The sequence below is a fragment of the Schistocerca nitens genome, chromosome 9 (genome assembly GCF_023898315.1).
Source record: "Schistocerca nitens isolate TAMUIC-IGC-003100 chromosome 9, iqSchNite1.1, whole genome shotgun sequence".
Taxonomy (NCBI): Eukaryota; Metazoa; Arthropoda; class Insecta; order Orthoptera; family Acrididae; genus Schistocerca; species Schistocerca nitens.
Window position 1 is genome coordinate 274,591,320 of NC_064622.1, and position 139,305 is coordinate 274,730,624.

At 40.6% G+C, this 139,305-nt stretch overlaps 1 protein-coding gene across 3 annotated transcripts; it reads left to right on the forward strand.

Annotated features, from left to right (window-relative positions):
* Positions 1-19,752: 19,752 nt before the first annotated feature.
* On the forward strand, positions 19,753-114,173 carry LOC126204412 (sarcalumenin-like). 3 transcript variants are annotated; one of them, XM_049938789.1, is made up of 11 exons: positions 19,753-20,173; positions 25,729-25,840; positions 61,379-61,472; positions 64,424-64,478; positions 74,909-75,049; positions 87,721-87,883; positions 88,016-88,112; positions 99,177-99,363; positions 105,689-105,822; positions 111,135-111,332; positions 111,493-114,173. In XM_049938789.1, the coding sequence occupies exons 1-11, from the start codon at positions 20,059-20,061 to the stop codon at positions 111,544-111,546; spliced, it is 1,350 nt and encodes a 449-aa protein (XP_049794746.1). In that variant the 5' UTR covers positions 19,753-20,058; the 3' UTR covers positions 111,547-114,173. The 3 variants fall into 3 exon arrangements, with proteins under 3 accessions (XP_049794746.1, XP_049794747.1, XP_049794748.1); XM_049938790.1 differs by lacking the exons at positions 19,753-20,173; positions 25,729-25,840 and adding an exon at positions 26,007-26,177; XM_049938791.1 differs by lacking the exons at positions 19,753-20,173; positions 25,729-25,840 and adding an exon at positions 26,142-26,163 and having other exon boundaries at positions 111,493-114,172.
* The last annotated feature ends 25,132 nt before the right edge of the window (positions 114,174-139,305 follow it).

The following is a 139,305-nucleotide window of genomic DNA, read 5'->3' on the forward strand; positions in this document are numbered from 1 at the left end:
ACTGTGATTACCACCCTCATGATACCAGGCAGAATCATTACTTACATGTCAATACAGTAAGTACAAACATTTGTAAGAGAGGAGTGTATCATACTGGCATAATGCTGCACAATCACATGCCAACCTATTTGAAACAGATGCAAAAATTTATAAAAGTTTAAAGTGAAACTGAAAGAGTACTTGCTTGACCACTGCTTCTATTCTGTTTCAGAGTTTTTAGAGTACCAGAAAAGTGTAGTGTAACTGCTCAAATATTCTTAATAAGTCTATCTTTTTTTTTATTATATTAAATTTGTCATCAATATTCAACATGTATTGAATAATTTTTAATTATTTATCCTTTCAAAATAACAATGTGTATGATGTTGTATATACTGTACCAACCTGACTTGTCCTCCATCGTTTGTGCAAAATATGTACCTAAACACAATTTACAGGACCAATAAAGAAATACAAATACTAATTAGGCTGTGGTTAAGCAATTTCTCCACAATGTAATGAACTAACAATATAATTTACTCCACGAATGCTAGTCCAGTGAGCTAGGCATGATAGTTCATGTGAAGTTTGACAAGGAGAGCTCATTTGGTGAGAGACTGGCCCATGGAGAGTAGTGTCCTGGTTTGAGTGCCTATTCAGTACATAGTTTTGATTTGCCAGAAAGTTTCAAAACGGTTATGACTTCTCACAAGATCTAACAGTATAGCTATGTGGGGAAACTCAAACAAACAAGAGACAAAACGAGTGTTCACATTACAAAAAAAAGCAATTAGGACCATTTTAAGAAGAAAGACCTCTGAAACATGCAGAAACTGTTTCAAGAATTTAGGTATCTTAACTTTTTCATCGTTGTATATATACAAAACAATAATGTACATCACAAAAGTTAGTGAGGACTGGATTACAAATGCTAGTGTACACACCCACAATGCAAGAAAGAAGAATGAAGTACGGAGCATACCCCACCGACTGGCAATGCTAGAAAAAGGACCCCAGTACTCTGGTATAACACTACTAAGAAGTCTGCCCAAAACCCTGCAAGATCGTGTACTTCACAATGACTTTGCAAAGAAACTTAAAGACTATCTCATTGAAAAAGAGTTTTACAGTGTTGCAGAATACTTATGCCATTAAATTTGTATATATTGTTACTCATTATCAGTGATGTAAAAATGTAAGCTAAAGGTGTAGGAAAATAAGTGATAAAGAATTTTAATACTTTGACATGTCCTATATTACACGTACATTTACTGTACACATTGTAATCTTACAGGATCAAATAAAATTCAATTCAATTCAATTCAATTCTGGGTGCACTACAACCAATGTTTTACCCCTAATGAGACAATGTTTTGGTGCAGTTTTTCAGCAGTGCACTTACCCACAACCAGCACTTAAAAGCGTGGACTACATGTGTCATGTTGCCGTACACGAACATAATACTAACACTTAGCAGGGAATGAAGTGCGACAATCACATAGGATCAATCATGAGTAAAGCAGGTATCAGGCTTCAATTTGTTGGTTGAGTACTAGGGAAATGCAATCAGTTTACAAAGGAGATTGCTTACACAACCACTCTCTGGAGATAGAGCCAATGATGCTGGTAGTGCGAACAGCACATGAAATACACACCGATTGCTTGTATAGTGCAAAGAAAAGTGTCCGATGAATGGAAATGCAACCCTTTTTTTGTTGACGTCTGAAGTCGTTTATACTGAGCAGTAGCGTTTCATTGCTCTCTAACGTAAGGAGAGTGAGTCTGGACAGAATAATGTCGGTATGTGTCAATGTATATTGACGTCCGTCATGGCCTTTTGCAAAATTATGTACAGCAGAGCGACCCCCCCCCCCCCCCCAAACCTCTCGCGCAGTATTTGGGAGGGGGGTTTGTCATAGGCTGTCAACGGCACAATTCTATGCCCTCTACCCGAGCGAATTAAATAAAAAATACAAAGGGAAATATAAACAAAATTTGGGATTGTTTTCTATTTAAAATTAAAAATCAAAGGCGGACAATTAAACGGAAATACATACATATTTAAGAACACATTGCAGGATGGTCAAAATTCTTCTCAGCAGGTCTAGGAACAGACCACGGTTATACAACATCACCCTCGTTTCGACTCTGTCGTCCGTGCGGTAGAAAGAATAAACAAATGACGTTAAGACAGAATGACAAGAATGATCTCTAGAAGCAATGTGAGTGTTTGGCGCCAGTAAAACACCTGGCTGCGCATATTCTACTATTCTGAAAGCAGCTGTTAAGGCGTGTGATGGTTTGCCTACTCCGATATCACTTGCTTATTCTCAGTTCACGTGCCTTCTTTATTGTTTTTAGTTTTGTTTCTTGTTTTACATTTGCCAGGAATTTACTTATTTTGTATATAGTTTGTGCTATGAAAGAGTTGAATACAGTGAGCAGGTTCAAAATCGGACTGAAGATAACAACAACACTGTTTAAATAGAATGATATTCCGTTAATTAAAAAAACACATTTCATATTACGTAAATAATAATACAGATGGAATTCGAAAACTCTTAAACAGGGGCTTACAGGAATTTCTCGATTTACATCCTTTATGATCCTAATGAACTTTTTTGTGTTCTGAAAACTCGCTTAACTATTGTATTACCCCAGAATATGAGCCGGACGAGGGGTTCTAGGCGCTACAGTCTGGAACTGCACGACTGCTACGGTCGCAGGTTCGAATCCTGCCTCGGGCATGGATGTGTGTAATGTCCTTAGGTTAGTTAGGTTTAAGTAGTTCTAAGTTATAGGGGACTGATGACCTCAGAAGTTAAGTCCCATAGTGCTCAGAGCCATTTTGAACCAGAATATGACCTTGTAGGTACTCTTAATTGTTTTTTCGCATGACCTCTGAATTTCCAATAACTTGGAAGCTAATGTTCTATATAGCAAGCTATTAAAAGTAGTTTCATCCTTCACAAATCGAACCATCGTTAAGTGAAAAACAGTTGCTTACATGGTACGCTTTCTTCTGTTAAAATTTTCTTCTTTGTATTAGCGCAGTCTAACATTAACACTTGCGACACTCCGTCTTTTTGTTGCCCACTGCGATTGCAGCGCGCCAAGTGGCCAGAAAGTTACGCTATTGTGTTCGGCGAGATCTTGCGAAAGCGAAAGCGAATGGGAATTGTTTACATTGGTCTGTAGAATGGATTTTACAAACGTGAGCGTCTATAGCGCAATAAATTGCTGCAGCAACAAGAAGCGGACACCACATTTGCCTTCTTTTTACCATAGGAGGTGTGGACTGCTGCATTACAGAACAGTTTATTTACTATTTTCTTGTAACATTTGATATTTAAGGAAAAAAGAATTGCTAGTAAACAGCAGAAGATCTCATCTTTCGCCAACTAAAAAACGTAAAGTTATCTTCACTACAATTCCAGTCAAATCAGAGAATGTGGAACATAGCAAACGCTTATAGAATGCAGTCCTTACATTATCTAACGCAGCAGATATGGTACCACAACTGTAGCTGAAGGAAGAACCACATAGACGTAATAAAACGGATCCTCAACAGAGAAGAAACCTGTTTCACTATGTTGCTACATCTGAGTCACGTAAGACAATACCTAATATTAGACACATTCGCTTTTTAAAGCCAAAATAGTTACATTTGCAAAAATATTTGTGTGTTAGAAAGTCAAGTTAAATGTAAGACTGTGTGAAACATTAGGCTTCCTATGAAGTTGTTACAAGTGCTTCTTATAATAACAACAGACAACAAAAAATGAAATATATTCTTCTGATGCCTGAAATGTGTTTTTTTCTCTTGTTTTCATCGGAATAAGTTGCAATCATACACACATTTGCAAGTGTTTCATCATCTATAAGTTGTAGCTTATGCCACTGAATCAGGGAGATTCGGCTGTTTTTACATGTATTTCAGGATCATTCATGTGTCTTTATAATTTGCTAATGCTTGGAGTGCAAAAATGTAATAACTATTTCGTTAATTAACTATAAAATAATTAAATGCATGCTTTGATTCTTCTCGTCGCTTGGGGCGCTAGTCTTGCACCATCTGTCAGAAGGAAACAATTTTCACAGCTATATATACAGGGTGTTACAAAAAGGTACGGCCAAACTTTCAGGAAACATTCCTCACACACAAAGAAAGAAAATATGTTACGTGGACATGTGTCGAGAAACGCTTACTTTCCAAATTAGAGCTCATTTTATTACTTCTATTCAAATCACATTAATCATGGAATGGAAACACACAGCAACAGAACGTACCAGCGTGACTTTGTCGTGTTAATCGTAACGAAAACAACTTTCGTCTCCCACAAGCAAATAAGTTTGAATTTTTAACGTGTGATGAATATGAAATATGTGAAAAGAGCCAAAGAAAGGAAGTACTTTCATCAAATGCAGCGACCACAAATCATTGTGTGAAAAAGAAAGAGGAAATAAACAACTCAGTTAGGCCTACATTTTGTAGCTCCAAAACAATTACAAAAATCGAAATATATTCAGACAGCCAAGGGCGAAACATAGCTACTGACTTCCGTAATAAAAGCAATGTGAACTTAACTTCCATGGTGAAACCAGGTGCGAAATTCAGCACAGTAACTGCAATAAGCCACGAAAAAATTCCCACATTAAGCAACAAAGATTTTGCCGTTTTCCTGGCGGGAACAAACGACGTCGCAAGAAACGAAAAACAAGATCTGTTGCTTTCACTAAAAAGGCGACTGTATGAACTAAGATGTACTAACGTCATTGTATTTTCAGTACCACATCGTCATGACCTAGAGGAATGGTCCTGCGTTAACAAAGAAGTGGAAAGTGCAAATAGTGAGATGAAACAGATATGCAAACGATTCGAAAATGTGACTTTCATTGATATAAGCAAACTAGGAAGGAGATTCCATACTAGACATGGTTTCCACTTAAATAAATTAGGAAAAAATTTCGTAATTGCAAAAATAATAGAAATAGTAAATGCCAACACGAAACTAAGTTGTGACACTTCAAACGTAATTCCCCTCAAGGACAAGACCCACAGACTACTTGGTGAACATGAAAATGAAGCATCACCACTACAAGACAAGTGTGATGTTCTGACATTGCAAGAAAACACACCAAGAGCTAGTAGTTCACAAGGACGCATATCAAAAACAACAGAACCAACACCTGAAGTATCAGAAACAGATACACCATCATCATCACCAACAGCAGCAACAACAACAACAACAACAGAAACGACAACATCAATGACACCGGGAGCTACACCAGCAGCAGCAGCAAGCAACTTACCATATCCCAGTGAACGACCTACAAGGCGCAGAAAACCTGCCCTTCTGGAGGATTTTTGGTACCTCGCCAGGGCAAGGAACGGAGTATGACACCACAAAATACCTTATTTAAGTCAGTAAAGCAGAGAAATCTACAACAAGGTATTTACAACTTTAAAATAATCCACCAGAATGTACAGGGCTTGAGCAAGAAATATGAACAATTAGACGTGTTTGTAAATGAAACTATGCCTGATGTGCTTGGTATTAGTGAACACTGGCTATCTGATGCCAAATTAGAACTTTTTAAACCTCTAAACATGGTACTAGCTAATAAGTTTTGCAGATCTACTATCAGAGGTGGGGGTGTATCAATGTATGTTAAGAGCACATTTGATTTTAATTCTGTAAATGTAAGTAAATATTCATTAGAAGGGACAATTGAATTATGTGCAGCATGTATAAAGATACCAAATGACAAAATTTATGTTATATGTTTATATAGACCACCAGGTGGAAACTTCGAAGTTTTCTTAACAATGTTTTGTGACATGATAGAGAATGTTTTTATATCACACCTGAACAAGTTAGTAATTATAGGAGATTTCAACATAAATGTATTAGCAGATAAGTTACACACTAGACTATTCAAGAATACTCTGCTTGAATATAATGTAAGATACCTGATAAACACTGCAACCAGGGAGACTGAGACATGCCAGTCTGCAATAGATAACATAATTACTGGTATTCATCTTTACGATCTTACATCTTCTGTTATTATAAGTGCTTTGTCAGACCACCATGCAGTAGAACTCAGTGTGCACATAAAAAAGGTTCCTACACACAGTTGCTATAGATATATTAGGGTGAATACAGACCAAAATATAACTCAGCTGAATAATATGCTAAGGAATGTGGATTGGAACAGTGTTCTAACGACACTTCATAGTTATGGCAAATTCTCAAGTGAACTATTCTACATTCTTAACCAAGCGTGCCCATTAATAAAAAAGAGAATTCAATCACATGCTGTAACCCGAAACTGGATATCAAGTTCAGTCACTGAGGCTAGAGAAAAACTAAGATTGTATGAGTATGCCATGTTAAATGACTTGAGCAATAAAAAATTAAAAGAAGAATTCAAAAAGTATCAGAAATACTATGTAGACCTCCTAATTTCAGAAAAACAGAAACATTTTGAAAGTGTCATTCAGAACTCAAATAATATCTCCAAAACATCATGGTCATTAGTAAATAGAGAAATAGGTAAATCTGGGAACCATACAACTGAAAATCACTTGCTGATAAACGGCACAATAGAAACTGATCAGAATAAGATAGCAGATCAATTTAACAATTACTTTGCTTCTGTTGGCTCCAGCATAAACAATCAGCTTATAAATCATAAATACAAATTCAGAGGAACACCAGTGTCAGGATGTATATTTTTGATGCCAACAAGTAAAGAAGAAATAATTAAAATAGTGAGTAGCTTAAAGAATTCCCATGCAGCAGGGTATGATGGTCTTAGTCTGGACACTCTTAAGAAATGTATACATAAAATTGCATCACCTTTATCAACAGTTATCAATTCTCATATGGAAGATGGTCTATTTCCAGATGAGTTGAAAATTGCCCGAGTTGTGCCTATTTTCAAAAAAGGAAACAGGAATTTAGTAGAAAACTTTCGACCCATTTCTGTTCTTCCAATAATATCCAAAATCTTTGAGAAAGTAATATACATAAGAATCTGGAACTTCCTGGTATGCAAAAAAGTGATTTCCAAGGGGCAGTATGGGTTTGTCAAGGGGTCATCCACCATTACAGCAGCATCAAACTTAATCGAAGGTGTCACTCAAGCAATAGATAATAAAGAACATGTATGTGGCATCTTTCTAGACTTACAAAAAGCATTTGACTGTGTTGATACGACCATATTGCTGGACAAACTGTGGAACTATGGCATTCGAGGCACAGCCCATAATCTGATGAGGTCCTACTTGACAAATAGGAAGCAGTTTGTGTCTATTAGCACTACAGAGGGAACATACAAATCAAACACCACTGACATAAATTTTGGTATCCCACAGGGGTCAATATTAGGACCACTTCTTTTTATTATCTATGTAAATGATATTCAGTCCATAACAAACCATGCAACAGCTATCTTATATGCAGATGATACCACGTTAATATGCAGCAATCCAAGCTATTCACAGCTCGAAGTGGAATCCAATACTGCAGCAGGCTTAATTCTGCAGTATTTTAATGAAAACAAACTAAAATTAAACACAAATAAATCTGTCTATATTGAATTTGATCTTGGGAGGCAAAAAACTCATGAAAACCAAATCTTAATGGGTGACGAATACATTAAAAAACAATACTCGACCAAATTTCTTGGCCTGACACTAGATGCAGAGTTAAACTGGTCTGATCATGTGAATGATATTTGTAAAAAGCTATGTACTATCATATATGTCCTAAGAAAACTGACACCTTTTTGCAACATCACCACTCTGAGGCAAATATATTTTGCACTATTTGAATCCCATCTAAGTTATGGGATAGAGGTATGGGGATCCAGCAGTAAAGGTAATATGAAAAGTGTACTTACCTTACAAAAGAAGGCACTTAGAATTATGGGAAAGAAATGTGCCAGGGAGTCCTGCAGAAATTTGTTTAAAGAATTTAAAATATTAACTGTTCATAACCTGTATGTGCTGAAGATAATCATTATGGCAGTAAACAGTAACAAAACACTTAATAAAGAAATACACGATCACAACACTAGAGGTAGAGAGAGACCCCACATCATCTCTCATAGAACAACACTTTATGAGAAAAGCCCTCACTATGCAGGCATAAAACTACTGAATTGCTTCCATCCTAATATCTCCAAATTGCCCATTACAAAACTAAAAATGAAATTAAAATTATGGCTCCTAAACAATCCTGTATATTCAATAGATGAGTTCCTAGATTTAGTACACTCGTATGATGGAAGACCATCTATCTAAAAATATATGTAATCTCAGGTCTTAGATTGTGTCACAAACTGTAAATATTTGAATGTCAGATATGAATACTGTTACAAACTGTAGACTCCTTAATCTAAGTATGGCAATAACAACTTTTTTTCTGTATAGTCCATATATGTAACTCTGTTCTCTCAACTAAATTTAGCAAAAGTTGTGTAGATAAAAGTGCCAGCCAATAATATGTAACCCTAGTAAGTAAGGCTCTGACTTATCCAGAAGACTGGAACAAAAAAAAAACTTTTTTTGTAATCAGTTGATGTTGGATCAAAAAAATAAATAAATAAAAAAAATAAAAATAAATAAATACTTTGTTACAGGAAATGTTCAAAATGTCCTCCGTTAGCGAGGATACATGCATCCACCCTCTGTCGCATGGAATCCCTGATGCGCTGATGCAGCCCTGGAGAATGGCGTATTGTATCACAGCCGTCCACAATACGAGCACGAAGAGTCTCTACATTTGGTAACGGGGTTTGCGTAGACAAGAGCTTTCAAATGCCCCCATAAATGAAAGCCAAGAGGGTTGAGGTCAGGAGAGCGTGGAGGCCATGGAATTGGTCCGCCTCTACCAATCCATCTGTCACCGAATCTGTTGTTGAGAAGCGTACGAACACTTTGACTGAAATGTGCAGGAGCTCCATCGTTCATGAACCACATGTTGTGTCATACTTGTGAAGACACATGTTCTAGCAGCACAGGTAGAGTATCCCGTATGAAATCATGACAACATGCTCCACTGAGAGTAGGTGGAAGAACATGGGGCCCAATCAAGACATCACCAACAACACCTGCCCAAACGTTCACAGAAAATCTGTGTTTATGACGTGATTGCACAATTGCGTGCGGATTCTCGTCAGTCCATACTTGTTGATTGTGAAAATTTACAATTTGATCACGTTGGAATGAAGCCTCATCTGTAAAGAGAACATTTGCACTGAAATGAGGATTGACACATTGTTGGATGAACCATTCGTAGAAGTGTACCAGTGGAGGCCAATCAGCTGCTGATAGTGCCTGCACACGCTGTACATGGTACGGAAACAACTGGTTCTCCCGTAGCACTCTCCATACAGTGACGTGGTCGACGTAACCTTGTACAGCAGCAACTTCTCTGACGCTGACATTAGGGTTTAGGGTTATCGTCAACTGCACGAAGAATTGCCTCGTCCATTGCAGGTGTCCTCGTCGTTCTAGGTCTTCCCCAGTCGCGAGTCATAGGCTGGAATGTTCCGTGCTCCCTAAGACGCCGATCAATTGCTTCGAACGTCTTCCTGTCGGGACACCTTCGTTCTGGAAATCTGTCTCGATACAAACGTACCGCGCCACGGCTATTGCCCCGTGCTAATCCATACATCAAATGGGCATCTGCCAACTCCGCATTTGTAAACATTGCACTGACTGCAAAAGCACGTTCGTGATGAACACTAACCTGTTGATGCTACGTACTGATGTGCTTGATGCTAGTACTGTAGAGCAATGAGTCGCATGTCAAGACAAGCACCGAGGTCAACATTACCTTCCTTCAATTGGGCCAACTGACGGTAAATCGAGGAAGTTCAGTACATACTGACGATACTAAAATGAGCTCTAACATGGAAATTAAGCGTTTCCGGACACATGTCCACATAACATCTTTTCTTTATTTGTGTGCGAGGAATGTTTCCTGAAAGTTTGGCCGTACCTTTTTGTAACACCCTGTATGTACAGTGGAAACTATACTATACATTAACAGTATTCCTGTGGCAAAAGAAAATAACTGGCGCTATTAAAGGAATAGTGAATGTACGACTGCATCATATAGGCCACCCTTCTAAGTGATTTACGACATTGATTGATTACTATCATATGCTAAAAAAATGTCTTATCTCAAAAGTTTGGTGAGTATCACGAAGACATAATATACACCGACATGACCCTACATATGGCGGCAGTCTAGATTTCGTTATAGATTGAATAAATCTTAGTAGTTTTAATTTCACTTCGATGAAGATGTTAATGAGCTACCTTTACCAGATGCGTAGAAAAATATGAGAGTTTCATGTCAAACACCAAACGCTTACAGAGAAGTGTTTGTGAGTTTTGAAGATTTTTTATTTGGTTTAGACCAACAATTATACAACATTAAAATAATTTATTGGCATAGATTAATAGTTACATTTAACCCTCAATGTCCCAGGTGTGGTCTCTCTAGCCTGTAGCGTTTATTGTTACTCTGTTGCTAATGCATAATGGTGGTGTAGGAGATTACAGCGTTGGGTAGTTGCTCTTTCCCGAAGTTCCCGTGGTTTCCTTTGTTAGTAGCAGCTTGAAAATCACGTGGAACTATATTATTACTGCTTTTTTCGTGCTAGCAGTCTCTGAGACCGCAACTTGGACTTCGCGTTATGGATTCAGTAGCAGTTCTACGTCTATTGTTCATGTTTAACGGACCCTGAGTTTGGGGATATTGCTTTAAAATGATTTGAGGGCAGTTTAGGAAGTTATGTTGGATCAGATAGTGACAACGAAATTGAAAGTGAACATAATACGATATAGGGACAGTGCGAAAGTGAAGACGAATTTACTTTGCCACCTGTGGATTCCTTGAATGAAACAAGTGATCAAAGTGAAGAAGACAAAAGCCTGCAGACTGAATATTTAGCTAGAGGTTCTGCTGCAAATACGTTAGATCGAAACAAATATCCCTGCCTGTCGAAGCCTCTTCCAGTGAAGGCCAATGGCGTTATTTTTCCACATGTTGGATGTAAGTGGGATGAATGCTTTTGTCCTTCCAGATCCTACAAAGATAATACTCAAACTCGTTGGTGGCACCATAGATAAAAATCTAGTTAACAAATACCATATACCGCATGAATGAACTTTGTGCATTCTTTGCCATGTTTTAGGTGTAGCAGAATCAAGAATAGGAGTCGTTGTAGAACGGTTGGAAAAACGCAGAACATGCTCCACCTGTGACCCAAAAAAGAAGGGAAAGACGACTTACATTAACCATTGTTGCAAGAAGCCAATCTGGCGCTCTACAAATATTTCCAGCAGTCGCAAAGAAAGCTTCTGAGAAGGAAACTAAACACTTAAAAAGTACTAGTGTAATTTTAATTTTTTGAATGTTTTCTGGGTGTTTTTAGGTTTTTATTATTAGATGTATAATAAACAATAAAAATGTAGCAAAAATTAATATTTAGAGTGCAAGGTATTTGAGCTTTTATAGCATTAATATTATCAGGTAATATTATGTTCATTTTGCATGGTTTTCTGTTTAAATGAATTTTTTTCGTAAAAATAAACTTTAAAATTTATTTGAATATATATTTTTGTGTGGTATGAACGTAACCATTTACGTAAAATCTGAACTGTTCCACTGAAATCGCGGGAAGCAATTTATATGGCTATTTAAATCTTGACCTCTCAAACCCCACCTGAGACTGTGTGTGACCAAAAACTGACCTGGGAAGCTGAAGATTAAAATGTGTGTACAAATACATTTAAAGTTATCGCCAACATACCAATAGCATGTGGCATGGTCTGATCCATTTATTTTGCGAGAAAAGCTTCAGTTCAAAATGGTTCAAATGGCTCTGAGCACTATGCGACTTAACTTCTGGGGTCATCAGTCGCCTAGATCTTAGAACTAATTAAACCTAACTAACCTAAGAACATCACACACATCCATGCCCGAGGCAGGATTCGAACCTGCGACCGTAGCAGTCGCTCGGCTCCAGACTGTAGCGCCTAGAACCGCATGGCCACTCCGGCTGGCAAAAGCTTCAGTACCGTAATATATTTCTCAGTAGTTAAATACTCGGTGATGATCAATTTGATCATGTACATTACAACATATGTTGAAAAAAAAAAAGCACTCCGTCTGCAGGCCACAAGTGGCCCATCGGGACCATCCTACCGCCGTGTCATCCTCAGTGAGGATGCGGATAGGAGGGGCGTGTGGTCAGCACACCGCTCTCCCGGTCGTTATGATAGTTTTCTTTGACTGGAGCCGCCACTATTCGGTCGAGTAGCTCCTCAATTGGCATCACGAGGCTGAGTGCACCCCGAAAAATGGCAACAGCGCATGGCGGCTGGATGGTCACCCATCCGAGCGCCGGCCACGCCCGACAGTGCTTAACTTCGGTGATCTCACGGGACCTGGTGTATCCACTGCAGCAAGGCCGTTGCTCACAACATATGTTGACCAATATTTAAATTTTAGCGCACTTCTGCAGCAGAGTCACACACATGCATTATAAGAATAGCAGTCACACACTTTCTTTCTGTAAGACGAAAGTTCTTAAGCACAACTGAAATGTAACTAGCACATTATTGTTCCCTTTATAAGCAGTCAGCAGTTTTATCATACTCACTAATTTGTTTAGTGCACATGGATATTTGATGGATCAAAATGAGGAAGTATACACAACTTTTATAGACACTAGTATGCAATCTTATACTAACAGGTGGCACAGTTAAAAGTAACGAGCCTCCCCTTTGAAAGCGAAAGAAAAATTTCGACTACTGGAATGGATTAAACAGTTACAACAATGGACAGTTTTATGCAATAATAGGTTGTTTGCATTCTTCTGTCAGCATTTCAGTTTATTTCATGAGTGAAGTTAGAAGATTCTCTTTGCGGTCTGCAAAAATGACTTCCTTGATAGAAGAAATAATTGAAACTGTTGGGGCATATGTGAAAACAGGTTCGATTAAGGAAACTCGAGGAACTTTCGGGGTATAAGCATCCGGACAGAGGGCTACCAGCAAAGAGAGCAATACAGAGTCTATAAAAACTCGGGCACCTATGAATCTGTGCAAAATGTAAAAGGCAAAATTCCTTCGGTCCGCATACCCGACCTTATTGCAGACATTCACTGAAGGATTATTCAGAGCCCAAAGAAACCTATGTGTAAACTGGACCAAGAGGTGCATGTGAGCAGAAGAGTTGGCAGCGGATATTGAAAAGTCTTAATTTGAATCCATATTGTGTGGCGGTTGGGCAGTAATTACGGGAGGATGACATTCAGAAACGTGTAGATTACTGCACATGGCTTTTGAATTATAGCAACGATGGATTTCGACCCTTCCATTACATCATGAGGGATGAAGCATGATTTTATCTTTCCAGTGATGTGAATTCACAGAATACGAGATACTGAGTAACAGAGAACTATAACATAGTGTGTCAGTAACCACCTCATGATGAAGAAATCGGCTTTTGGTGCGGTATAACAGAAACGCGCACCACTGAACCGAAATTTGTTTTTTACTCTACCTTCAACATGGTTGCATGTATGGAACTTTTTGATACATTTAGTGCTCGGCTCATTGAGTATGAAAGACAAATTGCTTCTTCCAGCAAGATGGGGCAACATGCCACACGTGCTAGATACCTCTGGAACAAGTCCATGCTGTCTTCACTGAGGAGAGAACTGTCAGCAAACGTCCACCATGATCGCAGGGTCTAACGACATGCGATTTTTTTATGTGGGGACATTTGAAGAACAAAGTCTATGAAACAAATCCATATCCAATACAGGAACTGAAAGACAACACCACCAGTGAAGTTGCCACCATAGATATATGAATTTTAAGCCAGGTGTACTTGAATATGCTTAGACGTGCACAGCTGTGTATTGGTGTTACAGGCGGGTCACTTTCAACATTTTTATAAATGTTTTTTTCATTGTAAATAAATGGTAAGTCCTTTTCAGCCTTTCGTTTATGTAATTTCACTGTATTTCCTTCATACTTACTCGGGCTACTTTCACCAGGGCCGCATCTCCGGCGGTAATTCGTTTGAATACCGCCCTTCGATTGTGCTATTACGGCACTAATCGAAGTGATAGGTGTTTCAGGTGCCCGCCAGCTCATCAACGTGCAGCAGTCCAGCCAGCATCGGTCCTAGCCAGCAGCCAGCAGCAGTCCCCGCCGGCAGCCAGCAGCGGTTCCTGCCAGCGTCCATCAGCGGTTCCTGCCAGCAGCCAGCAGCGGTTTCTGCCAGCAGCCTGCAGCCAGCGTCCAGCAGCGGTCCCAGCCAGTGTCCAGCAGCCAGCAGTGGTTCCTGCCAGCAGCCAGCAGCCAGCAGCCTGCAGCCAGCGTCCAGCGGCCAGCAGCGGTTCCTGCCAGCAGCCAGCGTCCAGCAGCGGTTCCTGCCAGCAGCAGTCCCTCCCAGCAGCCAGCGTCCAGCTGCGGTCCCAGCCAGCATCCAGCAGCAGCAGCAGCAATAGCGTCGCCTCCCCCGCCAGCAACAGCAGAGTGGGGCTTCGGCCCCAGTCTCCTTAATAGTTTCTCGGTCCCTTCTACTCTGTGTTTCTCGTCGCCTTCTTTGTCCTGTCCTGTGCTTTTCCCCTTCTCGTAATGTCGACCCCCACCACCGCCACTACTGCCACCACCACTGCCATCATTTACACGTCCCCCTCCGCCGCCGCCACCACTATCACGTGGTGTGCCGCATCACTCCCCCCTCAGTCCATCCCCCCACTCCTCACTCTCCCATCTCCCTCACTATTTGTCGCCCCATCCCCGGTTCCTCCCTCCCGCGCCTCCTCTGATCCCTTCCCTCCACTCCCTCCCTTTGCTCCTTCCGTTTCTGCAGCCCCCGCTAGGGTGGTCGCCCAGAGGGCTACGGCCCACACTCAACTCTCCCCCTCACCTTCATCATCATCGTCTTCACCGTCGCCCTCGCCATCGCCCTCACCATCTCCGGCACCGACTCCAGCCCCGGGACCCGCCACTCCCTGCCACATTCCAGTCACTCCCATCCCCCAAACCTCCTCCACTGCCGTCAAGCGCCCCAGTGGCACCCCTGCCCCCTCCTCCTCCTCCTCCTCCACCACCCCCTCCTCCTACTGCTACCTCCTCTCCCATCCTGATCCCTCCCTTCTTGAGGCCCGGAACCTCACCCTCTTCCTTCGCCAGCATTTTCCTGTTGCCCCCATCTCCCTCCTCACTCCTCACCGTGATTCGGTGCTCATCTCCTCCCCCAGCCCTACCCTCCACACAGATCTCCTTTCCTGCATCCCTGTCACCCACTTTGGCCCTCATGCCTCCCTCACTCCTGCCCCTTCCCCACCTCCCTCCCACCAACCCCAACCTCCGCATCGCCTGCCGACCCTCACCGCCATGATCACTCGGCTTAGTCCGACGATCACGGAGGAGGAGTTGTTGGCGGAGCTTCAGGCACACCCCCATCTGGAGGTGCGTGCGGTTCGCCACATCCACAACTCTGCTGGCCCCACCCGCCTTATGCGGGTCTTTTCTGAGCACGCCCCCTCCATAGACCGTCTCCTGAAGGACGGTGCCCTCGTTTTTAACCAATGTTATAAAGTTGACCCCTCCTGTTCCCCTCCTCAATCCCTCCGCTGTCAAAGGTGCTTGCGTATAATGCACACCCGACATCTGAGTGCCGCGAGGCCCCCACCTGCCCGCACTGTAGGCAAGCCCAATTTTTACGGCAGTGCCCCAATCTCCATTCCCCCCCCCCTCCTGTAATACCTGTAACCTCCCTCATCCTACATACTCCCAGAAATGTAAGGCCCGACCCCCTCCTACCACTCCTGAACTCACCGTTCCTGTCCACCCTCTGGACGCCCCCACCCCTCCCGGCAATTCCCTTCGCCCACCCCCTACTGCTGAGGACATCATCAGATTCCTCACCATCGTCCTTCAGAATGTTCATCCTTTTCAGCGCCCGCACACCATCCAACAGATATCCCTCGCCGCCCGTTCTGTTTTCCAACTACAAATGTACGCCACATACTCCAACAACCAGGCCCATTTCACCTTCTCCTGCCTTGACACCCTTGTTTAAATCCCTGTCATGGCGCGACAGCACCGTATCCTATTCAACAACATCCGCTTCCTTCCCGCCAACAAGAACCTCTTCCTGAACACCCTTGCCACCCACCGCGTGGATGCCTTCCTCCTCAATGAAACCTTCCTCCATCCCCACCAAACCGTCCACACTTCGCCCCACCTCCTCCACCGCTCCGATAATCCCCTCCCAATTGCGCGTGGCGGAGTTGCCATTGGTCACCAACGCCAGGTCCCCGTTCGGCTCCAACCTCTCTTTCCCGACCCCAACGAACACCTGATCCTTAGTCTCTTCTTCCCCGGCCTTACCTGCGCCACCATCTATGTCTGCCCTAACGCCCCTATTCCCTTCGACTTCCTCTCCCACATTGACCATACCTTCTCCTCCTACATGATCGCCGCCGACCTCAACATCCATAGTTGTTCCGCCGCCCAGTTACAGCGGTGGCATCGGTTCCTCTCCTCCCTTCAAGGCGACCTCATCCCCATCCCCCAGCACACCCGTCCCGAATCCAACTCCACTCCCGATGTTATCCTTTCCTCCACCAACCTCGTTGGCCGCATAACGGTGGATGTCCTGGAGCCTATTGGTAGTGACAATCTCCCTGTCCTCCTCACCGTTTCAGACGGTTGTCGCCCCCGCCCTGACCCTCGTAATGACCCTCCCCCTAAGTACGTCCATGACTATTCCCGTGCCAACTGGAATGCCTACCGGGATACCCTTTCCATCCAGGTCGATAGCCACCCCTTCACCTACCACCAGCCTGACAATGTAACCCATGCCGCCTCCTTTCTCCAGCAGACCTTGTCTGAGGCCGTGGAGGCCCATGTCCCTACTGTCGCCGTCCATCCCCACCGTCCTATCTTACCCCCACAGGCCGTCCTCCTCCGTGAATCCCGCCATCTCTACCGTGCCTTCCTCCGCACGTGTGACCCGGACACACTACGATGCCACCAGCAACTCCAACAACACATTCGTAATTAGCTCGCGGCGAAGAAACACCGGGACTGGTGACAGACATGCACCCGTTTAAATGCTACCCTACCTATCAACTCGTCCAAGTTCTGGTCAGCCTTCCGTCGCCTTACCGGAACTAAACCCTCCCCCTACTATCCTCTTCTCCATGATGATCACCCCTTCCCTGACTCCCTTAGTAAGGCCAATCACTTTGCCTCCTACCTCTCCGATGTATTTTCCATCCCCGATGATCCCCAGTTCGATTACTCCCTCTTCCCGGATGTCCGCGATCGAACTGACACCTCTATCCCTCCCCTCGCACCTGGTTTCCAGTACTTGGACAACATTGCACACACGGAACTCAATGCCCCCATCACTACACAGGATCTCATTGCTACACTCCGCACAAAACGCAACACCGCTCCTGGTCACGATCGTGTCACCTACCGTCACCTTCGTGAAGCTCCTGTCTCTTACCTCTCCACCCTGGCCAGGCTCTACAATGTAGTCCTGTCCACCGGTTACTACCCCGACCTGTGGAAAACCTCCCATATCCTGATGTTCCTTAAACCTGGCAAACCGCCATCCACCATCTCCTCCTACCGTACCATCAGCCTTACCTCGGTCTTCAGCAAGGTCCTGGAATCCATCCTCACCCGCCACATCCACCAGCATCTCCGCCAGCACCGCCTCCTTCCCGTTACCCAGTGTGGCTTTCGGCCGTCCTTCTCTTCCGACGATCTTCTCCTTCACCTCACTCATCTCCTTTCCGACCAGCTTAATTCCTGTCGCTCCGCAATCTTCCTCTCCCTGGACCTCGAACGAGCTTATGACCACGTATGGCATTCCGGTCTCCTCTTCACGCTCCAAACCTTCGCCCTTCCCATTACCTACGTCCGTCTGATCGGCTCCTTTCTCTCTCACCGTCCTTCCTACGTCACCATCCATAACACCAACTCCTACACATTCTTCCCCTCCGCCGGTGTGCCCCAAGGCTCCGTCCTCTCCCCCCTTCTGTACCTTTTGTATACGGCGGACATGTCGCCCCCGTCAACCCCCGTCCACCTTCTCCAGTTTGCCGATGACACCGCCTTCCTTGCCCTTGCCCCCACCCTGCAGCGCTCCCAACACCTTCTCAAATCCCATCTTGACCGGTTCACCGCTTGGTGCAACCAGTGGTTGCTCAAGGTCAATCCCTCTGAAACCCAGGCAATCATTGTAAGCAAAACCACCCCTTCCTTCCGCCTCCTTGATTTCTATCTCACCATCTATGGCCGTCCTATCACCCTCACTCCCACCCTTAAGTACTTTGGCGTCACCCTCGACCGTCGCCTCTCCTGGACTCCCCATCTCAGGACAATCCAAGCCAAGGCACACTCCCAGCTCCATCTCCTCAAGCTCCTTTCCGGCCGTACGTGGGGTCTGGACCCCTCCACCATCCTCCACACCTATAAATCCCTTATCCGCCCTATCCTTTGTTACGCTCATCCGGCCTGGATCTCCGCCCCCCTACCTTTTATAAATCCCTACAAATCCTTGAACGCCATGCTCTCCGCCTCGCCTATCGCATCCGCCTCCCCTCCCCCATGTGGATCCTGTATGACCTCATCCTCTTACCCCACCTCCTCCTTTTCCTTGAAAGGATACGGATCCAATACACGTCCCGCAAACTCGATCCTCCTCACCCGCTTGTCTCACCCATCCTCTCCCACCCCCGCCCACTGCCGCGCCTGTATTCCCACATCCCACCCGGTCTCCATCTTTCCACCCTCCTTACCCTCTCCCAAGGTGGCTTCCGCCAGCTCCCCCTCCCTGATGATGTCCTCCTCCCCTCCATCTACCCCTCCTATCAACTTTGATCCTCTCCCCCCCCCACTTCCTGTGTCCTTTCCTTTAGGCACCCTCCCTCCCTTCTCTTCCCTTCCCTTCTCTTCCCTTTTCCCCCGTCCCCTCCCTCCTACCCCGGCTTCCCCTCCCCCTTCCCCCTATCTCCCCTGCCCGTGGCATCTGCTCTCCCCTCTCCCACCCCCCTCCTCCTCTCTTGGCAGGTCCCCAGACTCGTACACGGTTAGTGAACATTTGCGCGCCGGAGATCAACGCCTCGTGTTCTGTATGTGCCGTCGTTTTGTGCTTAAGTGGTTCAGTGTTATTCGTTTTGTGCACCTACGTTCACGTGTGACAATTTTCGTCTCTGTCTGTGTCCAAGTGTCTGAACAATTTTATCTTGGACTCTACGCCCGTGAACGGCACCTTGTATTTTAAAAAGTGTTTGTCTCCGTTTATATGTCCACCATCTTTTTTTCTAACTGTCTTCATTTGTATCTATTTGTTTCTCTGCGGCCAAAGAGCGGCGTGGTATGCTGCTGCAGGCCTGCCTGTAAACAGGTTTCAAAATAACAATAAAGAAAAAAAAATCACCAGCGCCATCCTGTACATAGGCATAAGAGTTCTGTGTCAGCTCAGCTGTTCGACTATCATTGCAGACAGACGCGTATAGAAGGTAGTCACGTGATGCCAGTTTCCGTTCGGGAACGTAAACGCAGCCCGACGTTACTGGCGGGAGACACTCCCTACTCCCTAGTAGGAAGTTGTGGCAGTATGACTGGGCCTGTATTTTCAAATAATTGGAACATTTGGGCTATGTAACTCAGTAATTATATAAGAATAATTTGAATTGTACGGTTGTGGTCATTGTACAAGACGAGTCAGTTTCATTAAATAAACTGCTACAGTGTACATGTGTAACTTTGACATTTCACACGTGTTCACTTTATCTTTGCTGCAGGTTCTGCGGAAATTCGTTTATGATGCAAGATAGCGGTGTTTTAGTTTGTTTAAGCCTTTTGAGTGTAGGCGTTGTCATTTAACCACAGTACTGTCGACTGTTAGTTTTGAACTTAGTTACGCGTTATTCGAGTAAACTGAGCGTAGAAGTGAACAGGATCATAATTCTACGTAATAATTGTCCGCAATATTTGATAGTACCATGCCAGTAACAACAAAGTTGAGGCAGTCTGCAAATCCTGTCGATCAGGCAACTTTGCCGATAAACGAACGAATTTTGAGAGAATGTCATAACCTATATACCGACCCTGACAAAGGTAAGATATATACAATCAGCTATGTCTCCTACAAAACGGATTTTTCACATAGTGTAGAGAACGGCATTTGGCCTACGAGAAGTGCGCCAAAGTTTGAGAGCAGGAAGAGCGTATTCAGAGGGTTTTTGTTTGAGTGAAAAATGAATGATGCCCTAGCTTATGCTTAAATATGATTCATCCCTAACATGTTGAATTTTTCTGCATCCAAGCTGATGACAGGTTTTCGTACGCACATTTTCAGAGATAACTGAACGGTGTCGCTGATACGTCACTGACGGGGTATATTTTACGTTGTATACTTGTTTCTTCCCCTCATAATATTTATCCACCAATTCAAGTAGGAAATATTTGAAGGCTCACAACCATCTCTTTAAAGTCCAGTTCATAGCTTGCCGAACATCACAAGGAGAGACCTCCTTTTCAAACACCTTTTGGATTGCGTCCCTGTAACGTCTGCGCTCTCGCCGTTATTTAACCAAAAAAAATGAGTTTTTTTCCGCTGTGGAAGAATTTGAATTAAAAACTCGCAATTGATTCACTCTGGATAAAAACAACATATGTTTAAAAGCTGATGGCAGGTAGGCGTGTTGACCGAACACCATAAGAATGTTAAACTGATCGATTTGTAATTTAAGGAAATATATTAATAATAAAGTTAGCTATGAAGACTAGAAGTGAATTATAATTCACACTTTGTCTGATTTCTATCTGTACCTGTGCTGTCAAAACAAAATTTGGTGAATGTGTAAGGACTAATGTAGTTGTTTCGTTCTGCAGTCTAGCAGAAACAGATGCGTGATTTCTGTGCCTTGTCTTCATTCTGAAGATTGGTTTGATACAGCTGCCCATGTTAACCTATCCTATTCAAATCTCTCCATCGTGTTGTAACTATCACAACCTGCTTACTGTATTCAACCCTAGGTCTCCCTTTACAATTTTTCCCCTCCTCCCTCTCTCTCACCATTTCCTTTACCAAATTAACAATTCCTCCATACCTCAGGATGCCCTAACAACTGATCCCTCCTTTTAGTCAAGTTGTGGGAACAAGTTAATTGTAACATGCTCACTTGCCTAAACTACAGCTGTTAGTGGCTCTCTGCAGTACCTTTTGAGATATGTGAACATTCCGTAAAGATTGCTTCTGATTCCAAGGCTTACATGTTCACACACTGTTGTTAAACAAAATTTTTTGTTTGGACTTTGGATTAAGATAGGACTAGTGTTTTAATACCAAACTGAAGATGCACTACACAGCAGTACATTCAGTCTGTACTGAGCTGAGCATTCTATTGCTGTGATCAGTAAAATGTTTTCCCAGTCAGTGCTCAAGGAGCTAAAATTAAATGTGAAATTTTCTGTCACAATATAGTTTGCATTCTTTTCCTTGTGCTCCATTTTCATAAGTGTTAGCATTTTGAAATGCTGGTGTTTCGGTACTTTTAAATGAAAACCCTCAACTTAAAACGTGCCACTTGCAAAAAATAAAGAAAGAGAAGAGAGAAATGTATTATTTGTTGTGTGAAATAGTTCCTGAGATAAATGGGAAGTTAACGATGGATACAGTTTTTGGTTTAATAGAAATATTTGGCTGTGCAACTCGCACAATAAACTTCTGTAGCCTAAGATATGCTGTTAGAGTAAAAGTGAGCAAATAATTCCTTTCATATTTAGAAACTCTTAGAATAGAGCCGAGCGAGGTGGCGCAGTGGTTGGTTAGCACACTGGACTCGCATTCGGGAGGACGACAGTTCAATCCCGTCTCCGGCCATCCTGATTTAGGTTTTCCGTGATTTCCCTAAATCGCTTCAGGCAAATGCCGGAATGCTTCCTTTGAAAGGGCACGGCCGATTTCCTTCCCCATCCTTCCCTCACCCGAGCTTGCGCTCCGTCTCTAATGACCTCGTTGTCGATGGGACGTTAAACACTAATATCCTCCTCCTCCTCTTAGAATAGAACATGGTTTTGTGAGGTCTGTAAACTTATTTTTGAGTGCTCAGTTCATTGATGCTGCATTGAAGACTTTGAGCCACTGCCAGCCTTAGCAAACTCGCGATGTTTTTGCAAAAGCACGGGGGTAACCATTACTGCATGCTATATGCACTCCAGTATGCAACCTAGAGGCTATTTTAGAATAAGGTAAATTGAAGTTTTATGGGATTGATGGTGTAGCCGCCTAATGGACAATGTCATATCTAACGAAAAGAATGCAGAAAGTTGTATTTAGTACTTCAACCAGAATAATCCAGAGACATAAATCTGACTGGGGAGAAATCACACATGGGGCCTCCAAGGCTCTGTCTTAGGTTCACTATTGTTCGTCATACATGTAAAAGATCTTCTGCCTAATGTACAGTAAGCAGAATTAGTTCTTTTTGCAGATGACACTAGCATTGTAATCTATACCAGCATAGACACAGGAACAGAAGGTGTGGTAAACAAATTTTTTTTTTAAGTAACAGTGACTGGTTTTTTGTGAATGGTCTAACACTCAGTTTTTAAAAGACTCGACATATTCAGTTCTACACATCTAGGGGTACTACACCAATGAGAAGCATAACACATGGTGAGGAAATAATAAGATGGAAATTTCGAAATTCTTGGATGTCCTTATCGATGGAAATGAAATACGGAAGCGTCCGATCCCACCCGTCTGCTTTGACCCGTGACGTCACAAATATGGTGGAAACAAAAACAAACACACACACTTTCCACAAGAAGCCTAATGACACTAACGGGACAAGCGCGGGAAATGGGGTGTTTTGGGTGGGGGGGGCAAACTAAATATAAACAAATTTAGACGCCTTGCGTAGCTACAACGTGTAATTGAAGACAGCCATGCATGAATACCCACCCACCTCCCCAGGGGTCGTAACCCCTGCAACCCATAGAAGATAAAGATGCTTCAGTAGCTGATTAGTGTTTTTAGTCTTTAAAAAAAAAAAATCTCACGGGATAGAACGAACTGATCAGAAAGATAAATATAATAAAGTAAAACCGAAATTGGAGGAAACAGATAATTTAAATAAGTAATAAGTGTTTTTAAATTAAAAATAAAAAATCTCACAAGATAGAACGAACAGATCAGAAAAGTAAATAAAATGAGATAAAACAGAACTGGAGACAGCCACACTCAAACCAAACTCCGCACCATCATGACGTCACACACGACAACACCCTTACGTCACGGGTCAAAGCCGACACGTGCGATCGGACGCTTCTGTCGACCCATGGAAATTTTAACTGAAAAAAGCAAATTTCGGGATACCTAAAACAACATAGTTCAGTCACATTTGCTCTTAAAATCCTTGCAAATCATGGGAAGACCACAAATTAGTCATGTGACCCATTCTAGGACATTGCTCAAGTGTGGGGACCCATATCTAACACGTCTAACAGAGAACATTGAACATATACAGAGAAGGGCAGCACGAATGGTTAGAGGATTGTTTGGCCTATGGGAGAGTGTTACAGTGATGCTGAAGAAACTGTACTGACAGACTCTTGAATATAGACATAAACTATCTCGAGAAAGTGTACTGACAGAGTTTCAAGAACCGGCTTTAAATGATGGTCTAGGAATATATGACAACCCCCCTGTGTATAATTCACATAAGGATCGTGAGGAAAAGATCAGAACAATTACAGGAGACACAGGGGCATTCAATCATTCTTTCTTCGTATGCTCCATTCTGGATAACTCATCTTTAATTATTGAACACCATGTATAAAATACTCTCCTCTGTGCCTTGTACCCATGTAAAACATTTTGGAGTAAAAACAGTTGGGAGAGATCTGGCTTATAGCTTTTTCTGATTTTTGTCAGTTACAAGTAAACATCAAAGTAAGTGTTATGTAATGATTCCTCATGAAATTTTTATAGTTGATGTGCAATGTACCTACGTACACAGAGTGTAATACCAATATTAGATGAACCAGTCACGAAGTTCACATTTTAATGACATGCATGAAATGTAGATCAATAATTGCCGATGGTGAAAGTAGACAGTGGAGCAAGCTAGTGATCAAAACACACACACACACACACACACACACACACACACACACACACACACACACACACACACAAACAACAACAACAACAACAACAACCTCTACCTGCCATAGTTGTTAGCACACTGGATTCACATTCTAGAGAGGAGACAGCTCAAATCCGTGTCCAGCCATCCAGGTTTAGATTTTCCCTAATTTCCTTAAATTGCTCCTTTAAAAAGGCATTGCCAGTTTCTGTCTCCACCCTCAAAACATTCCGAGCTATTTAGCCATAATCTTTCCTCCTGCTGTCATCAGGGCTTAAGACTATCATAATGCCTGGAAATTAGGAACACCCTACCCACAATCCTTCCCACCCTTGCTTAAGTGGTATTCTGCTGTGCACCCAGCGTACACAACATCCTGGCCATCCCTATACCACTCTGAATTGTTTGCCAAAGGTGTAATATCCCTGTGGAAGACCCAGGGGGAAGATGTGCCTATTCTAATGTAGCACTGTCATAGGCTTATCCTGTTAAGAGGCCTGTCCACCTGTGAATTCAGCCATGTCATATACCAGCTCTGCTGCAATTTCTGCATAGCGTTTGATGTCACCATTGACCAGTAACCAGCTGCCCACCAAAATAAATGGACACTGCCAAACTGCACGAGAGCAGAGTTGACCACCCAATGGCAGACCACACTGCTGAGCACAACATGCTCAAGGCCGTTGTTTGCACCACAACCCATGTGTCTGTAAACCACTTCCCCCCGGTGTCACCTCAAGCATCAGCTTTTATGAACTATTTCGAAGGAAAACTATGCCGACGGAATGATAGAAGGTATTCTTACAATGCGGCTGCCATTCCTGTAATCCTCCTGCCTTCAATCTCTGGTAACCCACTGCAACTAAATGTTTGATCTGACAGTCTCCCTTTCCTCTGTCCTATCACCACCACCACCCAATCGATACCTGCTTGTTGTCATTATCATACACTACATGAACTCACCAGCTCCAGGGCCCATGTTTCGTCGTTTCCTGGCCCGTGGGCGTGCAGCCTCTCCATCCCACATTGCTGTCCCGAGCACCTGCTGTCTCTCTGAGATGTTAGCTACCCGTCTCCAGTCCCTCTTCCTTCTTCGTACTTCCAACCTCTTTGTCCCTCTTCATCTCGGTCTTTAAAAGATTAGTCCAAAAGCTAGCAAAGTTTTCATTCTTTTTTTGTGTGTCTGTCAACAATTCGAAACAATTGATTTTTACTTTGATCCTATTCGAGGCATGGCTCAAAAACATTTAGTTTGGATATTCTACACAGTTGTTGTTTATTTATATAATTTTATTTTATCTGTAGGATGTTTAGTGCATTTGGAACACCTATTTCTGTGATTTTCTTTGCATCCATTATTAGTAAATGACTCATTTCTTTCACACTTTTAACTAATTCATGAAGAGCATTGTTACAGTGCTGATAGATTAACAGCAGCAGTAAATATTACTGTAATTGAGATGTGTGTGCATGAGAAAACATTGTGTGTTAAAGAATTATTTATTTCTGTTGTTGCAGGATTAATTAAAATAGCAGAGCAGTTTGGTCTAAAATTATTAGCTCCAAGAAAAAAAATTATTGTCCTTTTAATAGGAAATCATTCAGCAGGAAAATCATCCTTCATAAATTGGTGTGTTACATTTAGTTCTGCATGCACAACCTTCTTTTCATTCATTAGATATGCTATCATTTATATCTTGTCTATATGTTTATGTAGTTGTAGAGTTTATTGTTCATAAATAGAAAGCCTCTTACTGTTTGCTGTCTTTCTTATTTGCATATAGTTACTACACCTTTTTCTGCACATTGCTTGGTATTCGGTGGCAGGATTAATGAAATTCGTTTACTGAAAGTATGTTGCTGGAAGAACTAAAATGCCTGTCATCTGTTTGATGGATGCTAAGTGGAACCTCTGTTTTATTGAAATCAGCTGCACAGTCATCTACGTTACAGGTCACTCTCTATTTGTGAGTGATATTTAACATTTATAGTTAAAAGATAAATTCCTTAAGGACTTTTATTATGGATAATTGTTAATAGAATGCAATTTTGATTTTATAATATATTTTGCATATGTTTATAAAGCAACACAGGTTTATTTGATGCAGTGGCAGTCCATTTTAAGTATTAACACCATTATTCTAATACACTTTCTTATCATATAGATGGTAGTGTTACTTAATGTAGTACAGTTGCTGGCATAGCTTTCAGAATTAAAGTTCATATTGTACTTGTTTTATTACTGAGCAAAAGCTGTCATCTCTGACAGTGTGTCTATGATGTGTCAGATTTTGCTAAAGACTGTCATATCCATGGTATAAAAGTAATTTGACAATTGGCAACAAAATATGCTAGGCATCATTCAAAGCCAACAGAAGTTAAATCTGCAGTTACAGCTTGCCGGAACATGTTTCCATTGCTGGGTTTGATGAATGTTAATTGATTTTGGTTCATCCGGCATTAAGACACAGAGGAGTTTTTTTAATTAAACCTTTCATAAATAGTAATTAAAAAGAGGGAGTGAAAGAAAGAAGTGGGTGACACATTGGTAAGATAATGGACTTGACTCTGAGGAGGTTGCAGTTCAAATCCTCATCTGGTCATTCCAGTTAAGTTTCATGATTTCCCTTAATTGCTTAAGATGACATCCAGGACAGTTCCTTGAAAGAGCATAGTCAATTTGTGACAGTTTGAGTTCAAACAGCAAGGAGCCTAATCTGCACTACAACCTGAAGAAGACAGCCCGGGGTAATTTTATGTCAAGAGACATAGTGAATCAGCTATATCATCTTCAGTTTTGTTGCGATTGTACAGTGTGTATCTACTATCGCTGAATATTAATGTATCAGCTGATACAGAACAAAATACTAGTCTCTTCTCACAGAGTATAATTGACAATAAACATTTGTGCAGAGTTCTGTTTGATACAACTGTCACGCTGCTTCTCTGTAGAGAGAAAACTGCCATCTTCAGTGATGATTGCTGACTGGGCTGAGCAGTACTATGTTCAGATAAAAGCTAGCATCTGATGCTGTCGTGTATGGAAATTCTTCTGGTTGTGTGTGTGTCAACTCTGCTCATTCGTCAGTGTGTCTGGCAGTGACTGTGCTTACTTGGGTTTCATCACGAGGTACCAACCTTGCTTGGCACCTCATTCTTAGGACGACACAATATACGGGATGTGTTAAGGGACCTACATGAACTTCTGTGAAGTTTTAGCTTCATTAGTAACTTGGTGTAGGTAAAGTAGTCACACTACAAGATGCCTACTGTTAGAAAGGTGAGGAACAAGGGAAGAGGAATGTGGCCTGTACAGATGCACAACACGAGTAGCACAGTCCTGGCTCAGCCGTCTCAACGTTAGCATGGTAAGTGGGTCAGTGTAGGTGATTCGGGCTGTAGCGTCCATGCCGCCTGATATGTCTAAAAGTTGTTTCATCTTCTCCTGGCACAGTGATAGTACTAGAGCTGGTATCAGAGCCCTCTCTCTTCAGAATGAGGAATGCGCAGGATCCTCAAGTTTGACAAGCCATTGTTCCTGAGGCAATAAGAGTTAGAATCTCGAAACTTTTCATTATATCACAGCTTTTTGTGCATAACAAAGACATAATGTAAATGAAAATAAGTGAGCAATGCCCAGAGCACTCTCTTTTCAAAATTATTTAAAAATTTGGTTGTGACAAAGCATCCTCATATTTTAACAAGATATAGAGTGTAAAACACTCTTAAAATGGCCCCCCCAGGGGGTCCACAAGTCTTTTGTGGATACGTGCGTAGCGAGCACGGGACCCTGAGCTAATGTGGCCCTCCTTCCTTTCCGGGCTGCATACCGTCCTTTTCCGCATCCTTCCCTCTCCCCCATCTTTGCCCCCCCCTCCCCTCACCTCTGGCTCTTTCCTTCCCTTTCTCCCCCTCTGGGAGTATGGTTTGTGCCTACGTCCGGAGACGGACGCTCGTAAATGTGACGCATTCTTCGCCTTCTCTGCTTGTATGTCTTCATCTTTCCTTTGTCCTTCTCTTTTCCTTACCTCTTCTCTTTACCCTTTTCTCCGCTGCGGCGTTTGAGACCTCTCTTCTTTCCTTTCCCTTTCTTTGTTTTTCTCTTTCTTCCTCCCTGTGCGTGTCTGAAGGCCGACCCACGCATTTTCGTGCGTAGCCGGTGACGGGGTAACGCGTAATTCCCCGCCCCGGGTAGACAGGTAGGACACGTACGTACCCCCGGTAACGGCCAGGCCCAGGGAGGGGTGATTACCCGAGCTGATAACTTCCGAAAGTGCCAATTGGTCCCTCCGTCCGTTTGTCGGGAGGTGTGACCTGAGGTGTGAACAATCACCTAAGGCACGAGTGCCCTCAGAGAGGGCCCCCACAAGGGAGGAGCGCGCCATCGGAGACGCCGGTAATCATGGGGGATTCTTCCGCAATGGTTTCCTCATCTTCCACTACGTTTACTCACAAGCGTAAGTTCACCAAGTCTCAGCCACAGACAGTTCTTCCATCGTTGCCACAGTTCCTTGTTGTTTCTCGGTCTGACGAAGGTCACGACTTCTCCACGGTCAACCCTTTCATTATTCAGAAAGGTGTCGACGCAATCGCAGGTCCTGTAAAGTCTTGTTCCAGATTACGGAATGGCACATTGTTGTTAGAAACAGTCAGTGCCCTCCAGGCACAAAAATTGCTGCATACTTCATAGCTCCACACCTTCCCTGTCCGGGTTGAAGCGCACCGCACTTTAAATTCCTCGCGTGGAGTCATTTATACACGCTCCCTCGACGGATTGTCTGACGAAGAAATTCAGCACTACCTGTCTGACAAGGGCGTAACGGCTGTTCATAGAGTTACGAAAAGGGCTGACTTGAACATCATTCCAACCCGCACTGTCTTCTTGACATTTGACAAAGTTCAACTCCCATCGAAAATCAAAGCAGGCTATGAGATAATTTCCGTTCGCCCTCACGTCCCAAACAATACGCGTTGCTATCGGTGTCAGCGGTTCAATCACACCAGCCAGTCCTGTTCCAATCCGGCCGAATGTGTTACGTGTGGCAAGGATGCCCATGAGGGTGCTTGTCCACCTCCATCCCCTCGTTGCATCAACTGTATTGGTGACCACGCTGCTTCCTCTCGAGATTGCCCCATTTTTAAAGACGAAAAGCTCATTCAGGAAATCAGAGTGAAGGAAAAGGTGTCTACCTTTGCTGCTCGAAAATTATTCGCCAGTCGACAGCCCACCGTGCCTCAGACAGGAAAATACAGCACTGTCCTTGCTTCTCCTCGGCCAACAAAGGAGGCGGCCATGCAGACTTGCGACCTCACCTTTAGTGCCACGGTCGTCAGATCGGCCAGCGCAAAGATCACCCGTTCAACCTCACCACTTTCGCCTGCCCACTCCATGGCTCACACTTCATCGGGTTCTGCTAAATCTCGAGCCCAAAAAGCCAGACACCAAGACTTCGAAAAAAGAGCATACTCGTGAAGATTTTTTACGCACCCCAACTTCACAACCATCGGTTCCTCCTTCATCTAAAGATCATATTTCCCAGAAGACTAATAAGAAACCCAGTTCATCTTCTTCTCCACCAAGGCGTGTCTCATCTACAGCACCAACTGGCGGAAATCGCCCTCGGCCGTCTTCTGTGTCGTCGAGGCGCACTGCTGGCGGCCAATCAACCGGCCGATCGCTGGTGGCAGGAGCTGCTCCTGAACAACCTATGGATCAGGATCTTCTGCCTTCGGCTGAATGCCATTCCATGCTGTCAGTCGCAAGCTCTGAGCAGTTGTTGAGTTGACGGCAACCTTGGTCACATTCCTCAATTTTCTGTTCACCCTATGTCCATTATCCACTGGAATATCCGCAGCATTCGAGCCAATCGGGATGAATTGTCGCTCCTCTTACGATCGTACTCGCCGGTTATCTTCTGTCTTCAGGAAACAAAGCTGCGTCCCCATGACCGCTTTGTTCTCCCCCATTTTCAGTCCGTCCGATTTGATCTCCCCTCTGTTGAAGGCACTCCAGCCCATGGAGGACTCATGATTCTTCTCCATGATACTCTCCATTATCACCCAATCCCCTTAAACATTTCCTTCCAAGCTGTCGCTGTCCGTCTTTCCCTTTCTGGATATACCTTTTCTCTTTGTACTGTATACATTCCATCGTCAACACCAATGGCACGAGCTGATCTCCTTCATCTTCTTGGTCAGCTTCCAACCCCCTATTTGCTGGTTGGGGACTTCAGTGCCCACCACCCGCTTTGGGGATCTCCACATCCTTGTCCACGTGGCTCACTATTGCTAGACATCTTCCACCAAGCGGATCTAGTTTGCCTCAACACTGGGGTCCCTACATTTTTGTCTGCCTCCATGACAAATTTCTCTCATTTGGATCTTTCGGTCGGTACTGTTCCGCTAGCTGGGCGCTTCGAATGGTTCGCCCTTGATGATACACACTCGAGTGACCACTTTACATGTGTCCTTAGACTGCAGCCTCAACTGCCATATATGCGCCCGCGATGCTGGAAGTTTGCCCAAGCCGATTGGACACTTTTTTCGTCTCTAGCGACATTCGATGACCGTGACTTTCCTAGCGTCGACGATGAGGTCACACATATTACAGACGTTTTTCTTACAGCTGCGGAACGTTCAATACCACGCACCTCCGAATTGCCCTGGCGCCCCCCAGTTCCTTGGTGGAACGAGGCTTGCCGTGACGCAATACGTGAGCGGCGACGTGCTCTTCGTGTTTTCCGCCACCATCCTACTTTGGCCAACTGTATCTTCTATAAGCAGTTCCGTGCGCGATGCCGTAACGTCATCTGCGATAGCAAGAAGGCAAGCTGGAAATTCTTTATTAGCTCATTTAACACCTTCACTCCCTCCTCGGAAGTTTGGAGTCGGATTCGACGGTTATCAGGCGCGCCTAGTTTCTCCCCAGTCTCTGGGCTCACTGTCGCGCATGATACGTTAGTGGACCCCGTCGCAATTTCTAACTCATTGGGTCAACACTTTGCTGGGATTTCGAGCTCTTCAAATTACCCGCCAACGTTTCTCCCAAATAAACATGCAGCGGAAGTGCAACCTCTTGCTTTCTTCTCTCAAAATCGCGGAAGCTATAATACTGTTTTCTCCATGCGGGATCTCCAACATGCACTCTCTTCTTCTCGCTCCTCCGCCCCAGGACCGGATGGTATCCACGTCCAAATGTTGGTGCATTTATCAACCCATAGTCTGCGTTACCTCCTTCGCCTTTATAATCGAATTTGGACCGACAGTACTTTTCCCAGACGATGGCGGGAAGCTATCATCGTTCCTGTTCCGAAACCTGGAAAGGACAAACATCTCCCCTCTAGCTATCGCCCCATTTCTCTCACGAGTAGTGTATGTAAGGTTTTGGAGCGTATGGTGAATTGCCGTTTAGCTTGGTGGCTGGAGTCCCGCAGTCTTTTAACACCTGCCCAATGCGGATTCCGAAAGCATCATTCTGCAGTTGACCATCTTGTTGCTCTCTCCACTTATATTATGAACAATTTTCTCTGGAAACGCCAAACAGTAGCAATATTTTTTGATCTGGAGAGAGCATACGATACCTGTTGGAGGACAGGCATCCTCCGCCCACTGTTCTCTTGGGGCTTTCGAGGTCGGCTGCCCATTTTTCTTCGCGAATTTATGGCAGAGCACACATTTAGAGTGCGGGTGAACACTACTCTCTCCTGTACCTTCTCCCAAGAAAACGGGGTACCCCAGGGCTCCGTGCTGAGTGTTGTACTGTTTGCCATTGCCATAAATCCAATTATGGATTGTCTCCTTCCTGATGTCTCGGGCTCCCTCTTTGTGGACGATTTTGCGATCTACTACAGCTCTCAACGGACCAGCCTTCTTGAACGACGTCTTCAAGGATGTCTCGATCGCCTCCACTCTTGGAGCATCGAAACCGGCTTCCGTTTTCCTCCTAGTAAGACAGTTTGTGTTAATTTTTGGCGACGTAAGGAGTTTCTTCCACCCTCCTTACATCTAGGACCTGTCAACATTCCGGACGTCGCTAAATTCTTGGGTCTTATGTTTGACAGAAAACTGTGCTGGTCCTCCCACATTTCCTATCTTTCGGCTCGCTGTCTGCGATCCCTCAACACCCTCCGTGTCCTGAATGGTACCTCCTGGGGAGCGGACAGAGTGGTCCTTCTCCGCCTCTATCGCGCCTTAGTGCGCTCGAAATTGGACTATGGAAGCATAGTTTACTCCTCTGCTCGGCCGTCTATTCTTCGTAGTCTCGACTCTATCCACCACCGTGGATTACGTTTAGTGTCTGGAGCTTTTTACACCAGCCCTGTGGAAAGCCTTTATGCTGAGACTGCTGAACCTCCGCTGTCCAATCGGCAAGCAGTCCTTCTGAGTCGTTATGCTAGCCATCTGTCTTCCATGCCTGCTAATCCAGCCCATGACATTTTTTTCGACGCCTCCTTTGATGTAGGGTATGCAGGCCGCCCCTCCTCCCTACTACCACCGGGAGTCCGCTTCCGTCAACTGCTCCATTCTCTTTCCTTCCGCTTTCCTAAAACCTTCTTGACAACTTGGGGTACAGCACCGCCTTGGCTCCGTCCCCGGATCTGCCTGCTCCGTGACCTTTGTCAATTTCCCAAGGATGGTACCCCTTCACTTGTTTATCGTCGGGCATTTGCTGCTCTATGTGCACAAATGAAGGAAGCCACATTTATATACACTGATGGCTCGAAAACATCGTTAGGTGTAGGGAGTGCCTATATTGTTGGCGACACCCCAAATCAATTTCGGCTTCCCGACCAGTGTTCGGTTTATACTGCGGAGCTTTACGCTGTTCTCCAGGCTGTCCACTACATCCACCACCATCAGCGGATACAGTATGTTATCTGTTCAGATTCTCTCAGCTCTCTCCTCAGTCTCCAAGCTCTTTACCCTGTCCACCCTATGGTCCACCGGATTCAGGACTGTCTGCGCTTGCTCCACCTGGGGGATGTCTCGGTGGCGTTCCTCTGGCTCCCGGGACATGATGGTATCTGTGGAAATGAGGCGGCCGATATAGCGGCCAAGGCTGCAGTCTCTCTTCTTTGGCCAGCTATTCAATCGATTCCCTTCGCTGATCTATGGAGCGTTTTATGTCGTCGAGTTGTTCTTTTATGGCACGCACATTGGTCGACACTTCCCCATAATAAATTGCGGGACGTGAAAGCTCTTCCTCGTGCTTGGACCTCTTCCTCCCTAACGCGTCGTCAGGAGGAGGTAATTTTAACTAGACTCCGGATAGGGCACTGTCTTTTTAGCCATCGACATCTTTTAAGCGGCGATCCTCCCCCACTCTGTCCCCACTGCTCTCAGCTGTGGGCGGTAAGACACCTTTTAATTGAGTACCCCTATTTTACTCCGTTACGCGCCCGTCTACAGCTGTCACCTGATATATCGTCAATTTTAGCAGATGACACGCGCTCGGCCGATCGCGTTCTCGAGTTTATTAGTGCCAGTGAAATGACGTCAGTCATTTGAAGCTTTTTTTGGGGACAACCAACCCCTTTCTGTAGTGGATTTTTAAGCCTTCCTTCTGCTTTTAGTTTCTCCAATTGTTTGAGTTTCGTTCCCATTGCTGCTGGTTTCCATTTTCGGTTTTTACTGTTTCCTAAGTCACGGACCGGGCGCTAATGACCATAGCAGTTTTGTGCCCTAAAATGCTACTGGAAAATCTAAGTCTATCAGAAACACATATTTTGGTGTCCTTTCTGTGAAAGTATCAGAATGTGATTAATGTAGTGGCCAATAATGTTTCTGTCACCCATTTCTTTACAAAATATGTCTGAAGAGGTTGCCTTATTTTATGAAGGTCAACTTAAGCACACTGTGAATGGCAGGTTGCCCTGATTCATTCGTAACAAGAGATATTTAAAGGATGACCTTTGGAAGCACTGCAAGCTGTTATAGTTGGTTCAGACATTCCCTGGACTAGCTTATATGCTGGATTCTAGCCTCAGAGGGCACTCCTGATGACTATTGCCCTCTGCATAGTGGTGCAGCAGTGGTCAGCAGCTATTCATTTCCCATAACAACATCAGGTGATGTCACCTGCCCCCCCCCCCCTTCCCCTTCCTAGTAGTGACCACTGGGGATGAAAACGCAGGTGGTGTACAGCCTGGAGTAACCATCACTGGGAAAAGCTGTGGTTCGGTGTCAACAGATGTTGCTGCAAAAGTCTGAGGCACGGTGAGGCTTGCTGGAAAGTGTAAGAGCTGCTATGGGACGAGAGGGGTCCACCAGCATGGAGAAATGAGTGGCTACTGACCAGGATGAATTTGGTGAAGCCACCAAAGTTCATTGGCAGGGGCCACAGTATATGTCATGGACTGGTGGAAGGAGATCATTTCATGGATCCAGATTGGATGGTGTCACTGGGGTAACCCACCTGGAAGGACGAGGCCGCAATAACGTGCAGTGGTGGTAGATGCATCACGTCATAATGAGTATGGTCAAGGTGGCTATGAAGCTGCTCTCCGATCGGTGCAGCCTTCGGTCGGGGTGGCTTTGAAAATTTGTAGAACACAACAGAGGTCATTAGGAGCAATTGTCGTATGTCATTCCCTTGTGGATTGCAAACGATATATAATCTTCCATTTGTTCAAGTGATTGGCTGCGAGGTTGAACTCCAAATATGTCAAAGCCAATTGATGAAGTATTGCTTGTGCTGGTTGTATTTTAGACCTTTTGCTGCCAACCTTTAGAACAAGAACTCGAGTTAATGGAGATGGTCCTCTGGAGTTTCACTTATAAACAGGATATCATGAAGGTATGCAGCACAGTGTATAGTATCTTGTAGTACTTGATCCCTAAAACTCTGGAATATTGCAGGAGCTGGAGAGGTTTTGAAAGATAACTGATTACAACAGGAGAGACCATATGATGTATTGCTCCCGGGGTAAGCTTGTGATGGAATCCAAAGGAATTTTAATAAAATGCTTCCAAGAGGTCAATTTTTCTGAATAAGGTGCCCTGGCCTAACTTTGCAAAAACTTTGTCGTGGGTCGATAGTTTCCAATTCAGCTTGTATGTTTATCATTATATTAAAATTACCACAAAGTCTTCAGGTTCCATTATGTCCTGTTACTAGTTGAGTGGCCCATTGACCATGGGGAATAGGCATTAACGCTAGGAATACCACTTGCAGGCTACTACCTACAAGGACCAACAGGGCCAACTTGGCTCCATGTTTATTTGATCAGATTGTGATAGGTAATGGAATGTAACACACATATATAGCTTTTGTTGATTTTTATTAATAAAATAAATACACTCTCTCTCTCTCTCTCTCTCTCTCTCTCTCTCTCTCTCTCTCTCTCTCTCTCTCTCTACCGTAGTTCATTGCTGCACTTGTCGCACCACACTCGTCTTCTCTTCTCACATTTGCCACATACTGCTTTCTCACAACCTGAACAAACAGTAGCAGTATGGTTTCCTTTACATGAGGTACGAATTTTACACTTCTCTCTCTTAGTTGCCCTCTGAGGTCCGCCTTTAGTGTCTGCACTATTCTGGTCTGGCTCTTTATTTCTTGATGATACATATCAAAATTTTACTTCTGCCTGCTAAGTCGCGTTCCAGTCACTTCCTTATACAACACCCAGGAATTTATGGCAGCCAAATCAAGAAAGTTGTAAAATACATGCATTGGCCAGCATCTTGTACTGGCTTTTGTGGAGTACATCCTTGTCATTTGATCGACAACGTTGACCCCAAATTTTGTTTTATTGTATAATTGCACTGTTTCAGGAGTCTTCTTCTGACTATCGGACAGGGATACATGAGAGTGAAATGAACTCAGTAACAAAACATTCTTATTTGTTTTCTCTTGATAAACTGTTAGTGTTGTTCCATCATCATTTTTATACACAATAGTCGAGTGGAGTGGTTGTTTTCTGGTCTTTGCAGCAGGAGGCACCTCTCTTCGATTACGGTTCAAAGTACCTACTGAAGTTGTGGATGTTGTCCTCAGACGGTTTGCAAGGCTTAGCGAAGTAAAGTAACTGTCAGTTGTGACATTCAAACTTTTGCCTAAGGATGGTCCCATAAGCCTAAGAACAACATTTTCACCTACACCTTGGTCAGCTGGTCGAAGGGGATCAGCACCAGTGTATGGGAATCCATTCAGTATGTATTTACTAGAAACACCTACAAGTAACCAGAATTTTATGCCAAACTTATCTGGCTTGCTTGCAATTATTGTGTGAATGGGCATCTTGTTTTAGATGGCAAAAGTTGTTCATGAACTTTAAGATAAGGTTCTGCTTTATAGCATGACACACTGTTTTCTATGAAAGCATTCCAAGTATCTGAGACAAGAGCAAATTTGTCAGCCTTGAGGCGTTCAGATCTAGTGGACTTGGTGTCAAACCTCATATACTTCATTATTTCGATAACTCTGTTTCGTCCCATAGTTAGTCTGAAAAAAGGAGGACCGCATACTGTTGACCATAGGCTTTTGAGAGGAAAATCTTTGCCCCATACACTCCTCTTGCAGTGACAAAAGCATCCAGTTCTTCAGTGTCTCCTGTCCAGGAATCGTCTTGTGTTCGGTGACGAGCCTCAGCTTCAGTTCAGTGCTTGATGTGGCGCATCATGGAAGCACTGAAAATTAACCGCCAAGCACTAAGAAGTTTCCCACTTTGAATTTTCCTTTTAGCATATGATGTTGGTCCTGAGCTCTCCCGCAAAATGTTATGACTTTGTAGAAGACTTGAAAACATATGAAAAAAGAACAGTATTTTTAGAATGTGTAATGTACTGATATATGAGTATATGTGTTCTTGTAATTTTACAAACTAAAACTCTACACAAAGAGCAGAAATATTACTGACCTTCATTAGAACCCACTGGTACAATTTTCCACACAGTCCTATCTTTTGCTGTTTCTTTTTCTTCAGTAGGTTGCCCAGGATCAGTTTTTGACTGACTTCTTGGGGAAGCAAATGTTGTCCGGGTTGTTGATCTTATAGAGCTAGAATTTGGAACATCAGAAGGCACGCTGGATGTAGAAGCTTCATTTTCCCCTAAATTTAGTGGAAAACTGTCCTGGGCTGTGTTTACATCATCTCATTCGTTGCACGAATCACATTCTTCATCTGCACACACTGGAACTACTACACTGTCTTCATTGTCCTGATCGCTGTCGGAAAACTCAAATTCTTCACCTGAACTTTCATCTTTTATTTTTCTCAATTCTGCTAGTATTTCAGCTTCTGTTGGCCGCTTCTTGTATTCGTAGCTCATGACTGCAAGGATGGCTCTCAGATACCGTCACAAGAGACAATAACTGAAATCCTTGCATCAACTAACCAACAATCAGCGCTGGATTGAATGACATTGTTGTCACGTATTTGAACAACAAAGGGACAACAGTTAATGTGATTTCATTTGCTGTATTGCAAAGAAGTAGCCTCTAAATACAGAGAAATGTTGAAGGGGCCGAATTGGCCCCGCTGTCCTTCTAGGTGGTAAGCTTCATATTTCACAACCTAATAAAAATAGGACACTCCAAAACACGGTGGTTAATATTTCATATGAGTGATGAAAAGTCACAAAATATCAAGTCAGTCGAACTTACAATTTGCTCAGAAAACAAGTGGAAAGATCGAAAAGGGGCCAATTTGGCCCCTCGGCCCTTCTAGTGTTAGCAAATATTCATTAGCAAGTCTGTTCCTATATGTTTTATGGATGTTTTAGAGCCAGGGGCACTGGATGAGCTTTAAAAAAGTGCAGGGCAGCCTTCTCCTTATGAGTGATGTGAACTTGGAAATTAGTTGCATTCTGTAATGTGGATGAAAAAATTGGAGCAGAACTAACTTGAGCCTTTAAGGCAGTGCATGGTCCTTCTGATTGCATAGTATTCGCTGTTTCGTGAACTTTAAATCCAAAAAGTTTGTGAGTAAAAATGCAAACTTTTCTGACAAGGGCGTGTAATGTCTCTGTAGGCCTGAATATTTGTCTTGGCTGCTTGCAAAGGCATTGGCCCTAAACTTAAGTGTATTATCTTTGCAAGGTTACAGAAGCACTGGTGTCAAAGAGCAACTTCACCAAGTGTTTGCATATGTTTGATTTAAGTCGTTTGCTCAGTTGCATTATTAGAAGTCTGCACATAGGTAGATTTGTCACTAATTGGGTTCACTTCCACAGAGTGTATTTCCATCATAACTGCTACAACATACTTTTTGCAAGTGTCCATTTTTGCTTAAACTGTGGCATGTTGTGTGCCAATCGAGGCACAGAGGCACACATTGTGTGTGTGGTAACAGAAGAAGTATTTACAGTCAGAAAAGATGATAATGCTGGCATGACCCATTGCTGTGGGTGTAGTTGTTTATGTGGTCATCTGGGCTGGGGAAGTGGTGTCCTGCACAACGGCCATGGCATCTTCATCCATCATAAACAAACTCTGGGCTTTTGTGAGCAGTTTCATAGGCTTGAGCCATTCACATTGTTTACATCTGAGAGTGATCTGATTTCCCCGTTGCATGGTTCCTCACTTCAGAGTTAGGGGCAAGACACACATTAATGGCCCTGATCAGTGTGTCTGTGTAGTACTGCCCACTCAAGAGATTTAATGTTACAATTCTACTTAATCATTGTGGGTCAGAAGCTCAGTCTGCATAAGATTGGTTGTATCCCTTTTCGTATTGCCAAAATTCTCTCTGTTGTAATAAAATGTTTCTGCATTGTAAAACATTCTTTCAATAAAGAAAATACTTCAGGCATGTCAAGTTCTGCTGCATTCATGAACAGTTCTAGTTTGAGTATTAGATTGTACAGTTCCACAATTTTGTGACAAGAGTATTGCCTTTTGTCTTTCAGTAGTGGAAGGTTTGGAAGGCCATAAAATATAACTGCAGTCTTTGGCATTGTGTGTGTCACTCTTCACATTGTTCATTAAATGGTGGAAAAGCCATAGACATGGGTGCCACAGAAGACACACCTGTTACACTCACTAATGCTTGCACTACCATCAGCTTGTGGCTATCCTGTGCGGTTTGCATTAGTAATTGTTTTGTTTCCTCCAAGGTTGTAAAAGCTACTCTCTTACCCAAGTACAAAAACATTCAAAGTCAGACTTGTAGACTTGTGCATGTCACAGGTCTCAAGTTCTGGCCACTTTTGTTAAAAAAAAAAAAAAAAAAAAAAAAAAATCTACACACACAGCCAATGGGGGCTCGCTGCGATTCATGTGCAACTAGGGATACGTACACGATGTGCCTCAGAAACAGTGTAAGCTATCCTAACTCCCTATTCCATAAGAATATCCTGTCTAGACTGTATCAAAGTTCTGCCTGTCACAAATAGAGCCCAAAATGTAAACAGTTTAGCGGAAGTGATAGCACACTTACCGCATACTCCACAAATTGCATCATAATTGACTCAGGCTGTTCCTGGCTACTGACATGGATTCATCAGAGAGCATTCGTTACGACAGCCTTCTTCTGGATAGTGGTGTCACAGTGGTCAACAGTAATGTTACACCAGTGGCAGACAATAATGTTGCACCAGCTGTTCAGTTCCCATAGACATCAGGTGGTATATGTTGAATATTGTAATGAAGTACACGAAACAATGAATTAGGGATTGCTGACCGGAATTGTTGGGACTTTAAATTCGTTGTAATTATGTCAATAATGAATTTGTGATATGGAGGTGCAATATCAATTAAATCCTTGCAGCTTTGAAAATGTTAATTATTTTGTATTCCGTTTAACTATGTGCAAAGTTTGTAAAAGCCTAAAATAATTTTCTTCCGATGTATCGATGCAGTAGTTAATGTTTAGGTTAAGATATGCCTTCCTCCTGAAGCAGTGAGCTTACATGTGTACCATTTTACGTAAAGATCACATAAAACATTCATACAGTATCCAATAGTTTTGGAAATAACTAATAAGCTACATTGTATAATGATAAGTGTACTACTGTATAAAGACGAGGCATAAAAATCTTGATAAGTTCTTGAGTGGTTTACACCAGATTTTTACACAATGCTCTAATAAACATTCAGATGTACTAGGCTCCATAGTTTTATAAAACACAATGTATAGATTTTTTTGTTAAATCTGACTGCCAGAAAGAAAATGCTGCTGCACTCTGAAAACATGTGGTTCCTCTTCCTCCTCAAGAGCCAAGAGGAATGTTGTAGTTATGACTTATTGATTTATGATTAGAATACTGCTGTGGAACTTAAATAATCCAAAAGAGATTGAAACGATGAGAAATACTGCCATTGAAGCCACTGTTCTCGCAGATCCAGCAACTGGAGATGTCCCCTCCATACCCCTTAGATTAATGTCTATAACAGATGTACCCATTCACCCCTCAGGGGCTCAGCATTCGTTTGTTGAGTACGGTCTTGGCAACCCTAGTGTTCCTGAGTTGCAGACGGGTACGCGCTGCCAGCCCTCTGTCATTGTAAGCACTGGGCACACTTCAGTGACCAAAGTGCGGCGCATTGGTGGAATGTTGTGTGTTTTGGAGACCAGAAGTCTTGGCTTCACCATCTTCCCTAGCATCTCATGGGATCTCTATGGAACGGTCTCATCAAACTACTAGTACTACTGATGGGGCGAGTGTACCGTCGGGTAGTACCTACACCCATTCCTCAAAGAGAGCTCATTTGGTCAGTCTTTCCCAAAAGAAGTCTCAGAATCATAGTAACAGGGCAACAGTGTGCCATATCACTTTCATTGTATCCAAGCGAACAGGGGGAACCTTTGAGAAGGTCTCCCTTTTCTATATTCACAAGGGATTGGAAGATATTGTTGGGTCTCAAAAAAAGTGTCAAACAACTTTGTAATGGAACACGTTTAGTTGAAACTGCTAATTCAAACCAAATATCTAAGCTTCTGGGATGTAAGGCCTTAGGTGACTATCCAGGTGAGGCTGAGTGGTAGAACACCCTTAACTGTAATAAGGGCATGGTTACCTGCTCCGATATAATGGAGGTGGACACTGCTGAGTTATGTGAAGAATGGAAAAACATGGGCATCATGGAATTGCAGACCTATATGAGGAGAGCCAATGGCAAATTGGAAAAATTGGCAATACTTATTCTAACTTCTAGTACTCCAGAATTACCTGGACATATCCTTGCAGGCTATACCCGTCTTAAGGTTCGCCTGTTTGTTCCTAACTCATTGCGATGCTACAAATGTCAAAGATTTGGCTATGCCACTATGGGATGTAATGGGAAAGCTACATGTGGCAATTGTGGAGGCCCAGCTCACAAATCAGGCAATTCTTGTACCCTTCTTCCAAAATGTATAAACCGCTCCAAGGATCACCCAGTGTGGGGCAGAAAGTGTGAGGATTACAACAAGGAAAGGAAAATTCAGGAGTTGAAAGTCAAGATATGCATACACCATGGTGAAGCTAAAAAAGCTTTTAAAGCTATGCAACTGCCAGTTTTTGCTACTTCTTTTGTATCAGTCCTTAAGATGCCAATCACTAAGTGTGATGCCTCCACACAAACTCGGACCACAGATTAGAGTACGAACACATCCACTTGTCGATGTACGTATGGGGCAAACATTCCACTTGAAACTGAGGTCGTTTGGAAGCTGTCAGCAATAGGCTTACCACCTAAGCCACATACCACAACTCAATCTCAGGAGCCAACTAAGCCATCCCTTCAACCCAGGCAACCAGCTCCTCCCGCCAGTAAAGAAAGTCCTTTGAAAAGTAGTTCTAAGTCCAAGAAAGTGGTAGTTAACCCTTTGGATCAGTGAACTCTCTCCTTTTCTGATGGTGACTATGCTCTTGAGGATATGAACGCCCAGCCGGGGGAAACAGAGAGCAAGGAACCGGCTAACGTTCTGCCCTGACCTCGCCGGTAAATCACCCCCTCCGATGGAGAAAGAAAAGAACAACCATCACTGAACAATGGCTTCCATAGGGACTTTTGTGTTGCAGTGGTATTTGAATGGATATCGCTCACATTTGGAAGAATTGCAGCTCCTTGTCCAGGAGAAACCGTTCTGCATCTGTTTACAAGAAATGCGTCTTAGTCACCGACACCCCTGCGTTATGTGGTTACCATGCATACAGAAAGGACGGTACTACTCGAGACAGGGCAAAAAGTGGAGTGGCTGTTTTCATTGATGACAGATGCCACTCGTCTCCTGTCCCTCTTACCACGACCACACAAGCAATTGCTGTGAAAGTTCTCACACGCTTTAATATCACAGTGTGTTCTTTGTACCTTACCCCTAATGCAGACGCACTGGCAGAACTCGTCTGGGTGTTCCCACGCCCTTCCTCCTTGTGGGGGACTTTAACTTACACAATGTGCTGTGGGACTCGCCTTCCGATTGCTCCAGGGGTCGGATAATTGAATGACCCGTCCATTCTGGAATATCTGCCTTCTGAACACAGACCAGACAACACACTTCTCCACAGATACAGGGTCTTTTTCAGCCATTGACTTTTATGTTTGTTCCTCACCTATTGCAGACTCAGTTCAGTGGAAAGTGGCTCCAGATTTACATTATAGTGACCACTTCCCAGGATCCGTCTGCTGACTAGGACACTGGCTGACGGGAGACCATGCAGGTGAATGATACAAAGGGCAGTTGGTTGCAGTACAGTCGACAGGCTATTTTTGAACAAAAGGGTGTGCACAGGAGACGTTGGTCTGTATCACTTATGAGACCCAACAGGTTGCTGCAGAGTCCATACCCTGGTCTAGTCGGACGACGGCGGCGGCCTGTACCTTGGGCTAATGACGACTGTTGGTTGGCAATCGGGGCCAGATGAACAGCTCTGCAAGACCTCAAACACTGTCCTACTACAGAAAATCTTGATGCCTTCAGATCTGCGAGAGCATAGGCGCGGCGAGTGATGAAAGAACAGAAGAGGGCATCCTGGAGGGAATTCATGACTTCCATTAATGCTCCACTTCCACTGCACGAATTTGGGAATCAATAAGATGGATTTCAGGCAAGGGTAGTACATGTCCTTCTGCGGCCTTGTCAGATAATGGGGTCTTGGTTGACACACCAGAAGACATGGCTCAGGTTTTAGTTGAGCACTTCTTTACTATTACTACATCATCCGGACAAGCTTCTGCTTTTTGGGTGTCCTGTAGGACTGCAGAGATGAGAAAGCTCAGTTTCTTCTTGCTTCATGAAGAAGTGTACAAACTTCTGTTCTCCATGTGGAAACTGGAATCAGCTTCGTCTGCAGCCAGACACACTGCTCCAGGACCTGATGATGAGATCCGTTATGCCATGCTTCATCAGCTGTGCTCTGAAGCTAAAGGATAGCTCCTCTCTTGTTTCAGTCAGATCTGGTTTGATGGACAGTACCCTACAACTTTGGAAGGAGGCAATATTAATTCCATTCTGGAAACCAGGCAGGGACCGTAGCATCCCTAAGAGTTAGAGTGTAGCCCTTACCAGTTGTATGGGTAAGACTCTTGAACACATGGTCAACCATCACCAGGCCACTCACAGTGCGGTTTCAGGTGCTACCGTTCCACTCTTGACAACTTAATCGTACGGGAGGTGGCGATACAGGAGCCCTCCTTATGCTGAAACAATTTGGTTTGTGTGTTTTTTGACCTCAAAAAGCATATGACAATACTGGGAGGTACAACATCCTTCGCCAACTGTATGAATGAGAACTACATGGACGGCTGCCACTTCTTATCCAATCGTTTCTGAGGACCTGCTTTTTCGATATTGTGTTGGCTAGGCCATGTCGATTGCTATGTTCAGGAGAATGGGGTCCCTCAGGGCAGTGTCCTCAGCGTCACATTGTTTGCCATCTCCATCAGTGGCATTTCCTCCACAGTCAGAAGCCCTGTTAAATGCCCTTTGTGGATGACTTGGCAATCTTCTTTTCTTCCTCTGATCTTATAACAATGATGAGGCAGCTACAGCTGACAATTAGAAGGCTGGAAACTTGGGGCAGGACAACTGGTTTTCAGTTCTCACCTAGGAAGACTACATGTGTCAATTTTAACTGTGCTTGTCGAAGTTTTAATCAGCTTGTGCTCACAATGGGGAACAATATTTTATGTTTTCAAGACACTGTGCACTTTTTGGGTTTATCATTTGACTCAAAATTAACTTGGCTCCCACACCTGAAAGATCTAAGAACAAAGGTCTTGCAGTCATTGAATATTTTTAAATGCCTTCCTGACAAGACGTTAGATGCTGTCCACCAGGAGGGCATTCGGATATCAACTGGAGCCTTTCGGACCAGCCCAGTTCAGAATCTGTGTGCAGCAGCTGGTGAACCACCACTCTGGTTTCGGTGACATATCCTTTGGCTTGATAGGCACTGAAAATCTCAGCAGGACTCAGGCAGGAGGTGGACGGACAGGTGGACCACAAAGTTATCCCATAAGAGTTCTGTTTTTATCGTCTGAAGTACAGAACACTAAAAATGGGGAAAATTTGCTGCAACAAGCTTTTTAAGCAGTTTAAATAACAATGTCACCACGGGCTTTGCTTTCTGATTTTCTTGTACGTTATTTCTGTGAGGTGCACAAAAAGTTGTGATAGATTGATAAGTTGGAGGATTGTAGCTAAATTAGCCTAGGAACAATGACTTTCCAAATTTGAAAATTTCTTTGTGCATTTCCAATTCCTAAGAAAGGTGCACTCATGAAAACAGCTCCATTACCTACCATAAGTTACAGATTGAGCAGAAATGTGGTAAAAGTTCCTGTAAGTCCTTTGGTGCAATCTGTGTGAACTTAATTGAAATTGAAGACAGTTTAGCTGAGAGGATCTTCCAAAATGGGTCACTTGATGCGAAATGATCCCTAGGGATGTTGTTGAAATAATGTGCAAATAAAAAAAGACAACTGTGAACCTTCAGTTTTGCCAATCAAGACTAACACATCACAGTTACACAGTGACTGGGTTGACGCAGCACTCCCAGATCCTACTGCAGTTGTATTTCATTCTTGTCGGTGTACCTGTGAGCTAGCGATCACCACATACTGCAGACCATTGCCGATCTCTATTGGGTAATTGTCCAGCTGTTCCCTGTGATCTATAGCTTTGTACAGGGAGATCCGGGAAAATACTGGGAATTTTTTCGTCCGGGAGAAAACCTGGAAAAACCCGGGAATTTTTTAGAATTCCGGGAACTTTTCCTTGTTTTAGTTACCAGTTAAGTTTTTATGATTTTGACTGGTAAGAACCAATACTCTAACGAAGGATATTACTGTATCCTGCTTCTGTGGAATAATGCTGCAGCAAAAAAAAAAAAAAATGGACGAGAGAAAAAAAACGAATATAAAACTTAAGTCGCACAAAGGAAATGCGCCATATATAACAACAAAACACAGTGCTTATACAAGCATCTGCCAACCAAAGTGTGTCAAAGGCTTTAGGAAGAATATGCGGTGCTTCCTAACAACAAATTGCCTCCGATGAGCGTGACATGATAGCTGTTTACATTTGATTCATTTGAGCTGTTGCGGGCGAGCTCTTGTGCATGCACAGTTGAGTCGCCTATGAGTAGTACCTTCTACCGCTTCTGGCTACAGATGTGTGGCTGGGATCCACTATCTAAATTGCTCCGATTCGGAAATATCGTAGATCCAGGGCTGATGCACAGAGCCGTCTTAGTTGTAGTGGGGAGGTGGGTAGTCTCCACGTGACCTGTGTTTACGTTTAGTGATTTTGCTGTTTCCTCTTCGTTTATTGCTCTCACATTAAATGAAAACAAAACGGATTTCTGTGGCCGGGAGCTACCAAATGAATTAAAATACGCTCGCATAATTACGGCAAGCTAAAATATGCTGTTAGTTTCAGGTTTTATTTCCACCTTTCTGACAGTCAAGCATTAATCACCTTGCAGAACAATGAAGTTGTTTTTGTTGGTTTGCTTTTATTAATATTTTGCGCTGAGGCGGTCAATTTATTTGAAACGAAGTGTTTAATTTCACACTGTTGGCTAGTTTCAACTGTTCGCTGCATTTCAAGTGCACGTTTTCCATCTTCTAGCTCGTATGGCATTATGCCATAATAAAGAACCAAACATGAGATAATACAGTAATGGTACTCAAGAAAATTTACATCCGAATCTAGACATACGATTGTGCATTATAAGCCGAATTATGCATTTTAGTATAGTTCACGAAATTCTGATGCTCCTGAAGTATCCTTTGATGTCTTGTATCTTTTATGACATAATGCAATGTTGTGCTCTCTGGCAACCGCTGAAATGAACCAATGCCTAACAGGTCACGGGAAAATATTGCAAATGGTGGTTTGAAAAGTGTTACTTTCAAAGTAAATTTCCTTTTACGCAAGATGAACTATGTGCGAGAATGTACGATGAATTTCTTGAATCACAGAGCGTTTGACTCTAATTTAAAAATCAACTCTTTGAGGACGACCATCTAGAAGAATTTTGATCCCAGAAGAACAGACATTTATGCCGTTATTAAAAATTTTACTGGCACATTTGTGTGATGTATTTTAAAGTGTAACATGCGCAAAATGATCAGCATTATATGTGGAAGCTTAGCTTCTCTTGCAGCTTATTAATCTTCGAGACCAATATTATTTGTGAAAGCTTTGTTTTTCTTCTAGCAAAACTATGTATATTAATTTAAACCATTAACTTTTCTTTTTGTGTGATCGCACTACTTAAGAGTTATCTTGCTATTGGTTGACTACACTACGTGTCCTGTGCAGTCATCAGCTGCCGAGATCACGTGACATGAGCTATGACTGGCCTACAAAAGCGCGTCGCAATCTCGATTTCATTGCTTCGGAAAGTAACATTCAGTGTTTGGTGGAATTCGAATTTATACCTCCGTAAAACGAAGAAATGCAGCGTACATGTTGCTGGACGTCAAAGATCTTTCCAAAACCTGTTTTCTTCCCCCTGGGTTTCGTTTTCTAAAGTGCCGGCAAATTCTATGTCTGTGTAGAAAACCATAAACATTCTAAGGATTGATAAGTTTTACAGCGCCGAAGAAGAAAAGTATACTGTCATTTAACACGGAAAAAGTTTATTTTCATCCGGGAGAAAGTGTATTTTCAACCAGGAAATCCGGGAAAGTTCCAGGAATTTTTTTTTCCCTTGTCCACCTATACACTCTGTTTGTATTTCCATGAGGCCTCACGCTTCACAAAGTCTATGTATCCACTAGCAGTCTGATGCCACACACAGAACTGCCACTCAGGTGACAAGCCGGCACCAAGCAAACAAGAGAAGCCTTAATGGTGCAAGGAATAGAGAGAGGTCTTAGCACTCAGAGACGACACTGTACATGTGTATGCAAGTGCTACTTGTGCGAATGCTTGTCAGTTTTGTTTTGCCTGTGTCTGATACAGAACTTACTCCATTAGCTGATTAATACCTAGCATTCCTTTTCATCATGCCTGTCTGCCACTCAGTGCCTTCACTATGTGGCGAGTAGCAATCCTTTTTGTATTGTTGCCATTCCATCTCAGATTTTCCATTATTTATTAGGTTGGTGCATAAGTTTGTAGTGTTTTTCCAAAAGTTTAATAAACATAACATATACGCATAACAGAGACTAGTAATCAATAATATATTCTCCTTCACTATTTACAAGAATCTTCCAACTCTGGGATAGCTTTTAGATTCCATGACTGTAGAAACCACATGGTTTTGAAGTGAAGAACTCATTGAGCCATGTTGAGAGTGGTGCATTTTCATCTGGAAAGGAAATCCCTTGAAGGCTGTTGGATAGAGAGCAGAAAAGATCAAAATCTGAGGGCGCGAGATCAAGTGAATAAGGTGATTTGAAATGACTTCCCAACCAAACTCTTGCAGAGTGTTTTTTGTCCATCTAGCAGAATTTGTGCAGGCATTTCGTGGAGCAGCATCACCTCACAGAGTCATCATGGTCATTGTTCTTGTATTGTATCTGCAAGACATCTCAGTCTTTGAAAACAAATGTCAGAAGTGATGTTTACACCTCAGGGAAGCAGTTTGTAGTACCCCAAACTGTTGCTGTTCCACCAGATGCATAACATTATCTTTTGCGGATGCATGCAGGGCTTTGTATGGGGAGTTGCTGCTTTGTTTGGGCTCTGCCATACCTTTCTTTTCCTTATGCTAGCATACAAGACACCATTTCTCATCACCAGTAATGATACAGGATAGGAATGGTTGATGATGAGTAAGTGGAGATACACATATGGTCACCTGCTGATTTTTGTGGTTTTGGTTGAGTACACACGGTACCTATACACACAATTTTTTTAACATTTCCCTTTGCAAGCAAATGTTGCACAATGGTGAAATGATCACAGTTCATCACATTCCCCAGTTCTCGAGTTCTCTGACATGGGTCATTGTGGATAAATGCATTTAAATGATTGTCATCAATGAAGGTTTTCCTGAATGTGGGAAGTCACTATTGTCGAAACAGTCCTCCTCAAAATGATAAAACCATTTTCTTGCCTTGCCCTGCCCAGTGGCATTATCCTCATACACAGTGAAACTCTTTCTGGCTATCTCTGGTGCTGTCACCCTTCTATTGAACTCAAACATAACAACATGTTGGAACTGTTCAGATTTCTTCACTTAGTACTCCATTTTCTAACATCAACAGCTTCACTCACTATAACCAAATGACAGTATGTAAACTCAAATAGCTACACTGAAGTACAAATGAAAACTGACAAATAAACCTACAGCAACTGGAATATCAACATGCAAAACAAAAATGCTACAAACTTGTGCACCAACCTATTAAATAACTTGATGACAGTGTTATGGAAAGGGATTTGTGTGCAGGTGAGAGAGGTGATGTGATACTGTGAGAAAAATTCTACAAAGCACTGAAAAACCTAAGTTGAAATAAGAAACCTGGAATGCATGATGTTCCTTGTGAATTATTAAGATCCTTGGAAGAACTAACCAGGATGCAATGCTCCACCTGGTATCTAGAATATCGGAGACAGCTGCAGTCTTTTCATCCTCCAAGAAGAATTCAATAATCCCAGTACCAAGCAGAAAGGATACCAAGAAAAAAATTGAAAAAAGAATTAAAGTTCGGGAAGAAGCAGTAAAAACTTTGAAGTTTGCTGATGACTTTGTAATTCGTACAGAGATGGCAAAGGACTTGGAAGCTCTGGCGAACAGAATGGATTGTGTCCTGAAAAGATTGAAGATCAACAAAAGTAAAACCAGGGTAATAGAATGTAGGTGAATTAAATTGGAAGATGCTGAGAACATTAGATTAGGAAATGAGCCACTAAAATTAGTACATGGATTTTGATATTGGGGAATAAAATAACTGATACCAGAAGTAGAGAGGAGGTAAAGTGCAGATTTCCAGTAGTAAGAAACACTTCTGAAAAAGAGACATCTGTTAAATTCAGATATAAATTTAAATCGTAGGGAGTCTTTTGTGATGGTATTTGTATAGAGTGTAGTATTGTACAAAAGCGATACATGGATTATATGCAATTCAGACAAGAAGAGAATAGACGCTTTTGAAGTGTGGTGCTGTAGAAGCATGCTGAAGATTAGATAAGTAGATCAAGCAACTAATGAAGAGACTGTCAAATTGATGAGAGGAGCTTCATGGCACAAACTGACTCAAATATGGGACAGATTGACAGGACACATATTGAGGCATCAGAGAAGAGTTAGTTTGGTTATAGGTGTAAGTATGGAGGAGGGTAAAAATTACAGAGGGAGACCAACACTAGCCTACACTAAGCAGGTTCAGAGAGTGTAGGGTACAGTAGTTAACGCAGGTGTTACATGATTCGGACAAAGTAGACTATTATAAAGAGCTGCATCATACAGTCTTGTGTCCAAAGACCATAAAAACAACCATGTGTAAAACCTTTGCCATTGTCTTTTCTTATACCTCACCCTGTAAGCTTCTGATACCACTTGGTTTCTAATAAACAGTATTGAATGAAAGTGGCAACCATGGTTGTTTCCCCATCATGGTAATTTAAATATAACTCCTTGTGGCTTGCTATTAAAGTTGCACTATCTTTTTCATTAAATCACATACTTCATTACCCACTCTCTGTTTGAATGCTTAAGGAAGAAAATAGGGTTCTGTTCTATATCTCCAGTTAGATACCTGTCCTCATTTTCTTTTTTAAAACTATTGTAGATGTTGAAATCTGCTGTTATTTGTCACTACATGAAATATTTCAATTTTCTGTCTCCTTTATTTTAAGCAGTAGAGAAAAAGCAACTGTTTTTTATACATTTTGCATCATATACCAATTGTGCATTCTTTCTCATTATGCAATATGCATATGTGTTTTGCCATATACTATTTAAAAAGTTTCTGACACAAAGAATGTTCTTGAATATCTTTATTTGAGCACTGAAGATGTTCAAAAATTATAGAATGCCAAATTGTTTGTATATTTTAGATTGTGTGCTAAATTGTAAGCTACATAAAGTAGACCTGTGCAAGTAAGATAAAAATAAAAAAAAGTATTAGATTTAGCAGAGAAAGTCCCTTTACTACACCATTTACAGATAAATTAATTATTGTCAGCCGTAGCATTTGCTGTTTAATCTAAATCATGTGCAGGTTAACAACTGTAGGAAAACACAGCCTGTAGCTTAAATTTGTCAACCAAGTAATCTTTTCTTCTGTGGTTTCCTGTTTGGGAGGAAGTACATCCTTTGTTGCCATCTGACTTGGGTTTTGAAACTGGCAGTAAGCTTGTCTTCATAAACTTCCTCTTTGAAATAATACTGTTACACTATTAAGAAAAGAGCTGAAGCAAGTAGATCTGAAGTAAATAAAGTAAATCAAATACTATCATAATACCTTATTCTTGTGTCTGCAGCGAGAAAATGTGAACAACAGTAATGATGAGTCTTAGAGTAGTTTTTCTTGTATAAAAATTAACTTTTGACCTCTCAGTGATTACATGTTTGTTTTTTGTCCTGGTCTCATTTTAAAAAAATGTACAAGTTATTAATATTGAATAATTAATTCAGTTAATCCTGACTCAGAAAGGTACACAGTTTTCTGAAATGGATACTAATTTAATAATGACCCACAAGAGGCGCTTTATTATATTTTATTTACCGCCACCAGTTTTGAACAATGGCTCATTCTCAAGCAGTACGTTATAAGATCTTAAATATAAACTTTGTAGAAGGAATGAGCCATTTCAAGGAGGTGATAGAAACTAGTAGCACTTACCAAATGAAAGTGCTGGCAGGTCGACAGACACACAAACATACACACAAAATTCAAGCTTTCGCAACAAACTGTTGCCTCATCAGGAAAGAGGGAAGGAGAGGGAAAGACGAAAGGATGTGGGTTTTAAGGGAGAGGGTAAGGAGTCATTCCAATACCGGGAGCGGAAAGACTTACCTTAGGGGGAAAAAAGGACGGGTATACACTCGCGCACACACACACATATCCATCCACACATATACAGACACAAGCAGACATCTCACAAGCAGACATATTTAAAGACCAGTCTTTAAATATGTCTGCTTGTGAGATGTCTGCTTGTGTCTGTATATGTGTGGATGGATGTGTGTGTGTGTGTGTGTGTGTGTGTGTGTGTGTGTACCCGTCCTTTTTTCCCCCTAAGGTAAGTCTTTCCGCTCCCGGTATTGGAATGACTCCTTACCCTCTCCCTTAAAACCCACATCCTTTCGTCTTTCCCACTCCTTCCCTCTTTCCTGATGAGGCAACAGTTTGTTGCGAAAGCTTGAATTTTGTGTGTATGTTTGTGTTTGTTTGTGTGTCTGTCGACCTGCCAGCACTTTCATTTGGTAAGTCACATCATCTTTGTTTTTAGATGTATTTTTCCTGCGTGGAAGTTTCCCTATATATATATATATATATATATATATATATATATATATATATATATATATAGGGTGATTCAAAAAGAATACCACAACTTTAAAAATGTGTATTTAATGAAAGAAACATAATATAACCTTCTGTTATACATCATTACAAAGAGTATTTAAAAAGGTTTTTTTTTCCACTCAAAAACAAGTTCAGAGATGTTCAATATGGCCCCCTCCAGACACACGAGCAATATCAACTCGATACTCCAACTCGTTCCACACTCTCTGTAGCATATCAGGCGTAACAGTTTGGATAGCTGCTGTTATTTCTCGTTTCAAATCATCAATGGTGGCTGGGAGAGGTGGCCGAAACACCATATCCTTAACATACCCCCATAAGAAAAAATCGCAGGGGGTAAGATCAGGGCTTCTTGGAGGCCAGTGATGAAGTGCTCTGTCACGGGCTGCCTGGCGGCCGATCCATCGCCTCGGGTAGTTGACGTTCAGGTAGTTACGGACAGATAAGTGCCAATGTGGTGGCGCTCCATCCTGCTGAAATATGAATTGTTGTGCTTCTTGTTCGAGATGAGGGAACAGCCAATTCTCTAACATCTCCAGATACTGTAGTCCAGTTACAGTAGCACCTTCGAAGAAAAAGAGACCAAAACTTTATTGGCTGAAATGGCACAGAAAACGTTCACCTTAGGCGAGTCACGTTCATACTGAGTTGTTTCCCGCGGATTCTCAGTGCCCCATATACAGACATTGTGACGGTTGACTTTCCCGTTAGTGTGGAAAGTTGCTTCATCACTAAACACAATCTTTGAAACGAAAGATTCATCTGTTTCCATTTGAGCAAGGATAAAATTACAGAAATCGTTTCTTTTAATCTTATCAGCAGCAGACAGTGCTTGAACCAATTTCAGACGATAAGGTTTCATAACTAACCTTTTTCGTAGGACTCTCCATACAGTTGATTGTGGAATTTACAGCTCTCTGCTAGCTCTGCTAGTCGATTTTCCTGGGCTGCGAACAAATGCTTGCTGGATGCGTGCTACATTTTCATCACTCGTTTTCGGCCGTCCAGAACTTTTCCCTTTGCACAAACACCCATTCTCTGTAAACTGTTTATACCAACGTTTAATACACCACCTATCAGGAGGTTTAACACCATACTTCGTTTGAAATGCACGCTGAACAACTGTCGTCGATTCACTTCTGCCGTACTCAATAACACAAAAAGCTTTCTGTTGAGCGGTCGCCATCTTAGCATCAACTGACACTGACGCCTAGTCAACAGCGCCTCAAGCGAACAAATGTACAACTAAATGAAACTTTATAGCTCCCTTAATTCGCCGACAGATAGTGCTTAGCTCTGCCTTTTGTCGTTGCAGAGTTTTAAATTCCTAAAGTTGTGGTATTCCTTTTGAATCACCTTGTATAATAGAAGGAAACATTCCATGTGGGAAAAAATATATCTAAAAACAAAGATGATGTGACTTACCAAACGAAAGTGCTGGCACGTCGATAGACACACAAACATACACACAAAATTCAAGCTTTCGCAACAAACTGTTGCCTCCTCAGAAAAGAGGGAAGGAGAGGGAAAGACGAAAGGATGTGGGTTTTAAGGGAGAGGGTAAGGAGTCATTCCAATCCCGGGAGCGGAACGAAGAATCTCTACATTTGGTACCGGGGTTGCGTAGACAAGAGCTTTCAAATGCCCCCATAAATGAAAGTCAAGAGGGTTGAGGTCAGGAGAGCGTGGAGGCCATGGAATTGGTCCGCCTCTACCAATCCATCTGTCACCGAATCTGTTGTTGAGAAGTGTACGAACACTTCGACTGAAATGTGCAGGAGCTCCATCGTTCATGAACCACATGTTGTGTCGTACTTGTAAAGGCACATGTTCTAGCAGCACAGGTAGAGTGTCCCGTATGAAATCACGATAACGTGCTCCATTGAGTGTAGGTGGAAGAACGTGGGGCCCAATCAAGACATCAACAATGCCTGCCCAAACATTCACAGAAAATCTGTGTTGATGACGTGATCGCACAATTGCGTGCGGGTTCTCGTCAGCCCACACATGTTGATTGTGAAAATTTACAATTTGATCACGTTGGAATGAAGCCTCATCCATAAAGAGAACATTTGCACTGAAATGAGGATTGACACATTGTTGGATGAACCATTCGCAGAAGTGTACCCGTGGAGGCCAATCAGCTGCTGATAGTGCCTGCACACGCTGTACATGGTACGGAAACAACTGGTTCTCCCATAGCACTCTCCATACAGTGACGTGGTCAACGTTACCTTGTACAGCAGCAACTTCTCTGACACTGACATTAGGGTTATCGTCAACTGCACGAAGAATTGCCTCGTCCATTGCAGGTGTCCTCATCGTTCTAGGTCTTCCCCAGTCGCGAGTCATAGGCTAGAATGTTCCGTGCTCCCTAAGATGCCGATCAATTGCTTCGAACGTCTTCCTGTCGGGACACCTTCGTTCTGGAAATCTGTCTCGATACAAACGTACCGCGCCACGGCTATTGCCCCGTGCTAATCCATACATCAAATGGGCATCTGCCAACTCCACATTTGTAAACATTGCACTGACTGCAAAAGAACGTTCGTGATGAACAATAACCTGTTGATGCTACTTACTGATGTGCTTGATGCTAGTACTGTAGAACAAGAAGTCGCATGTCAACACAAGCACCGAAGTGTGTCCGGAAACGCTTACTTTCCATGTTAGAGCTCATTTTATTACTTCTCTTCAAATCACATTAATCATGGAATGGAAACAAACAGCAACAGAACGTACCAGCGTGACTTCAAACACTTCATACACTAAATACAATTTGTTGAGGCTGTAGAACGGCAAACATAGGAAATATTCAACAAAATTTTCTACTTGTTGTAACAATATTTTTATGTTTTAGTGATGTAGTCTTTAACGTCCGAGCGCAATTTTAACTCAGGTGTCTGTTATTTACTTCAGTAGATTTAATACAGCTTGAAAATGCTAAGTTTTGCAAAGAAAGTATCTTTCTGTAGTTTTCCCAGTTGTGAGTAGATAATGAGGTTTAAATTATCTTTGCAGTGCAACCAATTGTTAACAATGTAATACTTGTGGCTGCTAGCTTGCGAACCATGTGGTTCTTAAACTTCCTGGCAGATTAAAACTGTGTGGCCGCCCGAGACTCGAACTCGGGACCTTTGCGTTTCGCGGGCAAGTGGTAGAGCACTTGCCTGCGAAAGGCAAAGATCCCGAGTTCGAGTCTCGGTCGGCCACACAGTTTTAATCTGCCAGGAAGTTTCATATCAGCGCACACTCTGCTGCAGAGTGAAAATCTCATTCTGTATGTGGATCTTGAGTTGGGTTCTCTGTGCACTCTGTTTTTGAATGAGAGCTGTCTAATCCTGAATCAGTAGAAGTCACAAGATTCCTGACTGCTTGTGTTTCATGTTTATTCATTGCCAACCATAGCAGTGAAACAGTACTGTGTTCAGCAGAAGTAGCATTGTTGAATGCAAAGTTTCTTAGCTGTGCTGCGAGTGGCGTATCTGTGGTAAAATAAATGTTAGAGCACTTCCTGGATCATACAATGATTTTCTATGAAAAACTAGCTTACTGCCCACAGTGAGGATTGATGCTTTGCGTCCTCGGAGTCTTTCGCGACGGCATACATGAATAAAATGTTCTCGGTTTTCCAACCCGTCAATTCGAATAAACTGCTCGAGCTTTTGATGGCAGTCTCCGCTATCATCATCAGGAGTTCACTGACTGCCGGGGCTGCTACTGTTTCTCACTTATATAGGGATGATGACATCATCAGCAGCAGCCAATCAGATCGACCCAATGTGGCGCTCGCGCGTGTATGCCGACTCGGGTAGCTATCGGAGCTATTGCCCTTGGCAGCACTGGTGACATCCCTTTGAGCACAAGCACCATATAAAACAAAGGGAGCTTGACAAGTCGGTCATAGCGGAGCATTGCGTAAAAAACGGACATAAAATACAGTTCGAAAATACAAAAGTGTTGTCTCATGTGTGTACATATTGGGACTCTGTTATAAAGTAAGCAACCGAGACTCATTTAAACAATAATAATTTCAACAGACCAGGGATACACACTCAGCAGGGCATGGGGACGGTCGTTGGACATCAAAAGAATGCAAAGACAGATGTGCGACGTGGGAGCAGCAGTTTCAAATGTAGCGCCTGCCCCTGGCGCCACCTGACGTCACCGATGCTGCCACGGGCGATAGCTCCGGTAGTTGCCCGAGTTGACTTACATGCGCGTGCCACATTGGGTCGATCTGATTGGCTGCTGCTGATGATGTCATCATGCCTATATAAGCGAGAAACCGTTGCAGCCCCGGCAGTCTGTGAACTCCTGATGTCAATGGCGGAGATGGCCATCGAAAACTCGAGGATTTTATTATAACTGACGCAGCTGGAAAACCGAGAACGTTTTATTCACGATTGATGCTTGATATAAAATGTAAGTATAGTGCGTGCAGTGGCTGAGGGGGATGGGACCTGTTCTCCATGCACCACTTCTCTCCCCATCCCAAGCTGAGTCTAATGAAAAAGTCACTTATTTTCATCCTCTTGCACTCCCTCCAGCAGCAGTCAAGAGAAAGTGTACATACTGTATTCTAAGAGGATGTCAAATGTCATGGACTGTCACCAAACGTGAAATGGCAAGATTTCTGAATAACTGGTTAATTGATTCCCTTAATTTTGGGCCAGTATGAGATTCTGTTACATTTTCTAGAAAATAATTACTCTAATTTCTTCTAATAATGAAATGGAAATAGTCTTGCAAGTTTTACATAAATCATATTTTGAATGCAACAGTATGATAATCACATAAGGCTTCAGCGCTATCATTATATAGAAAAAAGAAAGAAAAGCGTGTTATGTCATAGAGTGAACTGCACACATTACATACATGGTTGCTCATGTAGTTGACAAATGTGGTGTCCTTGCCAGTGTTGGCCATTAGTTCCTCGCAACACCTGTCAATGCACCATGTGTGAGACATGTTCAGAAAGTAAGTGTATTGTGACATAATGAACTTTTTTAGGGTTGGCAACACTGAGTGGTAGAAGGGCATCTGCAGATTAGAGCGAGCATTGCAGGACCGCAGTAGTATTTAAACACAAGTTGCAGTACCCAGCTGTGTGGAAGATGTCAGTAAGAAATCCTGCCAAATGCAAGCCATGTGCTGTGATCTGCTCCCTACTTGCGAAAAGAATAACACCTATAGAAATTTTTTTGTGAATAAAAATGGTTCATGGAAAGTGTGTCGTGAACAGAATGAGTGTGTTTAAGGGGTGCAGGGAGTTTAGCAGAGGCAGAACAAATGTTCACAATACACAGAGGATTGGAAGACCTTCAATTCTGACTGACGAGTTGGTGCAGAAAATCGGGGGAACTGTTTGAAAAGACTGCCAATTGACAATGGATGAAATTTCTGTGATGTTTCCACAATTCTTCAGAACTTTCTTATACCAGACATTCACAGAAATGGTGGGATACCAGAAACTGTGCAAGATGGGTCCCAAAACAGCTGACAGAGCAGCACAAGAAAAATCGGGTCAGCAGCACCCATGAAGTTCTTGAAAGAGTTGAATTGGAAGGTGAGGATTTTCTGAGCTCTGTTGTGCCTGGAGATGAAATATGGGTGGCTCATTACATGCCTAAGATAAAAGACAATTGTCAGTTGTGTCACAACAATTCCCCGTTTGCTCAAAAACTCTAAACAAAAATTATGAACAGAAAATAAATCATAGCCTCAGTGTTCTGTGACTGAAAGGTTTCATTTTGGTCGAATTTCTGCCTCGGGGAGACCATCAATGCACAACAATTTTGAGAGACCCTTAAAAAAAAACTCAAAAGGAGGGGAATGCTGACAAGTGCAATGTGCTTGGTATTAGAGCCTTACACACCAGGGCACTCTTGGACTCATTTGGTTGGAATGTTTTGAACCATGCCCCATATTCTCCTGGCTTGGTGCGTTCAGATTATTATCTTTTCAGCTCCCTGAAGGCACCCACGAGTGGAATTAAATTTTTAATCAGCGAGCAGGTGCAGAAAGATGTTCTGAAGGGGGAAAGGAGCTGGCGGTAGAGTTCTTTAAGGAGGGCATAAAGAAGCTTGTGCCATGGCTCACCACTGAACAGGATGGTGGTTATGTGGAAAAATAATCAGCTAGTGTGTCAACGATATCCTGGAACTTATTTTCAAATACACATTTTTCTGAAAGAAATTTAAAAATCTAGTACACTTATTTTCTGAACATGCCTCATATTGGTTCAGATGTACAAGGTGGACCAGAAGTCACGGTCCGAAAGTATTCAAATAACTTAACATATAGTTTCGTGTGTTACGTGGATCTGGAGATATATTCTAGATGTCGGTAATATGACTGTTTTCTGGTAGAAGTCACTCAGATTGCAATAATGCAGGCAATAATTGTTATGCATCAAACTAAAACAATGCAGGTGTCATTCCACAAATATAAGGCATGTGATTGTTTTGCTTTGCTTGTTGTTCTGGCAAATACTACGGCATGTGATCGTATTTTGTTTTGCTGTGAAGGTGATACTATTGTATACATTTGTGTTATAATGGCAGATGCAGGCAGATTTACAATTGAATACCATCTTCTTAGTGTATGGGTGCATGAAAAGTAACAGCCAGGTGAGACATATCATGTAATTAAGGGAAACATTTTGTAATCACTTCAAGAAGAAAGCCCCAACAGAGGCTAATCTTCAGAAACTGGAAAGGCCCTTCTCAGCTTGGTCTGTGAGAGATGCACAACACAGAGGAAGACCCAAGAAATTTGACAACAATTGTGAAGTAACTGAACACTTAAATGCACCATTGCTTTGTTCACTAGCAAAATCAGCAAGGAAGCGGTCAGCAAAGGTGGAACATTCCTAGAACATTTGTGCCATGTCTTTGGACGAAGAAAGGTAGTCACCATTTATTTTGACCCAGCAGCATAAATGAATTAAGTGGTCATGATAGTAATACCCAATGTGATTCATGTGAACAGCTACTTACAGCTTTTCCAACATTAGCAACTCGCAGTAAGGTTGTGATGACAGATGAATCCTGTTTAAATCATAGCTCCTGGTCTTGAAATCTTTATATCTGGGCAAAAAAGAGCTGTCATTCTTATGAAGAAATTAACCAACACTCTCCTCATGTTATGCTACGGACTGGTGTTACCCATGACCTTATCATCTGGCCATATTTCTTTGACGGGTCTGTGATGGGGGACATTGTACCTCGATGTTATCTCGCTGACTATTGCATGAACTTGATAAAGTTGGCCTGCTGAACAATGTTGTTATACAACAGGATGGTGCTCCTGGACACTACTGGACTCGTGTTAAAGACTGGTTGGACCACCAATTTCCATCATGGATTCAATGTGGCCACCCAGAAGTCCATACTAAAAAAGTGCAATAATTGGCTGTGGTCCTTCTTAAAGGAAAAGAGTTCCGTAACTCGTATGAGTTTTGTTGAAGAGCTGAAAGAAGAGATTACCCATATCCTGACAATGACCACTCCCGAAATGCTGCACCAGGGAAGCCGACACACATGGCAGTGAATCCAACTCTAAGAATGGTACTCAGACTCCCACACCCTGTCCCTGCCCTCAGAATTAAATAAAATATTGCAGCACATGGGAAATTCTACAGTTTTTAGTTTATGGTGCTCTGGCTGTACCCTTGGCTGTTTTCTGGCACATGTTGTTTTATTAATTTTTCATGGTTTTAGCATAAGAAGTATGAGTACATTGATAAGTTTTCCAGGCTAAAGAAAGTCCTTCAAGATTATGCACTCATTTAACTACTGAAGGCCAGTGGAGTGCATAATAATAACATGTTTTCTTGCAGTATGTGTTCATATGAAAACTTTGTTCACCACCATTTCACTACTTAATTAATTTAAATGGAAATTGACTCTAAATAAATTAGTGTTCCTAACCACCATGGGTGTTTCAGGTTTGATTGTTTTGGAAAATCTTGTTTCCACCCTCTCTATGCATCACCCTGTACTGCCCAGAATGTTCAGTTGATGATGAATTCTGACATTGTCTTTTTGTTTGTCTCCCAAAATTGCTAGCAAAAAACTAGAGCATTATCCACTGATCTGCTGCACAGAATGGAAGTTGCTATGTAACAGAACAGTTATTTGTTGTTGCCGTGTTGCAGAACCCCAGAATAATATAACTTTTGCATGATGTCCAGAATATGTAATCAGTGTTTTGTTTTGTGGTGTTTGCAATCTGAGTCACATGATTTTTTTAACATTTTAATCATTTGTGAGATAAGTGGGAGGCAGAACTTTCCTATTTTATTCATCACCACTGTATCACCGCCTACCCAGTACAACAGTTTTTTTTTTTTCCTTTCTTTTTGTTTGTAACTCAACATCTTGCTGTCCTGTTAAAGTGTGCTGGTGTCCACATGTAAACTGCCATGTGCATGTTGTAATATTGTGTGTCATACTGCAGTTCCCAACCAGCTAGTAAATGTGTTTCAGCAGATAACATAAGAAATTCATATATTTCATCCTTTATGGCTTTATCATAAGTATTTTGCAGTGATATATTAAAAATTAAAGGAATAAAGAAATCAAGACTGAAGCCTATGAAAAGATGAGCAATGAAGTGGGGTTTTGGGGGAGCAAATAATGTATGAAATGGTGATTGAGTGGCAAACAAGAGGTAAAATTTGAATATGGTAACTACTTAATGGAGAAAACAATAGAATATGAAAGAGAACCAGAGAAAACAGAAGTTATAATGCAAGTCTGTCACGAGAGTGATGTATGTTCTTGAAGCCATTGTCCATACTTGCTATTCTAATTTCTGGTGGCCAGAAACATTACACAGAACCATTCTGTCAGATTGTTATAAGTGCAGTTAGAGTGTTAAAACAACACATGCTATCTTGTTCTGCAGTAATTGGAAAAAATATTTGGTAATGGTAATTTTGCAAGAAAGTGAGAGAGCTTGGAAATATTGCGAGAACTGCATATCAGAAAAATAAACTGTGTTAATATTGTAATAAAGGAAATATCATCTGGCATCATTACAGATGTTGAAATTGTTACTCACTGTATAATCAAAATTTCAATTAACGTTTACTTTTGGGCCCTAGAGAGAGATTGTTCCATTTTTTTCTGTGGTGTCAGGATCCTAGTTACCTAGCAGATAGTGTACTTCCAGAACAGTCCACTGATATGAAATCAACATTATTGTTTTAACTTTAGATTTTCTGGTAAATGCTGTCTTGTTTTATTTATTTATTTTTCCATTTATACTCACCTCTTAGTGTCGGTTTCATCTTTTCTCCAGGTACATTGAGGAACATGTTCAGAAAACTGGTGTGGCAATTGAAACACAAGGTTTTGTGATTGTTACAAGCGGCAGGAAACGAGAGACTCTCATGGTATGACGAAACACATTTCATTATTATTTATTGTTTACTTGCAGTGAGAGTGTTACACTGATTAGGAGATCTTAATTTATTTCAGTCGTGTATTCATTTACTTCCCTCAATTATTTTTTATAGTGAGAGTTACTGAATATAATCTTGTTTCAGACAGTAAAAGTTATAGAAATCACAAATAATATTTATTGCAAATCCAAATTTTGGTCACTGTGTGGCCAACTTCGGTGCTAAAAGACACACAAAGAACCAGTTCCGGTGACATAATGTGCATGCCTTACCATATATACAGTTGTATAAGCTTTAAATGTAAGTCAGTTATAAAATACATACCAGTAAATGTAAGTTCAAATATTAAAACCATATATATATATATATATATATATATATATATATGATGTGACTTACCAAATGAAAGTGCTGGCAGGTCGACAGACACACAAACAAACACAAACATACACACAAAATTCAAGCTTTCGCAACAAACTGTTGCCTCATCAGGAAAGAGGGAAGGAGAGGGAAAGACGAAAGGATGTGGGTTTTAAGGGAGAGGGTAAGGAGTCATTCCAATCCCGGGAGCGGAAAGACTTACCTTAGGGGGAAAAAAGGACGGGTATACACTCGCGCGCACACACACACATATCCATCCACACATATACCATATATGTGTGGATGGATATGGGTGTGTGTGCGAGTGTATACCCGTCCTTTTTTCCCCCTAAGGTAAGTCTTTCCGCTCCCGGGATTGGAATGACTCCTTACCCTCTCCCTTAAAACCCACATCCTTTCGTCTTTCCCTCTCCTTCCCTCTTTCCTGATGAGGCAACAGTTTGTTGCGAAAGCTTGAATTTTGTGTGTATGTTTGTGTTTGTTTGTGTGTCTGTCGACCTGCCAGCACTTTCATTTGGTAAGTCACATCATCTATGTTTTTAGATATATTTTTCCTACGTGGAATGTTTCCCTTTATTATCAAACTGGACTACTCGTGTCAGAGATTGAGTTCACACTGAGGCTGCTGTTTACAGTTGCAATACAACTTGCTTCAGTGTACATCACACTGACCCACAGTGCCCTCTTTACATGTGTGGTATGTTGACAATATGTATAACTTTATTTTACAGTTCACGTTTTAAACATCCCAGCAGTCACTTTGATGGCTGTAACAACCTATTTATGATTAAACTTGTTTGCATATGAGGACATAATTTCTGGGGACAAATATATTTCCCACATTATTACAGATTTAGTTGAAAGTTTGTTTGGTTGAATACCAAACTGTGTAAGCTATAATGTATATTTATGTGAAACCTGTGAGAGAACTATTAAGCAGAAAGTTGTTGGGTTCATTTGACATACCACTGATAGTATGATAAGTTTAGATACCATTTTTGTCTGTTCTAATCCCTTAAACTGTATGTGGAATTTAACACAGTTTTAAGAAATTTTGTTAAAATAGGTCTTTTGAACAATTTTTTCTGTAATTTTTAAATGATATTCAACTGTCAAGTATGCAGCAGTAACTGATGCCACTAATTAGTTCACTCAATTACCACCTGTATAACTGTAAAACATTGGTCACTATTTTTAGTTACAATCACTTTATTTGTTTTACGTACATAATTTTTTTAAAGTATAAAATAATAAATAAAATGATAAAACATACAAAGTATAAAATAAAGTAAATATGTATTGTCAATGTATCATGCATGTGAAGAGGCTACTGTTGGTTGGCATGATGTACACTGAAACAATCTGTGTTGTAACTGTAAACAGTTGTGAACTTATCCTGACGTAAACAGTCTGTTGGGACTGTGTGTATGATTAAGTGGTTTTAATGTTTTAACTTATATTTACTGGTGTGGACCAAAATCTGGAATTGCAATAAACATTATTTGCAAATAGTTGCTGTACTCTTTACTACTTGAAATAAATACAGTCACTGGTCACATCTGTTTCATGTGGAATGGAAGCTTATAAAATCTTGTTTCAATGAAAATAATAAAAAAATAAAAAAAGGGAAACACACACACACACACACACACACACACACACATATATATATATATATATATATATATATAAAGGATTGAACTTTTGCAAGCTTTTGGAGCCAGTGGCTCCCCCTTCTCACAGAAGAGTTGAAGGGGAAGGAAGAGTGGTGAAGGACTAGAGAGGTTTAGGGAAAGGGATACAGTTTAGATAAGTCATCCAGAACCTTGGCTCGGGGGAACTTACCGTACGGAATGAGAAGGAAAGACTGAGTGTTGCGGACTGCATCGGGCGAGGTTTGAGAACTTAGAGCTTAAAGGTGGAAGACAGGGTAATGTGCAAGACAGAGATTGCTGCTAAAACATTGTGCACGAATTAATAAGTGTAAGAAGCTAAGTGCATTTTACATAACATAGGTTGGAGGGGGCAGTGAAAAATAGATGGGAAAGACGATGAAAGATGTAGAAAGCTAAAATGGAGTGAAGCAAGGAGTCCTGAGGATTTCAAATCTCATCTGGTGCAGTCCCCAACAATCAGTTTTTCCTTCTAATCCCACCCGATAAGTCTCACCTGACCCAGGGTTTTGAGTGACTTTTCTAAACAGTTTCCCTTTCCCTAAACCTCTCCAGTCCGTGTCCTTCACCCCTCTTTCTTCCCCTTCAACTCTTCCACCAGGAGGAGGACCCAGTGTCTCCAGAAGCTTGTGAAAATTCAATCCTTTTATGTGTGTGTTCCCCTGCAGCCACTTGGTGAGTCCTCTTTTATCCATCCATTTATATTATAAAATCTTGTAACATTTAGACAGTGTTATACACAAAATGAAAATGCTCTGATTGATCATTTCCATGCGTTGATAGTGATTCCACTCCTCTTCTGTTCAAAGTTATATAAATTTTATATATTTTTTCACTTCATGAATTTTCTGGTACTGTGTTGTACAGAACAATTCACTTCTCTTTCAGGGTAATGCTACTCTGCATTTGTACCCACATTTCAAACCATTGCAACATATACCAGGTAAGAGTCAGTATTACTACTACTACTATTACTACATTGTCAGTCTAATGTGTAAATACTGGAAAGTCAGGATGGAATGACAACAATATTATGAAAAGGATAAATTGCTACTTATCAAGTACAGGTGGCGTTGAGTTTCAGACAGGTGCGTTAAAGAAATTACTAAACATATAAGCTTCTGGACAAAAATTCCATCTTCCAAAACAGCGCGCGCGCCCACACACACACACACACACACACACACACACACACACACACACACACACAAAAAGCACAATTCACAGTAGCCATTTATGTGTGCGAGTTGAGCTTGCATGTGGAGTGCACGCATGTTCGTTCTATTTCAGGAAGAGGACCTTATGTCTGAAAGCTTAAGTGTTTATCAGTTGTTTTATTGTGCCTTTCTGGAATGTAATGCCTCCTGTATGTGGTGAGTAGCAATCTTTCGTTTTCATAATGGTAATGTGTGAATACAGAATATGTAACAGGTGCAGATCCCAGAATCAAGAATAAAGCAAGACAGGGCAGCAAAGTTAAATTATAGTATTGATATTTCAAGGTAATGTCTGAATATTGGTTATTTATAATAGATTAAATGCCTTCATTTATAAGAGTCTATTTGTAAGATTAGCTTCAGTTGAGAATAGGATCCAGTTAAAATGTTGCTATAGTAGTCATTATATTGTATGATCAAGTGCAGTTGATAGTTTCGTGTCAGGAGTTTTTCAGTATTTGAAAGTCCATGTTCTGTGCAGTCATTAGGTTAAGGGAAGCTTAACAGAACTGAAGCCGTGAAGAGGAGTTGTAAGTCATGTCTGATGTCTGTATCAGTAATAGCAGTCAGTTAAGAGTCAGAGCTGGAGACTTCATCCGGCACATAGTTTTCGTCCATCAGGATGTTTGACATTGATATGATACTAAAGCAAACATTCTAAGAGCCCAGTTATTCTTCGTAATTCTCTTCCTTGATGATGGTTACCTCAAATCTCTGTCTTAAAACAAATGAGTGAAAGAGCAGTCATGGTGGTAACCATTTTGCATTGCCTTATTTGTAATAGAACAGCATATTTAATTGTGAACTATTTGAGACAGAATGTTCTCAGAAAGCTATTGTGGTGGTAAATAATTTGAGTGTAAAGGGGACCACTCACTGAATAGCAGCAGCATTGAGCCATCAACAGGCACACCCAAAGAGAAAGAAAACTTTCTGGCTTGCAGAAAAAATTATTCGTCAAGCTAGAGTACAAATACATAACCAAAACACACGCATGTGCACAAACACCTGCGCCTCTACATTGTGCCATCTACAGACACAATGCCAGTATTGCATTTTGGCAGGGGGACTAGGATGGGTCGGTTAAGAGGGAGAGGAAGAGAGGTAAGGGATTGGTAGCTAGCAGTTCGGAGGGAAACAGCAAGTTTACTGGCTAGGAATGTGGGAGGGAGGGCTTGTAGGCATGTGATACATGGGTATCGGAACCAGCGAGGCACAGCACACAATGGACTTGTGGAAGCATGGTTTGGGAGTGGTTGACAGGACACAGGAAGGGGGAAACTGTTGGATAAGGGTGAAGGGACAGTTTGTTAGTGGAGGTTGAGGCCAGGAGGATTACGAGAGTGAAGGATGTGGTGTAAGGGTAACTCTCATTTGCTTAGTTCAGAAAAACTGGTGCAGCAGGGAAAGATCCAGATGGCCTGCATTGTGAAGCCTCCGTTAAACTTCAGCATGTTGTGTTCAGTTGCACGTTGTGCCAATGGATGGCCAGCCTTATTCTTGGCCCTGTTTGGCTGTGACCATCTACTCTAATGGACAGCAGGTTGATTGTCATACTGACATAAAAGACTCTGCAGTGCTTTCAGCAGAGCTGGTAGATGATATGACTGCTTCCACAAATGGTCTCGTCTCTGTTTGGAGAGGATAAGCCTGTGACAGCACTGGAGTAAGAAGTGCTTAGTAGGCGGATTGGGCAGGTCTTGCACCTGGATCCGCCACCAGGATGCAATCCAAGTGGAAACTGAGTGGGAGTAGCTTATGGTTGGTCCGGGATATTGTGTAGGTCTGGTGAGCAATAGAATACCTCTTCAGGAGCGGAGGGAATCGTCTTGTGTAAGATGCTGATAGATATTGTATTTGTTCTTGGGGTTGGTGAGAGGGTTGGAGATGTGTGAGGTATGGCACAGGATATCTTGAGTTCTGTCACAGGCTTATCATATCCCATTAGAGGCAGGGTCACTTGTGAAAGCATCAATGTCATCTACCAACTCTGCTACAGTCACTGCACAGCTTGTTATGTCAGTATGACAACCAATCAACTGTCCGTCAAAATAAAAGGCCACCTCCAAACTATGTCCAAGAACAAAATTGACCATCCAGTGGCACAACGTGTAACTGAGCACAGCATGCTAGAGTACAATGTCTTCTTTGTGATACAGGCCTCCTGGATAATTCCCCACTGCATGAGCTTTTCTGAAATACACTGATGAGAGTTATCCTTTGCAACACACCCTGTGCTCCCATCGTCATCCTGGCACCAATCTCCTCTAACCCACTGTTCTCACACCATCCAACTAACAATGTCCCCTTCCTCTGTCCTGTCACCCATGTCTCATATGTCTAGCTCAAGTATCTGCCGTCCCTCTCTCCTGCTCCCCCCCCCCCCCCCCCACATCCCTGAATGCTAGCTATCGATCCCACATGACACAACTACCTCTCCTCATCCTGGTTCAGCTGCTGGAATGCAATCCCAGTGTTGTGTGCCCAGCCTGCACAATGCAGGGGTGCAGGCAGGTGTGTGTAGTTTGGGCAATTGTATTTGTACTCTCGCTTGACAAAAGATTTATTCTGACAGGTAGCCAGTTTTCTTTCTCTTTTGTGTGTGTGCGTCTGTTGACAACTTGACGCTTCTACAATTTGGTGAGTGGTCTCTTAAATTGTTTGCATTCTGCCAGAACTTTTCTTACTACATTTTGACATTAAATAGTTCATGAGGTTCAGTACAACACATGGTTTCCCAGACACACAGTTTTCTATAGTGGCTTTCCTTTACCTTATACAGGATGAGTAAATGAATCATCTCTGTGATTACATAAGGCATCATGAAGAAACATCAGCAGATACTTTCATTTATTAAAGACAATGTGTTGTTTTGGAATATTTCCTGGGAGCTTCCTCCTAGATGCTGCCAGAATGCTAGGTGAGCAAGCCAGCAATTATTTCTCTGGCTTCTTGGTGTCTCTTACCAGAGAGAGACTTAAATCATACTTCTTTTGTACCCAGTTATCCAAGTGGCAACAGACAACCTACAATGTCAGATGGGGATTGGGGAATGGTGGGAGGGGGGGAGAGTCATGACCCTCCCACCACTACACACACAAAAAATTGCATTTATATTTCTACATACTTCAGTTTTCAAATGTTAGCCAAATTCCACAGAATAAAGTAGCAGAAAAGTTGGGGGCCTTGAAAATGGCAGAGAATTAAAGAAAATAAAAACCTATGATTAACATAGGAAACTTTTCAATTGTGCATCTGAGAGCAAGTGCACTTTCAGACTTGTGACCAATCAATGGTTGACCATCCATATTGCCTTCAGCAAACGCATTGTGGTTTCTGAGTTGGCAGGTAGAACTGACAAATCACAGGATTTGAGTAATGGAATACAGAAAGCGAAAGACCCCGCCACTAAGAGAATAATAACAGGAAGAGTTATCTTTCATTAGCAGGGAACAGCACTTCCCCCATTCATATGTTTGAATAGCCATAGTTTTCAGACTTGTGTTCAGTCATATCATTAAGTGAAATTGGTGATGGTGCATCTACACTTTAGTTTTCTTGTGTGTAGGTTATGACATTATGAAAGTAGTGAGTCTCTTGCTGTTATTGTTCTTAAATCAGTTGCATTGAACAAGCACTTCTCAAATTTTAACTTATACGACAGTAATGTACTAAGCACACTCATGTAAACAAATTGTAATTATTATACTAAAATATTTTATTGTTACTATTATGAAAATCATTGGCACATTAAAGCTGGGATGACTGCAAGTAATATTTTGTTATATTTGAGGGCTGGGAAAAAGGGGTAAGGGGCCACAGTTTTGGTGGGCATGTACAAAGAATATACACTACACACTGAACAACAAGAAAAAAAAAACTTGAAGGTATGCACCTTTGACTATATGTACTGAGCATCCCCGGTTGAAACAAATGATTGTCCAGTGATTGTGAATGTTATTGTTTTCTTTGAAATTTCTGAGGCTTTCCCTGAACTTCTTGATTCATTGCTTGTTGGTGCTCATTTGAGATCTTCTGCTAATGGCATTTTGTGAGTTTCCCTCTTCATTTATTTATTTATTTTGCGAGTACAAGTGGCCATCATTGTCAAAGAATCGCCCTCCATTATTAGTGGCAGAATGGAGTCGAACTGGTGGCTGCAGATTATATGCGCTTACTACACCAACATCTGAGGCCATTTTATCTGATAATTACTTCTGTAGTGTTTCATTTGTTACCTCCACAGTCATACACAACAGTGAAGAACCCATGCCCTGTTTATTTTCTCTTTCTTGTTAAAACTAGTATCTTGCTTGTGAATTTTGGTGGCTCCTATGAACAAATGAGCATAGCAGTTTTCTTCCACTGTGGTGATAATATGTGTGTCAGTTAATTCTATTTTGTGGTCAATCTGATGCAGTCCATGCTCCACCTCAACCAGTTCCTCCAACTGCCTCACCCTGCAATGCTATTTATGTTTGATGATCCAGTTACTGATGGATAAGTGATAATTCCAATATAGACTTTTCCTCGTGTACACAATGTTTGTTGTACTCTGGCACTGCATGTATCATCTTTACACTGTGTTTTTCTGATATACTGTCTGTCACTCTGGAGATGTGTGGCAGAAAGGCTACACCCAACATTTCTTCTTCTGGCATGTCTCTTTGTTGGGTGTTAAAGTTCATGATATTTTTTATATCTTAGTGCAATGGTTCGAATCTGTGTCTAGCCACTCTGATTTAGGTTTTCTGTAATTTCCTTAAATCACTTAAGGCAAATGCTGGGGTGGTTGCTTTGAAAGAGCAAGGCTGATTTTCTTCCTCATCCCTTCGTAATCCAAGCTTTCACTCCATTTCTAATGACCTCATTGTCAACTAGACATTAAATACCAATCTTTTTTCTTATATCCCTAATGGGGTACCCTTTGTTTCTCGTAATCCGTTGCAGGTGTTAAATCTTGTATCTATCCCAGGTGATGGATCTAGCACTGAGATGCTATGGTTCACATATACAGGATGACACGGTTAAACGGGAACATTTCCACAATCCAATGAAACTAGAAGTGATGAAGGAAAGAAATTGCATTCATAAAAACTGAAACCTTACAACTTTGCCGTTTATGAAACATTGGTGGCATTTATATCTTTTTTTTTTTTTAAGTTATGTCCTTTAGATGGCATCCCCCTTTACAAATACATTCGTGAAATCTGCTGTTGAGATTCTTCATTGACTGCTGCAACATCTCAACCCAGATGCTGTAAATTGCATCCTGAATTTTCTGTTTTAACTCATCCAGGGTTCTTGGTTGAGTCATGTAGTCTTTGCTCTTGAGGTAGTCCCACAAGAAAAAAATCCCAAATAGATAAATCTGGCGATCTAGGAGGCCAGGGAATGTTACCAAATCGTGGGCTCACACGGTAGCCAAACAATTTTCGCACATATAGCATTTATTGCCGTGCAATCTGTGATGTCACTCCATCCTGTTGAAACCAGGATTCTTGAATGTTTGGAAAGTTGTTCAATGCAGGTGTAACGAAAGTTGTAACATCTCCACGTAACGATTGGCATTGATAGTTATTGTGTTTCCCCTTTCATTTGCGAAAAAATACGGTCCGATAATCACTTGTGATGAAACACCATATCATACTGTCACTTTACTAGCGTGTAAAGGGCACTCATGAATGTCATTAGGCTTTGTGTTTGCCCAGTAACGGTAGTTCTGTTTATTCACATAACCTGTGAGATGAAAATGTGCCTCATCTGACACCACAACTTGTTTAGAAATTCTTTGTCATTGTTTATTTTTGTTATAATTTGTTGACAGAATCCTAATCATAACCGGTAATCATTGTCCTTCAATTGTTGCATCATATGCAGTTTGTACGGATGAAATTTTAAATCAAAATGAAGAATTCTGCAAACACTCTCCTGGGACATTCCAATCACTGCAGCTTGCTTACAAATTGAATGCCGTGTACAGCATCAATGTTCACTGGAGAACGCACACTTCTTGGCTGTCCTGTTGGTTTCTTCTTGAGGGTATATCCAGTCTCTTCAAAGTCATTAATCCAACATTTTATTGTGTGTTTCGACGGGAAGGTATCATGATGTCTTAAACTATAAAAACATCGACATTCCATCTGCGCCGCTACCAAACTAACATTGTTTTTATAAAGCATTTTTATGGCTAACGAACACTATTGTCCATTCCACTGATCCATTATTACTGAAAAAGCAGACTGTTTACTCGCTAACTGCCATGATCCCACAGTGCTGCCACCTGCCCATGGCTGCCACTCCTCATTTCAAACATTCCTGTTATTCTGTGTCACCCTGTACCTCAAACGTGCATTAAAAATTTGTTAACCAATCCATGTACACAGTGTCCAGTATAAACTGCAATCTAGGTCTTACTATTCCTTGTAAGAAGTACATCCTTTCTCACCTCCAAAGCACTTTTAATGCTTTCATGGCAATTTTTCAGATGTTTTAGGCACTTACCGAGCCTTTCCTCACCATGGCTCCCACGATGGTGAGATTCATCCAGAAAGGAGTTAAATCTTGGAGTGTTTTGTGTGGCACTGACAGTGAGCAGTGCTGAAGGTCAGCAGTTGCGGATGACAGATTCCTGTAAATGGCAGAGAATGGTTCTCGTACATATTAATAAACACACTGCGTACACGTGGGACATGAAATGTCTGCTGGGATTCACTTATTACTACTACATTCTTGTGGCTGTAAGGATATTTGTCTGCAGAATGTTTGGAAAAGAGCCCCTACAGTGTCCTTGTGACAAGTTATATCTCTGCATCCAGACATGTAACAAATAACTTGGGGCATTTGCAACTGCATGCCTCCCCCCCCCCCCCTCCTCTCCTGAGGTGCTCTTTGATAAACAGCCAGTCAAACTTTTATGTCCCTGCAGTACAACTATATGTGTGTGGTTTATTGCTTTATCACTGGCAGTCTGCTCAAATACTGAGACACACTATACTGCTGACTGACATTCCTCAAAACGTGCACAATTATTCCTCCCCACTTATTGTGTGGCACTTGTCTACTATTTTTTGTGGTAATAACAGTTAAATAGTGAAAATTTGTTCCTTGCTAACAATTTAATATAACTAAAAGCATAAAGGTTTATCTGATGACACAACTGAGAAAGCCATATTTAGTCTTTCCTTGTTCTTTTCACTTTGTCTTAGGTTCTTTCCAAGAATGGAATTGTTCAGTTGTCAGTGTACTTGACTTCATACTGTTTTAAACAGGAAATGTGTGGGTGCTTATTAATCATTTAGATCATAAAAAAATGTAATTATCTATCTACTAATATTTTATTTAGATACTATTTGAGGTGATACTGGAGTGAACTGCACAGCCAGACTATCACTTCTGCTGATCACTAAGAGCATTGTACTCAGACTGGAAGTAGCTGTGAATCAATGTTGGTTCTAATTTTGAAAGTAGTGAAAGAAGATCCAGAGGTGTAAGAATTCTCCTAGCTACTGACAAACAAATAAATATTTTTGATTTTATAGACATAGTTGACAAGTCACTCAGTAGCAGAATTGTTCTTTAAAGCTGAACACCAAATTTTTGTGTTCTTTGTCAGTAAATCATTTCCTAGATTGTCTTCCTTAAGCTTTGGGCATATGTATTCCTTATCCTTTCGATGTTGAGGAGGATAGTACAGACAGCAGAAACAATTGTCTTCAGGTTTCTGTGCAAGTAACTAAATGTACTCCTCAATCTTTCCACCTGCACCGCATCAGGGCACAACGCCATCACCACCACCAAACAAACACTTTGCCTAATCATGCTGTACATCTTTTCATCAGTTATCTTGTATGAATGCCCCCTCCCCTGCACACTCCTTTTTCTGTGTGAAATCATATTGAATCTTTTTATAGATTTGCGAGGTTGTACTGATTGACAGTATCATAGACAATACTGTGCGTGCAGTCTTTAGAAAATGTTTTGCAGCAGTTTTATCTGTGTTGTGCGGGCAAAATCAGTGTACCCCCATAGTTGTTTATATTTGTTTTATTAAATTTTAATGTTTAAATGGGGAGTCTGTATGTCATAAACATCATGATTTTCACTTCCTAATATATTTCGATTTTTCTTCTCCTTCATTAAGAGTGTTGATACTGTTTTCTGCTTACTTTCATTAAGTTTTTCCTCTTTCCAGATTTATATGCTAATGTGTCTGGTTAAGTACATTGTACTTTATTGAACTGTTTGTGGACTGATATGGAAAATTGATTTTCTATTCTTGGAAGCAATGTTTGGCATTCTTCAGACTCTTTTTCTTTTCAGTTAACTGATTCACTAAAATTGAGCATTATACATGGTTTATTCATATATGAGAGTAGCTCTCAGCTGCCTTCCCCGTTGAGGCATTGCTATCAGCAGTTTTATCACTTCCTGTTGCAGCCACATGCTTCCAGGATGTGGCTTCCTGCAGATGGATGTTATAGCAGCAGGTTGCCCCATCAGTACAGTCCTATGAACTACTCAGTATATGTTGCAGTGTTGTTTCAATGCCAAGGTGTAATGCACTGCAGTCACAGATTTAGTACACTCACAACTGATATGTAAATACTAAGTTTGTGTTCTGCCATGCATTCCTCTTTCATGTAATTTATTTTTTGTTGTTTCATTGTTCCAGTATTTAATTTTGTAGCTTTCAGTCTTCCATATGATGATTTCTTTGACATTTGTTTTGCACTGTGGAAGGAATGGCTGGGGCAGCAAAAAATAAAATAATTTTGTTTTTTATATATTTTGAAATATATTTAGTGTCTTTACAGGAGTCTTTTAGTTGTTTTTGGAGTGGTTAATAATCTGTAACAAAAAACATCACAGCTCAATTTCTGTTAAGTCAGTATCACATTATTCTTGATTTGTACTAAAGTGCTTTTTGCTGTACTTGTTCCCCAAACTGATTCTGTAAGCATTCAGTTAAGTTCTGTGTATGCAGTCCAAAAAGTAACAGGACAAGTAGCTTCCATTCAATTTAGTCTCTTGTAGAAAGTTGTATTTTAGCTTTATCCATGAAGGCAGCACTTTACATCTAGGTGTAGGTACTGCAATAAGCAAGATGCACTATTTTGGCCATCTGTGTATGTAAAAGCTTGCTTAACTTCTTGGGCGGAGCATTCCACAAGTTACGAAAGAACCAACGGTCTTTCACTTCCTGCTTCTAATCACATTTCCTGTGGCCAGTTGGTTGTTATTATATATAGCTTTACAACTCAGTGAGAGGGCTCTTATTGTGTCAGGCAATGGCAAAGGAAGGCTTATCAGTGTATCAGGTGAGTCCATTATATCATTAATAAATTATACCCATACAGTCAGGAATGTTGTAAATTTTCATCTGTGTTTTTTATTATGTGATTGTACTGTAGGTTTTAGAAGCTGGGTGAATGTCCTTTTGCATCTCTTTAGAAGTCACATTTTGTAACTATATGTCAAATGCAAAATACCATTTGTGATCTTTCAAGTGTTGTATTTTTTTAGGTTTGGTACTGCTTTTTCATTGTTTTAATCCAACTGAAGATTCAGAGTTGATTTTCATTGTATCATTCAATGACTGCATTTCACAGGACTGATATTATGGAATCTGGTGAAGAAAATTATGGAAGAACTGGCTAAAAGAATGAAGCTTTAGTCTCGGCAGCAGTGCGGCTCATCTCTGGGCACCTTGTATAATGATTAATCACTAGCTGCCTAGAGAAGGGCATCACTGACTGAGGCTTTAGTCAACGTGCAGAATAAAAGTAGTTTTATATTGTGGGATCTATTGCTACACAAAATCATCATTGTTATAAGTTCATCCTGCTGTGACATTAACTGCAGTGTTGTCATGTTTCAAGAACACCTGTTTCTTACATTTTTCATGTTTGGATATTACATTTGAATGATAACCATGTTTTGTTATCAAAGTTGTTTAGAAATTGTGCAGCTTTTGTTGTTTCATGTGTGCTTTTCTGTTAAGGTCACTTATTCACAAAAAATATAATAATATCAAATATTTAATGAAGACAGTAATTGTGAAGTATTGTAGTGAGAACTCAAATTCAATGTCTTATTCTTCTTCTTTTATTTTTATTGCTTTGGATCTTTAAAAAATGTTTTATTCACTACCCAGGTGTTGTGGACTTCTTATCCACGGAGATATCAACTTCAAAGCAGAAAAAATTTAGCCTTGTCACTTTTGTGGACACTCCGGGTCTTGTGGATGGTGGGATGGAGTACCCATTTGATGTTAATGAGGCTGTATTGTGGCTAGGTAAGAAAGAAGAGCTGTAAGATTTTTCAGTTGTGTACCTGTCTCTTTCATCACATTGGAAATGACACACTTAACACACACATTTTAACACAAATTGCGCAATTAATAATTTGTGAGTGCCACATTTAATATTGACAATTTTATGCGAAGGATAGATTGCTACTCACCATATAGCGGAGATGATATAGGAACAATAGAAAGACTTAAACAAATAACCGTTCAATTATAAAGGCCCACTCACACAAATGCAACTCACTACAATTTCTAGCTGGCTATAGCAGAGAGAGAGAGAGAGAGAGAGAGAGAGAGAGAGAGAGAGAGAGAGAGAGAGAGTGTGTGTGTGTGTGTAATTATGATGATCTTTTTGGCCAAAAGCTTACTTGTTTGAAAGTTGTTTTTTTGTGCCTGTCTTTGACTCAACACCTCTGCTATATTGCTAGTAGCAATCTATCCTTTTCATAATATTGGCATTCTAAGAGACACTCAAGCCTTTTGATAACAGAGACAGTGTCATTGTGCAGTGTCATTGATCTATTCAGATGTAAAATGGCAGAGCAGGGTACATCAAAGTGACTGATGACCATATATGTTAAGTCCCATAGTGCTCAGAGCCATTTGAACCATTGGTACATCAAAGTAATTGTTGTAGTGTGGATAAATTACATATTAGAGCCACAGAGAGATGTTACACAATTTCATGTAAAGAAAAGAGAAAATGCATGATACATCTACACTGCAGTGTACAGTATAGAATAAAATGTACTGGATGTCCCACATAGTGTGTCATAAAGTGTCTTTTCTTTGACATTTCTGAAGATGATATCAGTTTTACTTTCATGATGTGTAGCTGCAATTAGTCAAAACAAAGCTGCTCATTAGATGTTTTATGCAATGCACAACATCAAAAACTTCATTTTGGTTTCCATTCTGAACAATATTTTGTCCAAACTTTCATTTCATGCGTCTGATTAATACAAAAACCTCAAATTAGTCCATTGTGATATTCAGATCAAGTATATTTCATGACAGCAAAAGGAGAACAACTGTCAGCTCTTCTGACAGAGTGTGGCTACTGTGATACACATCACTGACTTGAAGTTCCACTTTGTTTTTGTCAGATGGTATTGTGAAGACAGCAGTGACACAGCAGCAACACTCCTTCACTGCTGAAGGCACTGATTCTGATTTTTTCTCTTTTGCTCTTACTGTCAATAAATATTCCTTAACTAAATGTCACACTGGGCTGTTTTGAAGTTTCTCTGTTAAGTGGCAATATTAAATTATCTGTATCTGTTCATACTGAGAACCAATATCATGTTTTCTGTTCCATGGGCACCGTATAAACAGATTTTCAGTCAACCTACATATCATATGCAACATTGGAGAAAATACTCCTGACAGCCCTTTAGGATGGATACCTGGCATATTGAAACCCGTATGTCCCATCATACTGATCATAAAATCAAAATACTTTGTACAACTGAGAATGTGAATGAGGCACTAGACTTTTAAAAGGTTAACAAGATCACTTATGATGATGTCAAATGGATATACCTTGATTGTTGTTGTTGTGGTCTTCAGTCCCGAGACTGGTTTGATGCAGCTCTCCATGCTACTCTATCCTGTGCAAGTTTCATCATCTCCCGGTACCTACTGCAACCTACATCCTTCTGAATCTGCTTAGTGTATTCATCTCTTGGTCTCCCCCTACGATTTTTACCCCCCACGCCGCCCTCCAATACTAAATTGGTGATCCCTTGATGCCTCAGAACATGTCCTACCAACCAATCCCTTCTTCTGGTCAAGTTGTGCCACAAACTTCTCTTCTCCCCAATCCTATTCAATACCTCCTCATTAGTTATGTGATCTACCCATCTAATCTTCAGCATTCTTCTGTAGCACCACATTTCGAAAGCATCTATTCTCTTCCTGTCCAAACTATTAACCGTCCATGTTTCACTTCCATACATGGCTACACTCCATACAAATACTTTCAGAAATGACTTCCTGACACTTAAATCTATACTCGATGTTAACAAATTTCTCTTCTTCAGAAACGATTTCCTTGCCATTGCCAGTCTACATTTTATATCCTCTCTACTTCGACCATCATCGGTTATTTTGCTCCCCAAATACCTTGATAAACAGTTTAATTCTGAAAGTTGAACACTAATTAATGTCAAGCAGTTGCAGATGAAATATTCTGTCCAGATATTTATTGTTCCATCTACTGTGGGAACAATGTTGAATGGACAAAATAGAAACTTGTGTCTTAAGAAACTGACTGACGTGCATAAAATTCGTTTTTCTTCAACAAACTTTTAATTTGGTGAATGATGGTAGTTTACCAACAGTGAATTTCAGTGGCTACTAAGGCACAAAGTGCCTATATGATAGTTTGTAGAGGAGGTGAGTATTTTTAATATTTCTGAAGATGAATGGTGACTTGTAAGTAGCCATAAAAAAAGTTTTGACCCTGTTAAAAACTGGTGTAGTAACAATATTATATAATTTTCTTGAAAGAAATAAAAAAAAAACTACACTATATTCTTACCCTTTCCCTGAGAGCTGGAGGGGGGGGGGTATGACACCCCCCCCCCCCCCATGCTCCCTGCCCACAGTTATGGGCACATTTGTTGATAAATTAGATAGCAGTTGCATGTATTAGTTGAAGGTCATGAAACTAATCACAGATTTTGCAGTGAAGTTTTTATTCTGATCAGAATTAAGTTTTCAAATAACCCTATTACACCAGCTATCATAAATTAGGGAAGAGTAACAGAAATGTGAGCAACTTGAGGAGGAGGGAAAAGGGTGAAAGAAATTGGCATTATCATCATCTTCGTCAGTTTTCTGCTGTGTTAGCAAGTCCTGTGTGTCTTTATTTCTGACAGTCTGTCACTTTATTCTTAGTGCTGCTGTCCAGCACATCATCCAGGATTGGAACCTTTTCCTCCCTCACCTCCTCTTCCCTTCCGCATATCCTTCAACAGTTTTTATAAGCACTCCTACTCTTCTCAGCACTTCTTCATTTTTCATCTTATCCATTTTCCTACCTATCCATTTTTCTTACCTTCAGTCACATTCACATCTGAAATGACTCCAACCTTACTCTACTCTTTTACCACTGTACAGGACACTCCATACAAAAACGCTTTGTTAGTTTTTCCTAAAATCTTTTTCCATGTTGCTGCAGTAAACTCTTTTTATTATAAAATACCTCTTTCATCATTGTTATCCTAATTGTAATTTCTGTGATGCAACTCCAGTCAGTTTTTTGTCTCCTTCTAAGGATTCAAAGCTTTGCATCTGTTCTAATGTCATGATCAGCATTATTTCTATCTTTTATTTCCTCCTTGTGCAATTACTTTTGTTTTATTTGTACTGAATTTCTTTCCATAGCTCTTTCGTTTAGCTTTAATGACATCCATGATTTTCTGCCACACAATTTCATCCATTGCTAGAAGAACCTTTTTGCCTGCAAACCTCAAACCTAATACTGACAATATTATTAAAAAGACAGATTTAAGTTTCCCACCAAAAGCCTTCTTCTGAAATAGAAAATACACACACACACATTCACAACTGGTGTGTGTGTGTGTGTGTGTGTGTGTGTGTGTGTGTGTGTGTGTGTGTGTGTTTGTGTGTGTTTGTGTGTGTGTTTCCTACTTCAGTAGAAGGCCTTTTGGTCAAAAGCTTAAATTTATAACATTCTTCTTATGTCCATGGCTCAACATCTCCTCTATAAGGTGAGTAGCAGTCTATCTTTATCGTATTTTCATTATTCCATCCTGAATTTTTCATTGTTTGAACAATCCTAATAGTCTTCTTGCTCCAGTTTATACACCCTAGTGGGCAGTGTTCAAATATGAACTCTATTCAAAGTTTGAAATGGGTGGGAGACTGACAGCAGCCTTGTCATTCTTCATACTTCCAAGGTGCCGTGCTTCAATAACCAGTTGTTAACCATAGTCTGGACTACTGTTTCAGTTTGGTGATTTGGAATGGCTGTCACGGCCAGGTAATCTGAAAAGTGATGTCTAATTGTCAAGTATATAATTGTCAAGTACACACCGGTTACCTGCAGAGGTTTGCCTAGAAGGACCTTGAAGATCCATTTCAAAAATTTGTAATAGCCTGTTAGCCTCAGATAAGTTTAGCAATGGGATCTACTGAGGGTTCAAGTCCTCTTGCTGCAAGCATGGTGTACTGTTCTTTACAAACCACTGCAACCCTATTTTTGTGTTCACCACCATTAATTTTCAATGACCCATTGCCCTGTGTCCTCACCAACTATTTAGACCTTTTACCATTCTACTTTTGAAATGCCCATGCAGTTCACTGCACCCAATTTATGGCTGAGGCCATCTGCATTACCGTGCGTCTTACCCTGTCGATGTAAGATCTTGAAATCAAATTTGTTGGGCTTGAGTGTCCACTATGTCAGACAGGTAGACTGATCCTAGTAGCCACCTGAACGCTGCTTAGCCCATTGTTACCGTAAAGCTCATTCTGTACAAATAGTTGCAGAAATATGTTACACCACAAGTAAGACTTAATGTGTCCGTTTTTGTGGGGTAATTTTTCTCTGCTTTGTTCAATTGATAAAAAATACATAGCCCAGTGCATCATTACTTGCAAGACAGAATAAATTGTTTCCTGTTGCTAATGAACACTTAAGCTGTCTAAAACTCCCCTGTCAATCAAATTTTATTCCCTTCATGAGTAAGTGCATGAGTGGACACACTCTCTCAACAAACTTAGAAATAAATTTCATGCAGTGTGTTAGACCCAGAAACTCGGTGATTCCTACTCTATGCATGGTGTTTGGAAAATCTCCACTGCCTCTACAATCTAGAGAGCTGCCAGATTCTACCTCGGCTTGCCACATGCCCCTGATACCATAATTCCTCTCCAGGGTTAAATATGCTGTGTACAATCATTTGAAGATTTGTACCAATGATGCCAAATGCTCCTGTAGATCCTTTGAAAACATAATGATGTCATCCAAAAAAATCTTGCTTTGTTTCAGTTTTAATCTTTCAGATACTTAATCTTGCAATTGAGGCAGGGAAACCCAAACATTATACACTGATATCTACATCGATACTCTGCAAACCACATTTAAGTACCTGGCAGAGGGTTCTTCGAACCACCTTCACAATTCTCTATTATTCCAATCTCGTATAGGGTGTGGAAAAAAATGAACACCTATATCATTCCGTACAAGCTCTGATTTCCCTTATTTTATCGTGGTGATTGTTCCTCCCTATGTAGGTCGATGTAACAAAATATTTTCGCATTCGGAGGAGAAAGTTGGTGATTGGAATTTCGTGAGAAGTTTCCGCCGCAACGTAAAACACCTTTCTTTTAATGATTTCCAGCCCAAATCCTGTATCATTTCTGTGACACTCTCTCCCATATTTCGCAATAATACAAAGCGTGCTGCCTTTCTTTGAACTTTTTTGATGTACTCTGTCACTCCTATCTGGTAATGATCCCACACTGCGCAGCAGTATTCTAGAAAAAGACGGACAAGTGTAATGTAGGCAGTCTCCTCAGTAGGTCTGTTACATTTTCTAAGTGTCCTGCCAATAAAATGCAGTCTTTGGTTAGCCTTCCCCACAACATTTTCTATGTGTTCCTTCCAATGTACGTTGTTCGTAATTGTAATACCTACATATTTAGTTGCATTTATGGCTTTTAGATTAGACTGATTTATCATGTAACCGAAGTTTAACGAGTTCATTTTAGCACTCATGTGGATGACCTCACACTGTCGTTATTTGGGGTAAACTGCCACTTTTCGCACCATTCAGATATTTTTCTAAATCGTTTTGCAGTTTGTTTTGATCTTCTGATGACTTTACTAGTCTATATACGACAGCGTCATCTTCAAACATCTACATCTACATCCATACTCCGCAAGCCACCTGACGGTGTGTGCCGGAGGGTACCTTGAGTACCTCTATCGGTTCTCCCTTGCCGGCCGCGGTGGCCTAGCGGTTCTAGGCGCTCAGTCCGGAGCCGCGCGACTGCTACGGTCGCAGGCCCGAATCCTACCTCGGGCATGGATGTGTGTGATGTCCTTAGGTTAGTTAGGTTTAAGTAGTTCTAAGTTCTAGGGGACTGATGACCATAGATGTTAAGTCCCATAGTGCTCAGAGCCATTTGAACCATTTTTTTTGGTTCTCCCTTCTATTCCAGTCTCGTATTGTTGGGGCTCTAATCTCTCTGATTTTATCCTCGTGGTCTCTTCGAGGTATACGTAGGAGGGAGCAATATACTGCTTGACTCCTCGGTGAAGGTATGTTCTCGAAACTTCAACAAAAGCCCGTACCGAGCTACTGAGTGTCTCTGATGGCTGCTCAGATTGTCTCCCAAATCATTTATATAGATAAGGAACAGCAAAGGGCCTGTAACACCACCTTGGGGAACACCAGAAATCACTTCTGTTTTACTCGATGACTTTCCCTCAGTTACTACGAACTGTGACCTATCTGACAGGAAATCAGAAATCCAGTCACATAACTGAGACGATATTCCATAAGCACACAATTTCACTACGAGCCGCTTGTGTGGTACAGTGTCAAAAGCCTTCTGGAAATCCAGAAATACAGAATAGATCTGAAATCCCTTGTCAATAGCTCTCAACACTTCATGTGAATAAAGATGTAGTTGTGTTTCACAGGAACAATGTTTTCTAAACCCATGTTGTCTGTGTGTCAATAGACTGTTTCCTTAGAGGTAATTCATAAGGTTCGAACACAATATATGTTCTAAAATCCTGCTGCATATCGACGTTAATGATATGGGCCTGTAATTTAGTGGATTACTCCTACTACCTTTCTTGAATATTGGTGTGACCTGTGCAACTTTCCAGTCTTTGGTTACGGATGTTTCGTCGAGCAAACAGTTGTATATGATTATTAAGTATGGAGTCTCGTGTCCGTCGGCCGTCGTAATGTAATATATTATTATTATTTCTTTACTTTCTCAGACGTTAAGTCTGGTTAAAAATGGAAAGTGACGCGGACCTTGATCAAGCATCACTTCCTTTTAACTGTACGGTATGTGTTATATTGCATTTAGGAACTTTCGGGTAATTGAACATGTATCAATAATTACAGATTTCTGTGCATGCCTGTTATGTTGTACCGGGTTTGACCATATGTTGCTCCAGAAGTGTTCCATTTCTGTTATGTTTGGTGGATTGTCTATTTTAATGTGTGTGTTATCTATTGTCTGGTAAAATTTCTTTTGGTTTGTGTTGAATGTTTGGTTTTGTTTCCTTCTATTTTCACTTTTTTTTGTATCTTCTAAGTCGTTTGGCCAATGCTTGTAATTTCTGCTTCTTTTCATCTAATTGCTCTATCGCTTCTTGTTGTGAGATTTTACCTAATCTTTCTCGTTTTTTTTTTTTTTTTTTTTTTTTTTTTTCCCCCCCCCCCCCTGACATTTCATTTCTTATAAATTGTGTTAGCTGTCCGATGTCTTTTCTCTGTTTTTCTATTCTGATCTGTAGCCTGTGTTGCCATGCTGGTTTTGTGGGTTTCTTCTGTGCATTGGTTGGTTCTGATCTCTGCCTAGTGTGTATATTTAGTGTAGCGAGTGCTCCTATATAAACCAGTAGTTGTAACTCTTCCATAGTTGTGTTTTCATTTATTTTGTTGTGTATGATTGTGTTGATAGTTTTTATTGTTGTTTCGACTTGTGGGTTATTTGGCGGTCTGTATGTCTTTGTATTCTATATATGTCAGCTGAAATTTTTCTTCTATATCTAACATGTGTGTCACTTTGTGTTCTATTTGTACTTGTTCTGGTGGCTGTCTTAAGATTTCGTTTTCCTCTGATTGTTTAATTGATGCGTGTTGTTCTTTGTTTGTTTGCTCTGGGATGTTTGAGTCCATTACTGTATTTTCTTCTTCTTCTGATTGCACATTATTTTGTTCCAGTATTTCTTGTACTTGTTGTTTGATGTTTTCTAATTCTGACTGGGGTATCCTGTTATGTTTGACTATTACACGAATCTGATCAGCTAGTCGTTGTTCTGTTAAAAATTTTAATTCTGGGTATCTGGTAATAAATGTGTATATTTGTGATCTGTATCCAGTTGTGTTGGTTCCTAGGTTTGTTGCTTGGTAATAACAGAACATGAGGTGTTGATTAACTTCATCTGACCATCTCATCCTCTGTCTTTGTTTTCCTTCTAGGGTGGTTGCAGGAAGCATATCCTGAAAAGCACCTCTATTTGGATTTAAATCAGTTTCCAGTTGGCTAGCAGTGTTGTTACCATTGTGGGCGGGCATAGGGTTCAAGCGTCGTCCCCGACCATGACGGCGTTTGTCCGAGGCTTCTTTAGTTCTGTTCTGAACCAACCAATCACACTAAAAGGGGGGTTAGCCCTATTAGTGGTTTGTTCTTTTCATCGCCTTTTACGACTGGCAGAACATACTATTTTGCTTGTTGCCGACTTACGTGGTGGGCCTTAATAAAAATTATATTTCATTCGATTTTGATTTACGATTAAATGCTTTTGTGAAGTTATCCTTTTTAACAATATTAATCTTAAATTATTTGTAACGTTAATGAATGTTAGACTCGCTGAATCTTAAGACATGAGCATATAAGTTGAACAATGGAATAAACTTTTCATATTAATTTCCTCGGCTAGACAGTTCACTTTAAAGCAAAAAATCTTTAGTTATTAATTACAATTGCGGCCCACACACGCGCGAGAGTATTCCTTCTTACCTCCGTTAACCATTGCATGGTAGTCGGAGTCCTGGCTCTGGCTCTCGGCTGTTGTACTGAAAATACGAATCTTAAAGCTACGTATTTTCTGCAGCGTCGGGTGGCTGTGGAGAAAAATGTATATTATGTTAATAGTGGGCGAGTATTTTGCTTCCGCTAAATTTTATAAGTTAATATCGCAACGTAATGGCGTCGTTGGCTGCATCGGCTGCTGCGATTGTTGAACTGTAAATTACTCGAATGCAGGTTAATTCAAAGGAAGGCGGACATGAAATTGGGATCACCTCTTACAAATTAAAAGTGAACAGTGATATTAAATCAATATATTATCTGCTTAATTAGTACAAATATGCTTACATTTGCCAGCACTCGCAAGATGTCCGTCTACACGCAACCAAGACAAGAGAAGAAGTGAAGACGACTAAAAAATTAATAAAAGAGCGTATCGTGTCGTTTCTTTAGATCATTTTGTTATATTTCTTTGCACTCGAAACTTACACAGAGAAATTATTATAATACGGAGAAAAAGTTATGTTCGCCTGAGTGGCTAGTGTCCACTTATTCAAATTTTAAATGTCTTTTCTTTATAAATACTGTTTTTTAAGTCTTTTCTTATTATTTCGCTGGGGATGCTATAGGAGCTAATTTCATCAGCATACTCCGAAAGGAACCTAATTGGTATACAGTCTGGACCAGACGACTTGCTTTTATTAAGTGGTTTAAGTTGCCTCACTACTCTGAGGATATTTATTTCTGTTACTCATGTTGGCAGCTGTTCTCAATTCGAATTCTGGAATATTTAATTCTTCGTCTTTTGTGAAGGCATTTTGGAAGGCTGTGTTTAGTAACTCTGCCTTGGCAGCACTGTCTTAGATAGTTTCTCCATTGCTGTTGCGCAGAGAAGGCATTGATTGTTTCTTGCTGCTAACATACTTCACATATGACGAGAATCTCTTTGGGTTTTCTGCCAGGTTTTGAGACAAAGTTTCGTTGTGGAAACTGTCATAGGCATCTCTCATTGATGCCTGCACTAAATTTCGAGCTTCTGTAAAAGATCGCCAATCTTGGGGATTTTGCGTCTGTTTAAATTTGGCATGTTTGTTTCATTGTTTCTGCAACAGTGTTCTAACCCGTTTTGTGTACCAAGGAGGATCAGCTCCGTCGTTCGTTAATTTGCTGCCGATACTATTTCTTTGAATTTAAACCACATCTGGTCTACTCTTATATTATTAATTTGGAATGAATGTAGTTTGTCTCTCAGGAGGGCGTCAAGTGAATTTTTATCTGCTTTTTTGAATAGGTATATTTTTCGCTTATTTTTTGAGGATTTGGGGATTACAATACTCAATCTCACTAAGACAACCCTGTGTTCAGTTATCCCTGAATCGGTTTTGATGCTCGTTATTAACTCAGGATTATTTGTTGCTAAGAGATCAGGTGTGTTTTCACAACCATTTACTATTTGTGTGGGCTCTTGAACTAACTGCTCGAAATAATTTTCAGAGGTTGCGTTTAGCACAATTTCGGATGATATTGGTACTAGCCTGGTGGAACAGTAAATGTTGTTTTCAGATGACCTTCCAGTGCTGCTTCGAACTGATTGTACACACTCTGTATATTGGTTGGTTTGTGGGATTGAAGGGACCAGACTGCTACAGTCTTCGGTCCCACTCTGTATATTCATTGTCATCAAGTACCTGCATTTTTCCAAGTTTTCCAATGTATTTGTATTGTTCAGGATAGGGTATGCATCTGTGACTTCCCATTTATTCAGGTATCTCTAATGCCAACAAAACTAATAGGCTTTTGTTCTATCAGTGCTGTTTTTATGGACAGGTCACTACCAGTGCACCCAATGGACTAATTCTTTCTTCAATGATTCCATCAAATAATAGCTGATTGACAAAGTCCTCTATCACAGATTGAAAGTGATGGGATGCCTGATAAGGTTTCCAATGTACAGGTAGTTCATTCCCAGTCAGGATACTGTGTTATGTTACTGGGGCTCCTGGTAACGTCTAAGGTGAATTAAATAAGTCTTTGTGCTCTGCCAACAATTATTCCATGTCTTTTTTATGTGCTCCCTCTAAATGAGCTATTTTTCCATGTGATACTGTGAAACTGGTGGTGTACTCCAGCTTAGGCTTGAAATTTCCTCTGTCCAAATCCTCTTACCGTAAAACCTTTAAATCAGCTATTAGTAATCCCTTAGGTAATTCCATGTCTATGGCAAAAATGGTCTATCCCAATGGATACTACCTAATTCCCGTTTAACTCTTCTATGCATATCACACTACAGCACACGAAACGTCACATCTTACTAAGTTCCTCATTTTCCTCAAAAGGATCTGCTAAACACAATCTATTCACCTGCTACACATAATCTATTCACAGGCAAATTTTCTCCTACATCTACCTAGACTACCTTCCCTGTATCTTAACGGTACACTATCCTGCAATTAACTTTCAGTGGCTGTGCTCGCAGTTTAAATGGCTTCTCTTGACTTTGAGATAAACCTTGTGGCAATCTGGAAACTACGCATTTCCCACAGATGGAATGATATTCCATCAAGCTCCGCTATGCCCTGCTCAGTGTTGTTTTTAGGGTGATGCTAGAGTAACAAGTGGAATTCCAGTATCAACTGATTGCATTGCTTATTGAATGCAAAATTTCCGTGCAAGCCCAGAACTAATTCTCTCCTACCTGGAAATGCAAAACTGCTGTTCCCAACTAAGTACATTATTCCCACCTATCCCACTCAGCCTGTGATATGGATGGTTCAGCTTTGTAGTCATTGCCACGGACACCTGTGATCTTGTTTCCAATAAAAATATATGTTCGTTACCCCACTAACATAGTTAAGCAAAATTCTGCCATTGTTGTTGCACAGGGTTTAATTTTGTTCATATTTGTGCTACAAATGTAGAATCAAGATTTGAAATAACTGCAGTATTTTTAGTACAACACATCTGTAATGTGTATTCACTCAGAGTGTATGTGGTACTATTACTCCTACTTGTCAGACTGCAAATAGAATTTCACTTTGTTTTTTTCATCAGTTGTAAGCAGAATGTAACTGAAATTTTTGAGAGAACTTCTGTTTTGTAAATCTGCTTGGCTGTTGGTGATTGAACTTGGTTGATATTAACAATGAATAAAAACCTTAATCTTTTCTCTAATATTAATTCCCAGTCTGTTCTTTGTGTGGTGATGGACTTGGAGCTTCTTATTAGTACTTCACATCAGATATTTGTTGTTCATAATGTGCAACCTGCAAGCACTTGCAATAGAATTGGGTTTTGTGTGTTCTTTAAAACAAAACCGAAAATTTATCTCGGTTTGCCCAAGATATACTGTGTGACAACTGTTGTAGTCAGTTCTGTGTATTTCCCAGTTCTCTTCTATTGATGGTGTATCTTTTATTTTACTTTTAGTACAGTTGTCAGTACAAAACCCAATTTTGACTTTCGTGTTTTCAAAGGTTCTCTCTCTCTCTCTCTCTCTCTCTCTCTCCATCCCCATCCACCACCACTACCACCAAAGTTATCTTGTTGGCAGTTGTTCACTTTTAAGCTTCTTTTTATGCATTCATTTAGTTATTTGTGGATCAAAATTGTTTACTTTGGGTAATTTTATTAGGATTTCTATTTTTTGTAAATCTCATTTCATCAAGTTAAAGATTTGTCATTCTATATATCACTGCATGAAAGTACGCCTTTTTTATGGATTGCTGGATGGCACAATCTGTTACTCACTAATCGGTCTGTCTGTCGGTTTCTGAAAAATACTAAATATGTACATTAATCCTGTTTTGGTATTTGTATTGATTTTTGTAAATGATTCACCTTTTTCTCCTTTGCATTAAATAATGAAGTTTTGCCTATCATGGTGTACTTATTTTTCTGTCTTTTTACAGGAAAGATGGCTGATTTGGTGTTCGTTTTCTTTGACCCAATTGGCCAGGCACTTTGTAAAAGAACTCTCAACCTAGTTGAGGCCTTAAATAAAACCCAAACAGAAAAAATGCGTTTTTATTTGTCCAAGGCAGATGATGCTGGGGATGAGTCTGATCGACAAAGGTATGAATTCTGTATGATTTTTGTAGTCACTTTCTAGTGACAGTATTTGATACTACATTAATCCCACTTCTCCTCTAATCTCTCTCTCTCTCTCTCTCTCTCTCTCTCTCTCTCTCTCTCTCTCTTTTTCAGAGTAATGATGCAGATTGTTCAAGAATTGTGTAAGCGGCCTGGTCTGAATAGGACTGGATTTGACATGCCGACTATTTACATACCAGAATTAAACAAGGTAACATTAACTGTGTAGAAGGAACTAGAATATCTGCTTTCAATATAAGAAAGAGTTAAAATGTGTACTTCTCAGTGTTCATAATTAAAAATTTTCTTCTTGAAACTACACTGTGTAAGAGAAAAACAGAAAAGTTTAAGGCAAATGCTAAAGAAGGGAGACATAAATCAGATTTTAAAAAATCTGAGTTCAGGTAAAGAGTTGAAGGTAAGTGTGAAATGTGATAGGCACAATAGAAATTTCAGAGCATGTACTGGTCTTCAGACAGCTGACAGGTTTATTACTACAGGTGACTAAGGCACATAATGCTGGCTATTGTGGTGCTATTAACACTGTACATACAGTGACAAGTAGTCACCATTCAAATATGTTGAATCTTTTCCAAAAGCCTTTACTGGCAGGAAGCACCCTCCCTCCTTGTTCCACAAAAAAATCCCCCATGTATTATTCTTATTTACTCGTGACCCCTGCATTGTGACTGACTAGTCACAAAATAGTACTCTGCCTAAAATAGAGTATTATCTCTTTCTTGAATATATCTGTTGTGGCACAAAACACAAATGAACACCTTTTTTTATAATTTATGCGGTACAACACATGACAGCACACTGTACAATAACATGAAACGGGCTGGAGGTGATAAGTCAGGAGCGTAACAACATCCAAATATTAAGGTGGTGGACATCGGAGGCTGTCATGATGACATCTGGGCTCCAGAATGGTGGCTGCCTCACTTGTGGAACCTTTTGAGATGACCCTGGCTGCCGTAAATCAGTCCAAAGCACTGGTCTGCCTTGGGATGCAGAATCTGGTGACGAGGCCAGACTCGCCCCTCTGGCCATGGTTTCCTGGAACAACTAACATTGGAATTATAGGGAGGCAGGTGGAGGAGGATGGGGGAGGGGGGGGGGGAGCAGACTCAAGCATGAGGTCTTCTTCCATCAAAGAATGAGGTGTGTGGAAATATTAGGATAATAAGACTGGGGGGCACAGTTCCATAACCAGGGCTTGTTCTGGTGTTGAGTGGTGGTCTGGTCCCTGGTATCAAGTGTAAAAACTTGTTCTCCATGTTTCTGACAAATGGTGGCTGGGAATCACTGATCTTGTTGGCTGAACCTCTAGTCTCATGTACCAGATGGGAATTTTGGAGAGGCGGGAGAAACTGTGGGGGAGGGCAGGGGCCTGAGTGCTGGCAGCAGTAAATGCGGGAGTGAACAGCTCTGATGGGCTCTTGTGAGCAATTGATGTTGCCTGATATGTCACGGCATCTTGGGTGGAAGGATCTTGGGCAAACGTCTTAATGTGCTGTTTCAATGTCTGAGTGAATCTCTCAACCTCTCCATTTGATTGGCGATGGAAAGGATGCAAACACATGAACTTCACTCCATTGTTAGTGCAGAAATTCTCAAAGACCTCATGTCTGCAGCAGGCCATCGATGGCGGAAATCTTTGACAGCACCGTCACTGTATTCTACTGTGGTTGTATGGCAGTTATTAATGTACAGGAACTTGGAAAAAATTTGTGACGATGAGCCACGTGGTGTTGAGGAACGGGCCTGCAAAATTGAAATGCATTCATTCCCAAGATTTCGTGAATACTGGCATAGGCTAAAAGAAACCTGAATGGGATCATGTGTTGTTCCACACATGTGTTGCATTAACAGACAAGGTTTTCTATTTCTCACTTGATGTCCAGCCAATAAGTGTGGCGCTGAGCAAGCAGCTTGATCCTGAAAGTGCCCCCAATGCCCCTGATGCAGTAAATGTAGGATCTGCTGCTGAAAGGTTGGTGGAATCACAGCATACAGTGCTGTGTGGTCTGTGGTTAAGAGAAACCACACCCACAGAGGCATGGTGTCATTACCCACAGTAATGCTGAAGAGGAGGAAATTGTTGCCTGGCCAATAGCTCTGGCCACACCCTCAAGATGAAGGTGCAAACTTGTTTGAGAGCATGTCCACCTCTGTGGTGACAGCAGTGTGGTCTCCCATAATGGAAAAATTGCCAATGGCCTTTTGAGCCTTGATGTCCAGTTAGAAGCAAAGAACTTCCTCTTTATTAACTTGTATTATGGCCCAGGGGTAGGCAGGAAAGGGTGTCAGCATTTGCATGCTGGGATGTGCTTCTGAAGTGGATTACATAGGTTTATCTTGATAGGAACAATGCTCCGCACTGGAGCGAATGAGCAGAATGATCTGGGACTTGAACTGTTGAACTGGATGATGATTTCAACAGCGTATGCTCTGCTACCAAGTGGAACTTGGTACCATAAAGACATATGAAATTTATTCAATGTGAATACAATGGCCAGTGTTTCTTTTTCAATTTGAAAGAGGGGCAGCAGCCTTTTCAGTAGTTGCTGGGGCAACAGTCTGGATTATTGACTGATCTGGCCTTGTAACACTAACCAAAACGGCCTTGCTGTGCTGGTACTGCGAACGGCTGAAAGCAAGGGGAAACTATAGTCGTAATTTTTCCCGAGGGCATGCAGCTTTACTGTATGGTTAAATGATGATGGCGTCCTCTTGGGTAAAATATTCCGGAGGTAAAATAGTCCCCCATTCGGATCTCCAGGCGGGGACTGTTCAAGAGGACGTCATTATCAGGAGTTAGAAAACTAGTGTTCTACAGATCGGAGCGTGGAATGTCAGATCCGTTAATCGGGCAGGTAGGTTACAAAATTTAAAAAGGGAAATGGATAGGTTGAAGTTAGATATAGTGGGAATTAGTGAAGTTCAGTGGCAGGAGGAACAAGACTTTTAGTCAGGTGAATACAGGGTTATAAATACAAAAGCAAATAGGGGTAATGCAGAAGTAGGTTTAATAATGAATAAAAAAATAAGAGTCCGGGTTAGCTACTACAAACAACATAATGAAAGCGTTATTGTGGCCAAGATAGACACGAAGCCCATGCGTACTACAGTAGTAAAAGTTTATATGCCAACTAGCTCCGCAGATGATGATGAAGAAATTGATGAAATGTATGATGAGATAAAAGAAATTATTCAGGTAGTCAAGGGAGACGAAAATTTGATAGTCATGGGTGACTGGAATTCGAGAGTAGGAAAAGGGAGAGAAGGAAACATAGTCGGTGAATATGGATTGGGAGTGAGAAATGAAAGAGGAAGGCATCTGGTAGAATTTTGCACAGAACATAACTTAATCATAGCTAACACTTGGTTCAAGAATCATAAAAGAAGGTTGTATACATGGAAGAATCCTGGAGATACTAGAAGGTATCAGATAGATTATATAATGGTAAGACAGAGATTTAGGAACCAGGTTTTAAATTGTAAGACATTTCCAGGGGCAGATGTGGATTCTGACCACAATCTATTGGTTATGAACTGTAGATTAAAACTGAAGAAACTGCAAAAAGGTGGGAACTTAAGGAGATGGGTCCTGGATAAACTGACTAAACCAGAGGTTGTACAGAGTTTCAGGGAGAGCATAAGGGAACAGTTGACAGGAATGGGGGAAAGAAATACAGTAGAAGAACAATGGGTAGCTCTGAGGGATGAAGTAGTGAAGGCAGCAGAGGATCAAGTAGGTAAAACGACGGGGGCTAGTAGAAATCCTTGGGTAACAGAAGAAATACTGAATTTAATTGATGAAAGGAGAAAATATAAAAATGCAGTAAATGAAGCAGGCAAAAGGGAATACGAATGACTCAAAAATGAGATCGACAGGAAGTGCAAAATGGCTAAGCAGGGATGGCTAGAGGACAAACGTAAGGATGTAGAGGCTTATTAGGTGTAAGATACATACTGCCTACAGGAAAATTAAGAGACCTTTGGAGAAAGGAGAATCACTTGCATGAATATCAAGCGCTCAGATGGAAACCCTGTTCTAAGCAAAGAAGGGAAAGCAGAAAGGTGGAAGGAGTATATAAAGGGTCTATACAAGGACGATGTACTTGAGGACAATATTATGGAAATGGAAGAGGATGTAGAAGAAGATGAAATGGGAGATATGATACTGCGTGAAGAGTTTGACAGAGCACTGAAAGACCAGAGTCGATACAAGGCCCTGGGAGTAGACAACATTCCATTGGAACTACTAATGGCCTTGGGAGAGCCAGTCCTGACAAAAGTCTACCATCTGGTGAGCAAGATATATGAGACAGGCGAAATACCCTCAGACTTCAAGAAGAATATAATAATTCCAATCCTAAAGAAAGCAGGTGTTGACAGATGTGAAAATTACCGAACTATCAGTTTAATAAGTCACGGCTGCAAAATACTAAAGCGAATTCGTTACAGACGAATGGAAAAACTGGTAGAAGCTGACCTCGGGGAAGATCAGTTTGGATTCCGTAGAAATGTTGGAACAAGTGAGGCAATACTGACCCTACGACTTATCTTAGAAAATAGATTAAGGAAAGGCAAACCTACGTTTCTAGCATTTGAAGAATTAGAAAAAGCTTTTGACAATGTTGACTGGAATACTCTCTTTCAAATTCTAAAAGTGGGAGGGGTAAAATACAGGGAGCGAAAGGCCATTTACAATTTGTACAGAAACCAGATGGCAGTTATAAGAGTCGAGGGGCATGAAAGGGAAGCAGCGGTTGGGAAGGGAGTGAGATAGGGTTGTAGCCTCTCCCCGATGTTATTCAATCTGTATATTGAGCAAGCAGTAAAGGGAACAAAAGAAAAGTTCGGAGTAGGTATTAAAATCCATGGAGAAGAAATAAAAACTTTGAGGTTCGCCGATGACATTGTAATTCTGTCAGAGACAGCAAAGGACTTGGAAGAGCAGTTGAATGGAATGGGCAGTGTCTTGAAAGGAAGATATAAGATGAACACCAACAAAAGCAAAATGAGGATAATGGAATGTAGTCAAATTAAGTCGGGTGATGCTGAGGGTATTAGATTAGGGGATGAGACACTTAAAGTAGTAAAGGAGTTTTGCTATTTGGGGAGCGAAATAACTGATGATGGACGAAGTAGAGAGGATATAAAATGTAGACTGGCAATGGCAAGGAAAGCGTTTCTGAAGAAGAGAAATTTGTTAACATCGAGTATAGATTTAAGTGTCAGGAAGTCGTTTCTGAAAGTATTTGTATGGAGTGTAGCCATGTATGGAAGTGAAACATGGACGATAAATAGTTTAGACAAGAAGAGAATAGAAGCTTTTGAAATGTGGTGGTACAGAAGAATGCTGAAGATTAGGTGGGTAGACCACATAACTAATGAGGAGGTATTGAATAGAACTGGGGGGAAGAGGAGTTTGTGGCACAACTTGACAAGAAGAAGGGACCGGTTGGTAGGACATGTTCTGAAGCATCAAGGGATCACAAATTTAGCATTGGAGGGCAGCACGGAGGGTAAAAATCGTAGAGGGAGACTAAGAGATGAATACACTAAGCAGATTCAGAAGGATGTATGTTGCAGTAAGTACCTGGTGGTGAAGAAGCTTGCACAGGATAGAGTAGCATGGAGAGCTGCATCAAACCAGTCTCAGGACTGAAGGCCACAACAACAACAGTATTTCATTTGTGGAGAGGTGAGGGTTTTTCAAGCATTAGCAGAGGGGTTCTCTGAACCATCAGTCTCTCAGTGAGCAAGGATGGTCCCCACTCCGTTGTCCAACGCAAAAGCTGCAGTCACTGTTTGTGTCCCAGGTTGGAACATTCTTAAACAAGGTGCTGATAGTAGACACTGTTTGATCTCCTGATCATTGTTTCACTTGCAACAAACCACAAGAATACCACTCCCTTTTTTACACAAATGTTGTAAAGGATGAGCTATCCAAGATGCCACCAGAATGAATTTTCCATAATATATAATTTTTTTCCAGAAATGCTTGGTGCTGCTTGTGGTTCTCAGGCTGAAGCATGGATGCAATTGCTTAGGTGTGTTTCTGCATTGCTATTATATTTTCGTGAGGAAAGACGTGGCCTAGGTACTCCAATAAGCTGAAAAAATTCACTTTTGCTGAGATTGAACTTCAATCATGCCTCCTGCTAAACTAAAGAGTTCAGATTCGCTAAATGTTACTTAGTGGAACGTCATGTGAGTGTGATGTTTCCGTATATAATCTGTTCATCATGAGAATAAACCTGATGTAAAGATACACAAACATGATGATTGGTGAGAAGCAGTACCACACGTACACGGACGGTGTTACGCTCTTGGAAGTAGGTCCTTCTTACATATTAGATATATTAGTACTAAGTTACATTAAATGAAAATCTAAGGTGTACAACTGTACTAACAGCCATCAACTTAATCACACTTTAGCTAAGTAGTATTTATTTCAAAAATCGTGTACAGTCACAGGCTCTGCAGTGTTGTGCTCCGATTGTCGCGCTGTTAATGCGCAGTACGAAAATGGCTGAGGCTGCTTTCTGTTCTGTAGTGAAACGCGTGTGTGGAATATAGTTAAAAAGTGCTGAGAAATAGGCTGTTCTTAATGTTTTTCATAAATTTACAGAGATAATCAGCTTTGATATTTTCTCAGCCACTGTATGTAATACAGTTGATACATTAGCCCACGTCGTACATGTAGCTCAGTTGGTAGCGTAGTGGAGTGTAAATTTAGTGCAGGTAATAGTTCATTGGTTCAAAACGCCCCAGTATCATTCCCCCCTCCCCCTCTCGTTCAAATTGAAATACCTACATCTCATAATTATACAACTCATAATTTTTTATGAATAATATGCATCTTCTTGTTTCTGATTGCATATTGGATGCGAAATTCCTGTTTTCATTTAAAATACAAATTCTTAATTATCGATGTTTTATGAAAGACTGTTCATAAAAGTTGCTTAAATTAAGGAAACATAACAATTTAATTTTTTAAGGCAAAAATGAAAAACCAAATCCTCTTTATCTGGACTGTGTCCATTGTTTCATACCACAGAGGTAGATAAGTACTGTAGAAACATGAAAAACAGTAATTTTCAAAGCATCGAGCACAACATACAAATGCTGCATTTTTACATTTGCTACTGTACCATTACAATGAGAACCCAGCAGAACTGATCTGGAGAAAAGTTGTGGGATTTGGCCCGAGAAGTAACAAGACTGTTAAGCTGCCAGACGCACTGAAACTAATGCATGCAGCTTTTTCACATGTCACTGCCAAACGCTGGTGGGATATAGAATGGCTCTTCATAAAAGGAGAGAAAATGAGGCTCCTGTTTAGCTTTGTGTATTCTGTTGTTGATAGGCTCATTATCAATGTAGCAGGTGACACTTCCATAAGTGAAATGTATTCCTCAGGTCGGATAAGGAAGGAGCTAAGAGATTCCCTGACAACTGACTGTAGTTAACACATTAGTGCCGGAATTAATTTTTTCTTGATTTTTCTCTCTCTCTCTGTTTTTTTTTAAATTGCGTTATTATGTCTGTAAAAGGCATAAATTACACAACAGAGTTGTTTTGACGAAAGTCATTACCGCCATTAGCGAGATATTTGATGTTGCCATATGACAACGCTAGGCGCTTTCACTACCTAAATTTATATATATTGCAACTTCAATTAAAATAAGTAGGTTATTGAAATCTCTTATTACATATACAAGTTTTGTGCAAATTTATTGTTCAGTCTTCATCGTAAAATTGATACTTTATAACACAGTACTATTAATAATCAAAAATCAAACCTTGAACTCAGCATTATTTTACATGAAATGGAATAAAACAGTCAATACACAATCCCACATTACACTTTGAACACATTTTTCTCACAATAGATTTACAGTCCTTGTGTGCACACCTTTTCTTCTTCTTTCCTTCCGTGTGCTGGACGAGGTGGTCAGTCTTATCAAATCTAATTGAATCTGATATGCGGCTGTCGGAACATGCCCTTGATGCAGATGGTCTCCCGGCTCCTTTTGGTAAAGCTTGGTCTCTTTGCAAGTACACTGTTACTACTTCTCTCTTGAAATCAAGCTGAGAAATAGTTTGGTTTCTTGCTTTATTATACAAAATCCAACTGTTTTGTATGGCAACATCTAACATTCATGTAAAGAGACACCAGTACCATTTCTTGCTTCTTATTGCAATGTGATAGCTTGCTAGATTCTGATCCTACTGATCAGTACCTCCCATATATGTATTATATTTGGCTACCAGGTTTGGTCTGGGAATCATTATATTTCGCTTTCTTAGTTGTGAGAATCTCTTGACTTGGCCAACTTCTTGTGCACCACATGAAGAAGAGATCATTGTGACAACTGAGTTGTCCAGCCACTGCACATACAATAATCCATCATTCTTCTCTATTGCTGTCTCAAAATATCCCCAATCTTTCTTGGAAAATAATTTTTTGTTTTCCAGTGGACATTCCGTAGGAATTCTGTTTTTTTTTAAATCTGGTGGTACCGATTTCAGAGTATCCACAGTACTTGAGAAATGAAAATAGAGATGCCCCTGTAAATAGATTGTCCATGTAGAAGTTGTAACAAAGTTTTCTCTTCACTTCAGGAATTTCATCCAATAAAACAAGTAACGGACTTGCTGCCTTGCCAAACAACTGTTGCCAAACAACTGCTCATAGACTGCCTCTCCCTTAGGACCTTTTCCCTGAACAGTTCACCAAATATCTATCTTTAGTATTTAGACTCCAAATTTTATAGCCGAATCTTAAGTGGCTTACCATGAATGAATTGTTTGCATCCATGGCGACAGTAGTACTTCACCATACATTCGTCATATGACAGGTGTTCTTCAGGTACAAAATTCACAATGCAGTGCCTCTTCAACATCTCCATAACTGGACGAATTTTCCATGCCTTGTCATTTTCATCGTTCTTAGTGTTATCTGCACAGTGCAGAAATCTACATATTTGTAGAAATCTGTCTCTTCTCAGAGACTGAGACACAGCAGAGTTTCTCATGTCATCTTTTGAGTCCCAATAATTTCTTTTAGAAGGTAACTTATTGTAGCCACTAACATACAAAATGGAGATGAAACACCGTACTTCACCTGCTGTAATTTTTGGGCCCTGACAATTGAGAAATAGTGCATAATGCTTTGTTTCTTTCACTAAATGCTCATTAAATTCCTGGTCAATGAATCATTCAAATATGTCAATGATCGACATGTTTTCATACCTTGAGTAGTCAGGTTTTGGAAATGTAGAGGTAATTTGACTGTCAGAATAAGCTCCTTTCTCCCACCGCCTCCCAAACGTATCTTTTTCAGAAGCCCAGTTCACGATATTGTCCGATAGTAAGGTAGATCATACCTCAGATACAGATGGCTCTGGTATATTTGGACATTGTGTAGCTGTTTCAGGTACAATTGGATCTTGTGCAGTACACATTGGTGGTGCCGGCAGATTACAGTGCTCATAATCAACACAGATCCTTTCGTTATTTGGCATCCTTATTTCAGCATTAGCTCGTAGTTGACGAGAGGACAGGTTGTCTAATAATCTGTAAAAATAAGAAATGAAACAGCAAATCATAATTAAGTCGGCATCAGTATACAAACAATTACAAACCAACGATAGGCGTACTTACCCAACATGTTCATTTCCCGAATCTTCATCTGTGTCTTCAATATCGTCATTATAAAGAATCTCCAGCGCCTCAGCAGGCGATAAACCTCTTCTAAAACAAAAAGAGAAAATTCGTCCTTTTACTGAGTACAAGCACCTAGCATTGCCATATGGCAACACCGATGTTCAAACGGCCCAAATGCATGTAATTTATTTCACAGCAAGCAGTAACCTCTAAAGAATATATATTTGAGTATTTAAAGCACAACCATACTAAATATCCAAATTTATATCGTAAGTTACTGTGTAAAACATACTTACTCAAACTTATATTCCATTTTTCTTCGTCATTCAGCAAACGACGACTTCCAACACTGTGTACGCTGCAGAATTTAAATGTATTGTTAAAACTGTTGCAGTGTAGTGATCTTTACAGTCTTGCGGAACGGAATCCAGTGCTGCCAACACTCTCGCTTCGTTGATGTCGTGGAATCGATTTTAAAAAAAGTGTTACAAATGTTGCCATATGACAACGCACGGCGCTAATGGGTTAATACACAGCAGGATCATTTGAAAATCGAATCATAAAGCAATTATAAACATATTTTCAAATTTGGGGCAGATGTAGAAGCAAATATCACATAGGTGGTTGGAGAGTGTATAGATCAAAAGTAGTAGTGTAACTGGACCTTGCAAAAAATACAACATAGACCCCTGTAATTCCATGTCAGCCAATTTAAGAAATTAAAAACTAGAGTGTAGGTCAAAGAACTGTTGTATTTCCAATTTGTGCAAATTTTGAGTACTATGTGAGTCATGCAGCACTAGTAAAGTGAACCTTTGAAGTCGGTGAAATACATTTGTCACAGTTGTAAAAGGTATCTTCCTCTTGATTATCAGATGACATCATCTTGATTATAAATACTTTTTTTAATGTGAGTGCATCCTGTCTGTTTGCATGTTTACTGCTTTTCCTCTCTTTTTCTTTTTTCGAGTGCTGTGGAGCATATCAACAAAAGTTTGTTGCTGCTGAAGTTTTAGACACACAGCAACAGACTTTTACTATATAGTTCTAACACTCTAACTAATGAAAATGGCTTTGGAAGGAAGGCTTAAACAACTATACCATAATCTGGGGGGGTTAGAGAATGAAGACACACTTACTTTGTTATAATTTTCTCTGAAATTTCAGAGCAGGTATTGATGACAATTTCAGAGCAGGTGTTGATGACACTTGTAACATAAATACAGAACAGAAATAGCCAAGTTTTATTTATTTATTTATTTATTTTAAGGTGAAATTGAGGCTAAATACCACGAACATGCTAAACAGAAATTATCAGGCACAGAGTCAGTTTCCAAAATATTAAAGGGAAGCAAAAGGGTGGAAATAACAGGCATCCAGCTCAAAATTTGCATTGTTATGTTACTGAAATTTCTCTCTGCTTGCATCATAAACTATACTCTCACACTTAAGAGCCTGAGAATTACCTGCTGAATAACATGTGAAAAATGTTTCTTGTTTCCCTTCCAATAGAATTTTTAGTGTTATTTTAGACATAGTCAACTCTTGGGGGGTAAATGTAAAATTCACCTTGCCAACCATTTTACAGCAGCAGACAAGATGTGCCAACCAAATTGAGAATGTGTGCAAAGACATAGAACGCACTATTAATCAAACTATACAAAATACACTGAATACTTTAGAGAAAGACTGTGAAGCTATTTCAAAGCTTGTGTCTGAACGACTCCAGAAAGATGAAGAAGATCGTAATTTCAACTACAGAACTTCTGGCCGTGGTAAAACAGTTATTTAATTGTAGGCATGTGTGTCGGTAATAGCCTTTGTTTACACTTTCTGTATAATGCACGCTGTTCAGTTTTTTTATTGCACATATTGCTTTCTCTTTGAGCAGATATGTTTACAAAAGTGTGTGTAGGGTATGCTTTTTGTGTATATAAATATGAAAGAGCATGGGAGTACGGGATTTATTGTAGTATATTGTAGCTTTCAATGCAGGTAGAAACTGGGATCCTTCTTCTGCTTTCTCACATTAGTCAGTTTATCACAACTTTAAAGTTTCTTTTTTAGTATCTATTTCTTGTGCTTATACAATCAATTTGGTAATATTCTCATCTCGTTTTTATTTTTCTTTATTCTACCTCTTCTAAATCTCTGTGTGTGTGTGTGTGTGTGTGTGTGTGTGTGTAAAAACAAAGATGATGTGACTTACCAAATGAAAGTGCTGGCAGGTCGACAGACACACAAACATACACACAAAATTCTAGCTTTCGCAACCAACGGTTGCCTCGTCAGGAAAGAGGGAAGGAGAGGGAAAGACGAAAGTATTTGGGTTTTAAGGGAGAGGGTAAGGAGTCATTCCAACCCCGGGAGCGGAGAGACTTACCTTAGGGGGAAAAAAGGACGGGTATACACTCGCGCGCGCACACACACACACACACACACACACACACACACATATCCATCCACACATATACAGACACAAGCAGACATATATTATCTTTGTTTTTATATATATACAAAGATGATGTGACTTACCAAATGAAAGTGCTGGCAGGTCAACAGACACACAAACATACACACAAAATTCAAGCTTTCACAACAAACTGTTGCCTCATCAGGAGAGAGGGAAGGAGAGGGAAAGACGAAAGGATGTGGGTTTTAAGGGAGAGGGTAAGGAGTCATTCCAATCCCAGGAGCGGAAAGGCTTACCTTAGGGGGAAAAAAGGACGGGTAACTCGCGCGCACACACACACACACACATATCCATCCACACATATACAGACACAAGCAGACATGTCTGCTTGTGTCTGTATATGTGTGGATGGATATGTGTGTGTGTGTGTGCGCGAGTTACCCGTCCTTTTTTCCCCCTAAGGTAAGCCTTTCCGCTCCTGGGATTGGAATGACTCCTTACCCTCTCCCTTAAAACCCACATCCTTTCGTCTTTCCCTCTCCTTCCCTCTTTCCTGATGAGGCAACAGTTTGTTGCGAAAGCTTGAATTTTGTGTGTATGTTTGTGTTTGTTTGTGTGTCTGTCGACCTGCCAGCACTTTCATTTGGTAAGTCACATCATCTTTGTTTTTAGATATATTTTTCCTATGTGGAATGTTTCCCTCTCTCTCTCTCTCTCTCTCTCTCTCTCTCTCTCTATATATATATATATATATATATATTGTGCTTCTCAAATTAATAATGAAAGATAAGAGCCCTGCACTGAGAGAGACAAATCTTACAATGATGTTAAGAGAACCACACCAGGGAAAAAGTAAGTTTTTTGAGCTACTGTTTCACAAAGACTACTGAAATGATGTACTGAAAGGAGTCATGAGGATGCAGACACAAATTCAGGTTTATCAATGAAGAAAACTATATAATCAGTGTATTTATCAACATTGCCATAATTGTGTTATATTTGGTGTACTTGTTACTGTTTCTTTTGTGTTACGAGAAAATTTATGAGAGATAATCTAAAGAGGATCACCATGGTATAGATAGCATTTTTCCAAGTATTTTTCTTCAGATCATTCATAAGTTAGCTTAGCCACTGTTTTGAATTGCGAAACATACATCTTATGTTTTAAGCATATTTCAGGTGGGGGAAATTGGTTTATTGAACAACCAGTGTAAGACTAGTGGACATAAAAGTGAGAAAACACAATAAAATATGTAGCTTTAGAAGTCATAGGGAAAACACAGATAGGAAATAACAAGGGTAGGAGAAAAGATGAAGGGTGGTAAGGTGTTGGGGACAGAGGAAAAGTGTCACTTCACATCCTTGATTAAGACACAAACAAACACAGTTACTTCTTTCATTTTGCCTTTGTGTTGCTGTTTCCAAATTAATACATAATTATCATCACTTACTTACACTCCAGTAAGAAGAGAATGTGAATTTTTGCACATGAGCTGCTAAAGTAAAGTTTACAGGAGTTATGTAGACCCATTTAGAGTTAGATGCACATAAGTCAGTGGTGAGGCTATGCACAGCAACTAGGGCCTGATGTACTATGTACATATTTGTCTGCATCTGTATCTGTCTGCAGCCAACACTTCAGGGTGTGTATAGATCTTTAGCATTGATTTTTGTTCTAGTGTAGGTATTCTGAGGCTATTCAGCCATTGTGGATTCATTCTGGGTGGCACAAAGCAAACTTAACAAGTATTACATTAACAAGTAGTAACTATAGTTTTCAGAACGTACACAATATTTTGAAAGGAGAGTTAGAAGGACTGTCAGACCACATGTCTCCATGTGGAGCATACTCAAATGTTGCCAGGTGAGAGAACACTGCTATCTCTCTCTCTCTCTCTCTCTCTCTCTCTCTCTCTCTCTCTCTCTGCCTGCAGAGTGTATCATGCAGCCATCTTCATACTTCAATAGCACCCCAGCTCTGGCAGTGTTGCTCTATCTAATATGGTACTCTACCTGTAGATACTTCAACAGCCATTCATTTTCATGATGTTTTTTCAAATGCAGATAGCATGCCATAGTTACATATGCATGAATCCACAAGAAAGAGTTAGTGATCTAAGAATGTCGCCATTTTACTTTTGGCTACCGGAGATTTAGCATTAGTTTTTAACGCTTTCTCAGTCCAATTGTAAACCCACATATATGGTGAGTACAGCCTTTTATTCTGGTCTCAGTGGCAGTTGTATGCGTAAAACAGTTTTTCACATTGCACTCACTATGTTAAGCCCGTTTAATGGTTTATCAGTTGAGAATGTAGTTCATGATGTCATTTTCTAAAGAACAGTAGTCTCGGTATCTGATGCTTGAACCTAAGTATATAGCATGCTCTTATTGTATAGCATGAAACAGTACATGTATCTGAGATAAAAGTTGGTGTAATATTTTTATATAACTATAATACTTTGCTAATGCTGTTTCTAACACACAAGCAGGAATCTCAAAAGACATATTAGTGGCAACATTGTAATTCTATGCATTAGTCACTTACATATAATTTCATCATAGTATTGTAATGGTTTTTGGAAGAAACTCATGGTTCATGGTGAATGTGATAGTTTTTGCAGAGATTCTGTATGTAATAGGATATCCTAATCATAAATGTTCCACCAAACTGGACTCTCTGATTCATTTTACAGACGATTTGAGTATTTTAGTCTCCTTGCTTCTCTGTTGCAGATAGCATTTGCTCATGTTCACTACTCTTTTTCAGTCAGTAGTCTTCCCGCAATTTGCCCATTGCATACTAGCTAAGCACTTCATGAAGTTACCTTTCCTACTTTTTTTGCTCATCAGTTACTTTTTTTCCTAAGAAATTGAGATTTACTGTATGTCTCATGTTTCTGTGTTCTTGGTATGGTTCTAATGTATCGGTATGTTTAGTTTCTCTCTGTCTTTAATATAATTCATAGCTTTCACTCTACATTTACTTATTTTTATTTTATAGCAATATTGTTGTTCTGTGTTTATAAATGTGGACTTATAAGTGAATGCTAATGCACATTAGCTGAGATAGTTGTGGGACAATTTGTCAGCTTTTCAGCATTTCCAACATTTACTCCAGTGGAGTTTTCTTTTGTTTTGTTTTAGACAGAATAAAATCTTAAGTGAAATTCAGTGCAAGGTTCTGAGAAAAAAATCGTAATAATTTTTTAAAATGGCAAAATGTGAAGATCTGTGTTCAAAAGAAAAATATTATTTTAGACTGCCACTTGCAAGCTGAACTGAAACAAAACATTGCTTTGTGAAATATAAATAAGTAAATCAAAGTTAACCCTCATAACACATGCAGGCGTGCTGCACACTTGTTACACATGCTGTCTTTATATTACTAAGGTAAATACTTTGTTTACTTCAACAATGATAAAATAAACTTACATTAAGTGAGCTAAAACACTGTTTAATTAAACAATAACAAAATAAACTTTTATTATATCACTGTTGCCGCGTACAAGTATTATCCCACAGTAATGAACCACTCAAAGCATTAAACAACACAGATACGTCAGATCCTTGCCAACCACTTATTTGATTACTAATAATCTCATAGATAACTGTCTTGATGTGAGATTGCGCTGCTAGCTTGGAATCTGGATCATGTTCTTGCACAGATCATAATTTTTTTTTTCACCAAGCCCAATGTTTATTTTATATTACTGCTGCTCATTTGGACGTACGACAACACAACTTATCACGGAGTTAGCCAAAGCAATAACAAAGGAATTGGTACAAAACAATGTTGTTGTGGATTGCACACTTTATACATACGTGCACCCACTTGAGAAGTAAGATCTCATGTTTTTAGTATTTTATAATGTGTAAACAGTAAGAGGGCCGGAGTTTTGAGAATTGACCTCATAACTACTGAAGATACTATGTGACTTGTCTGCTCAAGTTTATTGATGCTGTCTTCACGGTCTGGATACAGGCCGAGAACCCTTAATTCTCATTTCTCTACTGCCTCAGTGCCTACTGTTTCACCTGGTACTCTTCAGCTGTGCATGTCACCTTCTTTGATGTTAATATATAGTTCTTGAACAGCTCCATAAAACCCGACATTTATATAAAGCTTGCCACCCATCAACTGTACCTCTACTGGAATGACTGCCATCCCTTCCACACTAAAAAGTTTCTGCCAAATAGTCTAGCCACCTGTGTAAGGCAGATCTGCTTGATGAGCAGTCCCTCTGCTTGATGAGCAATCCTTTTCCCAGTGTGCTGAAGTTCTTGCTAAGGTTTTCACAGTGTTTCACTGTCCTCCAAAGCTAATCCACAAACAGACCTCATGTACTGTATTCACACAAGGCCCTGATTCTCCAATCAACCACATGAAGCAGCTGGAAAGAAGCATCCCTCTTATTACCCTGTTATCACACTAGGCTGGAACAGCTTCACCACATTCTCCACCAGGGCAACTACCATTACCATCTTCAGATGCACCTTATAGCATATATCTAATCAGTATTAGTTATTTTTCCCAGGATCACAGCCACACAAGTCTGCTGTCAGTCACTGACATGTTATTTTATGTGGTGCTGGGAACAGAGGTCCTGCATGTTTGCTAATCATTGATGATAGCCAGTTGTGGTTCCGGAAAAAAAAAAAAAAACCTAACGTCAATTAGATGTGTACTATAAGGCACATCTGGAGATGGGACTAGTAGTCCCAAAATCGATTATGCAGTAAAGAAAGTAAAAACTGTCCTTACAGCCACAGGCTTGTTTATTTATATTTGCAAATCTTCACACAGCTGCTCTTCCACAATCCATTACAAAGAAAAGCCAAAATAAATATCACCACTATACATCAGAGTAAAATGTCACCCACAGTTGCGGAAGAGGACAAGTCATCTTAAACTTGTGATCATGTGAAAGACAAGGTAGAGTAATATAATTTAAGTTACGGTAGGCCTTTTTAGATTCAATATTTTATTCAGAATGTATGTAATTGTATAGGGAAAAAAAGCCTACTCACCAAGTGACGACGAGAGAACTCGCATATGAAAGATATTAAAGTTTGAATAACTTTTGGAGCCAGTGGCTCCTTCTCCTGGCAGAATGGTTGAAGAGGGATGAAACAGGTTTAGGAAAAGGGGTGAGTTCAGAAAAGTCACCGAGAACCCTGGGTCAGGAGAGACTTACCACACAAGATGAGAAGTCTTTCCTTCTCATCCTGTCTGGTAAGGAAAGACTCTTCTCATCATGTCCGGTAAGTCTCCACTGACCTGTGGTTCTGGGCTACTTTTCAGATCTCTACCCCTTTTCCTAAACCTCACCAGTCCTTTCCCTTCACCCCTCTTCCTTCTCCCTCAACCCTTCTGCCAGAAGGAGCCGCTATGTATGTTCTTCAGCCACCACTGCTTCTTTATCTATCCAGTTACTAATATTTTTAAAAATTATTTTTGTTGTTATTTTATTGTTGAGAGAGAGGAAGTCTATTGTAATTAGTGTTATATTTGCTTGAGATATAATTTGCATTATTTCAAGTAAAATTCTGGAAATTGTGTGTCCAATATGATCAGCATAGAGACCTTACTTAACATTGTTTGTTCCAAAGTTACAAAATAGTGATACTGGTATATTATTCCATCTCTTGACTTGCTTACAGGTTGCCTTTTCTTTTGATTTCAGCTTTCTTATTGGGCTCTACAGCAGCATTTGTTCCATTTCTTCTTTTTATTAACATGGTGATATCACTACTAGGAGAAAAGAGAATAAAATCTCTCATTGGCAGTGAGAAAGCTGATAGTTTACTTCACTACATGGTTGGTATTCATTTGTGCGTTACACAGAATTATATATGATTATCCCTTTTTATTCTTAGTACAATTTTATTGGTAGCTATTTTTGCATCATTTATCCCATTAAATGTTTGTAATATATTAACTCATTTTAGCCAATTGCTTCACTCAGGTCCTCGACATGTCAATACATTTGCAGCTGATACAGCTCACAGGCATCTTCTGCATTAACACATCTGTATTTAATATTGTACACCTTGCACACACTCTCACAATGATTGTATGTACTGTCTCGACAATGTAAATAGAAAATATTCTGAAAAATGTGAGTTTTAAATCTAGAGGGGTTTGGGAATTCTGAATTTATAGTTTAGTGTGATGCTTATTGTTGTGGATGAAAAGTGATTGAAGAATGAATCACAAAAAGATATATAGAGATGAGATCCTTTTATGCTCGTGAGCCTTGAATTGTTTCTTCTAACCTGAAGATCTTATGGTGACCAATATGAAAGCCCAAAATGGAGATTCTGCACTTAGAACTTCTATTTCTACAATGCCTGGAGACTTCAGTTGAAGATAAAGGTATCAATAAACAGAATATCAATTCAGAAAGATAGCAGTAGTTTCATGGATCGGTCAAAAGGCCGTTGGTATTTTCTTTTGGCATTTATCTGATAATAAATATGCAAGCAGTAGCTTTTTTACAGTTTATTCAACCATGAACATCTTTTCGAGCCACTGCAGGGTCATCTTCAGATGGAGGTGTTAAAAGAACAATATGCTGTGGACTAAGTGTAGCTAGATGCAGTGCTGGTGCTGCTGGCAGAAATAACAGAAATTTAGTAATCAGTTACGAACCGTTTATGAATCCGAAAGTTTTTTATGTTTTAGGTTCTTACAGTGCACTGCCTTGTGGCATTCACGTCAGATTGCTTCTTATAATGTGCATTATTAAGCTATGTACACAAATAAACACAGTATTGGTTGTACTCTGGCTCACAGGATGTAAACATTCGATGTTTTTAAAAAGAATATGGATATGACAGATACTGCACTTAATACATAATAGTCTTTGGCAAGAGATGCATTGTATTATGATACAAATGTTACTAGTACAGATTTTACATTTCAGTAAATGTTGCTAGTTGCATAAAAAAGGTAAACAAATAGAGGTGAATATTTAATACGTAATTAAAAACTTTTTGTATATTATTGCCGTTTTTGTTGTTTTGGTGCCAGGATCTCCTGGAAATTCTGGAAGAAAAGGTTTTGTGTTGACTCAGTCTGTTCATTCAGTAATTCATCTTCCTGCATAAATCTTGTTCTTCTTGGTGTGTAACAACTATGGTATTCTGTAAATTACAAAATGTTTTTAGTTATGGATGAAATATTCACCTCTGCTGTTTGCCTTTTGTATGCAGCTAGCAACATTTAGTGAAATGTAAAATCTGTACTAGTAACATTTGAATTATAATACAATGCATCTCTTCCCAAAGACTGTTGCATGGTAAAGTGCAATATCTGTCATATCCATATTCTTTGTAAACACATCGAATGTTTACATCCTGTGAGCCAGTGTAACACCAATTATAGCTACAGACTGTGTTTATTTGTGTACATAGCTTAATAATGCATGTTATAAGAATCAATCTGATGTGACTACACAAGGCAGTGCACCGTAAGTACCTAAAACATAAATTCAGAAAAGTTTTGTCACTGATTACTAAATTTCTGTCAGCAGCACCAGGACTGCAACTAGCGTTTAATGAAATGTTCTTGTAACACCTCCATCTAAAGATGAGCCTGCAGTGGATCGAAAACATATTCATGGTTGAATAAATCATAAAAAAGCGACTGGTTGCTTATTTATTACCAAATAAACGCCAATTTAAATCACAGTTGCAGCTCATCATCCACAATGGATATACTGAAAATAATTTTCTTTTTCTTCCTTTATTATTATCATTATTATATATTATATTAATAAGAAAAGAAATGAGAACCGTATAATCTAGATTTATTGTAGCACCTAGCTATCAAAAAAGAGTGCCTAACATTTAAATGAAACAAAACATGGGGCACCTGTGCTGCTTCCCCCCCCCCCCCACCCCACCCCTCCCCCCATATACAAGGGGGTATCCAAAATGAATGGGAATTGGGCTGTGGTAGGGTGGGAGAGTGGGGGAACCCATTAATCGACCAGGTGTCTGTTATGATTACGCTACCTGAGTCAGTGTGTGAATTTGTGTTCCTGTGAGTGCATCTGTTCACCCATGATAATTTTTTTTTAGTAAAACAACTTTTTCAATTTTGGCGAAAATGTGATGGCAGATTGTTGAGAGCAGCAGAGTTGGGGAAATCGGCTGCGGAAACTATTGTAATGCTTAAGACTGCTTATGGGGCTGCTACAATAAGTAAAATGAGAGTATACAAGTGGTTTTCACGTTTTAAAAATGGAAGTATGCCAATTGAAGACCTATCTCATTCAGGGCGCCATCAGCTTCAAGAAGTGACGAAAATGTCGACAAAATCGATGCACTTATTCATGAAGACTGTCGCCGAACTATTGATCAACTCTGTGAGATGTCTGGAATATAATGGAGTTCAATTCAGATGGTTTTATCTGAGGATTTACACATGAGAAGGGTTGCAGCCAAATTTGTCCCTTGTCTTCTTGTACACAAGCAAAGGGAGCATCGACTTCAGGCATGTTTTGAGCTTCAAAATCAGCTCAAAGAGGACCCTCAATGTTTTTCCAAGATGATTATTGGTGATGAATTGTAGTGCTATTGATATGACCCCGAAACAAAGCAGCAATGAAGCCAGTGGAAGACAGGTGGCTCTCCTCATCCCAAAATAGCTCATCAAGGGAAGTCGAACATCAAGACAATGCTCAATTGTTTCTTCGATTGCAGAGGTGTTGTGCACGCAGAGTTCATTTGTCTCCCCTCCCCCCCTCCCGGTAAAACTGTCAACCAGGAGTTCTACTTAGAGGTTTTGAAAAGATTGAGATAGAGTATCCAGAAGAAAAGGGCAGATCTTTGGCAAACAGGCAACTGGGTCTTCCATCATGACAATGTGCCATCCCACAACGCCCTCTCTGAAAGCAGTCCTTGACCAAAAACAGCATGGCACAGATTGTCCACCCCCTTACTCACCGAATCTAGCCTCCTGTGATTTATTTTTGTCCCCTAGACTCATAAGGGACATGGAAGGAAAGTGTTTTGCCACTGTGGAGGAGGTAAAACAAAAATCACTGGAAGGCATAAATAACATACTGATGAGTGAATTTAAAAACTGTTTTGAACAATGGAGGAATTGTTTGAAGAAGTGTGTTGTGGTCACTGGAGAATATTTTGAAGGTGATCAAAATTTGGTGTAAAAATATTATTAAGAAATAAAGATGTTATGATGAATTTCCTTTTTTTTTTTTTTTTTTTACTTCCATCATATACACATACTTTTTATGAGTCCCACAGGAAAAGCATTTCTTTTTTATTCGCTAGTAACCCACAGAGTAATGTAGCAAGAACTTGAAAAGAATTTATAAAGTGAAATACACAACAAAGATAACAATGATGAGGAAGGCTTAGCTCATGTGGAAAACATGCTCATATGTTGCCACAGCCTCCAACAAATATCTAACATCTGCATCTTGGTTGGTGGTTTTATAGTTTTTAACATTCACATGCAAGTTTATACACTGAAAGGACTCTCCCACTCCCTGGCTCGGTACCAAAATTAAGGAGGGAGGGGGGGAGTGCAAAGGAACTGACCCTAACTGTCATTCTACATGAGCCAGAGGCAAGCATCTCTCGCAGGTGATAAGACATGGCCACATAGTGCAGAAAGGAGGACTTACTCTGGGTGCTGTGCCCCTGCTACTAGACTGTTGGCACACTTGATATTCATACACCAAAGGGCTGAAATTGGTGCCCTTGCTCTTGTGCCAAGACTTGCAATTCGCCAGTTTGTACTTCTTTGCAAAATTACCATTAATTCGAATAAGTGTGTAATCAGCACCAAACTTGAAACTTCCTGGCAGATTAAAACTGTGTGCTGGACTTGCCCTTTCAAGCAAGAGCTGTAACAACCAAATGACCTAAGCAAGACTCACAACCCATCCTCACAGCCATGAGTCCTTTACTTCCACCAGTACCTTATCTCCTACCTACTATTAGGATGGGTCGTGAGTTGTGCTTGGGTAGCTCAGTTGATAGAGTACTTAACTATGAAAGGCAAAAACCCTGGCACACAGATTTAATCTCCAGGAAGTTTCATATCAGTGCACAGACCTCTGCAAAGTCAAACATTCATTCTGGAGTGTCAAACTTAATGGAATTAAAAATAGAAACAGGGGACAATTTAGTAAAGGGACTAGCTGCTCCTGCAATTTACATTTGGCCATTTTTAGTTTGACATCCCAATGACAGGTATATTCATTAAATTCTGTCACATGGAGGGATTCAGCACACACCACCTATTCATTTCTCTACGTGACTGTTTACCAATGATTTGATTTTTTTTTTTTCCATCGTAGTGAGAGTAGAGCAGGTACTGCCCCTCATCTCCAGTTTTGGAAACAGTGTTACACACTCCTTCACCCCCCCCCCCCCCCCACACCATCCTTAACACTCTCTCTCCTTGTATAAGTGTATGTATATTCATGTTGCTGTAGTGTTGATTTTTGGAGGCTTCATAATAAAATCAGGTGGCAACATGCTAACCTACAGTTAGTAGTGTGACCAAAGTAGATTAGTCGACTACATCTAGTTCTTTAAATTTATGTTTAGCTAATTTGCTAATGGAAGTAGTACAAACATTGAAGAGCAGTAGTAGAATCAGTGATAGTCAGCAAATGGTGCCATCAGGATCATTGTTAAATAACGTATGCTATGTAGTCTCAAACTGAAATCTGCTGTCTTATTCAGCAAAGGGTGACGTCAATATAAAAAAGCTGTCATAGAATTTTGTGATGCGAATGTGACACACTCTGCACATTTACAACACACGGTTGCTAGTTCTGTTCTCTCTGCACAAAAGGAGAAAACATTTTGGGGTCAACACCATACACCCTAAACACTGCAACAAATATGCACAGCTTTTCATTTACATGTTTCCTTTATTGCCCATTCGCCCCCCCCCCCTCCACCCCACCCCAAAAAAAGAAAAAATTACAAATACTGGTGCTTCAGTAGATGGGTGACAAAGTGTTGTTTCATGATATTCCACGTCAGTTCTGCAACTTTTGTAGACTTTATCATCACAGGTAATTCATCGGATGATATGTAAAACTGCATGTCTCTGATTTTTATAAATTGCTTCCTTTTTTGCAGTCACCAGTACGTATGCTGTGGTCATTTGTCCCAGAGCACCATCAGTGGAAGCTACTTATAGTTTTTGTCCTGATGTCAATTGCTCTCTTCTTCCTGACTAAATGGTCTATTGGTCTTCGTCCAACTTTGTCACGTAAGCAGAAAAATTACTTCACGGATGTCAGGAACCATGTGGATAAGGTAGTTGCAGTTCGGAAGGTAAGATAATAAGCTAGTTATATTTTTGTCATTTGTTCCAATTATTTACTGCATTATATTGTCAGAAAGCAAGAAAGGTACATTTTCTGATGTTGAAACTACAGATTTTTTAATATTTAAATCATATTTTGTTTAATTTTAAACTTTTTTCATTTTTCAGCAAGAACTTTATCGTGAATATTTGATGCAAAGTGTTGGAGACCAAGATATGTAGAGAACATAATTTTTTAAATCATGTGCAAATGTCAGTTTGTATTGGTTTAGAATGTGTGAAATTAACAGCGCTAAGAACAGTGCTGCAGTATGAGCTATCATTATGTTATGTTACTGAGGTATGCAGAAGATTGTTTCTGGGGAAAAGATTTTTGTACCCACTTAAGTATATGCATTTAGGTTCACATTTTGCCTTCCATGCAGTAAGCATGTATTACTATAAAAATAAAATGAAAGCTTATTGAAGCACACGACTGTGTCTTACAGTCTTGTATGCAAAGAAATTGGCTGAAGTAGCAAAATGGATCAATGTTCCTATCTGATTCTGTGCTATGTTTGACTGAATGTCATAATCACAAAAAATGTGATTATCTGAAACAACTGACTTCCATGACAAAATTTATTTCAAAATAGCAACTGAAAGTAAAGTATGCTAGTTTTAAATTCAAGTCATAATTCTGTCATTTTGTTTGAACAACACAGAAATGGCTGCTTACAAGAGGCATTCCATTTAGTGCTTTGTTATTAAACCATTAGTTTAAAGATAAAACAGTGTATTCTGTATTTTAAGTAAAATATCTGTTCTGCTTTAGTACGAAGTTTGTCATTTTAAAATGAATTGCATTTTATTGTTACAATTAGCCAGGTGTTATACATCATTTATTTGTAATTACATTTTCCCTTTTTTCTATAGAATGTTTATTACATTGTTAACTCAAAACTGTGTGTGAGTATTTAGTTTCAAGTGAAAATGTATTAATGAGGTGCTACACTAGTGCATTGTTATAATGTCCAAAATGTTTACTCAGAATGTAATTTTGTACTACAGGTGTGTGAGTTAAATGAATCCCTATGTTGAAAATCACTTGTTACAAACAACATTTTAAAATGAAACTATCCTTGTATATTTTCCTATTTTTGTATGTATACAGCAAGAGGAAAATAAATTAAGTCAAAACCTCCTAAGGATCTTGATGTAAAAGTGTGCTGCTATTTTCAAACTTAGTTTTGCAGTTGCTATGGTAATGTTTTATGATGTGGTTTATATGAAATTGTGTTTTGCAACAATTTAAATTTGTGTAATTGGTTCTGAAAAATGCCATATATATTTCATTGTGTTAGATCCTGATAATATATAGCATGATTTCTTTAAAGTAGTATGGTATTTAAATTTTCATTTCAAATTCCTGAAACGTTCTGTATTTTTGTATCATCTGACATACTATTGAAAACTTCATAAACTATTATTCAGTATGAAATATCCCCAGCAAAAATAAGAATTAAAACAAATTCAATTACAGGAGTATGAAGTGAAGTCTGAAACACACAAGGAAGGTACAAACAAATGAAGAAGATGTGATAAAGGACTGCAACCAGGTTGAGGGGAGAGAGACTAATTGAGGTTGCTAATGGTTGCCTAAAACACACATTATTAATATCATTGCTACTACTAATACTACTGTATTTCAGCCTATCATTCGAAACCTACAATTACCCTTTTCGCAGCATCACCAAGTCATCATCAGATTATCTGTTTGCAAAGAAAGAGAAAGGTGGTAGTAAAATACTAGATAACTAAATTCCAAATCCAATTATTTCTGTAAGCAACTATACATACTTGAATATGTTCCAAAGTAACTTGTCGATTCAATAGGTACAAAGAGACACTCCCTACAAACGTATCAGCTCACTGACTGTTGAAACTGAAAACTGTGGTTAACTACATAATAGTATCAGGCTCTTTACTCTTAAATCACAAATATAAGATTAAAATATTCACAATGTAAAAGTGACTGAAATAAAAACTTCCCAAAGTGAAAGGTTGTAAAAAACCTTAAATCCTGGAGTAGATTTAAGTGATTGCTTGTTTTTTCCCGCTCGCCACCCGAGAGAGGAACGGTAGAAAGACAGCTTGAAGGTGGTTCATTGAACCCTCTGCCAGGCACTTAATTGTGAATAGCAGAGTAATCACTTAGATTTATAGATAAGCTAGAAGTAAATTAGAAGCAGGTTAAATGAGATCTGCCTGCAGTTGTCAACTGTAGCAGCCTAATAGCTGCTGGCTGCCACATGTGTCAACTAAACAGTCAGTAAGAAAGAACTGAGAAATCAACTTACTGTGAGACAAGTGTGAGCTGATAGGAAAGGGAGCCTCAACAAATGGAAAAAGGGGAAAAAAAAAACAGAGAAAAGAAATGATCATTGATCATGGTATTATTGGCTGGGAGACCCTGTTTGGCTGCCTGGTGCAAGTTTCTATTTGACACCACTTTAGCGACTTGCATGTTGAAGATGAGATGAAATGATTAAGACACGACGAACACTCAGTCCTGGGCTGTAGGAAATCTCCAGCCCTGCCAGGAATTGAACTGGGAGCTCATAATCTACAGGTAGTGATGCTAACCAATAGACACGAGCTGCTGGCAAGAGAGATCATAACAAATCAGACACCACTTCGACAAAGGCTTTGTCATGGTAATTGCTTTGTTCATTTACCAACTTCTGTGGGTACTTTTCCAAATTGGTAAACATTTCAATTATGTCCAAATGGCATCCTTTATGACCATAACATGATGTTCCTTTATGAAGACAAGATAATGTCAAGGTGTTGATCTAGGCATCCTACTTTATGTATGTTAATTTTTTTTTTTTTTTAAACTGAGAACGAAAGCAGTTTTATTGTTAATGGTACAGTGTTCTTTAAACTCGACATCAAAAGACCTTCTCATCTAGACAGGTGTCACATTTTATTACCTGACTTTGAGTATTTATTATAAACTAAACTGTTTTTATGTTGAAGCTGATTCTCTATACAGAAGATTCCTCTTTTTATTCTTAACCATGCAGTAGGGGCGTGCTGTATCATTACGGGGTTAGGGGTGTGAGGACCTTCTGTCCCCCATTTGTGTTTCTTAATAACTCATTGAAATGAGTATCAAATGTTCTTTAATTGCTTTTTCTATGTTTATATATGTATAGGGATGGAAATAAAACACATTTCCAAAAAAAATTTCAATAATTTATTTCAGAGACAGTTAACATACAGTATGCAAATGAGGCAAATGCATCCACCTTTTATATTTATGACACCATTTTCTAGTTGACTTGTTTTTCTGCCTTCCACACTCATAGCAACATCCGTTGGAACCTTCTCTGGGATTGTCTCGTGGTGTAACTGTTGAATTTATGCCCAGTAAAACATGTGCATGCCGCCATAATTCAATGGGAATTTGAGGGACAGCTGATCTGTACTGAATTTGAGATTTTATAATTTCCCATGCCAACCTCTGCAGAAACTGCATTCTTTTCAAAGGTTTGGGTGTCCTAGAATTTGCTCGGTACATGCACAGTGGATTCATGGCAGAAACATTAAGTAAATTATAGGAAACAACCATAGACCACCTATGAGTGTTTCGTGACACTTCTTTTTTGATCAAGTAAATCAACTCCAATCTTTGTCATATTGTAAAAAGTTACAATTTCTGGTTTCAGCGAATCTCGTGTCTTTTTCAATGGTATCACCATGATGTAATGTAGATATCAACAGAACAGCTTGATTAACTTCAGGGCAGTATGAAACTGGTGTACAATTCTCTGGGAAGCCAAGCAAAGAAGAATATTGAGGTCTTTGCTGATTAGGTAAGAACTCCTTGGGGATTTCCTTCTTGTTTTTCCAGAGCATTCCAGCTATGTCCCTTGTCTTCTAGTAGCTTCTTAGCCAGTGGTATACTGTTGAGCTAGTTGTCACCAGTAATGTTCCACTGATCTCATTTCTACATCTGTGGGAGAATTACTGTGCTTGAAATGGCCTTCTGGCTCAGTGCCAGCATATGTTTCTAAGTTGGAAGTATAGGCAGTTTTAGCATCTACCAAAGCAAATGTCTTAATGCCATATTTGGCAGGCTTTTTAGGAAGATACTGTCTGAATTGGCATTTTCCTCGAAAAGAAAGTAACTGTTCATTGGCAGTCAGATATTCACTTGGAACAAAGTTTTTTGAAAAATTATGAACAAGTCTCAAAATATGTCTAATTGGGGATAATTTATCAATTGCTTTTCGAAGTCTTCTGTCCCTAATGTCATTAAAATGTAAACATCTCAGAAGAAATATAAGTATTTTTTCACTCATAGTTAGGTAACAGGTTTCTAAGCCGTTTCCTGTAGAGGTATCTCTATCATACTAGTGTTTTTTTCTAGAACTTCTTAGGGTTCCTATTAGGTAGAGTATGCCAAAAACTGCTCTTATTTCAGTCTCATAAGTGAGTCTAGCATCTCTGTGTCTCTGAAATTTGCTTTACAAATTTCTTACCTAAATATTTCTGCAGTTAACTATAATTTTGTAAACACTGCTGTCTAAGAAAAGCTCTAATAACTTATATTCAGAAAGTATTGCTGACACTTGCATCTTGGGGCCAGATAGATGAGTTGTTATATTCTCTGACCTTGTTCTCATGTTGTTAGGAAAAAACTGAAACCATTTCATTTTACTGTCCTTCCCAAGATAATAGGAAATACTAGACTCACCATTCTTGCTATCGTATTCATCTGCAGATTGTTCAGTATCATGATCACTTTCCGTTAGTTGGTTTCATCTTTTGAATCAAATTATTCAGAATCGAATACGTTATTTTCAACACTCTCTGCATCTTCTTCTAGCCACCTCATCCACACTTCAGGGTCAGATGACTCATCCACTCTTTTCTTCGGATCTGATGTTGTTGTTGTTGTTGTCTTCAGTCCTGAGACTGGTTTGATGCAGCTCTCCATGCTACTCTATCCTGTACAAGCTTCTTCACCTCCCAGTACTTAGGTCAACCTACATCCTTCTGAATCTGCATAGTGTATTCATCTCTTGGTCTCCCTCTATGATTTTTACCCTCCACGCTGCCCTCCAGTGCTAAATTTGTGATCCCTTGATGCCTCAGAACATGTCCTACCAACCGGTCCCTTCTTCTAGTCAAGTTGTGCCACAAACTCCTCTTCCCCCCAGTTCTATTCAATACCTCCTCATTAGTTATGTGATCTACCCACCTAATCTTCAGCATTCTTCTGTAGCACCACATTTCGAAAGCTTCTATTCTCTTCTTGTCCAAACTATGTAGCGTCCATGTTTCACTTCCATACATGGCTACACTCCATACAAATACTTTCAGAAACGACTTCCTGACACTTAAATCTATCCTCGATGTTAACAAATTTCTCTTCTTCAGAAACTCTTTCCTTGCTATTGCCAGTCTACATTTTATATCCTCTCTACTTCGACCATCATCAGTTATTTTGCTCCCCAAATAGCAAAACTCCTTTACTACTTTAAGTGTCTCATTCCCTCAGCATCACCCGACTTAATTTGACTACATTCCATTATCCTCGTTTTGCTTTTGTTGATGTTCATCTTATATCTTCCTTTCAAGACACTGCCCATTCCATTCAACTGCTCTTCCAAGTCCTTTGCTGTCTCTGACAGAATTACAATGTCATCGGTGAACCTCAAAGTTTTTATTTCTTCTCCATGGACTTAAATACCTACTCCGAATTTTTCTTCTGTTTCCTTCACTGCTTGCTCAATATACAGATTGAATAACATCGGGGACAGGCTACAACCCTATCTCACTCCCTTCCCAACCGCTGCTTCCCTTTCATGCCCCTCGACTCTTATAACTGCCATCTGGTTTCTGTACAAATTGTAAATGGCCTTTTGCTCCCTGTATTTTACCCCTCCCACTTTTAGAATTTGAAAGAGAGTATTCCAGTCAACTTTGTCAAAAGCTTTCTCTAAGTCTACAAATGCTAGAAATGTGGGTTTGCCTTTCCTTAATCTATTTTCTAAGATAAGTCGTAGGGTCAGTATTGCCTCACTTGTTCCAACATTTCTGCGGAATCCAAACTGATCTTCGCCGAGGTCGGCTTCTACCAGTTTTTCCATTCATTTGTGAAGAATTTGCGTTAGTATTTTGCAGCTGTGACTTATTAAACTGATAGTTCGGTAATTTTCACATCTGTCAACACCTGCATTCTTTGCGATTGTAATTATTCTATTCTTCTTGAAGTCTGAGGGTATTTCGCCTGTCTCATATGTCTTGCTCACCAGATGGTAGAGTTTTGTCAGGACTGGCTCTCCCAAGGCTGTCAGTAGTTCCAATGGAGTGTTGTCTACTCCCGGGGCCTTGTATCGACTCTGGTCTTTCAGTGCTCTGTCAAACTCTTCACGCAGTATCGTATCTCCCATTTCATCTTCTTCTACATCCACTTCCATTTCCATAATATTGTCCTCAAGTACATCGTCCTTGTATAGACCCTCTATATACTCCTTCCACCTTTCTGCTTTCCCTTCTTTGCTTAGAACTGGGTTTCCATCTGAGCTCTTGATATTCATGCAAGTGGTTCTCGTGTCTCCAAAGGTCTCTTTAATTTTCCTGTAGGCAGTATCTATCTTACCCCTAGTGAGATAAGCCTCTACATCCTTACATTTGTCCTCTAGCCATCCCTGCTTAGCCATTTTGCACTTCCTGTCGATATCATTTTTGAGACGTTTGTATTCCCTTTTGCCTGATTCATTTACTGCATTTTTATATTTTCTCCTTTCATCAATTAAATTCAATATTTCTTCTGTTACCCAAGGATTTCTACTAGCCCTCATCTTTTTACCTACTTGATCCTCTGCTGCCTTCACTACTACTACTGTATTTCTTTCCCCCATTCCTGTCAATTGTTCCCTTATGCTCTCCCTGAAACTCTGTACAACCTCTGGTTTAGTCAGTTTATCCAGGTCCCATCTCCTTAAATTCCCACCTTTTTGCAGTTTCTTCAGTTTTAATCTGCAGTTCATAACCAATAGATTGTGGTCAGAGTCCACATCTGCCCCTGGAAATGTCTTACAATTTAAAACCTGGTTCCTAAATCTCTGTCTTACCATTATATAATCTATCTGATACCTTCTAGTATCTCCAGGATTCTTCCACTTATACAACCTTCTTTTATGATTCTTGAACAAAGTGTTAGCTATAATTAAGTTATGCTCTGTGCAAAATTCTACCAGACGGCTTCCTCTTTCATTTCTCTCCCCCAATCCATATTCACCCACTATGTTTCCTTCTCTACATTTTCCTGCTCTCGAATTCCAGTCACCCATAACTATTAAATTTTCGCCTCCCTTGACTACCTGAATAATTTCTTTTATCTCATCATACATTTCATCAATTTCATCATCATCTGCAGAGCTAGTTGGCATATAAACTTTTACTACTGTAGTAGGCATGGACTTCGTGTCTATCTTGGCCACAATAATGTGTTCACTATGCTGTTTGTAGTAGCTTACCCGCACTCCAATTTTTTTATTCATTATTAAACCTACTCCTGCATTACCCCTATTTGATTTTGTATTTATAACCCTGTATTCACCTGACCAAAAGTCTTGTTCTTCCTGCCACCGAACTTCACTAATTCCCACTATATCTAACTTCAACCTATCCATTTCCCTTTTTAAAGTTTGTAACCTACCTGCCCGATTAACGGATCTGACATTCCATGCTCCGATCCGTAGAACGCCAGTTTTCTTTCTCCTCATAACAACATCCTCCTGAGTAGTCCCCGCCCGGAGATCCGAATGGGGGACTATTTTACCTCCGGAATATTTTACCCAAGAGGATGCCATCATCATTTAACCATACAGTAAAGCTGCATGCCCTCTGGAAAAATTACGGCTGTAGTTTCCCCTTGCATTCAGCCGTTCGCAGTACCTGCACAGCAAGGCCGTTTTGGTTAGTGTTACAAGGCCAGATCAGTCAATCATCCAGACTGTTGCCCCAGCAGCTACTGAAAAGGCTGCTGCCCCTCGTCAGGAACCACACGTTTGCCTGGCCTCTCAACAGATACCCCTCCATTGTGGTTGCACCTACGGATCTGATATCACTAAAATAAAAACAATTTTATGAGTATCAGTTTCTGTAAATTATAGTGCATGTTGAAGACTGCATAAGTAATCACTTAAGTTAACATAGTTATTTTATTCAGATTATATTTTTTTAATATTATACTTACAATGAATTTAGTATGAAACTGTTAAAAAAGAAAACACCTACCTTAAGAAATTGTTACATAGATAGGTGTGTGGTAGACAGTTGTACCCCAACTCACTTCAACGTTCTGCTGCTCTCTGTTTAGCTGTCCGACTGACGTTAGCTGTAATGGATCTTCAACAATGCACCCATTTGAAAGGTACTGAACATGGGAACACTGCAACTTTGTACCCCACATGCCCACTCCCGGATTAATGAAATAACAAGCATTGTATTCAGATACTTGTCCTCTGTAAGTCAATGTAATGATTTTGTTTATCGTTAGCACTGCTCATCTACTTGTAGATAACCAAGATTTAGGCCAATGTAACAAAATGGAGAGATCAATACCACTTTTGGACTTGAAATTTTTGATAAAGCACATGATACATTGAAGCTTATACAGCAACAATAATTTCATTTATTGTTTGTAATTAGCAAGAGCATTCCTGTTAGTCACAATTTGTAAACATAATATTCCTCAGAGGTGGTTGTCCTATTAATTTCACTTTAAAATGGGAATAATAAGTGAGGACATGATTTTGAAGATAAATATATGTTGAAAATGCTGTAACTTTCCATTATTTAATTTGCTTAATGTGATGGCAAATTCCATGCAAACTAGTGGAATCATGAAATCTATTTAAGTTGTTCTAGACCACAATTTTTCCCCCAATTCGTTTCGGCCTACTAGGGACCATGGGACTCGTCTTAACTCTCAGCTAGGGTCTTCTGCTTTTTCCTGGTCCAGTATGCCTTCATCTTCTGGCTGTGACCCTGCTTCCTCTCCTTGGTCCACTTAGGTCTGGCGGTGCCTGTACACTTATTGCTTGTGAGAGACAGTGGGAAGACTCCCTGCAGGATGGCCTGTTGGTACTGTGTTCGGTTCTCAGTTGTCTTTAATGGGTTCTGCAGTTCCTCTAAGTCTGGTTTAACAGAGATGATCCACTTGGCTTTGGACACCTTTCCCCTACTTGTCACTGTGAGTATCCTGTTGCTGAGCCTGGAGTGATTCAGGCAGGTCATGTGCCCATAGAAGGTGAGTCGCCTTTTCCTCATACATGTGACTATGTCTTCCTGATGTTTGTAGAGTTCCTTATTGTGTCTGATTCTGTAGGTACCATCTTCCTCCCTTATGACTCCTAGTATTCTCCTCAGGACTTTCCTCTCTTTAAGTTCTAGTTTCCTGAGTGGGCCTTTTCGATTCATCGAGAGGCACTCAGAGGCATGAGTGCAGAGGCTTTTACTACCAAGCTGTAGTGCTTCAGCTTTGTTCTTGGATAGGTAATTGGAGGTATAGATGTTCTACAGGAATTATGGGCCCTCTCTAACATGTTGCACCTGGCATCTATGGTCAAGATTTTGTTCTTGCGCACTGAGATCCATTCTCCCAAGCACTTGACTGCAGGAACTTCACAGATAGTATCATTTCCTAGTTGGATTGTAGAAGAAGCCTGCGTGATATTGGCGAACAACTCAGTCTTATGTATGTTGACCCTCAAGCCGGTTTTTGCTGCAATACTGTAGAGGCTCTGTAGTTGGTGAGTAGCTTCCGCCATGATGTTTGCCAATAGGGTGAGAGCAGCAGCAAAGGCTCGACAGGGTACATTGAGGTTATCTTTCTTCTTCACTGTCCCAAGTTACTGATGGCCTCTGTGATGTTGGGTATGTGCTATGTATCTGTCACTGTCCTGTTATTAAGATGATGGTGGTGACAGCAAAATCTGTACTCCTTAGAATCGCCTGTAGACTTCTTAGGCATGACTACAGCACCTGCTCCCCATGGACTATTGCTCTTCTCTCTTATCAAATTGTCACAGCAAAATCTGTACTCCTTAGAACCTTTTGTAGACTTCTTAAGCATGACTACATTACCAGGTTGCCCAATACAATAGGCAATTTTGTTCTTCTCTCTTATCCCATCAGCTAATGGCTGGTTGATAAATTCCTCGATAACTGGTTGTAAATATCAAAGTGTCTGATAAGGTTTCAAGTAGATTGGTGCTTCGCATCCTGTTGGAATTTTTGCTATGAATGAGCATCACTAGCAGTGAACCCAAAGGAAAATACAAATCTTCAAACTTCAACAATAACTCCTCCATCCATATTGTTTTTACTCCCTTTAAATGCTCCACCATTTTATGTAATGTGGCCTATGGCTATTGATGTTTACACCCTCTGTGAACCAATCATCCTCCTCCAGAATGTCCAAATTTGCTGCTAACATCTGCTTCATCAACTTCATCTCTCCAGAGCCAAAATGATACAGATTCACTGGTACTTCCCACCATCTCTCCCATGTCCAGATACAATACACTTCTTAACAAAACAACTCACTGAATCTAACACATCGTTCCACTACAGTAGCTCCAATACACATCACATAAGTGGCTTCACAGTCATCCAAAGTGTTTTTCCAGTGCCATCCGGTACACAGTCATGTGAATTGAGGCTTAGTGTATTTGCAAACAGTTCAACCCGATTGCCCAATGTGATAGACACAGCTTATACTGGCAACAGCTTCCCCTAGCTGGAGTCCACCACATATCGCTGAAGGTAAATTTTGGCCTGATGGACACAAAATGTCCAACCCCAGGCTCATATAGTAATCCTCACTCACATAAGACACTACTTTCACACTCTGCTTAAACTGAACTGCTTCCACTTGAAAATCTGTCACCACTGACCCCAGTGGTCTCAGATCATTATCACCCAACCCACCAACCTATAAGATGGTGGGTTCCATTGCCTCTGACCCATTGTGTGTCTATTGGCTACTGAAACATGCGCCCTGTGTCCATCAAAAACTACTTCTTCTTATCCTCTAAAACACCTAGTGCATCCTGCCTTTGCATATGTACTCACTGCACTCTTTAAGTCTAACAGGAATGCCTTTTGGTGGACTTCACTTTGCTCTTGCATTTAACGGCTGCTTATTCCCTTCCTGCCTACCAGTATTACAGTCATTCCATTTCTGACATCCATGGCCTCCACCCCACCGACATGGAAATATCACCAACTTGGCCACATACCTTAAGAAGAAAAAAGTACATTTGCAATTATCAGCCCCAGCAATCGCTCACGCACCAAACGTTTGGTCCATAATTCTGACAGTACACAGTTATGACTATCTGAAGGTACAGCTTTTAAACTTTCATACACACATCTGTAGTTTGTCACTTGCTCCACCCCAGTGCAGTCATCTAATACCCAAGTGTGAACTACTGGACAGAGGGCTGTGTAAAAGATTTGTGAACTACTGTTTTGACACTGGTAATGCTTTCTTCACTGCAACAGAGTGCTTGGTTTCTAATCTACAGCTGGTATCTGAGACCTCTTTGCTTTGAACATTTTTATGCTGTGGTGCACAAACATTTTAAAGCTGGCTCTGTTAAAGTTTACTACGTCTGGAGGAGAAGTGCTATTCTTTAATGAGATTGTATCATTAAACTGTAAAACAAAAATTATTAACTTAATTTCATACTGATTCTTCAGTTGCTTAGATTTATTAATTTTGGTTTTGAGGCTTATATGTAGCTGCAGTTCATCAATACAATAACATAGTTAAAATAATAGTGAAGGTATATATGTGTGATGCTGACATGTTACAATTAATTTTTTTCACACAGAATAACAAGTGTTCTCAGACAAGATTTCAAAACACATTGGACAGGTGTGTCCATCTTCCCCTCCTCTTTCCTCACCTTCAACATCCTGTAAGTAGCAGGACTCTCGTTCTCACTCCACTATACAGTACTTTGTGCTTGGGCATTAGCCAGCTGCAGTGGGGCAGGGCGTACGACAAACAATCGTTGTACATGAAAGTTTCAAAGCTGTACTTTCAGAAAGCTAAAACTGCATATGGTCAGAATTAAGGGCCCAAATTTTCATGCAGGATTGATTGGTGTGGCTGATATCTTTCAAGTGTAATTTTTTGTTCTAAAAATATAAAGTCAAGTTAGTGATGTTTCCCTGCGAAGTTGGTGGCACTGCCTCTGCATGTACCCTGTCCATCCACATCTGCAATATCCTACATTTGTGCAGAACACACTACACCTATCATGTAGACCCACTGACATACCAATCTTCTCACATTCCATTGCCAAACCAATAGCAAAATGCAGATCCTGTGGAGTACCTGTGCGAAACTTTCTTAACATGTCAGGTGACAAGCCCCTCAGCAAAGCACCAAGTATTCTTTGCAGCAAGACTGTGTGTCATCATTTTCCCCCAGCTCATATGTATGCGCATTTACCTTCTGTATCCTATCAGCAAAATCCTCCAAGGTTTACATATGCCTCTTCGTAATAGTACTCAGTTGTTCCCAAATGAATCTTGCATTGTTCTGTTTCTGACACTTCTGCAGAAGCCCCTGCTTCAACTGCTCAGCCGGCCGCGGTGGTCTCGCGGTTAAGGCGCTCAGTCCGGAACCGCGCGACTGCTACGGTCGCAGGTTCGAATCCTGCCTCAGGCATGGATGTGTGTGATGTCCTTAGGTTAGTTAGGTTTAAGTAGTTCTAAGTTCTAGGGGACTGATGACCACAGATGTTAAGTCCCATAGTGCTCAGAGCCATTTTTTTCAACTGCTCAGACATCTCCACATTTCTCAATATCTCTGTACTTCTTAGAAAAGTTTAAGTTTTCACCTCTTCCACTACAGGTAATTTTGCCATCCATAACAAGTGACTACTGAACTAACCACCCATAACCACTGATGTAGTCAGATTCTCCATGAACACTACCATATCTTCAGACCATCTTCCTGAAAAGGGAATGTTTAGGCTGGCAGCAGCTGGATCCACCCCATTCTCTGACATCTGAAGCATTGCTATTTGCCCATCTTTAAATGCAATTTGCTGCTGCAACTCTGTGTTATATGTCAACAGTGTGCTACATTTTCCATCAATAAGTGTACAACACCCGACTCCAAAACACCCTGTGTCCCTGACTCTGCTATTGTGAACCATTATCCCTCTTTCAAACAGAGTACACACAGTTACACAACTTACAGAATGAAAATTACCACCAAATCACATTTTATGTTTTATCATTAACCACCTTGATTCCCTACATTGCCTCACAACATGGCCATATTGGTGACATGTAAAACACACTGCTGACACTGAGTCTATACATGGCGCAATATACCCAAGCAGATTGCACTATGAAAATCTAACATGTTCCAAGTACTGCTCCCCACTGTTCTCCTGAAGTTCAGAAACATCATCCAGTTCCTCTGGCCTAACCAAAGTAACATTCTCACTTAAAATCCTATGTCTGTCACACACACAAAAATAACCAACAGTTCACCCATCACCCAACTGTGAAGACTCTGCAGACCACGTGCGAGACATCATACTACGTATCTAAAAACAAAGATGATGTAACTTACCAAACGAAAGCGTTGGTATGTTGATAGAGACACTAATAAACACACACACAAAATTCAAGCTTTCGCAACCCACAGTTGCTTCATCAGGAAAGAGGGAAGGATGTGGGTTTTAAGGGAGAGACTTACCTTAGGGGGAAAAAGGGACAGGTATACTCTCTCTCTCTCTAACACACACACACACACACACACACACACACACACACACACACACACATATATATCCATCCGCACATATACAGAGACAAGCAGATATATGTAAAGGCAAAGAGTTTGGGCAGAGATGTCAGTCGAGACGGAAGTACAGGGGCAAAGATGTTGTTGAATGACAGGTGAGGTATGAGCGGCGGCAACTTGAAATTAGCAGAGGTTGAGGCCTGGTGGGTAATGGGAAGAGAGGATATATTGAAGGGCAAGTTCCCATCTCCGGAGTTCTGATACGTTGGTGTTAGTGGGAAGTATCCAGATAACCCGGACAGTGTAACACTGTGCCAAGATGTGCTGGCCGTGCACCAAGGCATGTTTAGCCACAGGGTGATCCTCATTACCAACGAACACTGTCTGCCTGTGTCCGTTCATGTGAATGGAAAGTTTGTTGCTGGTCATTCCCACATAGAAAGCTTCACAGTGTAGGCAGGTCAGTTGGTAAATCATGTGGGTGCTTTCACACTGGCTCTGCCTTTGATCGCGTACACCTTCCAGATTACAGCACTGGAGTAGGTGGTGGTGGGAGGGTGCATAGGACAGGTTTTACACAGGGGGCGGTTACAAGGGTAGGAGGCAGAGGGTAGGGAAGGTGGTTTGGGTATTTCATAGGGATGAACCCTCTCCTTCCCTCTTTCCTGATGAAGCAACCGTGGGTTGCGAAAGCCTGAATTTTGTGTGTCTGTTAGTGTCTCTATCAACCTACCAATGCTTTCGTTTGGTAAGTTACATCATCTTTGTTTTTAGATATATTTTTCCCACTTGGAATGTTTCTCTCTATTATATTCACATCATACTATGTGGATGATGAACTATCAGCTGCCCACTGACCTCTTCTGACTCCAACTATAGCTTACCATTGGGGTGGTGTGGTGGCTGTAGTGCAGAATGGCTGGTGGCAGAAAGTTGAAGTGGGATTCCAGGCCAGTGGCGGGTCAGAGAAATTTGGCTATTAAAACAGACACACACTCGAACACCTGCACTAGGCTGGGATGGAGTAGTGACCAACTCCCTACTGCATGTGCCAAAGGCCATGTGACCGGACAGTGATAGACAACATCCAGCTGGTTGGCTGCAATGCACATGCCCAGGATCGCTGACAATTGTGCTCAGTGTGCAGTATGTGACTTGGTTGCGTGAGCTGCACCCTGCGTCAGTCGCATTCCGGAGTTTTGCAGCGGTAGCCAACTCCATGGTGGACGTGACCAATGAGATGTGGTTCAGTGCCACCTACACCACGATGGCAGAAGATGGATGCTAAGCCCAGGATACGACCCACTGTCCCACCGTGGACAGGAGCCAGGCTTGCCGATGTACAAGCCTGGGATGACCGTGCTGCTCTGTGGCAGTAACTCCAGGAGGAGGACTCAGTGCGGGAGCCAGGTAACGCGACAGAGACCTTAACTCATGATGGCTGCTGGTGACTCAATTGTCATCCTCTCTCTGGAGTAAGCCCCCATACTCTGGTAGAATTGCTAGGCTGTGAATGAACCTGCTATCAAAATGCCAAAATTTATACAAGAAAGCAGCACACCTCTTATGCCAATGCAGTGCTTCTAGTCGCACTCTTGACCACACTACCACAACCCAATGGTAGAGAAATCCCTTGCATGTACTGCAAGAACTGTATGTTATATCTGTGCTGCCATATTTGGCCAAGCCAAGCCTGGCCCATCTCACAATACATCAACAGTTCTGTTACTGTAATCAGAATGCCAACAGACCATACTCGTTAGCTACCAGTGGCTGCTGCAATTCTTTAACACAGTATTCTCACAGCTTTGCCCATTACATAGTAGTGGCAGTGAGCAATGAAGAGAGTGCAAAAAACCAAGGCTGACTGTGGTTGTCAAACATCAATATTCTCTCCCCTGTGCTGCCAGGTTTGCTAAACTGGGATCCTGTCTGATATCTCTCTGCCTTATGGCACCCTATGAATCAGCTTTAATTTCCTGCATAATTAACCTTAGATGTTTATTTAATCATAATTACCATTATTAAAGTAGCTATTAGAAAAAAAAGGATAAATGAGGAATTTACAACACTATTCAAATAAGACTCATATTGAGATACAAATAAATCAAAATTTTCAGTTATCTATATAGGGAAGTTGACTGTAGAATTACGGAATGCATTTTATGGCCACATATTATGACCATTTTAGAGACCGAAAATCTCTGTATGACCAACATTACCAGTCTTGTGAATCTCAGCTCACCCTGGTCATCCATGAGATGCACAAGGCAGTACAGAATGGTGTCCAGCTTGACTTTCAGAAGGTATTTAATGAGCTTCTGCATTGTCACAAAATACAAGTTTATTGAATATTGGAGTAGCTATGTGACTGGATTTACAACTTCCTACCAGACAGTACTCAGTACACTGTCCTTCTTGGGTCAAAATTGTCAGATTTGTAATAGTAACTCTGGGAATATTGCAAGGGCGTGTTATTTCATTTCATTTTTAGTTGCCCTACATATACATATAGATGTAGATGTGTTTGTATTACATGACACAGGATATATTAATATTACTAAGTAACAACACTTGATTTATGAAAGTATGGGTATTTTTGTAGTTTTAGAATGCATGAGATAGAATTTTATAAAGTTCATCAATCAACTATATAAAGCTATTCTGTGGCAGAATAACTATGAGTTGATTTACCAGAATTTAGGCAATGTTGGTTGAGCATGCGGTCCTAAGGTATAGAGCACAATTAATTGTCAATGAGATTACATATGTACATAAGTAAAAATAAGCACATTTAACAAATTATTACAGCTATGAAAATTATGGGACTGTGATGGAATAGTCCAAAAATAATTTAACAATAAAGTGTTAGAGAATATCATAAATTACTGTTAGACCTCCAGGCATTCTGAATGGCATAAAAACTGTTTTAAATGAGATTTAAGTGAATAGTATCGGGAGCTGTTTTACAGTTGATCATGAATATACATGATCATAACAAGTTGTTCATAAATAGATGTCAAGTTAGTCCCACAGCTCATGAGTCAAGACCAGAAAGACCTTCACTTTGCACTCTGTGAAGGTCTTCCAGATCACACAAATGAGAATGTGATGTTCCTTAAGAGAATCAAAACTGGTGATGAGGCATGGGTCTATGGTTATAATGTTGAGACATTGAAAGGACGAAGATTTGCAACAACAGATGACATAAAAGAAAATTCGCAGATGGCACTCTGAGCGATGCAGCAAGAGGCATACCGAGACTGCTTCCAGAAATGGAAACGGCATTGGGAGAAGTGTATCAACTGTGGAGGAGAGGATTTCGAAGGAAATCATGCGGAATAAGTAAAAGGTAAGCGCAGAAAAATTTTGTGGACAAAGTTCCGGAATTTTTTGAACAGACCTCATATAATAATGATCTGCTCTTTTGGAACAATGAAAGTACAAAACATGTCAGCTATCCTTCACTCAGACACTCCATTAATACAACTGCCTCTTCTGGACTGACTATTATGAAAATAAGATGGCGAAACAGTTGACTTTAAAATCCATTGTTTTCTTCCTCTCTCATGTGTTTTACACTATTGGCTTTGGTTAACAAGAATAAGATGATAGCTCAAGAATATGAAATTAAAAATTATGCAGTATGGTATAAAAAAGTAAAATTATTAATGTAAACCAAAAAAGTATGGACTTGAAGGTGTCCTGTCATACTCATGTGGTGACATGAGACAGCTCTAGAAAAGTAGGGACAATCCCAACAAAATCTGGAGAGGTGGCAACACTAGTCACAAACATAAAATGTCAGGGTGTAGAAAACTTAAGATGAAACAACCATATAAAACTAGGTGTAGAAAAGTTAGCTGCCAGACAGATTCATTTATAGAATACTATGGAAAGTGATTCATCTATAAAAGAGATGGCCTACAAAACACTCATTCAACTGATTCTTGTGTATTATTCATTAGTCTGGGACCCTTACCTTGTAGGATTAATAGAAATGTACGTCCAGGTCCAGTGGACCTATTATGTTCCTTTTTTTCTTTTAATGTGATTGAGGTCACTGAACTATACCTTATGTTACTGTTTGTTTGTAAGTTAACAAAGCCAATGAAGGTGTGGCTTGTATCTCCTCATTGTTATATTGTCTATCGCATGAACCACACCAACTGCTGACCGACCAATTTTGAGTGCAGCCTGCACATATCCCAACTAAATTTGTTCAGTGATTAAAGTGCAGCCTTGTTCCTATCACTGGCTGTGAATTGCTTGTAGTAAGTTAATTGGGTTATGTTTGATGTGATGCCTTTTGTTTTAAAACAGAAACAAAAACTGGAATTTACACTGGCTGCTTTAAAGTCAACAGGGCCAAGAAAAGCCAAGAGAAAGCTGAGGGCACAGAAGTGGCTAACACAAAGAAGGAAGTTTACCCATGCTATGTTTTGTATGGGGCTGGGCGCTGATGATTTTAGTAATTAACTAATTTTCCAATGTAGTGTCGACTGAAATAAAGCTTGCACTCAGCGGCTGAACTTCCCCAGATGGGGACTCCCAGCCAACAATGCCGTACGATAATTTTTTTTTTTATTTTTATGGATGAAACATGTTTTTCAGAGCTGGTGAACATCATGAAACAATTCTTAATGAAAAAGAAAACAATCATGACGGAGGCTGTTAGTTACATTATGATTTCTAGCCACTGGCAGAAGTTACGAGAACCTCAAATTCAGTGCTGTTGTATGTACACAATCATTACCAAAGATGAATCCTGAAACCTGCACCATGACTTATAGTTGCCTGAGGAAATACAACATGGTAAAGCAAAACAAGTGAATCAGCTGATATTCAAGTAAACTTTATTAATTAGGTAACCTTAAAATAGAACAAAACAAATTATTTTACAAAGTTTATCACTGAAAAGAAAAACAAACACTCCTTCACTTTTAAAAAATAAAAGTTTCGCAGACTACATTCCCCATTCTCACTCTCCATTATATAGATTTCAACAGGAGTGGAGGCAGTGAGGGAGGGAGAGGGAAATGGTTTTATGTTGGCGGAAGAGGAGAGCAAGTTATGTGAAACAGGGAATGGGGATGGGATATGTGTAACAGGGGATGGGTGTGGGACTGAGACAACAGGTGTTTGTATCATAGGAAGAGAATTTACTTGAGTTGAAAGAGTTATTTTGGATTGTTGGGAGAGAAGACCTAAATTTCCATACCTAATAATGTCAGGCATGAGTTTTTCAACTATTGCCTGTTATTGAGGCTGCAGCTCCTTCAACTGCTCACTATATGTGGTACCTAATCCATCTCACTGGTCTGGTTTTGACACAATTAGCTTTTTTGTCAAATCAGTTCTTGTCAATCTTTCTGCCACCCTGTGCACTTACTTACTTACAGGTCTCATTTACTGAAAATATGAAAATAATATAAAATAATGTAAAGAAATGCATCTTAAACACATGATTTTAATGTAAGTAAACATCTTTTTTTTTTTTTTCAGATGCCATCATCTGCAGCTGATTGGGAAGTTATTGCAGTAAGTTTTGAAGAGAAATGGAGTTTCAGTTAATGTGTGAGTGCCATGGATGGCAAAAATGATCAGTCACTACTATGCACCAATGCCATACTACCAAAGTAGCATGGCGGGTGGCCTACCGCTTGACCCCTGCAGAAGGCCAGTGGCTGCAGGTGAGCATTTGACAAAGTTCAACGGCCAGTACCAGATGGCCCCTTCAGCAAGGAGGTCACACTACAAGACCATGTGTGCACCAGTGACTTCATTGGTGGTGAATGCTGCACTGGATTATGCTTCCACAAACACATCATGCCACCAACAGGAATCCTGTATGATCTGCCACCAGCATATTTAGGGCTGCATTGGTGGCTCTGCAAGCAGCTTCATTGCAGTTAAACATTCAGAACTGAAACTTATGATTAAAATGTGTTTTGTTTTGGATACTCATGTGTTCTTGTTGGAGTGTGCCCACTGTGGGACACTTCAGTTAGCGATTAGGACTAAACAGAACTCTGTGCAACTGTTCCAGGCAGTGAAATTGTACATTGCCTTTTACTGCCATAGCTATAGCCTCCAATCCAGTGGAATTGACTCACTGTGTGATCATTCTTCTCCAAAGGATGCAACACAATTGAATTTTTGTTTGAACAGTTGGCAACTATCACACAGTTGGTGCCGGAGTTTGCTGGACATCTCACCCAGATTGACATATCTGTCTACAACATCCGGCCGATGCCACCACTCTTCCAATAGTCCAGCAGAAAGGTAGATCCATGGTACTGCTATATCACAAGGATGGAAAAACATTTCCTGGTACACAATATCTTAGGTGATACGCAGCAATGTGTTTTCCACCTTGCTAACACAGCCCATCTGGGTACCAACTCAGCCAACAACTACACCCCAAGGGGGAACCTCATGCCCTCCCTTATGCTATGCTGAAGTCTAGGTTGCTTGGCTATATTGATTCACTAGTTCACATGGAGGCATGCCACAATTTTTTTAGCTGTCACAAACTTTCCTCTGAATGGATTGCATGACTCCAAGGTCTATGAGGCAACTGTTACTTCCACTATGTCAAATCACAGTGTAAACAGTCCTACTCATCATCGTTGGTACAAGACATGGTGTTAGTCCATTCCCCTGATATGGCTTTGTGCCTTGATCTTCTGAAGCTGAAAGATCCCTCCTTGGAGGCATGTTTACTCATCATATGTGCCTTCCAGCAGTCTCTTCTATCGTCAGCATCACTGCAGGACTCCTTATGGTTCTTGCATCGCACCCCAGTTGGGATCCACCCATACCAGCCAAACTCCAACACAAGCCGGCTCGAGATCATCAAGGCTAATGTCATTTTCGGCCCCTCACTTCTTGTTCACAACACTTTATTAGACACCAACAACACTTTCGCAAAGCAAACTGCAATATATGTGGTAAAAACAGGCATACGGCAAAATTGTGCCATTCTTCAGTAGCCATTAATATCATCTGGACATACATGAAGCCCTCCGATTCGGGTATAGTGGACACAGACTTATTTTCCCCAGATGTTGCTTTTCTCCAATCCATGTCTGTTTCCATTCATATGGATGATGTCTCAGTCAATCTTCAGATCAACACCAGATAATCTACTACTATTATTGATTGAACGGAATGCGGCCCCATGCCCCTCAACATTCTGGCACTCCATTAAGAAGTTTTAGCAATGACTTGATCTCTGTCAAGGGGGCTTTCAAGCCCTCATTGAAATATGGCTCCATGTCCTTCACAGCCCACATATTGATTGTTGTGGCACCAGGTGTCACCAATCTGTTGGGACTGGACCTTTCTGATGTCCTAGGGCTGAAAATTAATGAACCAGAATCACTGTCAGTGCCCCCCACAAGGGTTCATATGAGGCTGAATTTTTGTCCCAATATGAAGCTGTTTTTTCATCGCCGTCCTTGGGTGTCTCTGACTTCGAGGCTCATGCATCTCTCCTTCCTTTGGCTGTGCCCAAATTTTGTAAAGCCCAAACCACCCTTGCACACTTCAGGATAAATTATGCACAGAATTACAATGTCTGCAGGATGATGGGGTGCTGACACCAGTGTCTAAAGCTGCTAGGCAATGCCCATCTTCGTCTTTGAGAAGCCCAATTGGGCAGTGCGTATTTGACTCATATCCTATCCCCAAACTGGAAGACATTTTTGCTAAGCTGGGTGGGGGCAACGTGTTCTCCAAGACTAACTTAAAACACACCTACTTCCAGTTACCATTGGATGCTGAATCCTGTTACATACTGGTCATCGACACACATTTTGGACTTTACCAATGTAATAGACTTCCCTTCAGCATTGCTAGTGCTCCAGCTATTTCTCAAAGACATTTGGAACATTTGATATGAAGTATCACAGGCACCACCAATTATCTTGATGACATACTTGTAGCAGGTCACTCCACTGAAGATTTAGCCAAGAACTTGGACACACTTTTTGCAGTGTCTAACTTTGTGCAGGTCCATTGTAACAAGGAAAGGTGTGACTTTTTGAGTGACAAGTTGACTACTTAGGCCACATATCCAGTGCATCCGGAAGTTAACTCATACCCCAGTATGTCAATGTTATTCGACATTTTTCCATGCCAGAAAACAGATCTCAATTCAAAACCATCTTAGGACAAATGAACTACTACTGCCGTTTTCTTCCCCATGCAGCAGCCTTGGCAGAACCACTTCATTATCTCTTTCATAAAAATGTACACCAGAAATGGACACCCCAGTGTGACAAGGCATTTCATGATCTCTGACAGGCCCTTTTCCACCACACCTTCTTACCATCTACGATCCTTCAAAGCCTCAGATTCTTGCTGCCAATGCATCAGACTATGGCATAGAGGATGTACTCTCACATGTGATCAACTGATTGGAGAGGCCGATTGCTTTTGTGTCAAAAATTTTATCTTTGGCTCAATGGAACTACAGCAAAGTCAAGAAGGAAGCAGTGACATCTTTGATATGAAAAAGTTTCACAATTATGTGTATGGGCGGCAATTTACACTCCTCATGGACCATAAACTGCTCCTATCCTTACTGAAGTCCACTGCATCCCTCCCCACCACAACGGCTTTTCAGGTCCAGTGCTGGGCTCTGTTTGTTTCTCCATAATACACTTTCAACGTCCAGTTTTGGTCCACAGCTCATCATGCTAATGCAGACCTTTCCAGGCAGCACAATGGTCAAGACCCAGATATTGGCTCTGACCCAGAGATCTGCTGCTAGCAGTACTCAGATGCTGAAGACGCCACAGCCTGGGTCCTGTAGGATGTCACCCTCATCTGACAACACACAGCCACTGACCCGGTCCTATGCGACATCTTGCGGTTTGTCAAACACAGTTGTACAGTGAATTATAAGACGCTGACATACACAGATCTGCAAGCCTTCTCGGCTTGATGACAGGAGCTCCTAGTGGTCAACAGCATTGTCCTCATACTGGGCGACAATAGGAGAATGCACACTGCATCCCTTGCACACACCACGATAGGGTCCTCATCCTTCTACATGAAGTAGGTATTGTTCACCAGACACGTCACCTGTCAACATGTCTATTGGCAGAGCATGCACTTTGCCATCACATCCATGGTGGCTGCCTGTTCTAAATGTCAAAGCAAACAGGTCACGGTGCTCTACATTATTTTCCATGGCGCTCTAATCCATGGACCTGAGTTCCTCCCAAATTTGTGGACCCCTTTCTCACTTGTTGCTGTCGAAGCACACATTTTCCTTTTGTTATCCATATCTCCTCCATATCTTCTACAGACAGCATCAAAGTGCTGACCCACATTTTTTCTATAGGAAGCATCCTGGAAATTCTGGTTACTTATAACAGTCCTCAGTCCACCTCTTTCAGAATTACGCCCTTTTGCACAACCAATGGCATCACTTTAATCCACACTGAACCTTTCCATCCAGCCTCTAACGTCATAGCGGACCAATTTGTCTGCGCTTTCACGATACAAATGTCCAAATTTTGTTGCAACCCCTTCTTGATGATGCCCTGAATCTTTTCCTTGCTTCGTACAGGGCCATACTGCACCACATACAGCTCACCATTCCTCTCTTTCTTTCCTAAACCCTCAAGAACAGAGTCACCACCCCACCTGTTCAAACAAACACCACTTCTCTTCACAGTGATTCTTATTTGACATAGTGATCCAAGAATTAATTAACTGCAATAATTTTAAGAGACCATTTTGTTTCATTTCAAATTTCCAGAAGAGGAACTTTTGTAACTCCATTTTCAACTTATTTGTTTTTTATGCAGTGATAAGCCTTTACTTATCAATTTGTGTCTCAAACATTCAGAACTGAAATGTATGAATAAAAAGAGTTTTGTTTCGGATATTCATGTGTTCTTGTTGGCCGGCCGCTGGTGGCCAAGCGGTTCTGGCGCTACAGTCTGGAACCGCGCGACCGCTACGGTCGCAGGTTCGAATCCTGCCTCGGGCATGGATGTGTGTGTTGTCCTTAGGTTAGTTAGGTTTAAGTGGTTCTAAGTTCTAGGGGACTTATGACCTCAGCAGTTGAGTCCCATAGTGCTCAGAGCCATTTGAACGATTTTTTTGTTCTTGTTGGAGTGTCCTTACTGCGGGACATTTCACAACATGTGCTATAACAAAACTGAATGGGAATCAGTGCCTGTTTTAAATAAGCTTCCCCAGTTAGCTCCCTAAAAATCTTTAACAAATTACCACTCTCTGCATAGTCCATGTCTTGTAAGTAATTTAAAAGAAAATGTAGAGCTGACTGGCCAAAAATCCTTTTTATGTTATAACAGAAGTTTTTGATGAGTTTGTGAACATATGTTAAAATTAAAAATGTATGGCAAAATGTCTGTACTGGTGTACGTAATTAAGTATATCGATATCTCACATATGAGCCAAAGCCTATTCCATTGTGTACATGGTCAGTGACAAATAAAGAGGAATATATTGTAATTACAACCAATTTTTCAGTGTTATTTCCAGTAGTTAATACATATAATGAATTTATTTATGTGCATGCTGGGACAAATGGTTGTGTTTCCAATGGTTCTATACTATACTAGACAAATTTCTATAGGAACATTGAACCTAACAACTACACCTCCACTGTTAAACAGTGATAAAAATGTTCCATACGTGTTGGTCAGGGACAGTGCATTTGCACTAAACAGACATATCATGAAACAATTTTCCCTTAAAAATGTAATGGACAAACAAATTTTTAATTACATGTTGTCTAGAGTGAAGCTTTTGGCGTACTCACATTGAGATGCACCAAATAACGACTGTGAATTTCGAAGCTGTTGACAGCATTCTACATGTGTGCTGTTAGTTGCACAATTGCTTAGTAAAGAAATACAAAGCATGTATGAGAGAGGAAGCCATACATTTCTCACATCAATTAACTCCCTTGTTCCTCTGGCAAAAACCACAACAAGAGAACGAATTGAAGAAGGAAACAAATGCTTGGAAGTATTTATTAATTACTTCAATAATGAGGGACAGGTACCATTCCAAGAAACAATGCCATGAAATGGCAAACAATTAAAACTGGAAAAGTGTGTAAGTTATATAAATCAGTGAAATAAAATATGTAAATGGAACAAAATAATATATTATTTGTAACTTCTTCCTCCTCTTGTATTCTATCTGTCCCATGTCCTGTGTCTGTTTTTCTTTCATCTAAGAAAAACATCAGCCAAAGTACCAGACCCAAAGATTAATCCCTCACCTAAAATCTCATGCAAGAGTGAAATTAGTGCACAATCTGGAAACAAAAGACATAAGATGTACCAAACTTTTTACTATTGTATGCTATTCATTATAATCAGATTGTCTTACAACATTTCTACTGTAGGAAAGTACTTACTTACCTACCTCAGTTCTCCCACATGCCTTTCACAAGCAAAAGTGCACTGTAGCATATCTTCTAAATTAAAGAGTCGAGCAGCATGCTGTACTACATCCATCCATATACTTCTAGCGACAATGGGAAAATGGGAGAATTTCCTGCTTCATCAGAGGTTTCCAGACATTTGTTCCTCCCAAGTGCTATTTGGGAATGGAGGTGAATGACAACAGTAAAAAGTCATAAGTATGGTAGTACTCCATCATTGTGGTAATGGTTTGAAAGAATCTGTACATTGTTTGATTGTCATTTGTAAGTATACCATCTCATTGCTTCATCACAAATCTTGATCGTTGGAAATTTACCTATACAATCCGCTACAGACTGATACTCGAAGATAAGTAAAACCGTTACGATATATACCCATATGGGCAACAAGAGATTAGTATAATATGCCTTTGAACACACACTAATCATTTCAAACCACCTGCTTGAAACATCAACATTTATCTGTTGCAGAATGCTGTCTACATCTACATCTATACTCTGCAAATCACCGTGAGGTGCATGACAGAGGGTACATTCCATTGTACCAATTGTTAGGGTTTCTTTCCCTTCCATTCTCATTTGGAACATGGGAAGAATAATTGATTGAATGTCTTTGTGTGTGCTGTCATCATTCTAACCTTATCCTCACAATCCCTGTGAGACTGATATGTAGAGGGTTTTCGTGTATCCCTAGAGTAATCATTTGTAGCCGGTTCTTGAAACTGTGTTGATAGACTTTCTCAGGATAGTATACATCTGTCTTCAAGAGCCTGCAATTTCAGTTTCTTCAGTGTCTCTGTGACACCCTCCTATGGATTAAACCAACCTGCGAGCATATATGCAATATCCTCTGTTAGTCCTGTATGGTACGGGTCCTGCACACTTAAGCAGTAATCTAGGATGGGTCGCATGAGTGATCTGTAAGCAGTCTGTTTAGTAGACTGATTGCACTTCCTCAGTATTCTACCAAAAAGCGAAGTCTACCATCTGCTTTACCCATGACTGAACTATGTGATCATTCCATTTCATATCCTTACAAAGTGTTACACGCAGATGTTTGTGGGATTGGCTGAGTCCACCAGTGACTTGTTGATATTATAGTCATAGGATATTATGTCCTTTTTGTGTGTGTGTGTGTGTGTGTGTGAAGTGCACAATTTTACATGTCTGAACATTTAGAGCAAGTTGCCAATCTCTGTACCACATTGAAAAGACTTGACTGAATATTTATGCAGCTTCTCTCAGATAGTACTTAACCATAGATAACTGCATCACCTGCAAAAGGCTTTATTTTACTATTAATATTTTCTGCAGTGTAATTAATATACAACACAAACAGCAAGGACCCAACACACTTCTCTGGGGCACACCCAAAGTTACTTCTACATCTGACGATGACTCTCCATGGAAGATCACATGGTGTGTCATCCCTACCAAAGAATCGTCAATCAAATTATACATTTCACTTTATCATACTTTTGACAATAAGTACAGGTATGGTACTGAGTCAAAAGCTTTTTGGAATTCAATAAATAATGTATTTACCCAACTGCCTTGAGCCAAATCTCTCAGTATGTTATGTGAGAAAAGTGTGAGTTGGGTTCCACATAATCAATATTTTCAAAAACCATGCTGGTTGTCATTGAGGAGGTCATTCCTTTTGAGATACATTATGTTTGAGCACAGAATATGTTCTAAGTTTCTATAACAAACGAATGTCAAAGATATTGGGCGGCAGATTTTTGCTTCCTGGATCACTTCTGCTACCGGTATCCTTCTTGTAGATGGGTGTGACCTGTACCTTTTTCCAAAAACTGGCGTGGTATTTTGTTTGAGAGATCTACGATAAATTATAGTGAGACGAGGGGCTAACTTAGCTGCAAATTCATTATAGAATCTGACAGGGATTCCATCGTAGCCTGGTGCTTTGTTCAGTTTTAACGATTTCAGCTGTTTCTCAACACAACTGACAATAATACTTATTTCATTCATATTTTCAGTGGTACGAGGATTAAATTGGGGCAGTTCTCCTGGGTTTTCCTTTGTAAAGGAACATTTTAAAACTGAGTTCGGCATTTCAGCTTTTACTTTGCTATGGGCTGGACACTAACTTTGGTGCCACTAACAGCCTTTACATACGGCCATAATTTATTTGGATTTTGTGAAATGTCATTTGACAATATTCTGCTATGGTGGTCATCAAGCATAGCCCTCGTGACAGCCAAACGCGTTTCATTCAGCAACTAATTTATCTATAGCCCCACGCTGTGTTTTACACCTGTTATGGATTAATCTCTGTTTCTGTAGGAGTTTATTTATAGTGACTGTATTCGGTGGTGGTTCCCTCTCGTTATGAACTGTTCTACTGCGTACATATCTATTACAATATCAAGTGCGTGGTCGACTATACATATAAATTTGAGCCAGAGTTCCTCTACATACTAGACTATAATATGAACCCAAACATAAACCAAATGTCAACATACTTTCGAAAGTAACAAAACGTTGTAAATTCGACACACTTTCAATTTATTTCATAGAAGTGTCTACGACATTTTCGATGTCATGTTAGTATTTCAGCTGTACGTATTTCTGCCGTTTCATAGCATTCCTTAATTTCCGTTAATTTTCGCCTCTCAAATAAAGATCGTATTCCCATTTTTGATCTAGACATTTAGCCTTCTATCTTTCGATTGTTTTG

Coding starts and splice junctions, on each gene's coding strand:
- LOC126204412 (XM_049938789.1), top strand. CDS start 20,059: ATGCCAGTAACAACAAAGTTGAGGCAGTCTGCAAATCCTGTCGATCAG. Junction 20,174..25,728: donor ATATACCGACCCTGACAAAG/GTAAGATATATA, acceptor CTGTTGTTGCAG/GATTAATTAAAATAGCAGAG. Junction 87,884..88,015: donor GATGAGTCTGATCGACAAAG/GTATGAATTCTG, acceptor TCTCTTTTTCAG/AGTAATGATGCAGATTGTTC.